Below are 144,179 nucleotides of genomic sequence, written 5' to 3' on the forward strand. Positions count from 1 at the left end.
CCCCAAACATCTTTACAAGCCACACACACAACCACACAACAGCACCCTCACCAATACACCCACAACACACCACCCACAACACACACTATGGTGCCCCCTAAACACTCCTTCTTCACAGATAGGGAGCTAAGGACCATGGTGGACGAAATATTCAGGGTCGAGCCACAGCTATTCGGGGCACAGGTGCAGCAGACACCCGTGACCAGGAAGATGGAGCTATGGCAGATGATTGTCAACAAGGTCAATGCAGTGGGAAGCCATCCACCCACAAGGGATGGCATCTGGAAGAGATATAAAGTCCTGTGTAGGAAGGTTCGGTCAATGGCATCCAGGTACAACATCACCGTAAAAAAGACTGGTGTCGGTTTCCCACCTTCACCCCCTGAATACACTGACTGGGAGGAGAAGGTCCTGGCTATCCTGTACCCGGAGGACCTCACTGGACTCACTGGAGGACTGGACTCAGGTAAATCAACTACAATACCTTAACAGTCACCCCACGTATAATGCATGTATCACCCCTCTCACTCACACCAGGACCCCATCCCCAGCCAGTCCACAACACCCACATGCAACTACCCTACATGCCCACTATCCCACAAACAGACCTCCGTCCTGCCCCCTGTGCACAGTCACCTACCTCTGCATGGATTCCCAGTGGCACTACAGCACCCACAATACACCTCCATGAAATGCAAAGATATGTACACAAAGGGACCTTACATGACACAACAGGGGAATATAAGCACAAAATAGGGCAGAGCAGTGCATCAATTGCCGAAAAAGTACCTGACACCCACATGTCCATTCCCGCCACCCAGACGGAAACGCCAAGGAGTGCCAGCGCCTGCATGAAGACAGAGGCCCCACTCAGGAGAGTGCAGAGGGATGTCTGGAAATTGGGGAATACCCTGGCCCATCACACAGTCCCGGACTGTCACCCTCCAGCAGCCTCACCCAGGATACCGCTGACAGCTCTACCACCCAGCCACCATCATCCGCTCTGGCCAAACAACCCCACGCCAGTGACTCCCGGCCACAGACTGGCGGCCCACATGTACAGAGGCTACAGTCTCCACCCACCAACAGGCAGGATGATGAAGGGCCAAGTGAAAGTGGGACTGCCAAACCTGTGCAGGGGACGCAGGCACAGGGGGCTAGGGCCAGTCGGAGGACATCAGTGGCTCAGGAGGGTGGCCAAAGGATGGATGCAGCAGCCCAGGAGGTGACATCTGAGGTCCTGGGAGCATACCACCATACCCAGGACAGGATGGGCCAGATCCTGGCCACCTTGGAGCAGAATCAGAGGCTACAGATAGCACACCACCAGGAGGCCATGGAGCAATGGAAACAGCTCAGTGTCACCATGGCCACCATTGCAGGGGTGCTGCAGCACCAGTACCACAGCCAGTCCGAGACCTACACCCACCTGCAAGCCCCTACCACTAGCCAGGAGACTGCCCTGCCATCTACATCTGCAGCAGCTACTGGACTGGTGGCACTGCCAGAGGACACCCAGGAAACCAGCACCCCTACCTCTACAACCCAGCTCCAGCCATGCAAACGTGCCCTCAGACCCAGACATGTCACTGAAAGACCAGCTAAGACCCAGCCCACCGCTAGGAAGTGACTGGGACCTGAACTGTCTCCATTGTGTGCCACTGTGCTCCCTTGTTGACTTGCCACTGCCATCACACCATCTATCAATGGCCACATGGAACAAAACCCAGTGCTACCAACAGCTGAGCAAATGTACCTGAGTATGGATATGCACCATGTGCCCCCTCCCTATCACTGTCCCACGAAATATATATATTTTGTCACATATTAAATACACCTATGCTCTCAAACCATATGTCCCTCACCAATATGAGATATCAATTGTGAGTTTGTATGCATTAGCTAGTCAATTTCATAATCATACCTTTTGTGCAGGAGGGAATCCAATGCACTGTAGAGTCTGAAGTATGTCACACTGTACCTAATATTGGGTTACAGGGCACTTCAGTCATCAGTTAACAGTGTCAATGACTATAGGCATCACATTACCAATTACATGAGTCAAACTGAAACTATGCAGTGAAGACATCAGCATCATAGAACAGTACCTTAGAGTCACTGGAAATATAGGCAGATCAGCTGGTTCCTGGAGTTGATATCTTCCCCCTCTTCTTCCTCCCCATCACTCTCATCCCCTCTCTGAGGTTGCTTGGCTGGATGGACAGCACCTTCCTCTTTCAGAAGGGGGATAGCTTTCCTCACAGCCACATTGTGCAGCATACAGCAGGCCACCACTATCTTACACACCTTGTTAGGGACATAGCACAGGGAACCCCCCAGAGAGATTGCAGCAATTAAATCTAGCCTACAGGAGACCCATAGTACGCTCAATCACCCTAGTAGTACGTCCATGGGTCTCATTATATTTCCTCTCTGCATCTGTTCTGGGATTCCTCACAGGTGTCAAGAGCCATTGCAAGTTGGGGTAACCTGCAAAAGTGGGAGAAACAGTACCTTCAGAAACTGACTTTACAAGCACATTGGCTGCCTCTCAGCTATGCAGCTATGTACAGATCTAGGGGGTCATTCTGACCCTGGCGGTAACTACCGCCATGGCGGAGGTCGGCGGTAGAGCGGTCGGCGGGAGAATCCTCCATGGCGGCGGAGCGCGCTCCGCCGCCATGGGGATTATGACACCCCCTACCGCCGTCCGGTTCCTGGCGGGTCTCCCGCCAGGAACAGGATGGCGGTAGGGGGTGCCGCGGGGCCCTTGGGGGCCCCTGCAGTGCCCATGCCAATGGCATGGGCACTGCAGGGGCCCCCGTAAGAGGGCCCCACGAAGAATTTCAGTGTCTGCTTTGCGGACACTGAAATTCGCGACGGGTGCAACTGCACCCATCGCACCTTCCCACTCTGCCGGCTCCATTCTGAGCCGGCGTCCTCGTGGGAAGGGTGTTTCCCGCTGGGCTGGCGGGCGGACTTTCGGCGGTGGCCCGCCAGCCCAGTGGGAAAGCCAGAATGACCGCCGCGGTCTTTTGACCACGGAGCGGTCTTTCGGCGGGAACCGCGTGGCGGGCGGCGACCGCCGTCCGCCGCGGTAAGAATCACCCCCCTAGTGTCATACACACTCACCTATGAGCCATCCTCTGCACCCTTGCAGTTGTTCCCTCAAGTGTGGTACACTGCTGTTTCTCAGGACAAAGGAATCTTGGACTGAACTTGAGAACCTGGCATTGACATGTGAAATATACTGGTCAGCAGTACACACCAATTGCATATTCATGGAGTGATAGTTCTTCCGATTCCTGTACTCCAGTTCCTTCACTCTTTTGGGGTATGAGAGCTATGTGGGTTCCATCAATGGCACCAATCACATGTGGGATGTTAGCAAAGGCATAACATCCAGATTAGATGGCAGGAAGTTCAACCCTTTGAGAAAACTCAACATATGTTTGGAGGTGTTGGACAAATGCATCCAGGAATTTTGACAGGATGAGGCTGAACATAGGCTGTGAGACCCCTGTGCCCATGCCCACTGTCACCTGAAATGAGCCTGTAGCCCCCAAAAAATGGAGTACAGATAGCACTTGCACAGTTGTAGGGATGGCATGCTGATTCCGATTAGCCGGTTTCAGTACAGGATCTATTAATATACAGAGGTCATGGACAGTAGCTCTGTTGACTCTGTAGTTGACAATAATGTGACGTTCCTCCATAGTTTCCAAATCAACCAGAGGTCTGTAAAGAGATAGGGCCCTCCCTCGCCACATGGGTCTGTACCTATGGGGGAGGAACGAACACATATTGAGTGTAAACATACACCTGCGTCACATGATGTCACTGTATCATTGTAAGTGTGACACATAGGTAACACACACAGACGGAAAGTATGAAGTACACCGTCAGGCATATGTGTCCTGTGTTAACTCTGTAATAATGGCATCCCAGTGTGGACACAATTCGAAAGATGGGTGCATGTGAGGATCCTAAACTCATGTCAGCAAGCGACTATGGTCAGAGATTTTGAGGCCCTGGATGAGGCCCCTGGCTAGGCTATGGTGACGTGGTGGTAGCAAAATGGCAGCCTCCTGCCATCCAGGTATGAGGGAGTGGAAGTGACTTCATTCCGCTGGCGTTAGTCGTCATGGCAGAAGGCGGTGTTCACGGCTGTGCACCCGATCATTGGATTACATTGTTTCAAAGTGAGACCTAGGCCAATCATGATCGCCGCCGGCGGTGACGGAGCACACCGCAGCTGTACGTATGCCATTTTGTCGGACCCTTGACACTTGACTCCTGATTCCCGTGCAGCGTAGTACTCCACTGCGTGTGCTGCTGTGTCCTTACTCTGGTGCGGGTCACAGGGGAACAGGCCCTGGCCTTCACCGCAGAGGAGCTGGAGAAGCTGGTGGACGGGATCCTTCCCCTGTATGCCAAGTTGTATGGGCGACCAGAAGAGCAGACGAGTTGGAATCTGTCATCCTTAGATGTGTGTGATTGTGGCGGATGCCTGTATGCATGTAGGTTCGATTTGTGACAGCCCGGCCGTAGACTGTCGGGCATGTGCTGTATGTGAGTTGCTAACATGGCTTTCAACAATGGCCTTTTCATAGGAAACAACATGTCATCTGTATTCGGTGCACACATACTGATGTCTGTTTCTTTGCTCTGTGTGTCCCATGCAGGTCAGTGCCCATCAAAAGAAAGGCCTGTGGCAAGCCATCTAATGCAAAAAGAACAAGTGATGGACGGAATGCTGAACAATGTCAAACATTCACCCCCAGTACAGAGATCTGTGCCTAAATCCTTTGTTTTTTTGCCACCCATGCCATTCCAGTTTGGACCCAGCCATATGCAAATCAGTCTTGACCCTGTTCCCCATGGGAACAGTCCAGCCTGAACTGCCAAGCCAAGTCCTCTCTGGACTGGAAACAAGGACCCTAGGACCGGTTTCAGGGTTTCACCCTTCATCAGCCAGGCTAGCTTGACTCCAGTGGCATGGGGAGCAAGGGACCTACGTCTGGGCATACCTTCCTGGCCCAGCGCCTCAGGGTCCACACCTCCTTGGCGATTCCAGCCACAGAACCACAACTGTATGCTGATTGCCGAATGCTTCGCTATAGCTGTTTTGCAGACTTCAGGCCTTTGCTCAGGTATGGGGGATGATGTCTTCCCAGGGGAACCTGAAGGGCAGAATTAGAGCTTAACATGTTGTGCTCTATCATAGCTTATATAGGAATTAGTCTGTTGACTCTAGTGACAATATTGTAGCATTATTTGTATGTTTTATTCTCCTTGTCACAATCTTAATCTTGTCATGCTGTATCATCCTGGTTATTGCAGTCCACGCTTTGCAATCTAAGATGCAGTAGCTTTATTAAAGCATTATTGAAAAATATACTGCCTCTGTCATTGTGTATGTGAGACTAATGTAACTGAGAGAAACGGATAACTCCTGAGTGGCCACAGCTTCCCGGAGAAAACAGTTATGTCATGCACTCGGCTGCCGAATCATCCCTGCCCTGGGGTAGAGATGAGGCACTGCTAGTTAGCTGGAGTAAAACCCAGATTGGAGCGACAGGTGTCACCTGTAGTGGGTCAGACTCAGTCTCCCACACTGCAGGTGATTCTGCCACTCAAAATCCAGTAGTCTCATTAGAATAATGAGAGCCTACGTGACATGGCGCTGCCAATGTTTGGTCAGGCTCTAATTTTCTGGTCCTCCTGAGTATCTCTGTCTCACTATACAGAACATCACCTCAGTAGTATATACGGAGACGTCCGTGGTATTGAGTATTTCCTCCTTGGCTAAGTAGGACATCCTATCTGATGCTGGAGGTGGTTCAAGCTTGAACTCTAAAAGGAAAATCCCTATTTGGCGTGCCTTCTCTGAACAAATTTACCATCTATCATGGCGAATCTGCAACAGATAGTAATTGCAGTCAATATAAGACAACCCCTGACTGCACATTTATTAGCAAATGGCCTAACGGCCCAGAGGGATCCAGTCACATTTGTGGTGGACATCCATGCAGCTTATAGAACAAAACTTTTCTATCCTTGGGTCACATTTCCAGAATTTGATGGGAACACAAACACATGTCATCACTGTACACTTGCAAACGTACCTGGACAATACAGGGCATATGCATACTTAGAAATACCTCTATCTTATCAAGAATATAATAATTGGCTTGTGTGTGCTACCCCACACGATCTTACCAGTTAGGATAGGTCCTCTAAGTAATGATGGTCCTACCTGGCCTTTATTGGCCACTTATACACCTCACCCTGCAGTAGCAAATTTAGCAGTAGCTGAGGTTCGTCGCTTACATACTGAACTGACAGCGATATACAGACGATTAGTACAGTTTGTAATGCAAACATTAAATACAAACTCAGCACGTGCTGCTCCAGCTCAACCACATGTAGTGACGCCAGGTATTAACCATGCGACTGTACATTCAATTATGGGTAAAGTACCCGGCAAATGAGAGATAACTCCATTTTGGTTAGCTCAAAAAATAAATGCACTGGAAGCGGTATTTCCCCATACGGGACCTCAGGATAAACATAGAATTCTAACGATGTGCTTGCCATTTGGGATGGTCCCCACAGTAGATAACTGTAATACATGGGGCACGGTATTTGCTGCGCTCTGTACTACCGCACACGGTACACCGACACTTGCCAATTTACCGGAAGTGTTGAAGGAAATTCAAGATGAATAGGCGGCCCTGGACTTGAGGATGCAATTAATAGGCAATTTTGACACAGTATCCTCAATTATTTTAAGTAATCTTAAAGAGAAAGCAGTCACACTAGCAGTGCGCATGCAGCTCTGTGATGTTCCTCACGTGGATCAGGAACGTGAGCTGCCAAAGATTATAGCAGAGACATATTTTAGCATTGGTCGAGATATGCTAGGGGCCAGACCAACTAAACCACAATTTGAGGGCAAATCTTAGAAAGATTTTTCCAAGCAAGCTCGTGAGGGCAACAAGCAATGCTGGGATAAAAAACAACAAACTTCTAAGAAAGAAAGGGGAGAATCTCCGCGTAGGGAGACCCCACACAATAGATATCATCTCCGAACTAGAATAAATATAAAAACGCCTTATAGATATCAATATACTGTCACACACTAATCTCGTTTCTTTCAGGACTCATCGGAAAAATTTAGGTACTGTGTGTAGGTGTGTGACCTGGATGGGAGTGTTTGTGAGCCAGAGATGTACATATATACAGGTTTTGACAAAGTTCTCCCATGTTTTGTTTCTCCACCCCTATTGTAAAGAAATGGCTCCCTGTTGCAGTTACCCCCACTTTTTGCCTGATACTGATGCTGACTTGACTGAGAAGTGTGCTGGGACCCTGCTAACCAGGCCCCAGCACCAGTGTTCTTTCACCTAAAATGTACCATTGTCTCCACAATTGGCACAACCCTGGCACCCATGAAAGTCCCTTGTAACTGGTACCCCTGGTACCAAGGGCCCTGATGCCAGGGAAGGTCTCTAAGGGCTGCAGCATGACTTATGGCACCCTAGGCACCCCTCACTCAGCACAGACAAACTGCTTTCCAGCTTGTGTGTGCTGGTGGGGAGAAAATGACTAAGTCGACATGGCACTCCCCTCAGGGTGCCATGCCAACCTCACACTGCCTGTGGCATAGGTAAGTCACCCCTCTAGCAGGCCTTACAACCCTAAGGCAGGGTGCACTATACCACAGGTGAGGGCATATGTGCATAAGCACTATGCCCCTACAGTGTCTAAGCAAAACCTTAGACATTGTAAGTGCAGGGTAGCCATAAGAGTATATGGTCTGGGAGTCTGTCAAAAACGAACTCCACAGCTCCATAATGGCTACACTGAATACTGGGAAGTTTAGTATCAAACTTCTCAGAATAATAAACCCACACTGATGCCAGTGTTGGATTTATTAAAAAAAATGCACACAGAGGGCATCTTAGAGATGCCCCCTGTATTTTACCCAATTGTTCAGTGCAGGACTGACTGGCCTCTGCCAGCCTGCTGCTGAGAGACGAGTTCTGACCCCATGCAGTGAGAGCCTTTGTGCTCTCTGAGGACAGAAACAAAGCCTGCTCTGGGTGGAGGTGCTTCACACCTCCCCCCTGCAGGAACTGTAACACCTAGCAGTGAGCTTCAAAGGCTCAAGCTTCGTGTTACAATGCCCCAGGGCACTCCAGCTAGTGGAGATGCCCGCCCCCTGGACCCAGCCCCCACTTTTGGCGTCAAGTCCAGGAGAGATAATGAGAAAAACAAGGAGGAGTCACTGGCCAGTCAGGACAGCCCAGAAGGTGTCCTGAGCTGAGGTGACTCTGACTTTTAGAAATCCTCCATCTTGTAGAAGGAGGATTCCCCCAATAGGATTAGGGATGTGCCCCCCTCTCCTTGGGAGGAGGCACAAAGAGGGTGTACCCACCCTCAGGGCTAGTAGCCATTGGCTACTAACCCCCCAGACCTAAACACGCCCTTAAATTTAGTATTTAAGGGCTCCCCTGAACCTAAGAATTTAGATTCCTGCAACTTACAGAAGAAGAGGACTGCTGAGCTGAAAAACCCTGCAGAGAAGAAGAAGACACCAACTGCTTTGGCCCCAGCCCTACCGGCCTGTCTCCCTCCTTCAGAAGAAACCTGCTCCAGCGAGGCTTTCCCTGGGACCAGCGACCTCTGAATCCTCAGAGGACTGCCCTGCTTCCAAGAGACCAAGAAACTCCCGAGAACAGCGGCTCTATTCAACAAAGACTGTAACTTTGTATCCAGAGGAGCAGATTTAAAGACCCCTGCAATCCCCGCAAGAAGCGTGAGACTTGCAACACTGCACCCGTCGACCCCGACTCGACTGGTGAAGAAACAACACCTCAGGGAGGACCCTCCGGCGACTCCGAGACTGTGAGTAACCAAAGTTGTCCCCCCTGAGCCCCCACAGCGACGCCTGCAGAGGGAAACCCGAGGCTCCCCCTGACCGCGACTGCCTGACTCTGAAATCCCGACGCCTGGAAAAGACCCTGCACCGCAGCACCCAGGACCTAAAGGATCGGAACTCCAGTGCAGGAGTGACCCCCAGGAGGCCCTCTCCCTTGCCCAGGTGGTGGCTACCCCGAGGAGCCCCCCCCTTGCCTGCCTGCACCGCTGAAGAGACCCCTTGGTCTCCCATTGAAAACCATTGGAAACCCGACGCTTGTTTGCACACTGCACCCGGCCGCCCCTGTGCTGCTGAGGGTGTACTTTCTGTGTGGACTTGTGTCCCCCCCGGTGCCCTACAAAACCCCCCTGGTCTGCCCTCCGAAGACGCGGGTACTTACTTGCTGGCAGACTGGAACCGGGGCACCCCCTTCTCCATTGAAGCCTATGTGTTTTGGGCACCACTTTGAACTCTGCACCTGACCGACCCTGAGCTGCTGGTGTGGTAACTTTGGGGTTGCTCTGAACCCCCAATGGTGGGCTACTTTGGACCCCAAACTGAACCCCGTAGGTGGTTTACTTACCTGCAAAAACTAACATTACTTTACCTCCCTCAGGAACTGTTGAAAATTACACTGTGTCCACTTTTGAAATAGCTATATGTGTTTTATGTAAAAAGTATATATGCTATCGTGATTATTCAAAGTTCCTAAAGTACTTACCTGCAATACCTTTCAAATGAGATACTTCATGTAGAATTTGAACCTGTGGTTCTTAAAATAAACTAAGAAAAGCTAAGAAAAGCTATTTTTCTATACAAAAACCTATTTGCCTGGAATTGTCTCTGAGTGTGTGTTCCTTATTTATTGCCTGTGTGTATGTACAACAAATGCTTAACACTACTCCTTTGATAAGCCTACTGCTCGACCACACTACCACAAAATAGAGCATTAGTATTATCTCTTTTTGCCACTATCTTACCTCTAAGGGGAACCCTTGGACTCTGTGCATACTATTCCTTACTGAAATAGTGCATACAGAACCAACTTCCTACACCTGTGCTCTTGTGTCCTTTGTGTACATCAGCATCATCTGGCGAGGGAGCAGTGGCACTGTCAATTGGGGATGCAGCAGCCCACAGTTCCAAGGAGGCAGAGTCAACGGACGCCAAGGGGACCAGTGGGTTGGAGGGCGAGGGGAATACCACAGGGGAGGCAACTACCACTGGAGGTAGTGACTCTGATACCTCCTCCGATGGGAGCTCCCTGGTGGTGGCGGACCCTACTGGGCACACCCATTCTATACCATCTTCCACCACCCCCCATGCCATCACTGCCCTCCCAGTTGCTCCCCACCCAGTTGCCCATGCCCGCTCACCCAGGAGGGTGGGCGTCTCCTTGGCCCCAGGCACCTCATCCCCTGCCTCAATCAGCCCTGCTGCCCTCACGGAGTAGGCTATTGACCTCCTGAGAACCATCTCTGTAGGGCACACAACCATCGTGAAGGCCATCCAGGGGCTAGCATCCTAGATGCAGCAATGCAATGCATACCTGGAAGGCATTCACAGTGCCATGTCTGGCCTATAGAGATCTTTTCAGGCTCTGGCCTCCTCATTGATGGCAGCCAGTGTCCCTGGTCTTTCTGTCCCCCCTCCAACCACCTCTGCCCCTTGCAGCACCCCACTCCCTTCATCCATCACAAGCACACGTACAGACAGCCATGCACACACGTCAACACACAAGAAGCACATGGACAAACACAAGCACCACACTTTCCACCCCAGGCAGGCACATACCCAACACACCAAAGCACACACAACAACATCCACTTCCCCCAGTGTGTCATCCTCCCCCGCCACCCTGTCTATCACCTCACCATGCACACCCACATGCACTGCACCCTCAGTCACTGCTGTTGCCCCCATTCATGCTGTCATCACAACATCTGACATCCAGACATGCACCCCAGACACCACACCTGCACCCACCACAACTACATTGACAAACACTTGCAGCACACTCACCAGACCTGCAGACAGCCAGACAACATCCATGTACACTGGCAGCCTGTCTTGTCCCACTGTGTCCACCCCCTCCCAAAACACTCAAACATTTGCAGACATCCACACCACAACAACCACCACACATCAGCATACTCTACAGGCACCTGCATACATGTCCAGCACATCTACACCTGGTACAAGCACTCCGTCAACCTACACTCCCAGACCTGGGTCCAAATCCCCTCCAACTACCCCTAAGAAGCTTTTCCTCTCCTGTATTGACCTGTTCAAACCTACTGGCCCACCCCATCTCATCCCTAAACGTTCCCATCTCCTTGCCCAGTCCACTCCCTCAACATTCAAGACTGCCTCGGTCTGCCCTTCCCATTCCCGTGCCCCTTCTCCAGGAAGGAAGAAGCCCCATGTTGGCCCAGGTCCCTCTGCCACCCCCCGGCTCAAGCCCACTCCTCCTCCTTCCAAGGGCAAGCCCAAACCCCCTCCACCTCCCAAACCTAACCCCAAGCCTGCCCTTCCAGATGTAAGTCCCCAACCCCCAACCCCCTGCCCCTGTTCCCTGAGGTGCCTGGCTGCCCCACTGATGCCCCTCTCCAGTGGAGTACCCTTTGCATATGTAGGAGTCAAGTTCGGACTATTTTGGCCCTTGAGGGTATTTACATTGCACTGGCCAATGGCCTTATTTGGATAGTACATTTTTTCAGGTTAATGAATGTGAGTGCCCAGTATTGCTGTTGGCACAATATAATGACGTTGTTCAGTGTTTCACTGTGGAAATGTGATGGGCACATGTGTGTACTTTGGTGCAGGTCTTTGTTGCCTCGTGTCTGGTAAGTACATCCTGGTATGGTATGTATGGCTTGGGATGGTGGGAGGGGTTGGGAGTGTGTTGCGGTGTGTGTGGAGTGGGTGTGTAACTGTGTCCTTTCTTCCCATGTGTACCACGTTGTGGTACTTACCATTGTCGTCTTCGTCAGCGGTCACGGTCCTGGAGGTATATGGCAAGGAGCAGCATTATTTCCAACTCTCTTTCCATGTCTGCATCGGCGTGTTGTGTCTGCCTCCGGTGAGTGTTTCCTTTTATATTGTTTGTTTCTGCCACGCTTTGCCTGGCAGTGGCTCCCACCCCAAAACTGATGCTGATGGCGGTCTCGTGTTTCATTATTTGGTGGGCGGGTAGGACCTTTCTGCCAGCCTGTGGGTGGCCTCCTACATCCTCGTCGGGACTGCAAAGACGGCAGTGTGTTGATGGACCCCTACTTGTTTCTCATGGGCTTCATTATTTGGCATTCCGGACCACCAGCATTTTGGCAGTAGTTACTGCCACTAACCGCGGGGTGGTGTCTACCACCATGTTCACAGTGACCACCCAAGTATTTAGTTTCAGTACTTTTTATTTGTCAACCGTGGTCTCTACAGAACCAGAACAAAATCCTCCAGGGGCTTAGACAGGCCACACGCTGTTTGTGATAATAATAAGGTTTTAGGAGCAAATATTAAACAAGGAGTCTTGGACCCTCCTATTTCATAGTCATACAAGTAAGGAATACAGGCATTGATGTATAAAAGGAAAAGTGTGGGAGCCAACACACATCCTTGCCTGACTTTCCGGAGAGGTATCTCATCTGATAATTCCCCATCCATGCCCCATCTTATTCTGACAAAGTTCCCAGAATGCAATTCCTGGATCAGTCCTAACAAAGCTCTAGAAACACCAATACTAGAAAGAGTATCCGTCAAGTCAAAGGCGGGCTTGAGATCTACAAAAGCTAGAAACAATCTCCTGGCATCCAGGTCGACCTATTTCCACTCTATCGTAAGGAACCAGAAAATCTGGTCCACTGTGCTTATCTTTTGTCTAAAACCTGCTTGTAGGTGGCTTAGAGCATCCCTTTCAATAATGCAGTCCCAAAGTCTGCCCAATATTTGGTAAGAAAATATTTTCTGTAGATTATCTATCAGACTAATGGGTCTGTAATTACCCCAGACTGACTTGTCTCCCTTTTTGTGAATGGGCACTATAATAGCACCTTCCAGGAATGGGAAGATAACTTCCTGCCAAACCGACATTTGACACATGGTTTATATAAGGGCCCCATAACTTCAGATCAGATCTAAACAAACAAATCCTATCTAACCCAGGTGCTTTGCCTGGTTTCTAAGCCTTAATGTCTGCCTCAGTTTCACTTAAAGTGAGGGGGATGATCGATCCAGCCATATCCCCATTATCACAAGACCCATTTAAGATATCAAACCTATTGAGCTGAAGAACTACAGACCCAGCTCTCTGTCCCTTTTCCCAGCCAAGGTAATGGAGAAGGCCGTCAACCAGCAACTCACTGAATTCCTTGAGACACACCGTATCCTAGAACCATCCCAATCCACATTCAGAAGCAACCATAGCACTGAAACCATACTCTTAACAGCCACCGACAACAAATGCATTATACTGGACCATAGAGGCATGGTCGCACTCATTCTCCTCGACCTCTCCGCTGCATTTGACATTATCTCCCACTCAACCCTCTGTGACAGACTACACAATGCTGGCATCTGAGATAAAGCTCTGGATTGGATCAGGTCCTTCCTCACCAGAAGTGTCAGACTACTGCTGTTCACGTCAGAACCCGAGGATCTTCACTCAGCCCGACGTTTTTCAACATCTACATGGCCTCGCTTGCCAAGATCATCAGATAACTTGGGCTAAACATAGATTCCTACGCTGACAAAATCCAACTGATCCTCTCTTTGTCCGAGGACTCTGCTAAGGTCAAGAGAAATTTCCACAACAGGATGTGAGCAGTCACCGTCTGGTTGGAGGCCCGTTGCCTCCAACTCAACTCAGGCAAGACAGAGATCCTTGTAATCGGCTCCTCCCCTTTGCCTGGACCAATTCCTGTGTCCCATTGCTCTGGGAAATGCCCCCACTCCAACAGACCATGCATGAAACCTGGGCATCATCCTGGACTCCTCTCTATCCATGACCCGACAAGTCAACGCAGTCTCTTCGTCATGCTTTCACACCCTCCGACTCCTGCGGAAGATTTTCAAGTGGATTCCCTCGGACAGGAGGAAGACGGTCACGTACGCACTCTTCACTTGCAAACTGGATTACGGCAACATACTTTATGCCTGCATCACCAAGAAACTTCAATCAAGATTACAAAGACTCCAGAATGCAGAAACCAGACTCATCCTAGACATCCCCCGACACAGCTGCATCTCCTCCTACCTCAGAGACTTACACAGGCTCCCCGTCAACAAGCGCATCACATACAAACTCCTGATCCACACCTACAAGGCACTGCACAACATAGGACTGGCATACCTCATCCTCTGCCTCACCTTCTACGTACCCAACAGACATCTCCGTTCCTCCCAGCTCACCCTTGCAGCCTTTCCCAAGATCCAGAAAAGCACAGCAAGATGAGAACCCTTCTCCTACCTAGCAGCCCGGTCATGGAACATGCTACCTCTCAAGCTCAGGCATACCACATCACTGAAGCAGTTCAGGAAGGACCTCAAGACCTGGTTCTTCAACTGAGCAGCACGTCCACAAATGGTGCCTTGAGACCCTGTGGGTGATTAGCCGCACTCTACAAAATGATGATTGATTGATTAATATTGATGGAACAGGCTCTTGTTGCGGCAAGATGAAGGGTCCAATTTTTACCGGAGATGTGACAATCAGGTTTGGAGTTGTCATTTCGGCCATTTTGAGAGACGAGGGACCAAAAGCGTTTGGCGGTGTTTTATTTTGTAGCTACTAATAATTCATTCCATGTGTCCTCTTTCCACTGTGCCTTGCTAATTTTAATGGCATTTGCATGGGCACGCCTAGTCAAGGCTATCGTAGGTCTATCCTTTGGTCTTATCGCTTCCAAGAGTCTGATCTTAGGTTTCCTACATCTATTGTCAAACCATTTATTGGCTTCACCTAAGTTCAACTGCTTTCTTCCTTTGTCTTCCCTAACACATGATGGCTTCAGGGAAGAAAACAGCTTATGATGCTTAGCTACAATCTGATCAGGGGCATAATCTTTCTTTAGATGTACATATCCACAGTTGGGTGGAGACCAAGTGGTGTGTCTTTGCTACTTAAGCACCTGAACTCCTAAAACTATCTCATTTTATGGTACACTGGTTGTTCAACATGACTACCGAGAACATGGCCTCTTGCTTATATAAATTTCTCCCCTGACTGGAGGACATCCTATCCCAGATTACTAGTTTACCATAGTGGGAAGATGATCACTATTTTATTGGTTGCTCACCCAAAGATCAGTGATCTCATGCCATGTCTTCGGATCTATAAGAACATAGTCAATAAAGCTACTGTAGCTTCCCCGAGGAAAGATTGGTTTAATATACATCTATATATATATATATATATATATATATATATACACAAACACACTAAAAAAAACAAAGGTTACAGGGACGTTTTAGTTAGGCCCACATTTTAAACATACAAAACCATAGAAATTCACCAGTTATAGTTAGAGTTACCTCCAGAAGCTATAAGTCGTGCCTTAAGGTAATTATAACTGGCGCCCTCGCATGCACAGTTTTTTCATCAAAAAAATTACTGCAAATATTATATTGATATTATCAAAGATGTCATGAGTGCCGTAATTTGTGCGGTACTTAGCAGTGCATTGGGAGGGCACAAGTTATAGTTACCTTAGGGCATGAGTTACAGTTACTTGAGGTAACTCTAACACTAACTGGTAAATTTCTATGGATTCACATGTTAGAAATGTCAGCCTAACTATAATGTTCCCTAGTTAGCCCCAGGGCCCCCCCTTCAGCAAAAGAACCCCACAGAGGTAGTGGGCCTTGGGGCTAAGGGGGGTCCGAAATGGACCCCCTTTCCATTTTTTTCAGTTTGCCCCCGGGAGGTTGTGGTCCCTGGGGTGTGGGGGGATGGGTTGCCCCTCGCATTAAGGTATATCATCACCCAGGAGAGGTGGCAGTCCTCAGGGCAGTGGGAGAGGCCGACGGCCTCCCCCACTTAATTTAAATATAGTCCCGAGGAGGTGGTGGTCCCCAGGGCTGCGGGAGGTGCAATAAACAGATTAGCAGGATTGCAATAACCCAGAGGACACCCCAGTCTTAGATTTTCAGGAGAAAATATAAGAGTTGTTAGAAATGGGGTCTTTGGTTGGCAGTCAGGTTACCCCCTGTCCAAGCAAGGACCCTCACTCTAGTCAGGGTAAGTCACACACAATCCAAATTATACTGTGCCCACCCTCGGGTAGCTAGGCACTGAGCAGTGAGGCTTAACTTAGAAGGCAATGTGTAAAGTATTTGTTTAATAAATCATACAATAATACCATATAGCACCACAAAAATACACCAAATAGTGTTTAGAAAAATATATTATATTTACCTGTATAAATGCAGGTCAAAACGATCAAAGATGCAATAAGTAAATGTAGAGATATCACTGAAAAGTGATATAAAGTGGCTTAAGTTTTTTAAAAGCAAACAAAGGCCCTCATTACAACCTTGGCTGGCGGCAACGGCCGCCCGCCAAGGTTGAACCGCCAGGAGGCCGCCAATGCGGCAGCACTCCTGCGGGGTCTATTATGAGATCCCTGCTGGGCCGGCAGGTTTCCGCCCGACGGCCCAGTGGGGATCTCGGCCGTAACATGGGAGCTGGCTCCAATTGGAGCCGGCGGTGTTGCGGCTGTGCTACGGGTGCAGTTGCACCTGCCGCGCTTTTCACTGTCTGCAGAGCAGACAGTGAAAAGCTCCATGAGGCCATGGCAGGGGGCCCCTGCACTGCCCATGCCAGTGGCATGGGCAGTGCAGGGGCCCCGCGACTCCCCTTTCTGCCAGCCTTTTCATGGCTGGTGGGAGCGGGACAAGCAGCACTGCCCTGGGGGATTTAAACCGTCAGGACAACAGTGGCAGGAAACCGTCGGCCCCTGGAAGCACTGCCAGCGTGTTGGCGGTGCTGCCTCCAAAAGGGTTGTAATGACCCTCAAAGTCTCTTTCAAGCACAAAGTACCTGGTTCGTGTGAAAAATCTCCGCAAAGAACCACAGAGGAGGAGAAGCGTGGAAATAAAGGGGTGTGCCTTGATTTCTCGGGCTGCACACGGTGATGTGTTGTTTCATTTTCACACAGGGACGGCTGTGCATTGATTTCCAGCACTCGGTCATGGATCCTCTTCGGGTTGCAAGGTTTTTAGACCCCCGGGGACAGTGCTTGGATTTCCTGCGCTGGCAGGACGAAGCCACAGGAGCTGCGTCGATCCGCTGGGTGCTACTTCACATTTTCTCCTGCACGGCAGGCGCTGCATCGATTCCTCTCTGGAAGTCGGGCTGTGTCGTTCCGGGTCGGCTGTGCGTCGAGCTAGTGTGCTGTGCGTTGAATTTCCATTCGCTACATTGGTGGTGCGTCGATCTTCTCATTGCGAAGTTGGGCTGCGTCGTTCTGGTTAGGCGTGCGGTAAAATTTTCACTGCGGTGCAGGCTGTGCGTCGTTCCTGGCAGACTGTGTGTCTAATTTTGCCGCACAAGGTGTCCTTTTTGAAGAGATGAAGGGGGTTATTCCAACTTTGGAGGAGTGTTAATCCGTCCCAAAAGTGACGGTAAAGTGACGGATATACCACCAGACGTATTACGAGTTCCATAGGATATAATGGAGTCGTAATACGGCTGGTGGTAAATCCGTCACTTTTCCGTCACTTTTGGGACGGAATAACACCTCCTCCAAAGTTGGAATAACCCCCGAAGTCTTTTTGGTCCTGAGACTTCAGGGAACTGGAGGCAAGCTCTATCCAAGCCCTTGGAGAGCACTTGTTCACCACAGAGCAAAAATGTGGTCAGAAAAAGAGAAGGAAGAAGGCAAAATATTTGGAGGTGACGCTGCAGAAAGGCCATTTCCAACAGGAGTGATACAAAGATGAGTCAATGAACCATTGCAAAGAAATTAGTAAGTAGATATTTAATGTATAGAGCAGTGAGGAAGGGCTGAAAAGGTGTTTAACCATCTTTAAACAGGTTTTTTTACCAGGTTTATTATAAGAACTCCTTATTATACGTCATGTATCACATTCTATAGACTCTGATATGACTCCCATAAAGGTAAACAAAAACAACATTGGAAAACGAGGACAGGATGGTTAATGCCCTATTGGTTGTGAAAAATATGTGTGAAGAGGGAGTGGTTTCATTGGATGTAAAAAGGCACTCTAGCACAATGAACTCTATGGCCAGTTGATGACTTTGGCCGAAATGCATCGCCATTTTTCTTTACAAGCACCAAGCACTTTGTCAATAAATCAAGAACGTTTCTGGATTCCAGATCTGGTGGTGCCGCTTTATTTCTCTCTTTCTTGTTTGGGACCTACAACAATGTTTGGAAGGGATTGAGGCCCCTGGAGGGAGAAAATATTATATATTTGCCATGCAGTTACTGGAGTGCATTGGCAGAGCACTGGGAGGAGAGCGAGATCGTTAACATTTCGGGATTCCTCGATAAAAGAAAAGTTATGATTCAGCTCTGTTCATTTGAAATAGGACCTTTCATGATTTCTGGGAGTGTGAACAAACGGATACACTGTAATGTCAAATGATTGTAAAAACAACAGGAGATCAAATCGGTAACCGTGAAATGAAGCAACACAGTACTTGAACTGATTCCGACATGAGGCAGTTTGTTCTTAAAAATGTGACAAGTTGAGAATTATAAGAAAAAGAAAAACAAGACGACTCACGGTGAGGAATGTAACAACATATGTAACTGGCTCTGAGTCGACTAAAAAAGTGAAGATATTTTAAAATGGAAAGCCTGTGGAGCAGCAGGAAGGCAAAAGAAATTGCGGCATGGAGTAGATGGGAGATGGAACTGGTTTTGGCATACAAACATTAACAAGCCGTAGGTCAATGCGGTAAGTTAGACAAATTAAAATGAAGAGCACTCATTATTTTTACTAAATTCATAATAAAGAAGGCACTGTGAATGAAGGTAAGAGAAAGTTCGAAAACAATATTTCCCCCAAGTCTTCATGTTTGCAATTTGTTTCTCTGTTGGTTGCTCACCAGAATTGTAAAACAAAGAAACAACGTAACAGTATATCCTGTGTCCCCTACATTTTTGACTTAATGGATCAAGCCTTATGTTTTCAGTGAGCATACTCCGATAAATCACACACAACTGACAAACTAGAAATGGAAAGTTATAAGCAAGAAAAGTTTAATGTGTGCTGTGTGATTACTATATCTGGTTAAATGAAATCATGATATAGTAAATATTAACAAGGAAGGTGTTTGAAGAGTTTTGATTTGTTTTTTTTTAATTTGTCACACAATAACCGCTAATCTTGACATTATGGCTGAGAGAAGCCTAAAACGAGAAGAAATGTGCATAACTCTTTTTGCAGAAAACAACAATACAAATGGATCAGAATGTCTTAATGCCAAGAATTGTAAAGTCTCGTATAACATGTTGATAAAGGAATTGACCAGGAGAAAAGAATGGAAGTCAATAAATGGTGGGAGAACAACCTTAAACAACCTTAAATAATACATAGATTGTGGAGGATTGAGGATATTTGTTTTGCCCACACTTAATGAAATGGATGCCGATCTACTCAAACAGTGGCAGACTGATGCGGTGGAAAGTTCCATGAAATTGATGCAAACACTAATTTTTTCAAGAAGAATGAAATTTGGATCAAACACTACAAAGGGTAAAAGAAATTGAGGATCAACTGGAATCTGGAATTGCATCAGAGGATATAAAAAACATGTTAAGTCAAATAGAAAAACGAGTGGAAAAACATTAAAAAGAGATTCAAGAGAAATAATTGAAGAAATTTAACAGAGACAAGGCAGATTACTCAATGGGGAGGATATACACATTTGCAAGACACTTTGACTCCTTCTATGCAATATAAGGATAAGACAATTGAAAAAGATAAGACAGTGTCAAGTGCTGAAAGCTCAGATTTGATTTCGGGGGATGAGCTCCCCTCAACAAAAGGTCTGGCATTGGGTCAGAAGAGAAGCACCTCTGCAATATGGACATGAGACAGAGGGGAAGAAGCACACAACAATGAGCACAAGAGCACAAGGAGATCAAAGAGGGAAGCAGGAAAAAAGAAAGCAAACATTAAATGTCAGTGAGTTGGAACAGCAAGAGGACCTAGGGCCATATGTACGAGCACATTTTCCCATCGACACATAATGGATAAAACCCCTTGCTACATCTGGCCCCTAGTTATCAATTTGTCCTCAAGATCATTAGAAGACAAACACATTAAATTGTTAAATAAAGGGTTGATCTTTTGCCCCATGGTTGAAATGGACCTTGCCACTGCTATGATTGACTTATACAAATTGTCCAGAAAGTTAAAATTAAAACAGTATGTTGTATCAAAAAATCAACAAAATAAATTAGAATCAAAGAGTAAATCACAAGAGGTGTCCCCTATAAATTTGGGAGAGATGGAACAACGTAGAAGCCTCATGGAATTGGAAAGAGAATCCAAAGAAAACGTTAATGCGTTAAATGAGCAAACATTATCTGATCAAGAACTATGCCACAAAATTGGCATTTTAACAGATTGTGCACTCTTTAGTGGATGCAAACCCAAGCACGATTCTGTTCTCAACTCCCCACGGGCAATAAAATAGAACTGTTTCAAGAAGTGATGTTAGAAGAACTGATGAAAGCTACCCTGGAGACAAACAAATAAAAACAGGCCAACATGATGCAAGAAGATTGGGAAGCACTACAAGACTTGAGAAATGATGACACAATCATTATTAACGCATCAGATAAGTGAGGCAATATTGTGATCATCGATCTTATTGAATACATTAAGGAGGCAATGAGCCAACTTAATTACAAAGCGAGCCACATCAAGCAGAGTAAGAACCCTATGGCTGATGATGTCATGGAATATCATGATAAACTAAAAAAGTTGCAAGATGAAGGTCTCTTAGAAGAAAAGGAAGTGAAGTATTCGAAGATAGATTATCCCACTATTCCAACAATACAGTATATTTCTTGCCAAAAATACATAAGAACAAAACAAATCCACCAAGATGGCCAATTGTAAGCTCTATATGATCCTTAGTAGAAAACACTTCAAGATTTGTTGATATATTTTTGTTCCCCTATGTTCCCAGTCTTCTTTCCTATTTGAGAGACTCTATAGACTTTCTCAATCAGATTAACAACATCCCATGGAAAAAAGAGTGCATCATGGCAACAATTGATGTGGTCTTCCTCTATACCTCCATAAGACATGAAGATGGCCCTGAGGCATGTAAATATTGTTTGAGAGCTAGGTCTATTGGCTTACTGAAGCATACAGAGATGATTTTGGAGATGTTACTATATTGTTTAACTCATAACATCTTTCTCTTTGATGGTCAATATTATTTACAAAAGAGAGGAACAGCGATAGGTACCTCTTTTGCACCAATGTATGCTAATTTAGTAATGGGATGATAGGAAGCAGAAACTATATGGTGTGATAATAATGAAAAAAACTTAGACCATGTGATATTATGGGTCGGTTATATTGATGACCTGCGCCTGATCTGGGAAGGAGAGCAAGAAGCATTAGAGAAATTCATCATTTTGTTTAATGATAACCCATAACAGCTGAAAGTTACATATGAAATTAGTACAAGTATCACCTATCTCGACACAGATGTCTATGTTGAAGACAACATGATATGTACGCAGATTCACAGAAAGTCCACAAGTGTGAACACTTTATTGCATGCTAGTAGTGGTCATCCTCGAGGAGAGTATACCATATGGTGAATTTTTTAGAGTTAGGCACAACTGGTCAGATGAATCTGCCTTTGAAAGACCATTGGAAGACATGTATGTGCGCTTTGCACAAAGAAGATACCTGAATGTTGTTCTGAATGATACAACAATAAGAGCGAAAAAACATAAACGGAATGAACTCCTGATACCAAAGATAAAGAACTTCTCAGTGACGGCTGAGAAGGATGAGAATAGATACGCTATGAGATTTGACATTGCTAGTCTTGAGGTCAAGAAATTGCTGAAAAAGAATTGGAACCTATTACGATTAAATGATACATTGAAAAGGATATTACCAGCTCACCCATGAATTACATATAAAAAACATTTTCCTGAGGGGAACATCAGTCCAAGAGTTACATGGCACCCCAAAAGAGACATATATTGAATTGGTTAGAATAGAAGAAGATTGAATTTTGGAAATGTAGGAAATACAAGGCATGTTCTATTGGAAAAAACACATCTACATTTCTAACCTATAATGGAAAAATGTGTAATTTATGTATGGGAATGTGGATGTGGTAAGAAATATGTGAGAAGTACTGTGAACAAACTAAAACTTTCCATACTCCAAAATCTATGAGCAATTAACAATAAAGATATGATGTACTCCATGGCGAAGCACATTTGGGAGCAACACAATGGAGAACATACAGGAGTACAGTATTATGGAACACAATGCATCAACCCCAATTCCAGAGGTGGAAATCAAGAACAATATCTGCGAAGAACTGAGTCAAGATGGATAATCCTAATGGGACCTGAGAGTACCTGGGGGCTAAATACAGACACTGAATTACATGTTCATCTGTGACATGGGACTAAAAAATGTTGTCTTGTCTCATTAAAAGTAGAAAGTAAATCTTGGTAACAATAAATTTGACAGAAATTTGACAGAAAGAGAAAAGCTGAGATGGGTAGGTACTTTATTAGGGAATTTACTTTTAAAATATGATCTGAAAAAGGATAAGTACTTTGTTAAAAAAAGAGCCACATCAGGGTATTTAAAAGTGGTGTAATCAATAAAATTACAAAATTACAAAATAAAAAACTAGTGAAAATGACAAGATTTTTAGAGTAAGGAACATGCACTTTTATATGGTACTTCACCTAAAAAACTTTCTCAGTCTCCTTAAAAAAATCTAAGGGACTAAATTATTTAGGCCCTCATTATAACATTGGTGATAAATTGCAAATACCGCCGCAGTGACTGCTGCCAACATGCTACCGCGGAGGCGAACATCTGTCCGCCAGATTATGACACATAAACACAAAACCAACAGAAAACAGCCACGGCCACAAATCCGCTAGACCCATTGAACGTGATAAACTGTCTGTACTACCACCCATACCGTTATGTCACCAAAACAACACCCTCTAAATAATGACCCGCAAATCACCACAGCGGACATTCAACAGCAGTTAACCATTGGTGGTGCACACCGCCAAGGAGGATATGGCCACCCAAAAACTGAACAAGACAATTTTGTCCAGAACCAAAATCCCACACCTGACACAAATACACAGACCCCACACACCCACCAACAGCATTATAAAACACACCTCCACATCACCCACAATCCTTTGCAAACACAAGAAGACCGCTACACATGCCAATACCAGAGAGAACTGCACACACATATCACAACTACTCATCCATCCATCATGCACTACACACCCCACCACTTCACACATCACCCTCTGCACATCACACTCCACACAACACCCATGTCCCCACAAAGGCACCTCCAGTTCATTGATGAGGAGTTGCTCGTCATGGTGGAGGAAATAGTCAGGGTAGAGCCACAGCTATTTGGAGCACAGGTACAGCAGATCTCCATTGCCAGGAAGATGGAGCTATGGAGGAGAATCGTGGACATTGTGAACACTGTGGGACAACATCCACGCACATGGAATGACATAAGGAAGAGGTGGAACGACCTACGTAGGAAGGTGCATTCTATTGCAGCAAGGCACCAGCTCACGATCAGGAGGACTGACGATGGATCACCACTTCCTCCCCCATAGCTGACAACATGGGAAGAGCAAGTCTTGGCAATACTGCATCCTGAGGGACTCACTGGAGTAGCATGTGAGTCAACATTTACTATCTATCAACGCCCACATACCTGCATGCCACCATGACCACTCTCCCTGACTCCCATCACCCCACTCCATCCCACACAGTGCACCACCCCAATTACCAAACCTAAATGGCAACCCCTGGATGCCATACCCACTGCATGCACATCCCTTCCAGCTCTACATGCACACCCCCCACCAATGCATGCACAGCATGGAGAACTAAAGATCCCACAGTCCATCACCACACACTACCATAGGTGGGAGGACAACATCTTTGTCACTGGGACAGCTAGGAATGCAGCATATGTCACCGACATGTACCATAGTACATCACTTACATCCCCACAGTTGCCCCAGCCAATGTCAGCAGCGAGGAGGTGCCACAGCTACCCACTCGCCCACCAGAAGATGCCCCCAGTGATGACAGCAACTAAGGAGCTCTGGAGCCGGATGAACTCCCTGGCCCATCAGGGACATCTGGTCAATTGGCTACCCAATCCCACAGCCAGTTCACCACAGAGCCCCCCCTCAGAATCTAACACCACAGCAGCCAGCCAATGCCCCCAGATCTCTGTCCTCAGGATCCATCAATCAGTAGTGTGCCACCTGAACAGGGACCTGAGTCCACACCACACAGGCAAGGCAATGAGGGTCCTTGTGTCAGTGGGAGTGCGCACATCGTTCAGGGGATGCAGTCACAAGGGGCAAGGGAGTCAGAGGACAGCTGTGAGCCAGGGGAGGGCAGGCCCAGGGAACACACTGCCCAGGAGGCACTCACCAGTGTCCTGGGGGCTTATCAACAATCCTAGGACAAGATGGGTCAGGTGATCAACATCATGTAGAAAAACCAGCGCCTGTAGGGGGTACACCACCAGGAGGTAATGCAGACTTTGCAAGACCGAAATGCCAACATGGCCTCCATTGTAGGGATGCTGGGTGACATGGCAAACACCACGTGGGAGAACAGAGCACACCAGCGGGACATTTCTACTAGCCACTCCACCCCGCAGACATCAACATCTGCTGCAGCTACTGGACAGGAGGCCCTGCCACAGGACCCATAGGCCACCAGCACCCCTCCCCTTGCAACCCAGACAGACACCAGAGACAGTTGCCAAGACCACCGTCAGGAAATGAGCCCCTCCAGATTGTCCCCCTTGTGTTCCACTGTGTCATCATGTCTACTTTGAACTGCCATTGCTCCCCTTCCTATGGCCTCTTGGACACTGGACCTGTGCAACAAACAGACTGGCCCACTACACTGGTCTTTTCCAAAACATCACTCTACTCTATTGCACTTTCCATTCTGTTTTTGTTATTCAAAGTAACACCCTTGAACACAACTTGAGTAATAGTGCTTTATCAAAAGGAAATGTACAATGTATTGAACTGTATTGAACTGCATGATCCTGTGCAAATGTCCTGTTATATGTTGATCCATCCCACATATGTATCTCAGCAGTATGTACACATCACAGCATTACACTGTTGTAACCCCACCAACATCTGCAATAAGGGAAGGCATAGGTGACAGTAAGTTGGGATGCAAAGGTAGTGACTGGCATTATGCTACAGCCACACAACACAAAACGTAAATGGATAAATGTATAGTTTAACAGTCTTACCTGAGTGTCATTGGAAGTACTGCTGTGTAATATGTGTCCTGTTGTCCACATCCTCCTCACTGTCCACTGCTGCTACAGGTACATTGTCACCCTCTCCTCCTGCAGATAGGGCACATGGCGTCTGAGGGCCAAATTGTGCAACATGCAGCCCACAACAACAATTTTGCAGACCTTCTCAGGGGAATAGCATAGGAACCTGAACCTGGCCTTCAGGAGACTGAAGGTCCTTTCAACAATTCTCCTGGTATGTCCATGAGCATAATTGTACCTATTCTCAGCTCCTGTTCCTGGATTCCTAACGTGGGACAGGTTTTGGTATCTGGAGCCACCTGGAAGAAGTGAGGAACACACATTAGCCGTGCACAATGGCATGGGGTATAACTCCTGAGGGCATACACTGACATACCTTGGGTGGGGACTCAGGCTCACTTATAAGCCACTCTCTGTGTCTCTGTAGCTGTGCCATCAGCTGTGGGACTGTGCTATTCCTCAGGACAAAGGCATTGTGCACCAACCCAGAATACTTGGCTGTGGCATGGGAGATGTACTGATCAGCAAGGCACACCATCTGGACATTGAGTGAGTGGAAACTGTTCCTATTCCTGTACACCTGTTCATTGGCCCTGGGGGGGACTAAGGCAATATGGTTCCCATCAATGGCCCCAATCACATTTGGATTGTGTCCCATTGCATAGAATTCATCCTTCACAGTGGGCAAATCATCTACCTGGGGGGATGCAATGTAGCTGCACATGTGTTTGAGCAAGGCAGCCAAAACCCTTGCGAGCACAATAGAGAACATTGGCTGTGACATTCCTGCAGCCAAACCCATTGTCACCTGGAAAGAGCCTGTTGCCAGGAAATAGAGCCTGCACAAGAGGGGGTATAACTGTGGTGCAACGGATAGCAGGTAGCAGATCAGGCTCCACTTGTGCACACAGCTCTGTGATTGTGTCCCTGTCCAGACGATAGGTGAGTAAGATGTGTTGGTCCTCCAGTGTAGCCAATTCCACAAGGGGCCGGTACATGGGTGCTTGCCTCCTCCTCCTATTTCTCTGCAGCGGTTGGTACCTAAGTGACCCAAAAGTAAGAAGGGAGTGACAAAAGGAACTATGGACACACCACATCAGTGTACACAGAGCATGTATGTATGTTAGACACTGGAATTGTCTCGGTGTGTACAGTTGACACCAATGACGCACATTTAAATCAATACATGTGTACTAGCATTAGAAAATGGCAACCGCCTGTCCTATATGCAGTAACAGGTGGAAGTGACCTCACTCCTCTAGCGTAAGGCATCATGGCGGAAGGCGGTCTGCACACCCGTGCAATTCCTCAATGGCTAACATGGGCTCTATGGAGTACAGGAACCATCGATGATCAATGCCGGCGGTGATGGTGTCCACCGCCGTGGACGTGATCGCCATTTTCTTTCTACTACTTCAGTTGATTCCTGACTTTCCACAGGACTATGGGGGTCATTCTGACCCTGGCGGTCCATGACCGCAATGGCGGAGGGCGGCGGAAGCACCGCCAACAGGCTGGCGGTGCTTCCTGGGCGATTCTGACCGCAGCAGTAAAGCCGCGGTCAGAAAAGGGGAGCCGGCGGTCTCCCGCCGGTTTCCCGCCGGTTTCCCGCTGGCCCAGGGAATCCGTCATGGCGGTGCTGCTTGCAGCACCGCCATGGGGATTCCGACCGCCTTCCCGCCAGCCTGTTTCTGGCGGCGTCCACCGCCAGAACCAGGATGGCGGGAACGGGTGCCGTGGGGCTCCTGGGGGCCCCTGCACTGCCCATGCCACTGGCATGGGCAGTGCAGGGGCCCCCTAACAGGGCCCCACAAAGATTTTCACTGTCTGCTTTGCACACAGTGAAAATCGCGACGGGTGCCACTGCACCCGTCGCACCCCTGCAACTCCGCCGGCTCCATTCCAAGCCGGCTTCATTGTTGAAGGGGCTTTCCCGCTGGGCCGGCCGGCGGTCTTCTGGCGGTCGCCCGCCGGCCCAGCGGGAAAGCCGGAATGGCCGCCGGGGTCTTTTGACCGCGGAGCGGTCTTCCGGCGGGAACCGCTTGGCGGGCGGCGACCGCCGACCGCCGCGGTCAGAATGACCGCCTATATCTCCACTGCGTGTGCTGCTGTGACCTGTGTCTGGTAACTGACATGGCCTGTTCTACAGGGGAAAGAACCCCAGCCTTCACGTCAGAGGAGTTGGAGAGGCTCGTGGATGGGGTCCTACCCCTGTATGGACAGAGTATGGGCCTCCAGACCAGGTGAGTACATCATTGGTACGTTGCATGCAAGATAGCTGCATGTAGATGTTTGTGTCTGCTGGCAGTGTCATTTGGAAGGTATGGCTGGTGGCAGTGTTAATGCAGAGGTACGGGTCATGTGTGTGCCTGATGAGGGGCAAATGCAGTATGTAGGTTATATGCGTGACAGGCCGGATTGTCTGGTTCATGGTATCCCTCTGCCTGTGTTTCCTCTGCAGGTCAGCCCCCATCAGGAGTTGTGGCGTGCCATCGCCAAGGATGTGTGGACCCTGGGGGTCCATAGCCGGCAGAGCGCCTACTGCAAGAAACGGTGGGAGAACCTGAGACGCTGGTCCCGGAAGACCATGGAGGCCCAGCTGGGGACTGCCTCCCAATGAGGGAGGGGTACCCGTTGGAACCTGACCTCCCTAATGGCCTGCATACTGGTGGTGGCCTACCCAGAGCTGGATGGGTGCTTGAGGGCATCACAGCAGCCACAAGGGGGTGAGTAGAGTGTGTGTGGCAACCTTCATTTGTTGCCTGGCATGAGATTTGGGTGCAGGGTTCTAGTCAGTGGATGCCCCAATATGCCAGTTTAGACATTGCTGCGTTGTCCAGCTTAGGTATTCTGGGTGTAATGCATATTTGTGATAGCTAGGTAGCTGGCTTTCCATGTCAGATAGGGCATAGTTGGTCTCAGTTGGTGTGCGGATGGCAGTGTTTGGCTCTTACATGCTATAGTACCTAGCCAACGGTATGCCAGTGTGGTCCATACTGCCCATTCTTTGTCTCAGTGAGTGATAGTAATGAGTATGCCATCTGTGCTGTTGGTGCTGTGATTGACCCTCTGCTCCCTTTTTCTGCCCCCCCCTTTCTCCTTTTGTCGTCCTGTTCATGGGTGCATTAGCATAATCTGGCGAAGGAGCAGGGGTACCTGCAAGTGAGGGAGCTATAGCCCACAGGACCCAGGATGCAGAGTCCACCGACGATGAGGGGACTAGTGGGATGGGAGTACCACGGGGGCAGGAGCTGATAAAACGTACTCCTATTGCTTCTCTGATGGGAGCTCCCTGGTGGTGGCAGACCCCTCTGGGACCACCCCAGCTACTGGATCTACCCCCACTCCCATACCAGCACCGCCCTCCCAGTAGCCCCCCACCACTATTGAGCTCCTGAGATCCATCTCTGTAGGGCAATCAACCATAGTGAATGCTATCCAGGGGCTGGCATCCTGGATGCTGCAATGCCTTCCTGGAGGGCATTCCGGTGGCTTGGCAGCCCTACAGAGATTGTTTCAGGCTCTGGCCTCCTCTCTGATGGCAGCTAGTGTCCCTGTTTCTTCCGTCCCCCCTCCAGCTACCACTTCCCAGTCCCAGTCTCCTCTCCCCATACCCATCCCAAACACACAATGTGACATGTATGCACTCAAAACAACAGAAAAGACACGGACAGACAAACACAGGCAGCACACTTCAGTCCACAAGCACCCACACAGTCAACACACATATGCACACAAAGCATCATCCACTGCCTTCCCCTCCTCCTCCTCTCTCACAGTCACATCAGCACTCACACCTGCATGCAACATGCTGCCCCTGCACAGTGAAGTCTTGATGTTGTCAGGAATCAAGTTGGACCTTGGACTTTGCCCTATGGACCTGACTTCGAAATGGCCAATGGCCCTGCATGTATATATGCATTTCTGTATTTTTTAGATCTGGGCTCTACATCCTACTGGATTACAGTGGTTGGAACAGAGGTATATGTCCTGGCTTTCTTTGCTTGTGGGTCTTGTTACTGTCGATTTAGTCTGTAGATGGCTCCGGGTGTGTGTGGTGTGTGTGTGTCCCTCTCCTCTCCCTCCCTCCCTTGTGTGCTGTACTGCATGCACCATTGTCGTGTTCGTCGGCGTTGGTGCTCCAGGATGACCATGGCGTGGTACAGCATCAGGAGTACTTCCAGTTCTGGTTTATGGCAGCCGCAGGCTCCTCAGTGTCCCTGGAGATTAGTGTCTTCTTTTCTATGATGTGTTTCTGACAGGCATTTGGTGGCATTGCGTTGATCGCCAATGTCATAATGACTACCTTAATCTTTTTATTTGAAGTCAGTGGGCTTAAACAGCTTGCACATGTTGTGGGTTATTGAAGTGCTATCTTTTATATAATAAATCTTATACAATTTCTTTATATAATAATGCACTTGCACTTTCATGAGGTACTTTACCTTACAAATTCTATAGACAGGAAAAACTACAGTGTGCCTCACCCGACATATAATGTGCTTTAATTGTGGATACCTGTATCTATCTCATCATTTTTCAACAGAAGGATATCCAGAATTTTAACAACTTTTACAGTCTAATTATGGAATGAACAGACTGTTTTTTATGGACCAATTACTAATAATGCATTGATGAAATCAGCGTAAAAGAGATAATCAACAGATTTGGTAGTTTAACCCACAGGGAGCCGCGGGCAAGCTGATCTTGTCCAGGCACAGCTCATCCTGCACCCGGCCCACGGGGGGAGCTTTCCCCCCCTGGGCCCTACACCCACACCCCTCCGTCAGGGATGAAAGGGGAATCACTTCCCGTTTCACCACCAACCCCGCCACCCCCACATTGACGTCTGATGAAGTCAGAGCGTAAATCGCACGCTGACCTCACCAGATGTCCCCTTGGATAGTGCGATCCCGGAAGAAAAATGCTTTTGCATTTCTCTTCCGACCAGGAGGTGGCGCATTAGAGACAAGAAAGGAAAGGAAAGGCCTTTCCTTTCTTATCTCTCGCAGCAGAAATGCCCACTAGTCACTAGGGAATTAATTTTTTTGTCATATTTCAAATAAGGGGAGTGGCCACTTGGGCAAGGGCCGCTCCCCAGGGGGGCAAATTATTTCTAGGCCATTTCTGCCCCCCCCGGCGGCAGAAAACCACTAGACACCAGGGATTTTTCTTTTTTTTTTCATATTTCAAATAAGGGGAGCAGCCCCTTGGGCAAGGGCTGCTCAACAGGGGGCAGAAAACCACTAGACACCAGGATTTGTTTTTTTTTTGCATATCTCAAATAAAGAGAGCGGCCCCTTGAGCAAGGGCCGCTGCCCAGGAGGGCACATTATTTTTAGGCCAAACACCACTAGACACCAGGGCTAATTTTTTATTTTGATATTTTTATGTTTGGGGAGCGACCCCATAGGCAAGGGTCGCTCCCGGGGGGGGCAAATTATTATTAGGCCATTTCTGCTCCTGGGGGGCCGAAACCACTAGACACCAGGGATTATTTATTTTATTCATACTTGTGCATAAGTGGAGCGGCCCCTTGGGCAAGGGGCAGATTGGCCTAACAAAAATAGGCCGATCTGCCCCCAAGGGGGGCAGAAATGGGCTAAATACAATTTGCCCCCCTAGGGGAGCGACCTAAGGGGTCGCTCCCCACACAAAAAAATAAACGAAAAAAAGTTAGCCCTGGTGTCTAGTGGTTTTCTGCACACCCCGGGGGCAGATCGGTCTAATATTATTAGGCCGATCTGCCCCAAAACCACTAGACACCAGGGTTAATTTTTTTTTGTTTATTTTTTATTTATTTTTTATGTTTGGGGAGCGACCCCTTAGGCAAGAGTCGCTCCCGGGGGGACAAATTATTTTAAAAAAATTTCAAATCAGGTCACTCTGCACCCGGGTGGTGCACAAAACCACTAGACACCAGGGAGAACGCTTTTCTGTTTATTTTTATTTTTTTATGTGTGGGGAGCAAATTGTATTTAGCCCATTTCTGCCCCCATTGGGGGCAGATCATCCTATTTTTGTGAGGCCAATCTGCCCCCAAAAGGGGCAGAAACCTCTAGACACCATGGATTGGTGTGTGTGTATGTGTGTGTTTTGTTTGGGGGTCAGCCCCTTGGGCAAGGGTCGCACCCCATGGGGGCACATTACTGTTGGCCATAAGTGCCCCCCTTGAGGGCAGATTGGCCTATTTTTGAAAGGCCTATCTGCCCCCAAGGGGGGCAGAAAGCCCATCAGAGATCAGGGAAGATTTTGTTTTCTAAATAAGAGGATGGGGGTATGGCCATACCTCCACCCCAAATAAATGGGGCCAAAGTTGTTCTGCCCACCAGTGGGCAGATTGGGCAATTATCCCCGATCTACACCCCGGGGGGGCAGAAAGTCTACTAGTTGCCAGGGAAATAAATAAATAAAAGAAAATAGTGGGGTGGTGGCTACCAACCAGTATTGTCCTCGTTATGCCCCCACCCGAACTGAAGGGGCTAACAGTCTTTCAGCTCTCCCCCGCACACTAAAACATGGCAAGCAAGAAGACATTTGATTAATTTTGGTTTTTGTTTTACATTTGGGCCATGAGAGCTTGGTAACTCTCAAAATAGTACCACTTGGAATGGTGAGGGCTGCACTTTATTTTACTTTGGGACGCTGCCATGTAGAAAAATCCACAATACCTAGACACATCTGAAAACTAAACATCAGGTTGATTACAGGGTGGTGTGCTTCACATGCACTCCACATGCATTTCCTTACAAACAATGACCTGCAAACCTGCAACTTTGCTGGAAAGCACACATTTTTCCCACATTTGTGTGATGGAACCTTCAGGAATCCACAAATTTCCTACCACCCAGCAATATCTCATCTATATTCTTCTGTACTTGTCAGCTTAAAGATGTTTTTTTTCACACTGCCCTTTTGGACCCACTTTGGTTCCCCCTCAATTTCGACATGTTTTTGGCTCTTCCCTGTCACAAGCACTTGGCCCACCTACACAAGTGAGGTATAATTTTTACCAGGAGACTCAGAGGAATGTTGGGTGGTAGGAAATTCATCTCGGTGTGGTGATCCCACACAGAAATGTGGGAAAAATGTGATTTTGTAGCAAAATTTGAGGTTTGCTGAGGATTCTGGGTAAGAAAACATTGGGGGATCCACGCAAGTCACACCTCCCTGGACTCCCTCGGGTGTCTAGTTTTCAGAAATGTCTAGGTTTGGTAGGTTTCCCTAGATGGCTACTGAGCCCAGGACCAAAAACGCATTTTTATTGGGAGACTTCGGGGAATGCTGGGTGGAAGGAAATTCGTGGCTCCTCTCAGATTCCAGAACTTTCTGTCACCGAAATGTGAGGAAAAGGTGTTGTTTAGTCAAATTGTGAGGTTTGCAAAGGATTGTGGGAAACAGAACCTGGTGAGAGCCCCACAAGTCACCCCATCTTGAATTCCCCTAGGTCTCTAGCTTTAAAAAAGGCACAGTTTTGGTAGGTTTCCCTAGGTGCCGGCTGAGCTAGAGGCCAAAATCTACGGGTAGGCACTTTGCAAAAAACACCTCTGTTTTCGCTGGAAAAATATGATGTGTCCATGTTGTTTTTTTGATGCATTTCCTGTCGCGGGCACTAGGCCTACCCATACAAGTGAGGTATCATTTTTATCAGGAGTCATGGGGGAATGCTGGGAGGAAGGAAATTTGTGGCTCCTCTCAGATTCGAGAACTTTCTGTCACCTAAATGTGAGGAAAAGGTGTTTTTTAGCCAAATTGTGAGGTTTGCAAAGGATTCTGGGTAACATAACCTGGTGAGAGCCCCACAGATCACCCCATCTTGGATTCCCATACATTTCTAGTTTTCACACTGCATAGGTTTGGTAAGTTTCCCTAAGTGCCGGCTGAGCTAGAGGCCAAAATCCACAGGTAGGCACTTTGCAAAAAACACCCCTGTTTTCTTTGAGAAAATGCGATGTGTCCACTTTGTGTTTTGGTGCATTTCCTGTCGCAGGCACTAGGCCTACCCACACAAAGGAGGTATCATTTTTATCGGGAGACTTGGGGGAATGCTGGGTGGAAGAAAATTTGTGGCTCCTCTCAGATTCCAGAACTTTCTGTTACTGAAATGTGAGGAAAAAGTGTTTTGGAGACAAATCTTGAGGTTTGCAAAGGATTCTGGGTAACAGAACCTGGTGAGAGCCCCATAAGTCACGCCATCTTGGATTGCCCTAGGTCTCTAGTTCTCAAAAATGCACAGGTTTGGTAGGTTTCCTTAGGTGCCAGCTGATATAGAGGCCAAAATCCACAGGTAGGCACTTTTCAAAAAACACCTCTGTTTTCTTTGGGAAAATGTGATGTGTCCACGTTTTGTTTTGGGGCATTTCCTGTTGCAGGCGCTAGTCCTACCCACACAAGTGAGGTACCATTTTTATCGGGAGACTTGGGGGAACATAGAATAGCAAATTAAGTGTTATTGTCCCTTGTCTTTCTCTAAATTTGTTCCTTCCAAATATAAGATAGTGTGTAAAAAAGACATCTATTTGAGAAATGCCCTGTAATTCACATGCTAGTATGGGCAACCCAGAATTCAGAGATGTGCAAATAACCACTGCTACTCAACACCTTATCTTGTGCCCATTTGTGAAATACAAAGGTTTGCTTAATACCTATTTTTCACTCTTTATATTTCAGCAAATGAATTGCTGTACACCCGGTATAGAATGAAAACCCACTGCAAGGTGCAGCTTATTTATTGGCTCTGGGTGCCTAGGGTTCTTGATGAACCTACAAGCACTATATATCCCCACAACCAGAAGAGTCCAGCACACATGACGGTATATTGCTTTAAATAATCTGACATTGCAGGAAAAGTTACAAAGTAAAACGTAGAGGAAAAAAGGCTATTTTTTCACTTCAATTTCAATATCTTTTTATTTCAGTTGTTATTTTCTGTAGAAAACCCTTGTAGGATCTACACAAATTACCCATTGGTAAATTCAGAATTTTGTCCACTTTTCAGAAATGTTTAGGTTTCTTTGATCCAGCATTGGTTTCACACCCATTTCTGTCACTGACTGGAAGGAGGCTGAAAGCACAAAAAATCATACAAATGGGGTATGTCCCAGTACAATGCCAAGATGGTGTTGAAAAATTGGGCTTTCTGATTCAAGTCTGCCTGTTTCTGACACCCGGGATGCTGGTGATTTTAGCACCGCAAATCCTCTGTTGATGCCATTTTCAGGGAAAAAAACACAAGCCGCCTTCTGCAGACCCTTTTTCCCATTTTTTAAAAACAAACATTTTCACTGTATTTTGGCTAATTTCTTGGTCTCCTTCATGGGAACCCACAAAGTCTGGGTACCTCTAGAATCCTTAGGATGTTGGGAAAAAGGACGCTGATTTGGTGTGGGTAGCTTATGTGGAAAAAAAGTTATGAGGGCCTAAGCACGCGCTGCCCCAAAAAGCCCAAAAAAGGCCTGGCACCTGAGGGGGAAAAAGCCTGGCAGCGAAGGGGTTAATCATGCATTTGAACTTCAATCTTTGGATAAGAAACAATATAGAGACAAATGTACTTTACCCCTAATATGCCTCTAATGGAAAGTAAGTAATTAGATAAATAGATTAGTGGGGTTCTAATCACCCAGAGGGCACCCCAGTCTTAGATTTTCCAGAGAAAATATGGCAGTGATAAAAAGATGAGAGAATGAGCAATTACAAAGAAATTATTAAGTGGATACTATATATATATATATGAGGAAGGGGTGAAAAGGTATTTAACCATCTTTAAACAGATACTTTACCAGGTTTATTATAAAAACTCCTTATTATGCTTAATAGATCACTTTCTATAGATTCTGATATGACTCCTGTACAAGTAAACGAAATCAACAATGGAAAACGAGGACAGGATGGTTAATGCCCTATTGGTTCTGCAAAATATGTGTGAAGAGGGAGTGGTTTCTTTGGATGTCAAAAGGGACTCTAGCACAATGAACTCTATGGCCAGTTAAAGGCTTTGGCCAAAACGCGTTGCCATTTTTCTTTACAAGCACTGAGCACTTTGTCAATAAATCAAGAAATCTTTTGGATTCCAGATCTGGTAGTGCTGCTTTATTTCTCTCTTTCTTGTTTGGGACCTACAACAAAGTTTGGAAGGGATAGAGGCCACTGGAGAGAGAAAATACAATATAGCTAAATATATATCAAAACAAAACCCTTTCAGGGTTATAGTGACGCCTAGGTTATGCAAAAAAGAGGAGAAAACTCTGGGTAGTTCCTAATTTGAGGTGGAGCGCAGCTCCTGTAAAGAGCACCCTGCAACACCAGCAACACTAAGTTTGCTCACCTCAAATGTCTGCTTATCTAGCAAAGATTTAAGCATAGGATTAGCACAGTGCTATCCATGCCGAGCAAGATAGGGACAAAGTATTTTGCCACTTGCACAGCAAAATCTTGAAGTATAGGATTGGCACAGTGCCATCCTCGCCGAGCTGTAAAATGACAAAAGCCTTTCACCATGCCAGGCACAGTATTACAGCTTTGGACTGGTAAAGTACCATCCAAGCCACCCTGTAACAAGTAAAAGCAAACTCTGACATGTGTTTCAATGTCATCACATCTCTTCAGATAGGTTTAGCTTTGTCCAGACACAAGGGAGCATGCAGTATAAGTGGAAACAAAAGCCTTTCAGGGTTAGAGTGACGCATACATTATGCAACAAAGAGGAGAGAACCAGTTCCCAAATTTAGGTGGAGAGCAGCTCCAGTAAAGAGCACCCATCAGTTTATGTCCCACATTTAACATACACTGCACCCTGCCCATGGGGCTATCTAGGACCTACCTTAGGGGTGCCTTACGTGTATAAAAAGGGAAGGTTTAAGCCTGGCAAATAGGTACACTTGCCAAGTCAAATTGTCAGGTTAAAACTGGACACACAGACATTACAGGGTCAGGTCTGAGCACAGTTTACAGGGCTACCTATGTGGGTAACGCAACCAGTGCTGCAGGCCCACTAGTAGCATTTGATTTACAGGCCCTGGGGACCTCTGGTGCACTTTACTAGGGACTTACTGGTCAGCAGTGGTAAAGTGCCCAGAGTACAAAAAACAGCAAAACAGAGTCCAGCACAAAGTCAAAACATGGAAAGTAGAGGCAAAAAAGACAGGGGCGACCACCCCAAGGATAGCGGGTCTTACATTAAGAATTAGTGGTTCTATCCTTGTAGCAAACAGTACCTGGAATGGGTCAAAAATAATGACACACAGGGTTTCAGAGGAGGAGATGTGTCAAAAAATAGGGGTTGTGTTGGATTTTGCAGCGTGGCACAGATAATGCATTGTTTCTTTCCATGCTACAAGGGGATGCCTCAATTTACAGGAGCGCAGCTGTGGTTCCAAGGAGATGCACTGAAAAATAGGTGCGTGTCAGATTTTCCAGCGCGGCATAGACGATGCCTCGTTTCTTTCCATTCTGCAAGGGGTGCATCAATTACCAGGGGCGCAGCCTTGGTTCCTCCCTGTGATGCAGGGAGTTTTTGATATCCATGGATGGTGCTTGGAAAATACTTGACATGATAGTAAGAAGGAGCAGCTGATCTGTCGATCTGGTAGGTGATGCTGTGAGTTTTCAGCAGCAAGGCAGGTACTGCATCGATTTCGGCAGGTGTTGCACCGATTTTCTAATGCATGGGGATGCTCCTTTCTTTGATGAAGTCTTTGTGGCCCTGAGATTTCAGAACAGGAGGCAAGCTCAATCCAAGCCCTTGGAGAGCACTTGGGGGGAAGGCAGAGTCCTTCCAGCAGAGTCAGGGGCCAGCAGGCAGTAGGGCAACACATAGGGCAGCAGTCCTTCTCAGCAAAACAGCCCAGATGAGTCCTTTGGGCAGCTAGGCAGTCGCTCTGACAGAGTCCAGCTGTAGATCTAGAAGTGTCTGATTTGGTTGGGTCAGAGATCCAGTATATATGCCCCAAAATGTCTTTTAAGTAGGGGAAATTTCAAAGAGTAGTTTTAAAGTGCAAAGGTTCCCCTTTCAACCCAGCTTGTCTGCCAGGATCCCTGTGAGGGGTTATCAGTCCTTTGTGTGAGAGCAGGTCACTGGCTTTTTAAGTGTAAGAGAGAGGACCTCCACCCTTCCCGCCCAGGGAGACCCATTCAGAACGCAGATGTGACTGAGAGAAGGCCTCAGAGTAGTGGAAACAAATTTAGGAGTTTTCCCCTACCGAGACATGAAAAACATACATGTACATGTCCTGCCTTTTACTTACATAGCATTGAGGCAATCATACTCAACCTCTCCATCTTCATTTTCACTCTCTGGCAGAGGTATGAGGGGAGCAGGATTCAAAGTAGCACATCTTTTAAGAGTGACATTTCCAGTCGCAATTATGATCTGTTTATCCTTCGTCAAGCGGCTGTTCGTAAGGTGCTGAATGTGAGTATGTCAACAATATCGCAAATGAATGTGGCATAAGGACAGTTATGGGGTGTCCCATCACAATACTCTTGCATCATTTTATGCTACAATCCACTGCTGCCTCAGCTTAAAGACATCTGGTCAGTTCTGTGGCCATAGGGTCAAGAGTACCAGAAATTAATGCCACAGGGCGTCTCGCATTTCCATGCATCTGTGCAAGTGCTGAGAGAGAACAGCCCTCCCACAGCCCTCCCTCTCATTGCAGGTTAGTGTAAAAGCATTATTGTAATCAGATATTTTTAGTGCTAGGGCACAACAGAGACTTTCTCTCAGCTCTAGGAAGGCAACCCAACAGTTGTTTTCCCATGATACCTGATCCAACACATCCTTGTGTGCTAGCCAGCCTTGTAAAGGTTTGCCCACTAAGTTAGGTATCCACTGGTAACATTAACCTAGCATTCCCAAAAACATCCTGACTTGTGTGTGAGTGGTTGGCAGATTCATTTTAAGAATCACCGTCATTCTTTCTTGAGACAATTTCCTCACTCCTTTCAGAGTGTTATGTCCAAGATACAGAACTTCTTTCTGGCAACACTGTAGCTTACTATTGGACACTTCATATCCCTTTTCAGCTACGTAGTTCAGTAATGCAATGGTTTCTTATTAGCAAGCTTCTTGAGTATCAGATGCTACCAACCGGTCATCAATTTATTGAATGATGACAGAGTTACATGGCACGATTAGGGCCTCAATGTTATTTTTAAGAATCTGATTAAAAATTGAGAGTCTCTCTGTATACCCTTGTTGGATGCGGCACCATGCCAAACTAGGGATCTGGAACCTGGAATGGTTCTGAAGTCGAAAGGCAAAGAAGTACTGCCTGTCCTCGTGCAAGGGTACATAAAAAAATGCCTGACACAAATCAATGACAATGAACCACTCTGCCCCATCTAAAATCTGAAACTAAATAACAGATACATTTGGTACCATGGGTCAACAGGAAATAACAATATTGTTGATCCTATTCTGTATTTACCGCTAGGCTTCTGTGAGCCCATAAAGAGTGAAATACATGGACTACCCATTTTCTTCTTCAAAATGCCTTGCTGTATGATTGTCTCCATCATGGGAGTAATCCAGCAATTGCTTCAGGGGTCAAATTGTATTGAGGGGTTTTCGGATACTCAACATTTGGCTCCACATTTATGCAAACAGGCTCAACTCCTTTTATGAGACCAATGTCCTTTCCTAACAAAATCCCAGACTTGAGGTTTCACTGTATCTCTAACATTTGGTGATAAATACCCCAGTGTCATTGCAGGATAAAACTTAATTCTGGCCTTTGACTCATCAATTTAAAGCCTGTGTCCTCATCCTGGGTCTGGTAACTCGATACCCTTATGGTACAATAGATAGTGCAATTTAACTTGCACAACAGATCACACCCTAGTAGCTCACAGAACTTGACTCATGCACCGCACCACAAACTAATGATTCGCCTCAAAGGACCCTATTTTAACAGCTACTACTTCTGTAATGGGGTTTGTCATTTGCTTTTTTGCGACATTTTCCCAAGAGTGTTGGTTTTGGAACCTCAACTGTTCTAACAGTAGTGCAGGAAGCACCAGTATCAATAAAAAATGATACAAAGTGGTCATTCACCTCACCATCCATGAATGGACCACTCTGGTGTACCTCTAAGATTACACCAAGTATGCTCCCCCCTCAGGCACCGTCATTGTGACTTGTCAGAAGTGCAGCATTCAAAGGCATCAAACACAGGAAACTTCTGAAATGGATTCTGATTTTGGAAGGAATTTTCCTTTAAATTTAGGACTAGATTTTGATTAAATTGGAGGCCACTTATATTTTGCTGCGGCATTGGGACTTGTGGATGCTGCACAACTGGAGCTTGGGATAACTTAGAATTCTGAATTTTCAGCCTCAGTACACTCTGTGGCTGTACAAGGTTTTTACTCCGAATTGGTACAAATCCTCAGTTCTGAATCTGGTTTGCATTCATCATTCTATTGGGATTAAGATGACATTCCCCCTTAATGACAGGGATTTGGGGACAGATGTAGGTAGGTTTAATTTTGCGAGTTGCAAATTGCGAGTACTAGCGACTCGCAATTTGCAACTCGCAAAATGAAATGCAGAAAGGTGTCTCAGACACCTTCTGCGACTCGCTATGGGGTCACAAAGACCCACCTCATGAATATTAATGAGGTGGGTCACATTTTGCGACCCCATAGCGAGTCTAGGCACAGGGATGGTGGCCTGCTGGAGACAGCAGACCACCATGTCCGTGACTGCTTTTTGAATAAAGCTGTTTTTTTTTTCTTTTTGCAGCCCGTTTTCCTCAAAGGAAAAATGAGCTGCAAAAAGAAAAAATAACGAAACCATTTAGTCTATGGACCACTGCCTGCTCTGAAAAAATATTTTAATTGGCATTCACAGAGGGGTCCCTTTTACGAATGATTTACCATCCACTTCAAGTGGATGGTAACTGCAAGTTGGTTTGCGACCGCATTCGCGGTCCCAAAGCAACTCTGCATGGCGATGTGGTCGCAAATAGGAAGGGAACACCCCTTCCTATTTGCGAGTCGCAGCCTCAAATTGCGAGTCGGTACCGACTCGCAATTTGCGGTTGTGCATCGCGTTAGGCCTTTTGCGCCTCGCAAACTGTGTTTTTCGCCGTTTGCGAGGCGCAAAAGGCTACCTACATCTGGCCCTTGATCTCTTCAAAGTTGCCACATCAAACCCAGTACTCGGGTCAATTGGAATACCACAATCTCTACTGATATACTCCTTGCATAAAACCAACATTCGCTACAAATAGTTGACTCTGACTCCCTATCTGTGCTGCTTTCATCTGTGCCACCATCAACTTCTCCTTCAGTCACTTCTGCTTCATCTTCAATTCACCACTATAATATTTTGCATATCTTAGGATCTCATTAACTGACTTATTCTGCCAACAGATTAAGGCTCTCATTATGACATTGGCGGTAAATCCCACTTACCGCCATGCTAAATGCCGCCAACGTACCGTCACGGCGGCAGATATCCATTCACCATATTATGACACACACACACCAATCCATCACTATTCAGCCACAGACACAAGTCCACAACACCATAGGTCAGTGATAAACTGTCAGTATCCAAACCCACACCGTTACACCAACAGAACTACGCCCATCACATTATGACCCACGAATCACCACAGCAGATGTTCAATGTCGGTAAACCATTGGCGGTACATACCACCTCGTTCGAAATACACACACTCAAACAAAGCAACACTACATTGGTCAATTTAAATAACACACACCTGACACCCATACACGCGCCCCACCCACACACCCACAGCACTATAAAACACACACCCACACTACCCACAACTCTTTACGACTATAAACTATTGGCACGAGACAGACACCACGACTACAGAAAACCAGAGCCACACACCACCATTTATACACCACCCACGCACCCCACATCACACATCCCAACACATCACCCTACACACCCTCACCTACACAAATCACACAACACCCATGGTACCACAAAGAGAACACAAATTCTCGGAGGAGGAGCTAAGGGTAATGGTGGAGGAAATCATCAGGGCAGAGCGCCAGCTATTTGGAGCACTGGTGCAGGAGATATCGATAGCTAAGAAGATAGAGCTATGGGGAGGATCATGAACAGGGCCAAGGCCATGGGACAGCACCGCAGAACAAGGGACGACATCAGGAAGAGGTGGAACGACCTACGGGGGAAGGTACGTTCCACTGCAGCAAGACATCAACTCGCTGTACAGAGGACTGGCGGTGAACCCCCACCTCCTCCCCCACAGCTCACAGCATGGGAGGAGCAAGTCTTGGCAATCATACATCCTTAGGGCCTGGCCGGAGTAGCAGGAGGACTGGACTCTGGTAAGTCAACTCAATACTACTATCACCCCCTACCTGCATGCCATCACATACCCCCACCCTCACTACCATCTTTCCACCACCTCACACACACCCCACCATCACATCTCACTCATCCCAATGCCAAGCCCTGCATGCCATACCAATGCATGGACACCACTCACAGACCTGCATGGACACCTATCACTAAAGCATGCACACTAGAGAGAACTAATCATCCCAGCATACACCAGCGTACACAAGAGAAAGCTGCCGGGGCAAATACAAACAAAGAGGGCAACACACCGATGTACAATATGTCACATACAGAAAAAATAACAGTGCATTTACATCCCCACAGGTATCCCAACCAATGTCAGCGGAGAAGAGGTGCCAGCAATATCCAGTCCCCCAACTGAAGAGGCCCACAGTGATGACAGCAACTCTGGTCGCCTGGATCTGGATGACCAACCCGGCCCATCTGGGACCTTTGGACAGTCGGTTACCCAGGCACTGTCCCAGACAACCACAGAGCCTCCTGATCTGGAAACACCACCACAGCACCCACCCTGCGTACCCATACCTCTGTCCCCAGGACACGTCAATCAGCAGTGTGTCAACCACTACAGGGACCCCTGGGCACACTTCATAGCCAGGACAATCAGGGACCTGGGGACAGTGGCAGTGGGCACACTATTCAGGGGACAGAGGCACAGGACAACAGGGAAACTGGGAGGACTGCTGTGCGCCGGGGGGAGGACAGGCCCAGGGAACCGACTCTCCAGGAGGCACTTGCAGAGATTCTGGGAGCCTACCAAAATTCCCAGGATACGCTGGGCCAGATACTGGACAACATGCAGGAGAACAGGCGGCTGCAGGAGGGACAGTGGCAGGGTATCAGGGAGGACTAGCAGCCCATCAACACCACCATGGGCTCCATAGCAGGGGTGCTGGCTGACATGGCGCACATTATGAGGGAAGCAGTCTCACAACAGTGGGCCCCTGCCAGCAGCCCGACATCTGAACTGCCTTCCACCTCCGCTGCCGCTAGTGGACAGGAGACCATTCCACAGGACCAACAGGCCACCCCTCCCCTGCAGAAGAAGAACCACCCCCAAATGCTCCCTGTGATCCAGGCAGAAGCCAGAGATTATTGCCAAGACCCCGCCAGGAAATTAGACTCTCCTGATTGTCACCCTTGTGTCCCACTCTGTCATCCTGTCCACCTTGAACTGCCATTGCTCCCCTTTATATGTCCCCATGGACAATGCACCAGTGCTACAAATAGACTGGAACAATACCCTGGACTTTCTTCCATCATCACCTCTTCCCAATGCACTTGCACCCTCTACTTCTTACCACTTAAATGAACACCCTGTGAAAAAATACTAGTATGGAGTATGTCAAACCTGTTTTAGTATGTATTTGTTTAACCAGGTTCAAACATTATAATTCAAATGTACAGTAATGTTCAAATAGGAAAGACATGTAGTTGGCTGCAGTGATCACACCAGGAGCGATAGTGGGGCACCAACATCTACAAAATGAGTTGCCAAAGGGTACAGTGAGTGGTCATAGAAATGGGAAATAACAGCATGCCAGTGCCAAAGATAATCTAAATATTGACAATGAAATGTGAAGTAACACTGTCTTACCTGTGTATCAATGGAAGTATTGTCGAATCACTGCAGTTCTGTTGTCCTCATCCTCACTGTCCACAGAGTCCACTACTGCCACAAGGCCATCCCCAGCCTCCTCCTCCCGCAGAAAAGGCTCATGGCCTTTCAAGGCAAGATTGTGCAACATTCAGCATGCCACGATTATCTGGCAGACCTTATTGGGTGAGTAGCACAGGGATCCACCTGTTAGATCAAGGCACCTGAATCTGGTCTTCAGGAGGCCAAAGGTCTGTTCCATTATTCTTCTTGTTCACCCATGTGCCTCATTGTAACATTCTGCCCTTGTCCTGGCATTCCTCACAGGGTCAGAAGCCATGATAGGTTGGTGTAACCTGAGTTACCTGCAAATATTGAGGGACAAAAGTTAGCCACGCACTATCCTATATGGCCCACGCCATACCCATATACCAAAATCAACTGGGTAGGAGCCAGGGCTCACCTATTAGCCACACACGGTGCCTCTGTAGTTGGGCCATCACATTTGGGATGCTGCTATTCCTCAGGATAAAGGCATCATGCGCCGACCCTGGATACTTAGCATTGACATGGGAGATGTACTGGTCCGCCAAGCACACCATCTGCACATTCATGAGTGGAAACTCTTTTGATTTCTATACACCTGTTTATTTTGCCGGGGGCGGGGGACAAATGCAATATGTGTTCCATCAATTGCCCCAATTATGTTGGGTATATGTCCCATTGCATAAAAGTCAGCCTTCACTGTGGCCAAATCCTCCACCTGGGGGAATACAATGTAGCCACACATGTGTTTAATCAGGGCAGACAACACTCTGGTCAGCACTATGGATAACATTGGCTGTGACATTCCTGCTGCCAAGCCCACTGTCACTTGGAAAGAACCAGTTGCCAAGAAATGGAGCACAGATAGGACTTGCACAAGGGGGGGATCCCAGTGGGGTGATCGATAGCAGATTTCAGGTCAGGTTCCAGTTGGGCACACAGCTCTGTGATTGTGGCCCTGTCCAGTCTATAGGTGAGGATAATGTGCCTGTCCTCCATTGTTGCCAAGTCCAACAGGGGTCTGTACACGGGGGTATGTCTCTATCTCCTATTCATCCACAGCAGTTGCCGTCTAAGGGACAAAAGAGTGAGGAGCCGGTCACAAACTGAACATCGGAGCCACAACACTACAATGCATGATGTTAATTTGTAATGGGTAAGTGGTTTTTGTCCTGTATGTCCAATTTTTAACTGTGACACAGTTATTATCCAGGCCCTGCACCCCCCGACATGGCGTCCACCTGTCCCGTGTGGAGGGACAGGTGGAAATGAGGTAATTCCGCTGACATTGTGCGCCATTGTAGTAGGCAGTCGGGAACAACTGTGCAACTCCTCATTGGTTAATATTGGGCAATGGTGATGTATGCCGGTGGTGACGGTATGCACCGCTGCGAATGTGACCGTCATTTTCTATTATATTCCTCACTTGCTACCTGACCTTCCATAGGAGAGGACCTACACTGCATGTGCTGTTGTGACTTGTGTCTGGAACCTACCATGGCTTGTGTGACTGGGGAAAGGGCCCCTGCCTTCACCTCGGTGGAGTTGGAGCGACTGGTGGATGGGTTCCTACCCCAGTACGGAGTGCTGTATGGGCCTCCAGACCAACAGGTGAGTACACTGGGAGCATGATGCATGTGGCATGAATGCATGGAAGAGTGTGTGGAGGCCTCGTGTAGTGGGTGTGGGTGGATGTCCCCTGGGCGGCGTACAGCTTGTGTGCTGGGCCATGTGTGTGTAAATGGCAATGTGAAGGGGTATGGTGGGCCATAAGTGTAACAGGCAGGATGGTATTATTGATACCATTTACTGTGTGTATTTCTCTGCAGGTCAGTGCCCATTAAAAAGAGGGTTTTTGATGTGCCATCGCCAAGGATGTGCAGACCCTGGGGGGCTATGGCAGGCGGAGCACTCACTGTCGGAAACAGTGGGAGGACCGGGATGCTGGGCACAGAAGATGGTGGAGGCCCAGCTGGGGATGGTCTCCCAACTAGGAAGGGGTGCCTGTCGAACCCTGACCCCCCTGATGGCCCTCGTACTGGCGGTGGCCCATCCGGAGCTGGATGGGCACTTGAGGGCATCACAGCATCCACAAGGGTGTGAGTACAGTGCCCATCAATACAACTTACGAGCAGTAGGTAGGTAGCTGGGTGGGAGATGTGTGTCAGTGGGTGCCCCCAGGCCAGACCTGACATTACAGAGTATGTCCCATGTTGGCCTGGGTTCTGAAGTGATAATCCTGCTACCTAGCTCATAGGCATCCACAACTGGTCAGGGCCGTGTGGGTCCCAGGTGTGCAGCATTTGGTGGTATGTTCCCCTCCTCATGCCTTGGTGGCTAGCATTATAACTGGTAGTGCAATGCATAGTGCGTAGGGCTGTTCCCTGTGTGTGGCGGTGGTGTGTACACCAACAGTGGTGTTCGTGCAGCCATTGACCCAGTGTATCCTTTGTCTTTCCCCCCCCCCCCTTTTTGTTTTGTCACCCTGTCCTTATGTGCATTAGCATCATCTGGTGGAGGAGCAGAGGCACCAGTGATGGAGGGAGCTCATCCCACAGGACCCAGGAGGCAGAGTCCACCAATGCTGAGGGCACCAGTGGGACAGAGGGCAAGGGGAGCACCACAGCAGAGACAGGAGGGGACAGTTTGGACATATACCTCCTCCGATGGAAGCTCCCTGGTGGTGGCAGACACCTCTGTGACCATCCCAGCTACAGCCACAACCGCCAACCCCGCACCAGCACCACTCTCCCAGCAGCCCCTCAGTGAGTTGCCCATGCCCGCTCACCTGGGAGGGTGGGCATCTCCTTCACCCCAGGCACCTCAGGCCCTGCCCCAGTCAGCCCTGCTGCCCTGAGTAAGGAGACTATTGACCTCCTGAAATCCATCTCTGTAGGGCAGTCTACCATTGTGAATGCCATCCAGGGGCAGGAACCCCAGATGCAACAAACTAATACATTCCTGGAGGGCATTCATACTGGCTTGGTGGCCCAACAGAGATCAATCCAGGCTCTGGCCTCCTGTCTGATGGCAGCAATTACCCTGTTTCAACCCTCCCCCCTCCAACTCCCTCTTCCCAATCCCATTCCCCTCAACCCAAACCTATCCCAAGCAGACAGGCAGACAGGCAGACGAGCATGCACACAAGACAACACACGAGAGTGGCACAGGCAAACACAAGCACCATACTTCATCCCATAGGCACACACACAAACACCATCCATATGCAGACATACCAACATCCACAATTTCCACTGTGTCCCCCTCCTCCACCTCCCTCCCAGTTCCGTCCACACTCACACCTTCATGTACTACATCATCATCCACTACCAGGGTCACCACCACACCAAGCAGGACACATACCTCACTGGCAGACACCTCCACAACAGCCATGCACACGTCCCCTGTGTCCTCTCCCACTGTGTCTGTCACCCCCCCTCCCAAGGTACACAAACACAAGCACTCAGACACCCAACAGCCATCCACCTCACAACAGCATCCAGCCCATGCTCCTGCACTGTAACACAGCAGGCAGACACCGCCTACAACCACTACCTCTGCCTCCACTCCCAAAACTTCTCCCTCTTCCCACCCCAATGTCCCTAAGTAATTTTTCCTCTCCACCATTGACCTCTTCCCTACCACTCCCCCCGTCCTTCATGTCTGGCCAGGGTGGCAAAAACCCAGGCATGCACCTCGGCCACCCAGTACATGGGACCAGTAGTATCCATACCCACTTGTGGTAAGAAAGGATCCAGGGCACCAGGCAGCCTCAAGGAAAGGGTGCGTGCCCCAGCTGCTGCCCGGAAAAGCAAAGAGCAATCCACAGCCGCTGCCAGGAAGGGCAAGGAGCAATCCCCAGCTGCTGCTAGGAAGGGCAAGGACCCATCCCAGCTGCTGCCAGGAAGGGCTAGGAGCCATCCCCAGCTGCTGCCAGGAAGGGCAAGGAACCATCCCCAGCTGCTGCCAGGAAGGAAAAGGTACCTAGCCCAGCTGCTGCCAGGAAAGGCAAAAAAAAAGCACCAGCAGGCAGGAAGGACAAGGGGCCTGGTGCAGGGACTCAGACGGAGTACCCACCACCAACCATGGTTGTGCAGCCGTCCGAGGCTGCAGGGGATAGGCTGGAGCTTCCCCCCACAACCACCAGCAGCAGCAGCACCACCACCATTGGGCAGCCATCTGAGACTGCAGGGGATGGGCTGGAGCCTCCCCCCACCACCACCAACAGCAGCAGCACCACCACCACCAGTGGGCAGCCATCCGAGGCTGCAGGGGATGGGCTGGAGCCTCCCCCCACCAGCGGCTGCAGCAGCACCACCACCACCACTGAGCAGCCGTCTCCGCCGGCGGATGGTCTGTAGTCCTGCCTCCACAGGGTGCTGTGCAGCCTGCCCACTGCAATTCCAGTGGGTATGACACCCAGCTGTGAGACTGTGACCTTGCATTCCCCAGGATCAAAAGCACAGGGCATGATGCATTCTCCACAACCAGTGGGTAAGACACCCACCAACCCCAGCTTCCTCTGAATCAGAAGCACAGGGAACGATGTCCCCCCGAGAACCAGTGGGTAAGACACCCACCAACCCCAGCCTCCCCAGGATCAGAAGCACAGGGCACGATGTCCCCTCCAGAACCAGTGGGCAGGTCACCCACTTGAATGACTGTGGCCTTGCACTCCCTAGGACCAAGCACAGGTCATGTTGCCCCTTCCAGAGCCAATTGGCAAGTCACCCACTTGAGTGACTGTGGCCTTGCACTCTCCAGACCCAAGCACAGGGCATGTTGCCCCTTCCAGAGCCAGTGGGCAAGTCACCCTCTTGAGAGACTGTGGCCTTGCACTCCCCGGGATCAAGCACAGGGCATGTTTCCCCTTCCAGAGCCAGTAGGCAAGTAACCCAGTTGAGAGACTGAGGACTTCCACTCCCCAGGACCAATCACAGGGCATGTTGCCCCATCCAGAACCAGTGGTGTTGTTTCATCTGCCGGCTGAGGTGCCCCCCCATTCCTGATCCCCCTTAGATATCTCCCTATTTTCCAAATGATGCCCCTGCAGTGTTCTCTCCGTGTTGGTGCAGGTGAAAAGTGGGGCCTTGGACATTAGCCTGTGGCCCTATGGCCCACGCACAGAATGGACTGGGCAGTGTCCCTTGAACTGTACATATATATATATACCATTACATTGAATTTTCGTATTTCTACTGTGTTGTTATTATTACACTCACTTTTGCACAATCCTGTTGACCTTGCATTATTCCTCAGGGGTATGGGGTAAATATGTTTTATTACTGCAGCTGATTATGTGTATGGTGTTGGGGTGGGGGTGGGGTTATTTCCTCCCTCCCCTGTGTGCTGGGTGGCTGTACTCACCGTGGTCGTCTTTGCCGTCGTTGGTGTTTGTGGTGGAGGAGGATGGAGAAAATCATTGGGAATATTTGAAGTTTAGGCTCCATGGCGGCGTGGTTCTTCCCTGTGTCTCCAAAGGTGAGAGTCCTTTCCCTTCTGTACAGTGTTTCGCCAGGCTTTTTATGTCGTTGGTAACGCCCCGGAAAAAGTGGCGGTTTCCAGGGTCTTAATATGGTGGGCGGGACATTGCCTTCCGCCTGGCTGTAGGCGGTTACCGCCGTGGTGGCTGTTGTATTCGCCCTGGCAGTCGGTGTGGTAAAGTGGCTGTCTATCTGAGTTCTCACTGCCATGGTCATAATTTGGCAGAAGTTACCGGCAATTCCTGCCACTTTATCACCGACCGCCAGGGTTGTAATGAGGGCCTAAATGTTATTGAATCATCAAGCTAGTCTCAATCCTGTCACAAATTAGGACACAAAACTTCCCATGTCTTGAGCTTCGAGATTCTCCATTCTGCTATGCTGCTAAACAATCTCTCATAATAAGCATACACCGACTCTTTGGGCTCTTGGGTCATCCTGTCAAATTTAACCCAATCAATGTCTTTAACTCATATTTTTCCTTTCATGAAGGTCATCACTAATGGTGAATGGGCATTTGTGATCGGATTTCTGTGAGGCTCCATTTCTGGCCACTCCACAACCACTTTATATTGTGCCCACAAGTCACTCGAAACCACAATGCCAAATAAGGTATTCAAATCCACGATCAAGACTTGTGAAATCTTCACAAACTGCTCAACCTATTTGTACCATTCCACTGTTTTTCTCTTAATTTAGAAAAACAGTTAGTGGATTACACAAGACCACTCCTACTCCAAGGCACATGGACATAACCTCCACTAGGCACTTCCCTCAGTGGAAAATGTGAAGTGTCCTCTTCATCCTGTAAAGGGGAAGGTGGTCCTTTCTTCTGCTTTTCTTGTTTGTTCTAACTGCTCTCCCCTTTATCCAACTCACTCAGTTTCAGAATACTACCAATTAATTCCTTAATTTGTATTTTCATCGGTGATATTCTCATACTGCAGATATCACTCACAATAACTTTGTTCATTTTAAATCCATCTCATATGTTTGTGCTAATTCAGGCAATTTATGATGAGCTTGTCCTGCATGTTCTGCAAAGGCTTTACATATAAACACAAGCGTGTCCTCTTGATGAGTGTCTAACCAGAAAAGATATAGATTTCAATGTATCATCTCATCCAATTCTAAGTTCAATTGGACCACATCTACCGCATTTTGCCTCACTAGGGTCTGAATTATTTCTCTCCCTAATCCTGAGCCTTCAATTTCTCTTGAGGACCCATTAAAAAATCTAATCAGATCATTCAGTGCTTGAGAATGTGTGTTAGTCTGTATTCCTTTACTTGAACTACTGTTGAACATACCTTGAGGTGAAATTGAGATTTTAGGATTCTGGGATCTTGGAGTAGACTCTCCTACAGGAGAAAGTCCTGTCTGATAAATAAATGATGCTGAAGAAACAACACATGAAGCATTCACCCCAGGACTAGAGGAGTTCCTCCCATTTGTGGGACCACAAGAGTACTATTTGGCCTATCTCTTTCAGTAGGGACTGTCAAAGAATGCATCATGGTTCACGCTGAAATGGGTTTACACAAAAGAACTGCAGGACCAATAATGACTGGAACAGCAATCACATCTGGGTTATTGGGATTTGTGGAGCTAAGAGGGAAACTAATCCCAGAATTCTCTCCTCTCATGATCTGACTCTTATTTACTGGAGAACTAGCTATTCCTGAGTTTTCACTGGCTACTGCATAATTCATTCCTTCAGGTTGGGCCACATTATATGAAGGTGGACGTGATGATAACAACACATCTAGCATATCATTGCTAGAATATCTATCACTGTCTTTGCCTGAACTCTGTAGGTTTCCTCTTTTTTCCCCCTTTTTCTTCTGTTTCTTTTCTTTCATTTCCGCATGCTCATCTCTCGCCAATGCAAGGCACAATCTTATTCCCTCTATCATATCAGTCCTCCATCGCTTCTGTTCTGTGCCCCATCTAGCATCGGCACAACCATGCACTGTCTTTCTAACTCCCCCTTGATATTTTTCCCTTTCCCTAACATGAGCTGTGTTCTTCCAAGCATTAAGGGCCATATTTACAAGAAAGTGAATCATCACTAGTGATGCACCAATTTTCTTGCAGCGCCCTTGCGTCCACTAATGCCACCATGGTAGTTCAGTATTCACAATACGGCTCACCATGGTGCATGTTAGAGGCAATAGTGTTAATTTGTTGGTGCTATTGTAATGCTATACTGGATTAGGATTAAAACGCTTATCCAGTATGGTGTTAAGAGTATCAATGGGAGCATCATTTCAAAGCCTGCTTTAAGCAGGTGTTCAAAATGACGCTAGAAATGGCATTGTAAATCTGGCCCTAAGTGCTTCAAACTATGCTGGTCTAGGAGGTGGCTTCCTTTCGTACAATACCCTTCTCAAATATTCATTGATTTTCAAATTACATGTGTCATAGCATGGAAACATCAATGCACCTTCCTGCTCTGTGATCTCATGCCATTGACTTAGCCAAATGCATGAGTGAAGTCCTCCATTTATAGCCATACAATGACCTGGGGTATCTTCAGGTGGTACCTCTTTTCCCTCTCAAACAGGTATTCTCAAATCTCCCCTAATCAAATTTTAAATGGCCATGAAGAATTGTATTTTTCCAACAATGTCATCAATCACAGATGCATTTTACACTTCAACTGGGAAATAATTTATTTTCATCCACAATTCTTGTTCAATGATAACAGACAATAGCAGTGTGGCACTCTATGGCGTAATTCACCAATGACAGTGTGGGACAAACACCAACTGTCTAATCTCAGTGTGGAACACTGTGATGTCTTTCTCACCCTTCTCTAAATTTCTTTGCAAACATTGCAAAACACAATGGCAAGCAACATTTTAATGACCTTGTCTGCTCCACCAAAAAATCAATAGTATTCAATCACACAAGAAATTATCTAGACCAATAGTTTCCAGACTACTCTGCCTCACATTCGAGCAAATCCTCATCCAGCTGGGATGCACTCAGATTAGTACAGCCTCACTTCTATGCAAAAGGATCCACCACATCAACCACATCTTACTCTCACACAAAGGTATTTGTCCCTATCTCAATTGTGTAGCCAACGGTACCTCACAACTAACACCACCAAACATAGCAGACTATTACAAAACAGTGACTTGTACACTGATAACTTATTACTATCCCGGGATCTTAGGCTACGTCAAGCCCAATGACCACTTCCACTTCTTTGCATTAAGTTCTGTTCATCCACACCACAACTTAAAACATCACTGCACTACACCACACGATCTCAGAAAAACACCTCACGGTAGACATAAGCATTTACAACACGCAACCCTATTAATACTACTTCTCCGATACTACAACTTCATACCAGATTTCTGGAATTCTGCTGCTCCTCTGAATCAGTTCATAGGCATTGGGAATTGGCTTGAGCTAAACTGGGATCTCATATGATTACAATGACTCCCTCTGTCCCAGTAACAGAACCGTCCTCTGCTTACTTCTGAGACCACGCAGGAGGGTGATTTACTTTCTCTCATCTGACGAATCTTTTTAAGTTGACAGAGACATCATCAATATTAAACAATTTAGATTTCTGTGAAGCCCATTTGGCCACACAATGGGGACCAAGAATCAACATTTGAAGTTAGGTAATTTATTTTCAATCAATAATCAAGCCAAGATGTATGCAAGTCATTAAAATGTTGATAAAGTGCAGAATTACAGTTGGCGAGGAGAAATATAGCAAATGGTTCAGTCTCATTAAATTAAGATACAAAGCAATCACAACTAAGGCTATACAGTAAATGAGAATTAGAAATAGGTGTTCAATAACACTTTATAACAGTTTCTGATCTACATTGCACCAGTACACTATACTCCATGCCACTCTACGACACACTAGTACACTCTATTGTACTTTATTCCACACTACATTACACCACTTCACTCGACTCTACTTCACTGTACAAGACTTTGCACCATTATGTTACTATACAACAATTCACTCTACACAACTCCACTGTTTCTCATACTACTGTACTTGCAACTCCACTCAACAGCACTCTACCACACTGCATACTGCTCTCTGACACTTAACTCCTATCTATACCCTTTTACTCCACTGTACAACACTGTACTATCTTGTATGCCACAATACAACACTCTATTTCACTTTGCTCAATACTGTAGTCCACCCTACAACACTATGCACAACTTTTTGTATGCCACTGCACCCCACTTTGCCCCACTATACTCTGACACAGTTCACCACTCGACTCCCCTACTCCACTGTATGCCACTCCACTCTATGCCACTCACTGCTATTGCACTCTATAATACTGTATTCCAATCCTCTGTACCACGTTCAGTCAATCAGTGCTTGTAAAGCGCAGCTACTCAACTGTTAGGGTCTCAAGGCGCTGATGTTCTACATCACATGTGTTGTATTGTACACCACTTCACTCTACAAACATCGACTAGACTGTGTGCCACACTACTCTACTGTAGTCTACTGTAGGCTACATCACTTTCCAATACTGTACGACACCCAGCTTCACTCTACAGTAGAACACAGTACTCCAAATTATGATATTTTTCTTGACTGCATGCAACTCCACTCTACTGTACCGCACTCAACGCCACTGTGGTCTAAAACAAACCACTCCACTCTATGACACATTACTCCACTCTACACGGCCCCACTCCAGTATACTTGACTTCACTGTACTCCACTCTACTACTGTTTATCCCACTCTACGCCACTGTACTATACTCTGGTCTATTCTGCTCCACTGCCCGAAACTCGACTCCACTGTATGCAACTCTACTATTTGACACTGTACTATACCATATGTCACTCTTTGAAACTCTACTCCATGCCCATCAACTTTATGCCACTGTACTACACTGTATGACACTCAACTGTATGTCACCCAACTTCTCTCTACGATACGACAACCCACTATGTGACGCAGTACTCCACTCTGTGACACTCTCCTCTACTGTACTCCTTGACACTCCACTTGATGATACTCCACTCTATGAAACTCCACTTCACACTACAACATCCTTAACACTCTACCCCACCCTATGACAGTCTACAATATCCTACCCTACTGTTTGGCATGCCATTCCGTTGTACAACTCTCTGCTCCAGTCTACAACACTTGACTCCACTATATGAGACACCATGCCACTACACTATATAACATTTTACTACACTGTACAAAACACTACTGAACTCTACTCCGCTTAATTCCAATCTGCAATACTCTAGTCTATGCACTGTGTGAGACTCTACATAACAGCTCTCCTCTTGTAACAATGGACTCCACGACTTGAAACACATTTTAATTGAAAATTTTAAAAAACATTCAAATACAATGAAAAAAAAGCTTAGTTATAGTCAGGAGCACATATTTTCTCTATATAAGTCAAGTTTAAACTACACAACTTTCATTTACAATTTATCAACCACCTTCAAATTATTATAAGTAGCGGACCTCATTACAAACTCTACTCAGCTTTGTACCTAGACAACACTAACTATAACACGGCACTCTGCCACGCTCTGTCTTCTCAGAAATAATGATACTCCACTGTATAACACTAGACTGTGGGAGACTCTCCACCACTGTACTGCAGGACACTATACTCAACAACACTGAACTCCACTCTACGCCACTACACTCTACAACACTCAGCTACACTCTAATCCACTCCAGGACACTATTCAATGACACGCCACTATATGTATATCTCTAAATTACAGAGCAGTGGTAACCATTCTGTAGTCATAGAAAAAGAAAGTAATGGCACACATGTAGTAGTTAACTCTAAGTAAATCAGACATTAAAGTTCACTTAACACTTCTAAGCAGACAATCCATCTAATTGAGGCACCAGATATTTATCCTTAAATGGATTTATTAATCCTATTTTTTCAAACTTCAATCCACAAAATTATATGAAATATATACAAACATAAATCTCACTCTATTCCAAGACCTATACGTTATCGGCAGCACAATAGAAAAAATATATTTCTATATCAACTCCATTAATCAGATTCACAATACATAGTTGATCCAATTGACATAGCTGTCTAAACAGAAAATTCCCAACATGCTTGTCCGTCGTCAACACGTGTTTTATCCGGGGGAGTACCCCTGGGATTTCCTCAGGACTTTCTTGTCACATTAAATTTCATCAAAGACTTCCTAAAACAATAATTTTCATATAACATAAATCAATTTCAGCTTGTCAAGTTTATCTATCCCCTAACTATAAGTTTTAAATTTTAAATTTTAGATTGCTTTAATTTTAAATTAAGAGCCAACCATGTGATCTGGTGAGAACCATGCATATTTTTAACATCCATATTTCATAAGTGACGTTTCTTATTATATGTCCAAGTGCAGAAATCTATTTATAAATAAATATTTTACCCTCTTATAGTATGGATTACGTGGTGATGCGTAAAGAACAGATAAGTGCGACCCCGTTATAGAATGAGTTGAATTTTTAAAATAAAAATGAAAGTATACTATGGGTTAAGAATTGATAATAATAACAATAGGAATATGTGCTGTGCTCCTTATTCACTTCAAAAGGCCCCTTTGTGCGTCCTTATAACTCACAAGAAAGGAGGTGTTTCTTCAGTTCCCTTTAGTTATTTACCTTATTTTCTGCGTTGCACCTATTTTTTTTAATACTTCATTGCATCTCTTGATATTCCAAAGTATAAAGTCTATTGGTACATAGATACGATATAAAATATACATCATTATTTCATTGGTATATGCATTACAGATTGTTTTATGGTATCCATTGTACTCCTATAGTGTGCTTACCAATTTAATTTATGCTCTTGATTTAATTCAGAAACTTGTCTCCAGGTATATATTTTATTGGTTGTCTCTGTCTCGAAAAAAACACCAATTACTTAATAGTCCCGTAGAATTAGGTCTATCTGTGCTGTTAGGACGCTCAAAGGAACAAGAAAATTATTCACCTGTTGTAGTATCCTAGTGTCGGCGAGTACAGATCATGAGATTGAATATTTTCTCGGTGAGAAATAATCAATGTAGATGTAGAGAGTGAATTAATAAGCCATCTGATAAGATTTAGGATATGGCAAATATTAAATTTGGGGATAATCCTAGTGCATATTACATATGTATTAATAATTGAAGGATCAGGTCAAGTAAAGTATGAGGTAGTAAGTTTATATGGCTTTGTATTTTCTTACAAATAAATTAGTGTAGGATAATTTTATGAAAAAAGAACTAATGAATTATAATGGAAAGAATTACAAGCAATTATTCATTTGTAGAGATAGAATATATAGAGATTAGAATTAGTTTTAATAGGTTAGATTGACTGATTCTATGTGGCTGCTCCTATTTTGAAGATGTATTTGTGACTAATATAGTCCGTTTTTGATGTCTAGTCTCCTTTCGAATGCAACTAGTAAGAGAAGCCTATTAAAAGAAGTGCATCTTCTATGTTGATAGCACAGACGGCCTGGATTCCGGAAGTCCGTCTTCTATTTTGTTTAAGTCTCTGAGGCGTTTAAATAGGACGCACGATATCGCTTCGGTTTAGATATTCGGGAGCGTACTCGCCGACACTAGGATACTACAACAGGTGAATAATGTTCTTGTTCCTTTGAGCGTCCTAACACCACAGATAGACCTAATTCTACGGGACTATTAAGTAATTGGTGTTTTTTTCGAGACAGAGACAACCGATAAAATATACCTGGAGACAAGTTTCAGAATTAAATCAAGAGCATAAATTAAATTGGTAAGCACACTATAGGAGTACAATGGATACCATAAAACAATCTGTAATGCATATACCAATGAAATAATGATGTATATTTTATATCGTATCTATGTACCAATAGACTTTATACTTTGGAATATCAAGAGATGCAATGAAGTATTAAAGAAAATAGGTGCAACGCAGAAAATAAGGTAAATAACTAAAGGGAACTGAAGAAACACCTCCTTTCTTGTGAGTTATAAGGACGCACAAAGGGGCCTTTTGAAGTGAATAAGGAGCACAGCACATATTCCTATTGTTATTATTATCAATTCTTAACCCATAGTATACTTTCATTTTTATTTAAAAAATTCAACTCATTCTATAACAGGGTCGCACTTATCTGTTCTTCACGCATCACCACGTAATCCATACCATAAGAGGGTAAAATATTTATTTATAAATAGATTTCTGCACTGGGACATATAATAAGAAACGTCACTTATGAAATATGGATGTTAAAAATATGCATGGTTCTCACCAGATCACATGGTTGGCTCTTAATTTAAAATTAAAGCAATCTAAAATTTTAAATTTAAAACTTATAGTTAGGGGATAGATAAACTTGACAAGCTGAAATTGATTTATGTTATATGAAAATTATTGTTTTAGGAAGTCTTTGATGAAATTTAATGTGACAAGAAAGTCCTGAGGAAATCCCAGGGGTACTCCCCCGGATGAAACACGTGTTGACGACGGACAAGCATGTTGGGAATTTTCTGTTTAGACAGCTATGTCAATTGGATCAACTATGTATTGTGAATCTGATTAATGGAGTTGATATAGAAATATATTTTTTCTATTGTGCTGCCGATAACGTATAGGTCTTGGAATAGAGTGAGATTTATGTTTGTATATATTTCATATAATTTTGTGGATTGAAGTTTGAAAAAATAGGATTAATAAATCCATTTAAGGATAAATATCTGGTTCCTCAATTAGATGGATTGTCTGCTTAGAAGTGTTAAGTGAACTTTAATGTCTGATTTACTTAGAGTTAACTACTACATGTGTGCCATTACTTTCTTTTTCTACTGTTAGATATCCCATTGGGCATATCGTGGAGGTAACATTTTGGAGGGTGGTTACCTGGGTTCTGTGCACCGTGTTGATATAGTTACATTAAGCGATAGATTCTGGGAATAGGAGCGCCAATCACTCAATACCTCGCCCTCCTTTTGTTGGATTACATTCTGTAGTCATAGTTAGGCTGACCAGAGAAAGGGATTTTTTTTATTTTTGCCCCCTAATAACTTTGCACCAGTTTGACAAATGTCAGTGAAACTTTCCAGACTTGCTGCCCCTGTTTCATTGTTGGAGTACTGAAAGTCTCACAGCCTTTAGTCAAGCAGGTGGAAACAAAAATGAGGGCTCACAAAACAAGCTTGAAATCCAATGCATTTTAAATAGACTTGTATAGCGCAAATAAGTTTTCCTATCTATAGTTAAAGCTTTCAGTCTGGAGCTGTGCAGCTGTGCAGAGCTCTACTTTGTTCGGACCAGACCAGTGAAATCTTTGGTGCGAAGATGCATCACACAGCTCTGTATTCCTCTGCATTGACTCCGGTGAGGTCCCAGTTGAGAGCTGAACAACACAACTCGACGGGGCTCTGCAATGGATCCAGTGACAACTTCTGTGAGAAGCTGCATGGCTCTGCAGGGCTCCACATCGCTCTGTGTCAGATGTGGTTAAATCTTCAGTAAGGCAAGGAGATGTGCACTCCAGCTCCAGCCAAGGGTCAGGGACATTGAGGAAGACACTTGGGAACAGGAATCATTACCACATAGGCAATTGGAGAGGACCAGGTCAGGTCCACTTAGGTCTGGTCAGCTGGGTGGCAGGAAAGGACTCAGGATCTTGTTGTATCCCTGTAATTCATGCAGGAGACCGGCCAACTGACCCTTAGAGTCATCTCTGGGGTCCTGAGTTAAAGACAAGCAGGTCCAGTCTTTCTTCAGGCTTCTGACATCAGCTTAGTCCTTCTTCTGAGTGTTCACAGGACCAGGAAAGCTCTTATTTCAGGTTCGATTGATGCCACGTTTATACCTAGTGCCAGTCTGTGGGTAGAGGATACCCCATTGTGTAATGCTATAACTGGCTGAGATAATTTCCTCTCTTTCCTCTTGGTTTGACTATGACCTGGATCATGAAACAAAACCTTGGCAGGCCTGATGTCATGTTCTTCTGTGTGGGCCACAGCAGGAGCCTGTAAAGTGTAATCAGGGCAGAGACATAGCTCCTCCTCAGCCATCCTGTAAGAAGACCCTCAACTCCCCACACTTAGGCCCTTTGTCCACTGTCTCAGAGGAATAAACATCACATCACAGGAGAGCCATTAATAGACAGGTGACCTTGAACACCAGCCAAAATGCCCTAGGCTTAAAGAGGAAAAAGCCAACTTTCTAAAAGTGCCATTTCTCAAAATAGTAATTTGAAATCTGACTTAATATCCCATTTTAAATTCCTTTCACAATGAGTCCTCGAATAATTTTTTCTGGCTAGTCCCAAACTGTAGATATGTATTATAAAGAGTTATATTATAATCCAGTGCTTTTCTGTGGGAGAGCCAGCCTTGCCACAGTGAAAAATAACTATGGAGATTTTCCACTGAAAGGACATGTAAAACGATAAATATATTTGTCATATTTCAAGATACCTTGCTCCTCGCCCTATGGACATTAGGCTCATATCTACAAGTGGCCTGCACCGTTGGTATGTCACTTTCTGTGATGCACTGCTGGCGCAGGGTGCACTCCCATATCAACAAGGCCACGCAAAGTCACTTTTCATGGCTTTCAATGGCCTTCTAGATATGGAGTAAGGCAACACACCACAAGTTGTTGCATTGCATTACTTTGCATAAGGAGGCATTTCCATGGGTGTTGTGTGGGTGTTCCCGTGCAACACCCATGGATTTTGATGCATTCCCAGATTTACAAGGTTTCGTAAATCTGGAAATGCGTCAAAAACCTATATGTCACCAGGGGTGGCGTAAGAGTGAAGCAACAGGGAGAAACATTGTTATTTTTCCCCTTTTTTCCTCTTTCTATATGTGCTGCATATTGCAGCACACGTAGAAGGAGGAAATCGCCTCCATTGTGTGTTTTTGTGCAGGAAGGTGTTCCTTTCTGCACAAATGCAATCATCCCTACAACGCAATCACCCTTGCACCATGGTGCAAGACTGTTTGCATTGGCCAGAATTTGTGCGCCAGTGCAGGGGGAGCACATAAATGCACTGTATCTTGTAGATACTGCTCATTTCTGCCCTTTCCCTGGTGGCACAGGGTGATGCAGCAAAGCACTTGCTGCAATGCCCTGATCTGTATGCTGTGTAAATATGTCCCTTAGAGCCTGCATTATGTGGGTCCTTTAAGTATTAAAAAGTCAGTTTAGGCCTGGCCGAAAGTTTATTTTGCTACGCAGATATGGCAGCTTTACACTACACTACAACCTGCAATAGCATGTCTGAGACATGGTTTGGTGTGCTACTTTAGTGGGTCGCTCAACAAGTGTTGCTGGTGACTAGTAATATTTAATTTATTGGCTCTGTGTACATACAGTAACAAAAACTAGGGACTAATAGGTAAATTAAATGTGCCAATCAGGGGTATACCACCTTTGCCATGTTTCAAAGGGGCAAAACAAGAATTTCACCACTGGACAGCAGGGGTAAAGTGAACAGCATCCTAATGCCAAATTAACAGGGCCTCAGTTACAGGTGAAAACAATCTGGGGCAATACCATGTAAAGGATGGCCATTTCTAAAATCCAGTATTTCTGTTGTACAACACTTTACTCCACTCTATGACAGTTTCCAACACTGTACGGCACAGCACTCTACTCTAAAGTATGAGACTCCACTACAATTTATATGAGTTTCCTCAACTCTGCACTATGCCACTTCAATGTATGCCACCCACTGTAAGCTAATTTATTGTACCCACCTCCACTCTAAGACATTCAACTGTACACCACTCCTCTCTATGCTATTCCATTCTATGCCACTCCACTATTCTACCGTCCATTGTACAGTATTCCACTGTATGCTATTTCACTGTATGATACGCCACTTTATGGTAATCCACTCTATACCACTACAGTGTGTGCCACTTCACTCTACCCCTCTTAATGTTATCCCACTTCCCTCCAATCTGTATAACTCCACTCCATAAAAGTCTACCACAGTTCATGGCACTTTATGACATTTTAGTCTACTCTATCCCTCTACACTTGACTGTCCAACTCCATACACCACTCTATGCATGTACACTCCGATGTACAACACTCTATACAACTCTAGAACACTTTTCTATAGGACACAATCCACTCTACTGTATGAGACGCCACTCCACTTTCTAATAGTTTATGACCTACGCTATGACTGTACCCTACACTTAGGGAGTCATTCCAGGTTTGGAACCGGCAGAAGACCGTACCACGGTCAAAAGACCGCGGCGGTCATTCTGGGTTTCCCACTGGGCTGGCGGGCGACCGCCAAAAGGCCGCCCGCCAGCCCAGTGGGAAACACCCTTCCATGAGGAAGCCGGCTCCGAATGGAGCCGGCGGAGTGGAAGGTGTGCGACGGGTGCAGTAGCACCCGTCGCAAATTTCAGTGTCTGCTAAGCAGACACTGAAATTCTAAGTGGGGCCCTCTTACGGGGGCCCCTGCAGTGCCCATGCCATTGCCATGCACTGCAGGGGCCCCCAGGGGCCCAACGACACCCCTCACCGCCATCCTGTTCCTGGCGGTCGAAACCGCCAGGAACAGGATGGCGGTGAGGGGGTCGGAATCCCCCATGGCGGCGCAGCAAGCTGCGCCGCCATGGGGGATTCCCCTGGGCAGCGGAAAGTCGGCGGTACACCGCCGACTTTCCGTTTCTGGCCGCGGCTGTACCGCCGCGGTCAGAATGCCCAAAGGAGCACCGCCAGCCAGCCTGTTGGCGGGGCTCCCGCGGACCCCAGCCCTGGCGGTATTTACCGCCAGGGTCGGAATCACCCCCTTAGTGCCCCTCTATGATACACTAATACACTCTATTGTACTTTACTCCACACTACGTTGCGCGACTCCACTCAACTCTACTCTACTGTATGAGACTTTGCCTCCCTAAACGCTATTATACAACACTCCACTCTACACAACTCATCTGTTTCATATGATACTGTACTGTATGCAACTCCACTCTACAACTCTCTACTACACTTTATGCCACTCTGACACTTTTCTCTTGTCTTTACCCCCTCACTCCAGTGTACAACACTGTACTCCATGAAACTACACTTATTGATACTCCACTCTATGACACGCTACTTTAACCTACTACACTCTGAAATACTCTACTACACTCTATGACAGTCTACAATACCCTTCTCTACTGTTCAGCATGCCATTCCACTGTACAACTCGCTGCTCCAGTCTGAGATACTTGACCCCGGTATATGAGACACTGTGCCACTACAATATATACCACTTTAGTACACTGTACAAAAACACTACTACATTCTGATCAACTCAATTCCAAACTACAATACTCCAGTCTATGGCAACAAACTTTACAACACACAACTCCACTGCATGTATAACACTCCACATAACAACTTTTGGAACACATTTGCATTGACAAATTTAAATTCAATGGAAAGGAAGCTTAGTTACAGTAAGGAAAACGTATTTTCTTCATACAAGACACATTTAAACTACACAAACTTTAAAAATTCTAAAGTTGTAGTCGTAACTTTAATTTACAATGTATCCACCACCTTTAAATTATTATAAGTAGCTGACCTCATTGCACACTCTTGTCAGCTCAGAAACCAGACAAAAGTATCTATAACTTGCCATTCTGCCATGTGCTTTCTTCTCACAAATAATCATACACCACTGTACAACACTACACTGTACAAGACTCTCTGCCACTGTAGTGCAGGCCACTATACTCAACAGCACTGAACTATACAACACTCTACCTCACTGAACTCCACTCTATGCTACTATACTCTACAACACTCTGCTACACCCTGTGCCACTCTATGTCACTCTACTCGTCACTCAAAAAAAAAAAAATATATATATATATATATACATATATATATAGAACAACACTGCACAGTTGCGAGAATCCCGACGCTCAATACGGTGGCGGTCTGAGTGTGGACCCAGCAATCCACATGTATACAGCACCAACTCCTCCACAATGAAATGAAAGTGCTCGGACACATAGGCCCTCATTACAACCCTGGCGGTCAAAGACCGCCAGGCTGTTTTGTCGATTGCACTGCCAACAGGGTGGCGTGCAATCTTGGGAGTTACCGGTTTTCCGCCACGTTGGTCCTGGCGGATTTAATCCTCCAGGGCAACGCTGCTTACAGTGCTGCCGAGGGGATTACAAGTCCCCCTCCCGCCAGCCTTTTCATGGCGGTAGGAACCGCCATGAAAAGGCTGGCGGAAAGGGGAGTCGTGGGACCCCTGGGGACCCCTGCACTGCCCATGCCTTAGGCATAGGCAGTGCAGGGCCCCCTGGCACAGCCCCATGAAGCTTTTCACTGTCTGCATAGCAGACAGCGAAAAGCACGATGGGCGCAACTGCACTCGTCGCACCGCCGCAACACCGCCGGCTCTATTTGGAGCCGGCTCCCATGTTACGGCCGTCATCCCCGCTGGGCCGACGGGAAGAAACTCGGTTTCTGCCCGCCGGCCCAGCGGGGATGTCGAAATGGCCACCGCGGGAGTGCGGCCACATTGGCGGCTGCGTGACGGTTACAACTTGGCGGGCGGCAGTTGACGCCCGCCAAAGTTGTAATGAGGGCCATATTGTAATTACATATGTTTAATAAAACGATGCTTCTCCACAACGCGTTTCAGCCGTAGTTTTGATCAGGTGTAGGCCAGCTGTTTGATTTGCATAGTAAATACCCTCAAAATATAAACATAAATGATGGACTAACATACATATATTAGAACAGTACAAATAAAGGGTGCCCGCCATCTTGGAATGTCGTAAATACTATGGCCCTCATTACGACCCTGGCGGTTGGTAACCGCCAGGGCCGCGGCACGAGGGAGCACCGCCGACAGGCCGGCGGTGCCCCGCGGGGCATTCTGACCGCGGCGGCTTAGCCGTGGTTAGAGAAGGGAAAGCGGCGGTCTCCCGCCGGTTTCCCGCTGCCCCCAAGGAATCCTCCAAGCCGGCGCAGCTTGCTGCGCCGGCTTGGGGATTCCGACTCCCCCTCCCGCCATCCAGTTCCTGGCGGTTCTCCCGCCGGGAACCGGATGGCGGGAGGGGGAGTCGCGGGGCCCCTGGGGGCCCCTGCAGTGCCCATGCCAACGGCATGGGCACTGCAGGGGCCCCCGTAAGAGGGCCCCAAAATGTATTTCACTGTCTGCCTTGCAGACAGTGAAATACGCGACGGGTGCAGTAGCACCCGTCGCACCTTCCCACTCCGCCGGCTCGATTACGAGCCGGCATCCTCGTGGGAAGGGAGTTTTTCCCTGGGCTGGCGGGCGGTCTTTTGGAGACCGCCCGCCAGCCCAGGGAAAAACTCATAATACCCTCCGCGGTCTTCTGACCGCGGAGCGGTATTATGGAGGGCTGAATTCTGGCGGGCGGCCTCCGCCGCCCGCCAGAATCAGAATGAGGGCCTATATCCTTCATTATAACTAGTTCTATAACATCTGAATCCTAAGTTGTGAAAACTATATATATATATATATATATATATATATATATATATATATATATATATATATATATATATACATACATATATTGGAAAATCACATGACAACCACTGCTTTTACTCAATAAACAGATTCATAAGCTGTCAGTCAAAACGTATTCTAATGAGTGATCTCTAATTCTCTTATGTTTCCACAGCCAAGTTCACCCACCATATTAATATCAATATTACCTAATGTACACAATCCATATTATCCTACTCCACCCTACAAATTAAAACAACTCGTCATACTGTCCTAATATATGTATGTTAGTCTGTCATTTATGTTTATATTTTTAGGGTATTTAATATGCGAATCAAACAGCCATCCCACACGTGATCAAGCTAACGGCTGAAACGTGTTGTGAGGAGGCATTGTTTTATTAAACATATGCAATTACGGTAAGTGTATATATATATATTTATATATATATTAATTACAGAGTGCTGGTAGCAACTCTGTAGTTATAGTTAGGGTCAACAAGGATAGGGATCTTTATTTTTTCTAATTAATAACTTTGCACCTGTTTGGTGAATGTCTGTGAAACTTTGCAGACCTGTTGTGCCCATTTCATTGTCAGAGTACTGAAAGTTTCACATCATTTCAAGAAGGCGGTGAAAACATAAAAGGGAGTCACAAACCAGACTTGAAACTAATATATTCCACATAGACTTGTAGAGAGCATGGACTGGCATGGTGAGCAAAAAAACTGATGGATTAAACCCAGATCTGTGACTGGGGGTGAATGTTTGATTTGTTCTACATTCTATCCATCAACTGTTCTTTTTGCGTTTGTCGCCCAAAGTGGGAAGGGTATGCCCAGACGTGGGTCCCGTGCTCACTATGCCACCAGATTCAAGCTAGCCTGGCTGAAGAGGGGTGATACCCCGAAACCGGTCCCAGGATGCTTGTTTCTGGTCCAGGGAGGACCTGGTCTGACAGTTCGGGCTGGACTGTTCCCATGGGGAACAGGGTCAAGACTGATTTGCATATGACTGGGTCCAAACTGGAATGGCATGGTGAGCAAAACAACCGATGGATTAAACCCAGATCTGTGACTGGGGGTGAATGTTTGATTTGTTCTACATTCTGTCCATCAACTTTTCTTTTTGCGAGAGCATATACCTTACCATAACTATGCTAAGGTTTTCAGTCTGGAGCTGCACAGCTGAGCAGGGCTCTGCTTTGCTCAGACCAGTGAAGTCTTTGGTGAGAAGATACATGACACAGCTCTGTGTCACTCTGTGTTGAATCCAGTAATTCCCCAGATGACAGCTGCACAGCTCAACTCTGTGGGGATCTGCAGCCCACTGCATTAGCTCCAGGGACACCTTCTGTGAGGAGTTGCATGAATGTGCAGGCTCTGCATGGCTCTGTGTCATGTCCGGTCAAACTTTCAATAAGGCAGGGAGATGTGCACTCCAGCCAAAGGTCAAGGAAATTGAGGAAGACACTTGGGGACAGGAGTCACTACTACACAGGCAAGTGTAGGGGACCAGGTCTGGTCCAGTTGAGTCTGGTCAGCTGGGAAGCAGGAAAGGACTCTAGATGTTGTTGAATCCCTGTAGTTCACACTGGGGTACAGGGTTTAAGGCAAGCAGGTCCAGTCTTTCTTCAGGCTTCAGAAAGCAAGGTAGTCCTTATTCCGAGTCATCACAGGCCCAGGAATCCTCTGATATCATGTTGAGGTGTAGCCTCTTTTATGCCCAGTGTCAATCTGTGGGTGGGGCACATACCATTGTCTAACACTAGAACTGGTTGTGGTATTTTCCTCCCTTTCCTCTTGGTTTGGCTCTGACCTAGCTCATGAAAGAAAGGCTTGGAGGGCCTGCTTTCAGGTTCTTTCATGTGGGCCAGGACAGGCCCCTTTGAAGTGTAATCAGGGCAGGGGCACAGCTTCCCCTCAGCCATCCTATAAGAAGACACTCACCTCCCCACACTGTCTGCTAGGGATACACATCACACCACAGGAGAGCCATTAACAGTCAGATGACCCTGGACACTGTCAGAAATACACTGGGGCTCAGGGAGGAAAAAGCCAACTTTCTAAAAGTGTCATTTCTTAAAATAGTAATTTGAAACCAGACTTAAAAACATTTTCGAATGAGTCCTTTAATTATTTTTCTGGCTAGTCCCAAACTGGAGATAAGTGTTATAAGGTGCTATATTGTAACTTAGTGCTTTTCTCTGGAAGGGCCAGCCTTGCAACAGTGAAACCCAACTATAACGATTTTTCACTGCCAGGACATGTAAAATGATAAATATATAAATCCTATTTTAAAATACCTTGCCCCTTGCACTATGGACATTTACAGCCTGCCTTATGGAGTCTTATAGGTATTAAAAAGGATGTTTTAGGCATGGGATTTACACCGCACTACAGGCTGCCCTAGCATGCATGAGACATGGTTTGCTGTGCTACTTTAGTGGGTGATCCAACAAGTGTTGCAGGCTACTAGTAGTATTTAATTTATTGGCTTTGGGTCCATGTAGTACCCCATAATAGGGACTTATAAGTAAATTCAATGTGCGAACCAGGGGTATGCCAACTTTGCCAAGTTTGAAAGGGGCAAATCATAAATTTCACAACTGATCAGCAGGGATAAAAGCGAACTGCGTCCTAATGCCCACTAAAACGGGCTTACTTACTGAAGGCAAACATCTGGGGGAATGTCGTGTAAACGATGGTCATTTTAAACACCCGCTATTTCTGTTGAAGGGCTCATGTAAATGAAGAAATACATTCCACATCAATAGATATACTGATAGGGAACAAATGCTTGGAAGCACAGATTGTGGACCACTGTCAGGTTGGTCTACAATTTGCGTGCACAACTGCACATGCTGCCTGTTTTGTACGCCTTATATTGACAATTGCACTGGCACCGAAAGACTCTGCAACGTAGAGACTGCTCCTGGTATCTACACAACAGACGGTCGGGCAGAAGGCTCTTTAATCCACCACCTGCATTTATTATGTAATATAGCCCTGTGCGTTTATTCGAACTAAATTAAATTATTTGTGGGATTTTCTACATTAGAGCCTTTATATTTAAATGATGTACTTGATGATGATGATGATGAGCATAGTTTACGTTTTCGAAATATAAAAAATAATACTGATGGATCAGTTTCCAACTATATTCAAATTTAATTTGCCGGATCGCGTCTACATACTCATATCAATGTCAATGGTATGTTGCAGTTATGTGCATTTTGTCATGTTAGCAACATTTTGACTTTACCAGCATAGCAACCTCCACTCAGCCTAGTAAGCTGAATTCCATTGATGTGAAAACTTTTTTTTCATATTATCTCTTTGTTCACGAGGCCTGCTACTGGCCCGGCTTTCCAAGAAAGAAACTAAGCTCTTTACAATAAAATGAAAAATTGATGAAAAGAGGGTTTGAAACGGCTTTGCCTTTCACCTGGACACCTGCACAGATTGCATGTAAAGAGGACGACAAATATAAAGAAGCCCGTGTAGCAAGGGAGAAAAGGTATTATAAACCGGAGATGAGGCTAGAACGAGATGTGAGAAAGTTATAGGATAAGATGCCATACAAAGCCTCCACGTTTTCTTTTTCTGTGTGCAATACACGGATGAATAGCTCAATCAGAGAAACGTTTGCCTTAGAATAAAAATATCACAAGCTCGAATCCAATCTTTCATCTTCTCAAAGATTGAGTACTGCAATTTGGGTACGTACTAACAAGAACTGACAGTTGCAGTGCTTAAAACAATAGAAGTGGGTAGTATAAGAACAAGCTAATGGGCCCACAGCTTTACATTTTTTGCAATTATATAACACAAAAATAAAAAGAGAAAATTGGCTTTGAATCACTATTACTCGAAGACACACAATTGTTAGAAATGGGGTCTTCGGTTGGCAGTCAGGTTACCCCCTGTCCAAGCAAGGACCCTCACTCTAGTCAGGGTAAAATAGAATCACTCTCAGCTAACCCCTGCTTACCCCCTTAGTAGCTTGGCACAAGCAGAAGGCTTAACTTCAGAGTGCTAGGTGTAAAGTATTTGTACCAACACACACAGAAACTTAATGAAAACACTACAAAATGGCACAACATTGGGTTTAGAAAAATAGAGAACACTTATCTAAACAAAACAAGACCAAAACGACAAAAATCCACAATACACAAGTCAAGTCATCACTAAAAATGCAAAAAGAGTCTTCATGTAATTTTAAACACACACTAACACTGTTAGCATGAAAATGTACCTTGGGCCCATCAAAAATAACCCGGCACGGGCAAGTGAGCATCAAAAAGGGCTTGCGATGCATTGATATCACTCACAAGTGAGAACTTGCATCATTTCTCCTTTAGTCGGGTTGGCGTGTGTCGTTTCTTCTCTCCGCAGGAGAGCGATGCGTTGATCCAGTCACCACTCTCAGGTCCGGGCAGGCCTTGTGTCGTTTTTACACGTCCAACGGTGTTTGCATCAGAAATCCAGCCGCACGATGACCCGAAAGCCACGCAGCGTGGGTTGCAATCTCACCAGCCTCTGTCAGCGATGCTGTGCGTCGTTTCTCCAGCACCGGGCTTTGATTTCCAGGTCGCGTTGGAGACGAGCATCTATTTTCAGCCACAAAGCCAGAGGCGCGTTGATTTTTCAGCTGCACATCAGAATTACGTCGATCTTTTCCCCTCACGGCATTCTGTGCGTGGATTTCTCACTCTTGGGCTGCCAGCTTCTCCTTTCAGGCCCTAGGAACTGGATGGGCACCACTTGGCAGGGTAGGAGTCTCTCCAGAGACTCCAGGTGCTGGCAGAGAGAAGTCTTTGCTGTCCCTGAGACTTCAAACAACAGGAGGCAAGCTCCAAATCAAGCCCTTGGAGATCTTCACAAGAAGGAAGGCAACACAAAGTCCAGTCTTTGTCGCTTTTAGCACAGACAGACAGAGCAACTGCAGGATAGCTCCACAAAGCAGAGTCATGGGCAGGACAGCTCTTCTTCCTCAGCTCTTCGGCTCTTCTTTCAGGCAGAAGTTCCTCTTGGTTTCCAGAAGTGTTCTAAAGTCTGTGGTTTTGGGTGCCCTTCTTATACCCATTTTCTCATTTGAAGTAGGCCAACTTCAAAGCAAAGTCTCTCTTGATTGTGAAATCCTGCCTTGCCCAGGCCAGGCCCCAGACACTCACCAGGGGGTTGGAGACTGCATTGTGAGAGGGCAGGCACATCCCTTTCAGGTGTGAGTGACCACTCCTCTCCTCCCTCCTCGCATAGATGGCTCATCAGGAAATGTAGACTACACCCTAGCTCCCTTTGTGTCACTGTCTAGTGTGAGGTGCAACCAGCCCAACTGTCAAACTGACCCAGACAGGGAATCCACAAACAGGCAGAGTCACAGAAATGGTATAAGCAAGAAAATGCTCACTTTCTAAAAGTGGCATTTTCAAACACACAGTCTTAAAATCAACTTTACTAAAAGATGTATTTTTAAATTGTGTTCTCGGAGACCCCAAACTCCACATGTCCATCCGCTCCCAAAGGGAATCTACACTTTAATCATATTTAAAGGCAGCCCCCGTGTTAACCTATGAGAGGGACAGGCCTTGCAACAGTGAAAAATGAATTTAGCAGTATTTCAATGTCAGGACATATAAAACACATTACTATGGCCCTCATTACAACCCTGGCGATAAATGCTGCCTACCGCCGTGCTGATGGCCGCCAACATACCGTGACCGTGGTGGTATTCCGCTACGGGTATTATGACCCACACTGAGAAATCCGCCACAATACAGACACCCACATAAGTCCACCAAACCAAAGGTCAGTGATAAGCTGGCGGTACCAAAACCCACACCTTCACGCCAACAAGAATACATCCACAGTATCAGGACTCATGAATCACTGCGGCGGTCTTTCAACCATGGTAAACCATTAGCGGTACACACTGCTGCGCTCAAAATACCCACACACTTACAAAACTACACCACATTGGACAATTCAAACTACACACACCTGACACACAGACACACACCACACCCCCAATCCAATATAAAACACACACCCACATTACCCACAACCCTTTCAACGAAAAAAAAGATTGGCAACAGAGAGAAACACCAGCCAGGAGCACCCACTCAATCTGAGCCACAGAACACCATCACCACTTTACCATCCACGCACCTCAAAGCACACACCACAACACATCACCCAACACATTACCCGATGTATCCTCACACATATCACTCACACCACATCCATGGCACCCCAAAGACACCCCAGGTTTTCAGAGGAGGAGCTAAGGGTCATGGTGGAGGAAATCATCCGGGTAGAGCCACAGCTATTCGGATCACAGGTGCAGCAGACGTCCATTGCAAGGAAGATGGAGCTATGGCAGAGGATCGTGGACAGGGTCAATGTCGTGGGACAGCATCCAAGAACAAGGGATGACATCAGGAAGAGATGGAATGACCTACGGGGGAAGGTGTGTTCGTGGTTGCAAGACACCAGATAGCTGTACGGAGGACTGGCGGTGAACCCCCACCTCCTCCCCCACAACTAACAACATGGGAGGAGCAAGTCTTGGCAATAATGCATCCTTAGGGCCTTGCACGAGTAGCAGGCGGACTGGACTCTGGTAAGTCAAATCTTTACTACTATATCCCCCACCCTACCTGCATGCCATCACAAACTCCTATCCCTACCCCCACCCCATCACTCCACCACCTCACATATACCCCACTATCACAACCCACCCATCCCAGAACCATGCCCTGCATGTAACACCAATCCATGGACCCCTATCACAGATCTGCATGGACACCCGTCACCACAGCATGCCCATTAGAGAGAATCGCCACGCACACAAGCCTAAGCTGCCAGGGCTATCCCAACCAAACAGGGAAACAAACCCATGCATAAGATGGCACACGCAGATACTATAACACTGCATTTTCATCCCCACAGGATCCCTACTCAATGTCACCGGAGAGGAGTTGCCAGCAACATCCAGTCCCTCCCAGAGGAGGCCCACAGTGATGACAGCAGCTCTGCACGTTTGGATCACGATCACCAACCTGGCCCATCAGGGACCTCTGGACAGTCGGTTACCCTGCCACAGTCCCAACCCACCACATAGCCTCCCCCTCAGGAAACACCAGCACAGCACCCACCCAGCGGGCCCATGCCACTGTCCCCAGGACACGTCAATCAGCAGTGTGTCCACCACTACAGGGACCCCAGGCAACCCCACAAACACAGGATGATCAGGGACCTGGGGTCAGCAGCAGTGGGCACACAGTTCAGGGGACAGAGGCACAGGACAACAGGGAATCTGGGAGGAATGCTGTGCGACAGGGGGAGGACAGGCCCAAGGAACCGACTCTCCAGGAGGCACTCTCCAACATCCTGGGAGCATACCACCATTCCCAGGAGACCATGGGCCAGATACTGTACAAGTTGCAGGAGACCCAGTGGCTGCAGGACCAACAGGCCACCAGCACCCCACCCCCTGCAGAAGGAGAACCACCCCGCAAATGGACCCTGCGATCCAGGCAAATGCCAGAGAACATTGCCAAGACCCCCGCCAGGAAATAGGACTCTCGTGATTGTCACCCTTCTGTCCCACTCTGTCACCCTGTCCACCTTGAACTGCCATTACTCCTCTTCCTTTGCCCCATTGGACAATGCACCTGTGATACCAAGATACTGGACTCTAACTGGACATTCCTCCACCATCACCCCAGCCCATTGCACATCCCCGTCTATGTGTGAGCACTTAAATAAACACCCTTGCAACAAATACAAATCTTTAGTCTGTCAAATGATTGAATTATGTATCAGTACAACATTCTGAAAACATTGCAAGTCATATGTGCAGTTATTTATACATTGGTATGACCTTTAGTGGGCAGCAGTAAACATACCAGGAGCCAGAGTGGGCCACAGAGATCTGAAAATAGAGATGCCAAAGGGTACAGTAAGTGGCCATAGACATAGGGAAATCAGGCTGCCATGTACAATGTCCAACAGAGAACTAAAATGTAAAGTGAAGTTACAGTGTCTTACCTGTGTGTCACTGGAAGTACTGCTGTATTATATTACTTATGTTGTCCACATCTTGTTCCTCTGCCTCCTCTTCCTCACTGTCCACAAGCTCCACCGCTGCCACAAGACCATCTCCAGGCTCATCCTCTTGCAGAAAAGGCACCTGGCGTCTCAAGGCCAGGTTGTGCAACATGCACCATGCAATGATGATCTGGCACAACTTCTTGGGTGAGTAGTACAGGGATCCACCTGTAAGATGGAGGCTCCGGAACCTGGCCTTCATGAGGCTGAAGGTTCTTTCAATTATCCTCCTTGTTCACCCATGTGCATAATTGTAACGTTCCTCTGCCCTTGTACTGGGATTCCTCACTGGGGTCAGTAGCCATGAGAGGTTGGGGTAAGCAGAGTCACCTGCAAATATCGAGGGATACCTGTTAGACACACACTAACCCTTAGGGACAACCCCATACCCAGACACCAACTTTTACTGGGTGGGGACCTTGGGCTCACCTATTAGCCACACCCAGTGCCTCTGGAGTTGGCCCATCACATATGGGATGCTGCTATTCCTCAAGATAAAGGTGTCATGCACAGAGCCAGGAAACTTGGCATTCACATGGGAGATGTACTGGTCCGCCAAACACACCATCTGCACATTCATAGAGTGATAGCTTTTTCTATTCCTGAACAGTTGTTCATTTCTCTGGGGGGGGGGGGCAAATGCTACATGTGTACCATTAATGGCACCAATGATGTTGGGGATATGTCCCAGGGCATAAAAGCCAGCTTTCACTGTGGCCAAATCCTCCACCTGGGTGAATACGACGTAGCTGCGCATGTGTCTCAGCAGGGCTGAGAACACTCTGGTCAACACGTTGGAGAACATTGGCTGAGACATCCCTGATGCCATGGCCACTGTTGTTTGGAAGGAACCACTTGCCAGGAAATGGAGCACTGACAGGACCTGCACCAGAGGGGGGATACTTGTGGGCTGACGGATAGCTGACAACAGGTCTGGCTCCAATTGGGCACACAGTTCTTGGATTGTGGCCCGATCAAGTCTGTAGGTTAGGATAATGTGTCTGTCCTCCAGAGTCGCAAGATCTACCAGGTGTCTGTACACTAGAGGATGTCACCATCTCATATTCATCCTCAGCGGTTGAAGCCTATGGAGGAAAACGGTGAGCAGAGGGTCATAACCACACATCAATTACAATAATGATGCATCTTTTCCTTTACAGAACCTGTATGTGAATCTGAGAGTCAGTTGCTGTGCCAATGTCTGCTGTGACGCAGTTAGGTGCCATGGCAAGTGCCCCCCTGAAATAGCAGATGCCTGACCTGTGAGGAGGGACAAGTGGAAATGAGGTAATTCTGCTGGCGTTGTGCGCTGTTGCGGTAGGCGGTCGATGACTGCCGCACATCTTCGCATTGGTTATCACTGGGCCCTATGGGTTCCAGGAGCCAATGGCAATGTACGGCGGCAGTGACGGTACGCACAGCCGCGGATGTGACTGCCATTTTCTATCTGTGCACTCACTTGCTACCTGACCTTCAACAGGAGAGGACCTACACTGCAAGTGCTGCTGTGACCTGTGTCTGGAAGCAACAATGGCTCATGTGTCTGGGGAAAGGGCCCCTGCCTTCACTGCGGAGGAGTTGGAGAAACTGGTGGATGGGGTCCTACCCCAGTACACGTTACTCTACAGTCCTCCAGACAAACAGGTGAGTAAACTGTGAGCATGATGCGTGGCCCATGAATGTATGGATTGCTGTGTGTGTAAGCCACATGTGGAGGGGGGCTGAGGCGTACTGGCCAGGGTGCTGCATGTATGGTGATCAATGTATGTGCGTCAGAGGGATGGGAGGGATCTGTTGGGCCATGAGTGTGATGGTCTCGATGGTTAACTAATTCCCTTTTCTGCTGTGTTTTCCATGCAGGTCAGCGCCCATCATAAAAAGGGTATTTGGCGTGCCATCGCCAAGGAGGTGCAGACCCTGGGGTCCTTTGACAGGCGGAGCACCCATTGCCGCAAACGGTGGGAGGATCTGCGCTGCTGGGCAAGGAAGATGGCGGAGGCCCAGCTGGGGCTGGCCTCCCAACGAGGAAGGGGTGCTCGTCGGACCCTGACCCCGCTGATGTTCCGCATCCTGGCGATGGCCCATCCAGAGTTGGATGGGCGCTTAAAGGCATCACAGCAGCCACAAGGGGGTGAGTACAGTTTCAGATTCATGATGGTGCGTGTGTTAAGGTTTACCTGGGTGGGGGAAGTGGGCTGTGGGTGCCCCTAGGCCAGGGTGAGCATGTCATGATAGGTTCCTTGTTGGGCAGGCTCTGAAGCACTCCACCCCCAGTAGTGTTAGTGGGCATCTACTACTGGGCAAGGTCCTGTGGGTTTCAGGTGTGCAGCTAATGGCGTAAGGCATTGTACCCCATGGGCTGATGACTATCTTAGTAATGGGTAGTGCATGGCCTATGGCATAGGGCTGATCCCTGTGTGTTGTGTACGCCAACGGTAGCGTTGTTGCTGGCATTGACCAAGTGTATCCTCTGTCTCTCCCCCCCCTTTTTGTTTTGTCACCCTGTCCTTGTGTGCATTATTATCATCTGGCTGAGGAGCAGAGGCACCGGCGACGGAGGGAGCTGCATCCCACATGGGCCTTGAGGCCAAATCCACAGATGGTGAGGGCACCAGTGGGACGGAGGGTGAGGGGAGCACCATGAAGGGGACAGGAGAGGACACCACAGACAGCGACTCCTCCTCCGATGGAAGCTCCCTGGTGGTGGCGGACACCTCTGTGCCCTCCCCAACAACAGGTACAGCCGCCACCCCCTGCCAGTACCTCCCTCCCAGCAGCCCCTCAGCGTGATTCCCATGCCCGTTCACCCAGGAGGGTGGGCATCTCCTTCGCCCCAGACCCCTCAGGCCATGCCCCAGTCAGCCCTGCTGTCCTCAGTAAGGAGGCTATTGACCTCCTGGGATCCCTCACTGTTGGGCAGTCAACCATACTGAATGCCATCCAGGGTGTCAAGAGGCATTTGCAGCAAACAAATGCATACCTGGAGAGCATTCACTCTGGCGTCGTGGCCTAACAGAGAGCATTTCAGGCTCTGGCCTCAGCACTGATGGCAGCCATTGTCCCTGTCTCTAGCCTCCCTCCTCCATCTTCCTCTACCGAGTCCAAATCCCCTGAACCTCAACCTATTCCAAGCACACCTTCAGACCAGCATTCACCCAAATCACCAAACAAAAGTGGCTCAGGCAAACACAAGCACCACACTTCATCTCACAGGCACTCACACAAGCACCATCCCCATACAGACACACCAACATCCAGTGCCTCCACTGTGTCCCCCTCCTCCTCGTCGTCCACCTCCCTCTCAGTAGCGTCTCCACTCACACCTGAATGCACTACATCCTCATCCACTACCTCATCACCGGCACGCCCATTACAACACACCCCTCACTGGCAGTCACCAACCCCACATCCATGCACACGTCCCCTGTGTCCTCTTCCAGGGTGTCCGTGACCCCTCCTTCCAAAGTACACAAATGCAACCACCCATCCACCCACCCACCCAACAGCCATCCACCTCACAACAGAATCCAGCTCATGCACCTGCACCCAAACTCAGCAGACAGACACCTCCCACAACCACTCCCTCTTCCTCCACTCCCAAACCCTCTCCTTCTTCCCACCCCAGTGTCCCTAAGAAGCTTTTCCTGGCCAAATTTGATCTCTTCCCTACCCCTCCAACCTCCCCCGTCCTTCCCCTCGGGCCAGGGTGGCCAGAACCCAGCCCAGCACCTCAGCCACCAAATTGTCGTCTGCTGTGGTTCCTGCAGCTATCAAAGGCTCAAAGGGGGCACCCGTCAGCCCAGCCAGTGTGCCACCAACCCCTGCCAAGCCCAAAACCATTCTGCCACCTGGCAAGGTGAAGAGGGGGACAGTATCCAGCAAGGGGAAGGAGCCACAACCACCCAGCAAGGCCACCTCAAAGACTCCAGCTGGCAGACCCAAGATCACACCACCATCTGCCAAGGTGAGGAAGGGGCAGAAAACACCAGCCAAGGCACTTCAGCCATTCGAGGCTGCAGGTGAAGGCCTGGTGGCTACCAGCACAACCGCCAGCACTGCCACCAGCACTGCGGTCAGCACAGTCAGCAGCCCCGCCGCTAGTACCACAGCAAGCCCCGCCACCTGCACCACCGCAAGCACCACTACTGTCAGCAGGAGCAGTCCCATTGGACAGCCGTCTGAGGCTGCAGGAGAAGGGCTGGAGCCTCCGTCCACCACTGGCAGCACCGGCACCTGCACCATGGCCAGCACCGCCACTAGCACTGCCGCTAGTACTGCCACAGGCACCGCCGCAAGCCCAGCCACCTGCACTGCTGACAGTAGCACCACCAACAGCCCCAGTGGGCAGCCATCTGAGGCTGCAGGAGATGGGCTGGAGTCTCCCTCCACCACTGGCAGAACCCTCACCAGCCCTGGCACTACCACCAGTTTGCAGTCCTAGCCGTCGCCGGATGGAGTCTAGCCCTGCCTCCATGGACTATCATACAACCTGGTCCCTGCAAAACTCGTGGGGGACACCCAGGTGAGGGACTGTGGACTGCCACACCCCAAGTGTTGCATCACTGGGCACAAAGCCCCTTCCAGAACCAGTAGAGATATGCATCCAAACACCCTATCCTTGGCAGGATGAAGCACACTAGGCACAAAGCCCCCTCCAGATCCAGTGGAAGAAGGCATCCACTCAACCTATCCTTGGCAGGATGAAGCACACTGGGCACAAAGCCCCCTCCAGAACCAGTCGAGATATGCATCCACTCACTCTATCCTTGGCAGAATGAAGCACACTGGGCACAAAGCCCCCTCCAGAACCAGTGGAGATATGCATCCACTCACACTATCATTGGCAGGATGAAGCACACTGGGCACCAAAGCCCCCTTCAGAACCAGTAGAAGAAGGCATCCACTCACCCTATCCTTGGCAGGATGAAGCACACTGGGCACAAAGCCCCCTCCAAAACCAGTGGAAGAAGGCATCCACTCATCCTATCCTTGGCAGTATGAAGCACACTGGGCACAAAGCCCCCTCCAGAACCAGTGGAAAAAGGCATCCACTCACCCCCTACTTGGCAGGATGAAGCACACTGGGCACAAAGCCCCCTCCAGTACCAGTGGAATACCGGCACCCACTAGAGAGACTGTGGCCTTGCACTCCCCAGGACCAAGCAGTGCGCAAACCACCCACTTGAGAGACTATGGCTTTGCACTCCCAAGGACCAAGCAGTGGGCAAATCACCCACTTGAGAGACTGTGGCTTTGCACTCCCCAGGACCAAGCAGTGGGCAAACCACCCACTTGAGAGACTTGAGAGACTGTGGCTTTGCACTCCCTAGGACCAAGCAGTGGGCAAACCACCCACTTGAGAGACTTGAGAGACTGTGGCCTTGCACTCCACAGGACCAAGCAGTGGGGAACCCACCCACTTGAGAGACTGTGGCCTTGCACGCCCCAGGACATCGCTGAGGGCATGGAGCCTCCTCCAGGAGCAGTGGTGTTTTACCATCTTCTGACTGAGGTGCACCCTCCTTCACTCTCCCCCTGATGTGCCTGTGTGTTTTCGACCTGATGTCCCTGCAGTGTTCTCTCCGTATTGAGGCAGGAGTCAAGTGTGGGCTTGGCCTATGAGTTTTGGCCCAGTGGCCCACGGACATTTTGTGTGGACAATGTATCGCCTTATGTACATATTGTATATTTTTGTAAATAGGTTTTTAAAATTATTACATATTTCTGATTATTTCTACAATATCACTGATTTGACTCTATTACTTTTGTCCTTGCGTTCTTCCAGGGGGTTACGGGGTGTAAATGTAATGTTGATGCATGTGTTTGTGTGTATGGTGTTGTGGGTGAGGGTGGGGGCGGGGTGTTGCGTGTGTGTGTCACTCTCTTTTTCCTCCCCCCCTTCCCTGTGTACTAGGGGCAGTACTCACTGTGGTCGTTGCCGCCGCCATTGGTACTCCTGGTAGATGAGGCGGTAGACCAGCATGGGGAGGAACTGCAGCTCGGGCTTCATGGCGTCCTGGTTCTTCGTTGAGAGTCGAGAGGTGAGTGGTTTCCCTTCCAAGTACTGTTTCTGCTGTGCTTTTGATGGCGTTGGTTCCGCCCCCGAAAAGCTGGCGGATGGCCGGGTTGTGATGCGGTGGACGGTACATTGACTTCCGCCTGTCTGTTGGCTTTTACCGCCACGGTGTTTGTGGTGCGTGGCGGTCAGAGTGTTAAAGTGGCTGTATGTTTTGACGGTTTCCGCCGTGGTCGTGATCCCATTTTTTTTACCGCCGGCCTGTTGGCGGTATTACCGCTGCTTTACCACCGACCGCCAGGGTTGTAATGAGGACCTATGTGTCCTACCCTAACCATACACTGCACTCTGCCCTTGGGGCTGCCTAGGGCCTACCTTAGGGGTGTCTTATATGTATGAAAATGAAAGGTTTAGGTCTGGCAAGTGGGTACACTTGCCAAGTCGAATTTACAGTTAAAACTGCACATACAGACACTACTGTGGCAGGTCTGAGACATGATTACCACCTCAACAGTTTTGGATTCTCACCCCTCATCTACATTAACCATCTGAGGGGCCTGTGGTTGGTCTGAACCCAGAAAGGAGTCCCAAACAGGTAGGGTCTTAGCTTCTTCAGCGCCCAGACCACAGCAAACGCTTCATGTTCTATGGCACTCCACCTACGTTCCCTGGGAAGTAACCTCCTGCTCATGAAGGCTACGGGTTGATCTAGGCCCCCTTCATTAAGCTGTGAGAGTACTGCTCCAATACCATGCTCTGAGGCGTCTGTTTGCACAACAAACTCCTTGGAATAGTCAGGTGCCTCCAGCACAGATGCTGTGCACATGGCAAGCCTCTGTCCAGATCACCTTTCTGGGTTGCTTCTTAGAAGTCAAATCAGTCAAGGGGGTAACAATGGTACCATATCCCTTGACAAACCTCCTGTAGTATCCTGTGAGACCTTAGAAGGCTCTCACTTCAACCTGGGTCTTGGGAGGCTCCCAAGCCATAATGGTGTCAGTTATTGGCTGTAGGGGGTGCCACCTGGCCACTCCCTACCTGGTATCCCAAGTACACCACGGAACCCTGCCCTTTTTGGCACTTGCTTGCCTTAATAGTGAGGCCTGCCTTCTGCAGGGCCTCTAAAACTCTCCAGAGGTGTTGCAGATGTTCCTCCCATGTAGAACTAAACACAGCAATGTCATCCAGGTAGGCGGCACTGAACTCATCCAGCCCAACCCACACATGGTTGACCAACCTCTGAAAGGTGGCAGGGGCATTCTTCAACCCAAATGGCATGACTTTAAATTGAAAATGTCCCTCTGGGAAAGAGAATGCTGACCTCTCCTTGGCCCCCTCAGTTAAGGCAATCTGCCAGTATCCAGATATTAAGTCAAACATACTGAGGCACTTGGCAGCTTCCAACCGGTCAGTGAGCTCATCAGCTTGGGGGATGGGCTGTGCATCAGTCTTGCTGACCACATTGAGTCCCCGGTAGTCCACACAGAACCTGAGTTCTGAAGTGGCACCAGGTGCAGCAGCCTTTGGGACCAAAACCACTGGGCTGGCCCAAGGACTGCTAGAGTGCTCAATAACCCCTAGGGTTTACATTTTGGATACTCTATCCTTAATGCAAACCCGACCCTGTCAGTCACCTGGTAAACTTTCTGTTTAATGGGTGGACTGTCCCCAGTGTCCACATCATGTGTGCACCAGTGTGTCACCCCTGGGATCAGGGAAAACAGTGAGGCGAACTGCCCCAACACGTGACGACAGTCACCCTGCTGCTCTTCAGTCAGGGAGGGGGAGAGGATCACTCCCTCCACAGACCCATCTTTCTCTCCTGCAGACAAGAGGTCAGGAAGAGGCTCACTCTCCTCCTCCACCCCATCATCTGTCGCAAGGATCATGTACATTTCAGTGCGCTCAGTGTGGCTTGAGGCGGTTGACATGCAGGACCCTTAAAGGGTTCCTTGGAGACTGCAAGTCCACCAGGTAGATGACTTCACTCTTGCGCTCCACCACCTCAAATGGCCCAGTCCACTTATCCTGGGTCACCCTAGGCTTCACTGGTGCCATCACCCACACTTTCTGACCAGGTTGAAACTCGACCAGAGTGACATTCTGATCAACCGACGTTTCATGTCCTGGCTTGCTTCCAGGTTTTCCTGTGTGAGACTCCCGAAGTGGGCAGTCTGGTTTCTCAAAGCAAGCATGTAACTATATATATCCTGGGGGGGGTTTACTAGGAGCTTTTTCCAAAGCCTCCTTGAACAGACTTAAAGGTCCCCTCACAGAGTGGCCATAGATGAGCTCACAGGGACTAAACCCAAGCGCCTTTTGAGGCACCTCCCTATAGGCGAACAGTAGGCATGGCAAGAGGAGGTCCCACTTCCGCCTCACGGGCTCTGACAGGCCTATGATCATGTCTTTCAAGGTGCGGTTGAATCTCTCAACCAGACCATTACTTTGGGGGTGGTAAGGGGAGGGGAACTTGTAGGTTACCCCACACTCCTTCAACAGAGACTTCATAAACGTGGATATGAAGTTGGTACCCCTATCAGATACCACTTCCTTGGGGAACCCCATGCAGGTAAAAACCCCCATCAAAGCACGACCCACCACAGGGGAAGTGATTGATCTCAAAGGAATGGCTTCTGGGCACCGGGTGGCATGGTCCACCAAGACCAGGATGAAGCTGTTGCCCATGGCTGTCTTGGGATTGAGAGGCCCCACAATGTCAATCCCTACCCTTTCAAAGGGAGTACTGACAACAGGTAAAGGTTGGAGGGGAGCCTTACATTTCCGCCACGCTTGCCACTTGACTGAGTGCATCTGAGTACCTGCGCATTAGGGGCCAGTAAAAGTGGATGACAAACCTCTCAAAGGTCTTGTCCTGCCCCAAATGTCCTGCTAAAGGCACTTCATGAGCCAACCGCAGTAGGAAGGCCCTGAAGCACTGGGGTACCACCAGCACACGTGCTGACCCAGGATCAAGAACCTTAGGCTCGCAATACAGGAGGTCATCCTCCCAATAAATCAGGTGTGATCTTGGCTCCTTTCCAGCTACCTTTTCTGAAGCCCACTGCCGCAAACCCTCCAGAGTAGGGCATGCCCTCTGTGCTGCACAGAATGCTTCTCTTGTCAGCCCCCCATCCTGCTGCCACTGCGACAGCTCAGGGACCTCACCCAGTTCAGCCAGCTGTTCCCCTGTAGGTCCTGGGGCGTTACCCTGAGGCTCCGCCTCCTCCTGGACAGAGGGAACTTTTGGGGGCGGTTTCCCGCGCCTCCTGCCCTTCCTCTTCTTGGCAGTCCCATGGGTCACTGTTTCAGGCTCCAGGGGCTCTTGACCACCCTGACGGGCTGCCATTGACAGGGTGGATATGCATACCCACCCAGGCAGACCCAACATCTCCAAGTGAGACCTGTGTTCCACCTCCTTCCAAGGAGAATCCTCCAGGTCATTGCCTAGCAAACAATCAACAGGCATGGTTGGACTCACAGCTACCTTTAAGGAACCTGAGCCCCCCTCCCCCATTCAAAGTGAATGTGCACCACTCTGCACAGGCGCTCTGAGTTGTCCACTGCAACTATTTGGTGAAGTACCCAGGGATCAATCTGCTCTTCAGATACCAGCTGACTCCTCACTGAAGTCACACTAGCTCCTTATCTCTCAGAGCCTCCACCCTCTGTCCATTGATGGTCACCCACTGCCTGTACTTCTTAGTGTTTTCAGGCACAAGGGTTCTCTGGACCATCTCACTGTCCCCTAGTGAGACAAGGGTCATCTCAGCTGGCTCCCACCCACCTGGAACCAACTCCTCCCCAAGCGCTACACTGGCCAAACCCTTGGACGGCACACTAGTGGGTGCCGGTGTACTTTTGGGGCATTTGGGGTCCCCCCTAACATGACCCACCTGGTCACATGCATAGCACTTACGTGGGGGAGCACCTGGCACTGGCTTCCCTTTGGAGAACCATGGCTTCTTCTCACTGGGGGGTTGGGAATCTTTACCCTGGGAATCAGTTTGAGGCCCTTTAGAGAACTCCCCCTGTTTATCCTTACCCTCCTTTATTCTGAGAGGGACCCTGCCCACTCTTGGCGTGGTCTCCCATACCTCCTTTGGACTCTGGTGCTCTCCCAGCGGTCTGCTTCCTGCGCAAGCTTCCTAGGGTCAGTCAGCTTGCTGTCAGTCAGGTGCTGGCGCAGCTCTGGAAAACATAAACTGTACAAGTGCTCCCAAGCAATCAGATTGTAAAGCCCCTCATACACAGTTACCTTACTGCCCTTCACCCAACCATCCAGTAAACTGCAAGAAGAATCAACACATTCCAACCATGTTTGGGATTCCGTTTTCTTATAGGACCTAAACTTATCCTTATACTGCTCAGTGGTGAGACCATACCTCGTGAATAGGGCAACCTTCATGATAGTGTAGGTGAGATTATGAGCATCCCCTAAGGCTGTCAGTGTATCCCTCCCCTCTACCTCATAGTGCTTCCACAGACCTGCTCCCCAATGAGCTTTAGGGACCAGGGGGCATATTTATACTCCGTTTGCGCCGAATTTGCGTCGTTTTTTTTACGCAAATTCGACGCAAAACTAACTCCATATTTATACTTTGGCGTTAGACGCGTCTAGCGCCAAAGTCCATGGAGTTAGCGTCATTTTTTTGCGTGAACACCTTCCTTGCGTTAATGATATGCAAGGTAGGCGTTCCGGTCTTAAAAAAAGACTCCGATGCATATGCGTCGTATTTATACTCCCGGGCAAAAAAGACGCCCGGGAGTGGGCGGGTCTAAAAAACCCGCATTAGCGCCGGATTTTAGCGCCTGGGTCAGGGCAGGCGTTAAGGGACCTGTGGGCTCAGAATGAGCCCAGAGGTGCCCTCCCCTGCCCCCAGGGACACCCCCTGCCACCCTTGCCCACCCCAGGAGGACACCCAAGGATGGAGGGACCCACCCCAGGGACATTAAGGTAAGTTCAGGTAAGTATTTTTTTTTAATTTTTTTTGTGGCATAGGGGGGCCTGATTTGTGCCCCTCTACATGCCACTATGCCCAATGACCATGCCCAGGGGACATAAGTCCCCTGGGCATGGCCATTGGGCAAGGGGGCATGACTCCTGTCTTTGCTAAGACAGGAGTCATTTCAATGGGGGTTGGGCGTCGTAAAAAAATGGCGCAAATCGGGTTAAGGCGATTTTTTTGCCTCAGCCTGACTTGCACCATTTGTGGACGCCCATACGCCATTTTCCCCCTACGCCGGCGGTGCCTGGTGTACGTCGTTTTTTTTAACGCACACCAGACAGCGCCGGCGGCTAACGCCGGCTAACGTCATTCAATAAATACGGCGCCCGCATGGCGCTTCAGAATGGCGTTAGCTGGCACTAATTTTTTTGGCGCAAAACTGCGTTAGCGCAGTTTTGCGTCAAAAAGTATAAATATGGCCCCAGATTCATATGGAGAGCAGACTCATACCCCTTAAACCACAAGTATATGTTGTCTTCCCTTTTATAATCCTTCACAAGATCTTTAGAAATATGCACCCTCCTTTCAGGCTGCATTGTGATGTGGCTCACACCATCCCTAATAGACTGGCTCCTCTGATCCAGCTCCCTCAAGCTGAGCTCATGAACAAACAACAACTTTTTCTCCTCTGTGGCCATCCTCATTTTCTCCAACTCCCTCTGGTGCTCCCTCTCTGCCTGTCTGTCCTGCAATTCTTCAGGGGTCAGACTGTTAGATGAGACACTGCTACCTGCCCTGGACACCCTCTCCCTGGGTATAACAGGCCCACCCACAATACCATTGTGAATGGACTGCTCTTCCTCCTCATCATCCTCCTCCTCCTCTGCGTGCCCTTATGTGCTCTTGGCTGTCACCCAGGCCCTCAGCACCTTTTGCAGCTCCTCCTTCTTGGATGAGCTCTCAATGGGACAGTTAAAACTTTTACAGAACTGCTTTAACTGAGCCTTGGTATAGCTTTCCAATTTCTTTAGGTCAAAAGCAGCTCCAACTGATGCATCTCCAGATTGGGGCATGATGAAAAGTCAACAAAAGTGCAAAGTTCCACAAGGCAGAAAACAAGTTCACAAATGAAGTTCAGAAGTTAATCAAAGATTACCACAAGACTGGATACAGGGAAAAATCCAAGCAAAAGAGAAAAATCAAAAATCACAAGACAATTAGTATGTGGTCACGTACTGGTCTGAACTCAAAACAGTAGTGTACACTTAATCACTGTATGTCAAGTACAAATACAAGTCCAAACCCAACTGCTGATCAACAAGTTTGAAATGGGGTCTTTGGTTGGCAGTCAGGTTACCCCTGTCCAAGCAAGGACACTCACTCTAGTCATGGTAAAAGAGAATCACCCTCAGCTAACCCCTGTTTACCCCCTTGGTAGCTTGGCACTAGCAGTAGGCTTAACTTCAGAGTGCTAGGTGTAAAGTATTTGTTCCAACACATGCAGGCACTTAATGAAAACTCTACAAAATGACACAAAACGGGTTTAGAAAAATAGAGAATATTTATCTGAACAAAACAAGATCAAAATGACAAAAATCCACAATACACAAGTCAAGTTATCACTAAAAATGCAACAAGAGTCTTCGAGTAATATTAAACACACACTAACACTGTTAGCAAGAAAATGTACCTTGGTCGTGTCGAAAACTAAGGTTTCTCTTGGTTTCAAGAAGTGTTGTAAAGTCTGGCCTACTTCAAAGCAAAGTCTCTCTTGATTGTGAAATCCTGCCTTGCCCAGGCCAAGCCCCGGACACTCACCAGGGGGTTAGAGACTGCATTGTGTGAGGACAGGCACAGCCCTTTCAGGTGTGAGTGACCACTCCTCCCCTCCCTCCTCGCACAGATGGCTCATCAGGAAATGCAGACTACACCCCAGCTCCCTTTGTGTCACTGTCTAGTGTGAGGTGCAACCAGCCCAACTTTCAAACTGACCCAGACAGGGAATCCACAAACAGGCAGAGTCACAGAAATGGTATAAGCAAGAAAATGCCCACTTTCTAAAAGTGGCATTTTCAAACACAAAATCTTAAAATCAACTTTACTAAAAGATGTAGGGCCAGATGTATCAAGGTTTTTTGCATTCGCAAACAGTGCGAATGCCCGTTTGCGAATGCAAAAAGCCAGTTCAGAATTATGAAAGACATTCTGAACGCAATTTTAAGGAATCGCTAAAATAGCGATTCCTTAAAATTGCAACCCTGTAAATAAGAAATCGCAAATAAGGATTCCTTATTTGCGATTTCTTACCACATGTATGAAGCCATTCCTAAATGCGATTTGGGCATTTAGAAATCGCTATTTACCACCAGGTTGAACCTGGTGGTAACCATGTGCAAAATTAAAAAATGCATTTTAAATGCATTTTTTAAATGTACATGTAAAGCACACATGCCCTTTTGGCATGTGTGCACCTTTCGTGTCCCAAAAAATAATTTTGGGGTGCAGCAGAGGGGGCATTAGGCCCCCAGCAACCTGGGGTTTTGCATTTTCAAAATTGCGATTTCTGGTTAAGAAATCGCAATTTTGGAAATGCAAAAAATTCGCAGATATGGGCCAACAGGCCCATAGGTGCGAATAGGGCCTGTCTCGCAATTTGCGATTCGGTAATAGCATTTGCAATTTTTAAGAAATCGCTATTACCGATTCGCAAATGAGATCCATGGCATTTTGCGAGTCGGAAATAGCGATTTCTTAAAAATCGCTATTTCCGAATCGCAAAAGGCCTCCATGATACATCTGGCCCGTATTTTTTAATTGTGAGCTCAGAGACCCCAAACTCCACATGTCCATCTGTTCCCAAAGGAAATCTACACTTTAATCATATTTAAAGGTAGCCCCCATGTTAACCTATGAGGGGGAAAGGCCTTGCAACAGTGAAAAATGGATTTAGCAGTATTTCACTGTCAGGACATATAAAGCACATTACTATATGTCCTACCTTAACCATAGACTGCACCCGGCCCTTGGGGCTGGCTAGGGCCTACCTTAGGGGTGTCTTATGTGTGAGAAAAGGGAAGGTTTAGGCCTGGCAAGTGGGTACACTTGCCAAGTCGAATTTACAGTTAAAACTGCACACACAGACACTGTAGTGTCACGTCTGAGACATGATTACACAGCTACTTATGTGGGTGGCACAACCAGTGCTGCAGGCCCACTAGTAGCATTTGATTTACAGGCCCTGGGTACCTTTAGTGCACTTTACTAGGGACTTAATAGTAAATCAAATATGCCACTTATGGATAAGCCAATTACATACACATTTGGTAGAGGAGCACTTGCATTTTAGCACTGGTTAGCAGTGGTAAAGTGCCCAGAGTATCAAAACAGCAAGAACAGAGTCCAGCATACATCAACAACCTGGGAAACAGAGGCAAAAAGTTAAGGGGGGCAGACAGCCCACCAGACACCAGGGGAGATTTTCTTTTTTTTTTTAAAAAAGATGGTCGGGTATGGCCATACCCTCGCCCCAAATAAATGGGGACAAAGTTGTTCTGCCCACAGGTGGGCAGATGGGGCAATTACCCCCCGATCCACTCCCGGGGGGGCAGAAAGCCTACTAGATGCCAGGGAATTACAAAACAATTGTGAGGTGGCTCCCAACCCCAACTGAAAGGGGCAATGGTCTTTCAGCTCTCCTCCTGCACACTAAAAGATCTTATCCCAATGGAAAGGAAGAGGACATTGAGTATTTTGGGTTTTGGTTTTAAGTTTGGGCCATGAGAGCTTGGCTAACTCTCAAAATTGTCCCACTTGGAATGGTAAGGGCTGCACTTTTTGGACTTTGGGATGCTGTCATGTAGAAAAATCTACAAGACCTAGACACATCTGAAAAACTAAACATCTGGGTGAGTCCAGGGTGGTGTGCTTCACATGCACCCCACACCGTTTTCTTACCCATAATGCCCTGCAAACCTCCAACTTTGCTGGAAATCACACATTTCTTCCACATTTTTGTGATGGAACCTTCCGGAATCTGCAAAATTCCACAAAATTCCTACCACCCAAGATTGTCGCATCTATACTGATAAAAATTCTTCCCCACTTGTCAGCCTAAAAACTTATTTTTCAAACTGCCCTTTTGGAACCACTTTAGTTCCCCCTCAATTTTGACATGTTTTTGGCTCTTCCCTGTCACAGGCACTTACACAAGTGAGGTATCATTTTTATCAGAGGCCTGAGGGGAATATTGGGTGGTAGGACATTTGTGAAGGTGTGGAGATCCCACAAATAAATGTGGGAAAAATGTGTTTTCTTAGCTAAATTGGAGGTTTGCTGAAGATTCTGGATAAGAAAACACTGGGGGATCCACACAAATGAACCCTTTGATGTCTAGTTTTCAGAAATGTCTGGGTTTGGTAGGTTTCCCTTGATGGCTGCTGAGCCCAAAACCAAAAACGCAGGTGCCCCCCGCAAAAACAGGCAGTTTTGTATTTGATAATTTTGTTGTGTCCACGTAGTGATTTGTGGCATTTCCTGTCGGGGGCACTAGGTGTACCGACACAAGTGAGGCACCATTTTTATCGGGAGACCAGGGGGAATGCTAGGTGTAAGGAAGTTTGTGGCTCCCCTCAGATTTCAGAACTTTGCAGCACCAAAATGCGAGGGAAAAGTGTTTTTTTTTGTCAAAATTTGAGGTTTGCTAAGGATTCTGGGTAAAAAGAATCTGGTGAGAGTGACTCAAGTTACCCCATCCTGGGTTCCCCTAGGTGTCTTGTTTTCAGAAATGTCCAGGTTTGCTAGGTGTTCCTAGGTGCTGGATGAGCTAGAGGCCAAAATCCACAGCTAGGCACTTTGCAAAAAACAAGTCAGTTTTCTTTGGGAAAATGTGATGTGTCCATGTTCTCTTTTGTGGTATTTCCTGTCGCGAGCACTAAGTCTACCCGCACAAGTGAGGTACCATTTTTATCAGGAGACTTGGGGAAATGCTGGGTGGAAGGAATTTTGTGCCTCCTCTCAGATTCCAGAACTTTCTATCACTGAAATATGAGGAAAAAGTGTTTTTTTTTACCAAATGTTGAGGTTTGCAGAGGATTCTGGGTAACAGAACCTAGTGAGAGCGCCACAAGTTACCCCATCCTGGGTTCATCTAAGTGTCTAGTTTTCAAAAATGCATAGGTTTGGTAGGCTTTCCTTGGTGCCCGCTGAGCTAGACATCAAAATCCACAGCTAGGCACTTTCCAAAAAACACGTCAGTTGTCAATGTAAAAATTTGATGGATCCATGTTGCATTTTGGGGCGTTTCCTGTTGCAGGCATTAGGCCTACCAACACAAGTGAGGTACCATTTTTATTGGGAGACTTGGGGTAATGCTGGGTGGAAGGAATTTTGTGGCTCCTCTCAGATTCCAGAACTATCTATCACCAAAATGTGAGGAAAACTTGTTTTTTTGGCCACATTTTGAGGTTTGCAAAGGAGTCTGGGTAACAGAACCTGGTGGGAGTGCAACAGGTTACCCCATCCTGGGTTCCCCTAGGTGCCTAGTTTTAAAAAATGCACAGATTTGGTAGGTTTTTCTAGGTGCCGACTGATCTAGAGACCAAAATCCACAGCTAGGCATTGTCCAAAAAACATGTCAGTTGTCAATGTAAAAATTGGATGCGTCCATGTTGCGTTTTGGGACATTTCCTGTCGCAGGCACTAGGCCTACCAACACAAGTGAGGCACCATTTTTATCGGGAGACTTGGGGAAATGCTGCGTGGAAGGAAATTTGTGACTCCCCTCAGATTCCAGAACTTTTTATCACCAAAATGTGAGGAAAAAGTGTTTTTTTGTTTGCCAGTTTTGAGGTTTGCAAAGGTTTCTGGGTAACAGACCTGGTTAGAACCCCGCAAGTCACCCCATCCTGGATTCCCCTAGCTGCCTAGTTTTTAAAAATGCACTGGTCTGGTAGGTTTCATTAGGTGCCGGCTGAGCTAGAGGCCAAAATCCACAGCTAGACATTTTCCAGAAAACACACGTCAGATTTCAATGTAAAAATGTGATGTGTCCATGTTGCTTTTCCTGTCACGGGCATTAGGCCTACCCACACAACTGAGGTACCATTTTTATTGAGAGACTTGGGGGAATTTAGAGTAGAAAAACAAGTGTTATTGCCCCTTGTCTTTCTCCACATTTTGTCCTTCCAAATGTAAGACAGTGTGTAAAAAGACGTCTATTTGAGAAATGCCCTGTAATTCACATGCTATTATGGGGCCCCCATAATTCAGAGAAGTGCAACTAATCACTGCTTCTCAATACCTTATCTTGTGCCCATTTTGGAAATATAATGGTTTCCTTGATACTTATTTTCACTCTGTGTATTTCACCAAATGAATTGCTGTAGATCTGGTAGACAATGAAAACCCATTGCAAGGTGCAGCTCATTCATTGGCTCTGGGTACCTAGGGTTCTTGACGAACCTACAAGACCTATATATCCCTGCAACCAGAAGAGTCCAGCAGATGTAACAATATATTCCTTTAAGAAATCTGCCACAGATGGAAAAAGTTACAGAAGAAAACGTGAACAGAAATGGCTCTTTTTTCACAGCAATTTCAATATTTGTTTATTTTAGCTGTTACTTTCTGTAGGAAAACCTTGAAGGGGCTACACAAATGACTGCTTGCTGAATTCAGAATTGTACCTACTTTTCAGAAATGTTTAGCTGTCTGGGATCTAGCATTGGTTTAACATCCGTTCCTCGCACTAACTGGAAGGAGGCTGAAAGCACAAATATAGTACAAATGGAGTATGTCCCAGTAAAATGCCAAAATTGTGTTAAATATTCTGGTTTTCTGATTCAAGTCTGCCTGTTCCCGAAAGCTGAGAAAACTGTGATTTTATCACCATAAACCATTTGTTGATGCCATTTTCAGGGGAAAAAACACAAGCTTTCTTCTGCAGGCTTTTTCCCATAAAAAAATGCTGTATTTTGGCTCATTTCTTGGTCTCCTGCAGGGGAACCCACAAACTCTGGGTACCTCTAGAACCCTTATGATGTTGGAAAAAAGGAAGCAAATTTGGCATGTGTAGCTTATGTGGGTAAAAACTTATGAGGGCCAAAGCGCGAACTGCCCCAAATAGCCAAAAAAAGGCCTGGCACTGGAGGGGGAAAAGGCCTGGCAGTAAAGGGGTTAAAAGAGTGGCCTTTCTCCCTGTGCTATTTTAAGCCCCAGGGACTCCATGCCCTGGGGCCAAAGATGATTATTAAAGGGAAAGGGGGCACATGGCCCCTGCCCATGCTTTAAAAAGGCCCTGGGGACTCCATTCTACAGGGCTGCTATTTTTTAGAGGGGGAGTGTGCAGTTCCCGTCCCTGAGCCTATTTTGTCCTGTATCCCCTAGGTCTTCTATCTTAACTTGGTGAGTGCTCTGGTGTGCACCTGTGGGTTCATGATAAATGAGCTGGGGGCCACGGGGAGCCCCAGCACCCCTGTGACCCCCGCCAGATCTCCACATGCTGCGGGAGCCAGCATCGCTCCCACCCACAGGGAGCAGCTGTTCTTCTGCCCCGCATCAGTGCAGGCAGGAAAACAGATCAGAAGTCTGCTGCCAGCTGTCAGGAGTGTTTTGAAAGCTCAGACAAGCTTTGAGCAGACTTTGTTTTTGCTCCTGTTTGGTGGGAGTTTCAGAAATGCTCCATCCAGCAAACACAACACAGCAAGTGAGTTCGTGAATGGCTTGGATGGGGGTGTGTGGCCCCGTTTTCACATAAAAAATACAATTGGCCCTAAAGGATAGGGTTTTCGGGGCCAAATATGGCTTAGGAGGGCAGCCATGTGGTCTGCATCCCCATATTAATGAAACGGACCCTCAGGGGATGGATCCCTGGGGCAAAAACAGCTGGAGGAGAGGGGCGGCATGCACCCTCCCCTTAATTAAACAATATGGCTGTGGGAGTCCAGCAGGATAGGGGCAAAAATAGCCAATTTGTTTGTATTTTGGCTCCAGGGGAGTGGTCCCTTCTGGGTCCCCCACATGGGGCCTAGTGGAGGAGGATATCCCCCCCTTTATATCACTTTTTTTACCTTCAGGACAGGGGACTAGGGGGCATATTTAAGAGCCCCTAGTGCCACTGTAGTGTCTCTTTACGTGACGCTCCAGTCACCATAACCTCTGCTCCATAGTTACAAGGAGGTGTAACACCACTTTTTGTGGTGTTACGCCTCCTTGTAAATATGGGCCTATCCAACGCAGTTTTCTGCATCATAGGGGCATGCAATGGGTGTTGCTGTGGGCATGCCACAGCAACACCCATTGCATTTTGATGCTGCCTCAGAATTACAAGTTTTTGTAAACCTGAGGCAGCGCCAAAATCTAACGCCACCCCAGAGGTGGTGTTAGCAAGGCGCAACAAGGAGGAATACGCGTATTCCTCCTCATTTTTAGCTTTTTCTATGTGTGCTGCATTCTACAGCACAAATAGAAAGAGAAAAATGCCAGACATGATCGTATATGTGCAGGAAGGTGTCCGTCTGCAGCACACACAGAAGTGCCAAATCCCCATTAGTTATTGTTTATGTGCAGGAAGGGACACCTTCCCACACACAAACAATCACACTCCCTCAACGCAGATAGCCTTGAACGATGGTACAAGGATGCCTACATTGGCGCTGGCTGCTAAATTTAGCTCCAGCTCAGGGGACTACACAGGAGTGTGTCGTATTCAATTGAATATGGTTCATCCCTGTGTTGTGAAAATGACGGAGCGCGGTGCTGCCAATTTTGGCACAGCGTCGCGCTCCATCATTTTGCTATAGATATGGGCCTAAGTTCCAAGTCCTGTAATAGCTGCGAGCAACATTTTTCTCATGTTGCTGGCAGCAAATTAGAGCATTCGCTCCCACAGGAGTCAGTGAGGTGGCCCAATGGAAAGAAAGCTCCCTGGGCCAATCAAATCACTCTAATTTTAAATTGGCACTTCCGCACGACTCTCTCAAGCCTCTCAGAGGATCCAGCCATCTAGATATATAATTCATTTTTAATCTTAATTTCTCAAAAACTACTGAACCAATTTGCACCAAATCACAAAAAGCCCAATCTATGGACCAAGATTCTAGCTTCTTCTTGTAATCCCATTTAGAAGTTTTTGCTGTAGACCTGCCTAAAAAAGTCTATGAAAAATGCATGGGGATTTTTCCTTTTGAGACCTCCCCGTTTTCTTGGTCCCCACTTGACGGATCACCCTGAAACTTTCAATGTACAAAGTAGTTAAAAAGTAGCACCGTTTTGGAAAGTTTCATAGAGATTTGTCAAACGGGCCAAATTTATTAGCATCACAAAAAATGCCTTTGCTGTGGAACAGATAACCTAACTATAACTACCCAGTGATATGCACTGAACTACGTACACTATAATTCTGACACTCACAATATTATGTTCTGTGGAGACAACCTTTTTTCTGTGCTTTGGCAAAGTGCTTTTCTGAGCTTGACTGTGGTCAAATTCTGCAACTCACCTGCTGCAGGTGGCCAACTCCTGTTGTACCTGGTGTCATGCTTAGGTGTCAATTGATGGGAGGTGTTCCAAAAGAGTAAAATACTCTGTGCCCCCTGCTATGTTTTTGGTCACATAACGTACAGGCGAACCAGCTGCACTAACTTTCTCCCCCCAGTGAATGCCTGAAGCACTCTAGCACATCTACAAATCAGAGTGCTTTGCCACTCTCCGCAAGGCATTGGACTTTTACTTCCACTTTTGAAGTTGCAGGGTTTCGTCCAGGAGCCTTGCCTCCATGTCTAACCCATTGTAGCTGTGAATAACAGTATCTACTGTTCAGGTCTCTTGTTCTTCACAAAATAGTGAATGTGCCTTCTAATGAGAAAAAGGCCTGTTTTCATGTGGTGGAAACTTACCTGAACACTCAACCAGGTTCCAGGCCCAGCTTTCCCTGTGCTGCTGCATCACTCTTGTTCCTTGCCTTTTCCCTCATTTTTTGAGTGCCTTCTCCTTGCTTTTCCCTCGTTCTCACCATTTTCTCCTTGCTTTCCCCCCATTATGTGTGGTCACTCCTTGCTTTTCCCTCATTTTCACTGCTTTCTCCTTGCTTTTTCTGCCATTTTTTGTGTTCCTTCTCTGTGCTTTACCCTCATTTTTCACCGCTTTCCCCCCCGTTTTTTTGTGTGCCTCCTCCTTGCTTTTCCCTTTATTCCACTGGTTTCACCTTGCTTTTTCTTCATTATTTGTGTGCCTTCTCCTTGCTTTTCCCTTATTCTCACTGCTTTCTCCTTGCTTTTCCCCCATTTTTTGTGTGCTTTCTCCTTGCTTCTCCCTAATTTTCACTGCTTTCCCCTTGATGTTTCCTATATTTTTTTGTGTACCTTCTCCTTGCTGGCCTCTCTTTCTCACTGCTTTCACCTTGTTTTTTGCCCTTTTTACTGTGTGCCTTCTCCTTGCTTTTCCATCATTTTTACTGCTTTCTCTGGGACCTGCAAGCACCCGGCTACCCTGTCCGGTGAGTAGCTGTGCTTTACAAATCCTGATTGACTGATTGATTGAGCTAGTTAAAAGCCGTACATGTCCTTTAAAAGGTAAACTAGGGCTCAACAGAAGGTTTCTGGTGTACAGACATCCAGCCCTCATTGTTAGGGGCTATCTGTCCACCCAGTGCTTTTTCTTTGATAAAAATCAACCCATGATTTCTTGCGCTGGAGACACCTTTAGCAGTATGCACATGTCAGCATCAGCAAGCTCTTACCGCTACGCATTGAAACAGGCTCTCTGGCGCTGTCATGGTGTCACCACAACGGTTGAAAGCAAAATATAACCCTCAAACAACGCATATGCCTTTATCATGCATACCTTTACTACACAAAATGTTACCATGCATATGCCTTTACCATGGCTGCCTTTACAATGAAAATATAAGTATTTTGCAGGTAAGTGTAGAATCTATCTATCTATCTATCTATCTATCTATCTATCTATCTATCTATCTATCTATCTATCTATCTATCTCTCTATCTATCTATCTAACTATCTATCTATCAGGGCAAGGACATTTTTAAGGTTGGCTGTTCGAGCAGTAGCAGCCCCTCCCACCTCAGCACTTTGAGACCCTCATGGGTGAGTAGTGCGCTTTACAAATTTCCTGATTGATTGATTGATTGAAGATTTAGGGATGGGTGAGGATACTGAGTAGAAGGCATTTATTAGGGTTTAGGGTGGGTTATGGTGTAAGGGTGGCAAGGGTATTTTTTTCAGATGAGGGTGGGCAGGGGTATTTGGGTGGCAAGAGTATTTTTATATTTTATGGTGGGTAGGGTTTGATAAGATGAGTGCATGTATATATATATATATATATATATATATATATATATACAGGTAAGTATATACATATATACACTCACTAGCGATACCATTCCCCAAACCACTGAAGGGAACAACCCTATCACCAGACTTATCACTACATATAACACTGCCACTAAGAAAATGTCCAACATTATTAAGACACATTGGAATATTTTGACCACTGATTCCATGCTGGGCCTCCTGAAGAAGGAGAAACCAAACTTTGCCTTTAATAGAGGGTGAAACCTGAGGGACTTCATGGTTAAAAGTGACATTGCCATCACAACCACTAGGGAACATGAACTTAGTGGTTTTTATCCCAGTAAAAACTGTAAGGCCTGCAAGTATAGCTTCAGCATAAGGTTGCATATTGCATATTGCTCCAGCATTAGGTTGCACAGAGTATGTCATCTACATCTTGGAGTGCCCCTGTAAGAAGTGGTATATGGCATCGCCATCCATGCTGTCAAAAAGCAAGTCTTGGAGCATATGCATGCTGTCAACAAAGTGGAGCAACACTATCTCATGGTGAGGCACTTTGCTTCTGACCTTTCTTGACAGAAATTTCCTTTCATATTTTGCCATTGAACATGTTTCCCCATCTGTTGGGGGTAACAGGGAACACACATTATGACAGAAAGATTCCAGGTGGTTTATTGATCCCCAATGGGTGGAACACTGAGTAGAAGCATAGCATCCACTTACATGAGACATAGGGCCAGATTTACAAGGCCCTAGTGCCTCCTTGCACCACACTAGTGTCATTTTATTACGCTAATGTGGCTCAAAGAGGCATTTTTTTGCCACACCATGTTTACAAAGTGGCAAAATGCATGCATTGCACCACTTTGCGACCCCTTGCGCCACATTATGCCTGTGTCAGGCATAATGTATGCAAGGGGACATATGGCATTAGGAGACCCGCAAAAATTGTGCAGTGAAATCCTACAGATTTCACTGCACCATTTTTAGTGTCATGTTAATGACCGCTCAAAACAGATGTTAAAGTGACGCACCCATTGTAATCAATGGTCCTCCATGCACTTTGCACTTTGCTGGACTAGCGTCAAAATGTTTGACGCTAGTGCAGCAAAGCACCACAATAGCATCAAACATTTTAAGCTATTGGCCTAACATGCCCCATGGCATGCCATATTGTAAATAAGGCGCACACATAGTATCATTAGGTGGGGAAGGGGTGAAGCAAGAAAACGGGCGCATCAGCACCATGTTTCTTGTAAATATGCCCCATAGTTCTTTCTCTTTCACTTTCTTTTTACTTTTCTGGTGTTAGTCCAGTCACAGATTGTCTGCTCAGTGTGCCCACTTTTTGTGAGTATGGTGTTATTATTGCATGTGCTTCCATTGTTATTTTATTTCTGTTTATGTTTTAGGAAAAAGAAAGGGAATCTTTGGTTGAGGTACAGCAGTGTCCATCTGGACTTGATCTCCCTACCCTTTTCTCTAACCTGCGGGGACCCTAGATGAGACTCAACATTTAAGACTTTACTCTTCCTTCTTTTTTCTTTTCCCTTGAATGTTCAGACTGTTAGGCTGTTTTTATGGGTCTTTCTGCACTGATTGACATTTGTTTAGTCTGTGTATCATTTGTGTATACCGAAATAGACTGAATGGGGGTCTAATTGTTTCTCCCATAAACAGGAGGTTTTCAAACATTGTCTCTGTACAGCCAGGGTATAATCATGGAAACAGCATGGCCTAGGCATTGTCAACTATGATGTTTGGGAGTGGCCTTGCTTCACTCAATATGGAGTCTCTATCTGCGTAATGAAGTAAGTATAACAAAAGAGGCCACGAGCCCATCCCTGGTGGCAGAGATCGCGCCAGCACACACACAATGAGCCCGCTCCACAGTGAAGAATGGTGTGAGTGCCCCAGCAGGGATCATTTCCCTCATCCGCCTTTCTACATATGACACAGGGCCACTTCCCTCAACCCCTTCCAGTTGTCCCACCACTCGGATGTTATTTCTCCTGGAGTTCCCTTCAGAGTCTTTCATTCTGTGCTCCAGGGTGGTTACATGATTAAGTTATGACTGCACAGAGGTTTCCACTCGTTGGGTTGTAGGGTCAAGTTTGTGTAAGGTGTGTTCCATGGTGTGAGTCTTATCAGCCAGCTTGTGGTGGTCCGCATGAAGCAAAGTGAGATCAGCTGCCACAGTGTTGATCTTGTGCTCCAAAGATGTTCTGGTTTGGTCCAAAGATGCACTAAGACACTCCACCGCCACTACTACTGCATCAAGTTACAGTCTGGCTCTGTCGAAGACTCAGAACTCAAGCCCGAGGAGCCACTGCCCATCCTGGAGCGCAATCACCCCATGGTACAGGAATCCAGGGACAGGCCACCCTGAGCACAGCGTCCAAACAGGGTGCTATTTATTGTTTGGCAGCTGCACCTGGTCGCTCAGCTCTCCAGTACTGCACAGTCGCATTCACTTAAATGCCACGGTCTGCTGGATGGTGCGACCCAGGCCCCACCTATTAATATTCCATTGTGGGCAAGCAGCATCCTCTTTACCGAGCCATTGCAGTAGGGCTAATGGTAGTGGCAGGAGTAGCAACCTGATAGTTACAACTTCAGCTACTTCATATATGCCACAACTGCAAATAATTAACATAGTCTCCGTCACTTCCTGGGACATTATCATGCCAAAGAGTGAGCGGCAAGGGGCCAGCCATCCACCTCCACATCCCATCACCCCCTGAAACCATGATGCACCAAAGTTCCTCATCAGGGGAAACCAGCCCACATCAGGCTGAGCCAGCGCTCACCTCCTCCAACAGCTCTCGAAGGGGTGTGGACATCCTCCAGCTGCTCGTCGCCTCCCCCCTCTCAACAGGAGCAGGACCCTCCAGTATCTCACGCCAAACGGGGGCAGCTCAACATAAGCAGGTCCCTCTCCTGCTATCCTCAGCGTCCAAGTCACATTTGGGGGAACCCATTCACTGACAGCGCTCTCTGCAGCCTCCAATCTGTTGCTCAGCTCCAGGTGCAGGGCCCTCCACCCCTCAGTTAAACTCAGAGATCCTCCCTCATTCCCCCTCACCGCAGGCTGATCACTCTGTCCCTCTCCCCCCAAGCCTCAAGAGGCAGATACTGCGCCCACCGACAGGAGCAGGGCGGCGTGGGAATTCCCAAGGCTGCTATTCTTCCATTGTGCATCCACGTTGAGTGCTTACACCACCTCCTTCATGCCAGTGGCCCCGCGTGTGGACCGGATTCAGCAGCTGCACCTTGGAGCGTCGCCTCCGACCCCCTTCTTCGCCACTTCACTGCTCACCTGCCCTGGCGGCCTCCTCCTCGCACGTGCTCCATTAGACCTCACGTCTCAGCGACACCTGCATTCCCGGCACAGCATGTCATGGTCGTCTCCTTTGGCTGCCAGGCAGCACAACAGTTCCCGGGTGTGCCGCTGGCAAGTCACCATTCTGCAGCGCTCGATGCAGTGCCTGCAGGCGTATTAAGGAGAGATAAACTGGGCCTCATGATGGAGCTCCTTCAAAGCCTGCCCGCCATCTTGGCTCCTCAGGCCTCACCCCCACTGTCTTTTACTTCATAACAACAACCAGTTGTGTCAACTGCATGCACTAATGTACTATCTTGTGAATAATTCTCTTCATTAAAAAACGGATCTGTACTAGATGTGCGCATCCATTCACCTTTAAAAATTTTACAAAACATTGTTTTCTTAATAAGTCTTTATCTCAGTGTTCTTTTTCACATGTACATGACCGTGTTTTCTAGTGCCTTCATTCTGTTTAACATTAAGATAAAAAGTTTCCTGTTCACAGCAAATGCTTTCTCAATATGATGCTTTTGTTTTAGAACAGCAGTTCTCCTCTTATACTTCTTCACCTTCTTCCATATATTTTGAACTATTCTTTTTCGAAACATTTGTACTTTTAATTCCTTAAACTGTTTTTGTCTGAAAGTTTCTGTTTTTTCTCTTAGCTTTCCTAATTTTCACAACATCAATGTGTCCCTCTTTCTCATTATGTTTCAAGCTTCTCCTCTTAGTTGATGTCTTTGTCTCATTTTGCATTTAACAGCATATTATTTTAAAAAAATCCTTAGTAATCTTACCAGTGAGTGTTTTCTTTCTCTTGCCATTTTCCACCTTATATCTTTTTTTACTGTCAGTTTTAACCATGCAGTGTTGTTGTTTTTCTTTTCTTCTTTCTGTTTTGTTAGGCATTTCAAATCTTCTTATTTATGTGGAAAAATGTATCTGAAAAAGAAACAATACATTTAGCTTTACAGAAAAAAAAACTGAAACAGAATATTTTGTAATACATAATTCAATCCATAGTAAATATACACCTATGCACTGAATCAATATCTACCTGGGTGTGTCATCCTATCCATCAATGCGTGCCTCAGTGCATCAGACTATCCATCACTTTGTCCTCGCTGTATGAGTGCATATATGACTGTCTCTCTGCATTTGTCAGTGTATGGATGAGTGTGTACGTCTATGTGTCACTGTATGCATTAGTGTGTTCCTCAGTGGGATAATGTATGCATCACTGTCTCTTAAGAATGCCACTGTATGCAGCTGTATATGCCTGTGTATCCCACTCATTACTATGCATATGGGTATATAACACTATGTATTTGTCTATAATTGGGTGTGTCAGTGTGTGCATCAGTGTGTGTCTGGATGTGTCAGTATGTGCATCAGTGTGTCCATGGGTTATTCATTGTATGCATCAGTGAGTGCCTACCTGTCTTAGTGTACACAACAATGTGTCCCTAAAGGTAACAGTGTATATGCTAGTATGTGACTGGGTGTGTCAATGAATGTATCATTATGTACCTAGGTATATAACTGTATCCATCAGTGTGGGCTGGATGTGTTAGTGTATCCATCAGAATCTCCCTTGATATGTCACTTAATACATCATCATGTCCCTAGGTGTGTCAGTCCGTCGGTATATGCATGAGTGTGTGAATAGGTGTGTCAGTGTGTGCATCAGTGTCTGTCTAGCTGTCTCAGTCTATGCATCTGTGTCTGCCTGGGTGTGTCAGCATATGCCTAAGTGTCTGCCTATTTATGCATTAATGCGTGCTTGAGTATATCAGTGAATGTGTAAGTGCATGCCTAGCTGTGGTAGTGTATGCATCAGTGTGTCCCTACATGTGTTACTATAGGTATCTATCTAAGCCAGGATGTCTTATTTGTTATAAAATGAAAGACAAGAGAACAACCAGGGCACTCCAAAAAATAAGTCCACTGTGAGAAAAGTTGCAGGAAATACTTTAATCATTTATGTTGGGAAAGATCCAATCAATGCTCAAAGATAGTCATGTCCACATGTTAGAGAGAAAGCATATCAGTGTTCAGCAACAGCCAACACATGTTTCGTCTACACAGACTTTTTCAAGGCAAAAAGATGAGTAATCCAGCAGTGTCCTGAGCCGTCCCTTACAGTGTAGGGAAGAAGTAGTCTTCGATGACAAAAAGGACTGTAAAAGTTGATTGCATCCGTAATAAGGGATGGCACTTGCAAAGGGCCCAAATAAGCCCACACCTGATCTCTCCAAAATCCCGAGAGTCAGGGAATTTGTAAGCAGGCAAATGCAGCACATGATAACGCTGCCGTGTTGTAAAAAAAAATAATATATATATATATATATTTTATATTAGTCTGCACCTTATTGTGTTAGACTATGCATTAGTATGTGGCTGGATGTGTCAGTGTGTGCATCAGTGTGTGCCTAGGTGTCATAGTGTATTCATTACTTTCTACCTAGAACTGTTACTGCACTCATTCATAGTTGCCTGGGTCTGTTAGTGTATATATATCAGTGTTGCAATAGATGTAGCAGTGTATCCATCAACAGGCTGTTAGTGTTACTAGTTTAATTCTCTATTTAGCTACAAAAGTACTGTGTCTTCACTATGGTGTTTGTATACCTTGGTATAGGAGTGTGCAAGCTAATATCTTACTTAAACTCAGAAAATTGTTTCTGATCTAAAAAGTAAGCATTCACTTTTGTCAGGTAGTTTTATCTCACTTAAAGGTTCAGATATCTATACTAAATGGGCTGTACAAAGCTTCTTAAACACAATGTGCAGTAACAAGTCTACCTAAACATGGAACTATGTACCTATGCTCATCAGTACACACAAACATTTTAAGACTTTGTAAGCAGCTTTTTTAATGGTAACTCAAAATAACAGTAAACATTCACAGTTACACTTATAAGTAGGATGATTCACTTATGTCTCTAACTGCTAGTGAAACAATCTCTGTCATTTCTCAGTATATATGTAACTCTATGAGTTCTCCATTGCTTTTATAAATATCTATATTAGTATAGGCGCAGACATTTCACTTTTTAATACAAAGTATTACATTTTTAATGTTTTAACAAGCATTATGTATGCTAGCTTCAACATAGCTCAGGGGTCAGTTAAGTATACAAAAACAACATAGAAATGCCCATTAAGCACCTCTTTTCATTTCTACTAAATCTGTTTAGTCATTTATGTGCTGGCTTGTATAATTTCTTTACATTAATTACAAACCTACTATCTATATTTCTGATGACATTTTGGTACCAAACTACAGAGATACATTCACCTACTATTAATTAATTCCTTTACTAATACTTACTAACATAAAGTCAATTTTACTACACATACCTGATAAGTGTGCTTGTTGCAGTGTGTATTTTCCTTCTAGTGTCAGTTAGAATTTATTCTCACAGACAAATGTACAGAAAATCAACCAAAAGAATGGAAATCCACTCTCACAGCATGCAATCATGAAATGGCAACCTTTTCACCTTTGCCTTTAAAGTTAGTCAATCAGAAAACCAATTCCAATCTCCCTTTCATCTGAAACTCATGTTCTACCACTTATGACTGACTTCTATAATTTCCAAATCTCCTCAAAAGATAGCCCAATCCAATAGGAGTTTTTGATGAACCTGCGGATGCACCGCAGAGCTCAGCCCGGCCCTCCATGTAAAACCGGGGATGGATCAGCGGATCCATGGGGAAATCCGGAAATTATTTTTTTAATACATTAAAAAACACACATCAATATCAAAGTGTTTTTTACACAAAAGCAGATCCGAACACCAAATAATAACTGCAAATCATTATTTCTTCTACATTTGCATCGATGAAGTTGAAACCATTGATTGGCAACATCCACACCTTATGATTGTGCACTGTGGTGGCAATGGCCTAATCTTTTTTTGTATAGCCTTCCCCTTCATGCTCCTGCAGCTGTGTTACCATGGTTACACAGTCTGCAACATTCTGCTGCAGCAGGTCACAAGTTCATAACAGTTTCTGACTGGAGCATACTTACTTTTAAACCATCTTTAGCAGGTGGGGTTGAAGCTTTCACAATAAACATATCACAGGCAGTAATACTGTTTTCCAATTTTTGTAAACCCAATCCAATATTTACTTGCAATCTACATAACCTCACTACCAAATCCACCAACAAATATATCTTCAAGAGCCAATTAAATCTGTTCTTTCAGATCCTACTTTCTACCCTCCATTTTAACAGAATTTCATTTCATAACATCCTCATTCACCTGCAGAGCTCTCCTGTGTGCTTCTCCAGATTACCTCCAAGATGCTCAGAGTGTAGATTGTGGAACACAGCTTTGTGTTTTGGACCAGAGAGAGTGCAAAAAGAAGTGGTATTGACAGGGACCCGGATTTATCTAATGTGGATATCACTAGGGTTGGCCAGATAGGGTTAAAGTGGCATCAATTACTCCCTTTGATTGAAAACATTAAGGATTACCAACATCCAGACCTTATGATTGTGCACTGTGGTGGCAATGACCTAATCACAGTTCCAGGGGTTGGTTTTGAAATCCTAATGAAAGATACCTTTGGAAAATGGATACCAATTTTCAAACATTTTCCAAAGATAGAGGTGGAATTGGTCCACTCAATTTTGCCCACAAATGGACAAGTCCAGGAAACATGTTAATAAAACCGTACCTACATTCCTCAGGGGCCATAAATGGGCTCTATATATAACAACAACTTACAATTTGACATGGAGGGCATATACAGAAATGATGGAGTTCAGCTAACAGACAAAGGCAACAAGGTGTTGCTGAATAACATGAGAAACTGCATCTTCTGTCATTAGTAGCAGTCACCTACACATCATAAACACAAAGGCTTTTCTCAGGGCCAATACATTAACCATACAGAAATAAATATTTTTTTTAAATATTTTTTTTTATGTCATACATATCCACGGATCCACCCGCCAATACCAAAAACAAAAAATAGACTATTTCTAACATCCTGTACACGCTTTTTTCAATGTACCATATTTATTTACATTTATTTAGTGATAGAACTCATACCCTAACTGATTTAAATGCATCAGTGCCCACATATTGGCCCCAGTACCCTTTTGTACTGACTGTCTGCCTGAACGCTGGATTTTACAGCAACTCTCTAGTTGTGAAACAGCTATGACAGAGGCTCGCCTGAAGTGAGAGTGGATGTGATAGTGTATGTCTCCATGTGAGGATGAGTGCCAGAGTGTATTACTGGGTGTGAGACTCTGTGTCACAATCTCTATATTACTGTGAGACTGAATATGAGACTCTCTGGGTGTGAGAGGGAGGGTGACAGTGTCTCCCTGGGTGTGAGAATAGGTACAAGAGTGTTTCTCTAAGTGTGAGAGTGAGCATGAGAGTGTCTGAGTGGGTGTGACAGTGAGTGTTAGAGTGTGTCTCTGGGTGTGAGACTACGAGTGAGAGTGTCAGTAGTTGTAATAGTAAGTGAGAAAGTCATGGTCTTGGTGTGAGAGGGAGTGTGACAGCCTCTGCCTCAATCTGAGAATGGGCGTGAGTATCTCTCTCTGAGTGTGAGAGTGTCTGCATGGGTGTGAGAGTGGGTATGAGGGTGTCTAGGTGTGAGATTAAGTGTGAGAGTCTTGGTGTGAGAGTGAGTGTGACAGTCTCTACCTCAATGTGAGAGTGGGTGTAAGAGTATCTATCTGAGTGTGACAGTGAGCATGACAGAGTCTGCATGGGTGTGAGAGTGGATGTGAGGGTGTCTGTCCGGGTGTGAGAGTGAACCTGACAGCACCTATCTTGCTGTGAGAGTGCATCTGAGAGCCTCTCTATGTGTGTCAGACTGAATGTCAGAGTGTGTCCGTGGATGTGAGACAAAAGGTAAGAACATTTCTATGGGTGTGAGAGAACCTGGGTGTGAGAATAAGTGTAACAGTCTGAGTTTGGATTTGAGAATGGGTGTGACAGTGTCTCTCTGAGTGTAAGAGTGAGTGTGGGAGTGTCTGCATGGGTGCGCAAGTGGGTGTGAGAATCTTGGTCTTGGCATGAGAGGGAGTGTAACAGTGTCTACCTCAATGAGAGAGTGGGTGTAAGAGTATCTCTCTCTGAGTGTGAGAGTGAGTGTGAGAGTATCTGCATGGGTGTGAGAGTGGGTGTGAGAGTGTCTGTCTGGTTGTGTGGTGTAAGACTGTCTCTGTAAGTGTGAGAGTGAATGTGACAGTGGCCATCTTGTTGTGAGAGTGTGTCTGAGAGTCTCTGTATGGGTGTCAGACTGAGGCCATCATTACGAGTCTGGCAGTCCTAGGACCGCCGGACTCACGGTGCTGGTCGGACCGCTACGAAAGTGGCGGTCTGGCCTCCACATTACGACTGTGGTGAAGGCACCATGGTCGGACCACCAGCACTGCCACTTTTTTGACGGCCGATGGCCTGGTGGTGTCAGCGGTCTTAATCCATTAGGGAAGTGCTCCAAGCAGTGCTGCCCTGGGGATTAGAGTCCCCTCTCTACTGACTTTTACATGACGGTTGCACCTTCAGGTAAAAGCTGGTGAAGACAGGGTGCCGGTGGCCCCATGTTGGCCCCTGTACTGCCCATCCACTTGGCATGGGCAGTGCAGGGGCTCCCATGGACAGCCCTGTTGCACTTTTCACAGTATGCTTAGCAGACAGTGAAAAGCGTGACGGGTGCTGCTGGACCCGACGCACTGCAACATTGCTGCTGGCTCGATTAAGAACTGGCGTCAATGTTGTGGACTGTTTACTGCTGGGCCAGCGGGTGGAAACTCTTTTTCAGCCCGGTGGCCCAGCTGGAAACTGGTAATAGGGGCTGCAGCAAGGAGACCACACTGGTGGTCTCCTGAATGCGGGAGTCTGGCGGGTGCATTTTCTGCCCGCCAAACTCATAATGAACGCCTGAGTGTCACAATGTGTTCACGGGTGTGAGAAAACGTGTAAGAACATCTCTCTGGGTGTAAGAGTGTCTGTGGGGGTGTGAGAGTGAGTGTCAGAGTGTGTTGCTGAGTGTGAGACTACATGTCACAATGTCTCACTTGGTGTGACACTGAGTGTTCTATCTGGGTGTGAGAGAGAGTGATACAGTGTGTGCCTGGATGGGAAAATAGGTGTAAGAGTGTCTCTTTGAGAGTGAGAGTGACCATGAGACTGTGTGTGTGGATGAGAGAGTGAGTGTCATAGTGTGTCTTTGGGTGTGAGACTACGTGTGACAATGTCTGACCTGGTGTGAGTAAGTGTGAGAGTCTCTGTTTTGGTGTGAGAGGGAGTGTGACAGTGTGTGTCTCAATCTGAGAGTAGGTGTAACATACACAGCGGGAAGCATTGATAGTGGTCCTGCTTAAACAGGGTTGTGTCCTCACAGATGTTAAATCATACAGACCACTCTCGCTACTAAATTTAGATTGCAAACTATTGGGCAAAATCCTGGCAAATAGGTTAGCTCCCATAATACACACCTTAGTACACGAAGACCAGAACAGCTTCATCCCAAAACGCAACACATTTTTGAATATTCACAGGCTGCTGAGTATAATAGGGGACACTCCGCCGGAGTCATACGAAAATGTGGCAATATCATTGGACATCGAGAAAGCATTCGATACACTGGGGTGGGACTACCTATTTGTAACGATGCAGAATATGGGGTTTGGACCTAGTTACATACGCTGGGTGCAGACGCTATATGAAGAACCCAGGGCCAGAGTGAAGACAGGAGGCATTGTATCAAACAGCTTCCTTGTTGAAAGGGGTACCAGACAGGGGTGCCCACTATCTCCCTTATTGTTCGCCATCGCGATGGAACCACTGGCGTCTAGGTTACGCATGGAGGGGGAGCGTTGGGGAGTGCTCAGTGAGGGAACCCGCCATATAATCTCGTTATATGCGGACGATGCCCTGATATACGTGAGAAGGGGAAGTTAAACCATGCCTTTGGTGATATCCCTACTAGAGGAGTATGGAAGGATATCGGGATTGATGGTGAACTGGGATAAGTCGTGTGTGTTCCCACTGACTGAATGGCCCACTGAGAATAGGGAGTCTGCACCAGTAGGGCGCTTGAAATGGTGCTTTGACACCTTCAAGTACCTGGGAGTTCATATATACCACAAGCCTGGCGACCTGAGGGATGGCAACTTGGGGCGTGCGTTGAACTCTATGAAGGGGTCCTTGCGTTTCTGGTGTGCACTGCCACTGTCGCCACTAGGCAGAGTGGCGATAGCGAACATGTTACTACTTCCCCGACTTCTTTACTTCTTTGTGGCATTGCCGGTGACAGTGCCTAAAAGTTTATTCCGTGAATTAAACACAGTATTACTGGTACTTATATGGGGAGGGGGCAGAACCTGAGTGGCTCTTGCCACCCTACAGCGTCCATTAAGTGAAGGCGGACTGGGAGCCCCAAACTTTGAATTGTACTTTGCTGCTGCGCAACTGCAGTGGATACTAAACTGGATACACAGACCGGAGTCAGCTGAATCCACATGGATCATGAAACAGCTACATGGCATGCCACTGATCACATGGCTGTCAAATACTTTAGCAAGAGGGCCTTCTGGTAACCCATTAATGATAGCTGCACACGATTGCTGGACATGGTATATACAAAAGGGCCGAACAGGGATTCCGTACTCCCCCTTACCCCCCTTGGACAAATCCCAGGAAGGGGGAATATAGCTGGCACATATTCTACTGCAGTTTGGGCAGAGGCGGGTATACTAACGGTAGGAGACTGCTTCGAGGAAGGAACGCTAATGTCGTTTGAATCTATAAAAGACCTCACTTCAGTGGGAACGGGACAATTTATAGCATATTATTCTATATGCCACTTAATTAGGAAGGCGTGGTCATTGGGTGACCAGGAACCAATTATTTCTCCAGCGCCGCACCATATGTTGTCATACGACAATCAAACTAAAGTCATAACAAATACATATAAAGTTTTAAACACATTCCCCATAAACGGATTAGAAAACGTTAGAACTCGACGGAATACTGCTCTACCGAACCAGCTAACATCTGAAGAGTGGTCACAGGCCCTCAATCACACCTGCAGAATGTCAAGAAACCCCAGGTTTCGGTACACTCAATTTAATTACACACATCAAACATACCTCGCACCTGCGCGGTTGAAATGTATGCTCCCTGGGGCGGACTTTCATTGCCCTCGCTGTGGCTCCCCGTCAGCCCATTTCTACCATATGGTTTGGGAGTGCGGTCCCCTGGAGATGGAATGGCAGGGGGGTAGTGGCTGATATTTCAGATATAACAGACCTTGTATTCACGGCAGAGCCAGGCTCCTGTCTACTGGGAGTTAGGATAAGGGAAAAAAAGCACAGATACATACACAAGTTTGCAGACCTAGCTTTCATAATGTACAAAAGGTTGATTGCTATGAACTGGAAAGCCTCTAAAACGTGGCATACCTTAACATTGCGCTGGGCACGCACAGAGTATCAGGTACTATGCAAGTTATTAGATGAAAGTCAGAAGCACACTGGGTGTGATGCCTGAGAAACATTTGTTGCCAAATTTGAGGTTAAAAACGATGAGCGCCCACCATGAAACCTGGTAGCACCACGTAAACGTAGACAGTGGACATTCCACATACAGCCCAGCACGAGCCACATGCGCCCTACAAGGAAGTAAAAAACATACAATTGGAGCATACACTCAAACAGATGATATTGTATTTCGAACCCGGACACACTCACACGAAAGATGTAAAATAAATGATGGTTTCCGTCAACTGCTAATCATAGCTCTAGTTATAACTTGTGACTTATTCGCGCGATGTAGAAAACGAATACTGTGGATTGTGATTAGACCTAAGTTGTTATTGTTATTTACGTTATATGTTATTTTAGACCAGCTAAATTCTACTATGACAAAACTACAACTGTTGTCAATAAATGTGCAGAAACAATAAAAAGGTGTTTAAAAAAAAAAAGTTCCAATGATGGGCACAGTACTCACCCCCTGGTGGCTGCTTTGATGCCCTCAAGAGCCCATCCAGCTCAGGATAGGCCACAGCCAGTATGCAGGCCATTAGTGGTGTGAGGGTTCGACGGGTACCCCTTCCTTATTGGGAGGCCATCCCCAGCTGGGCCCCCGCCTTCTTCTGTGCCCAGCATCTCAGGTCCTCCCACCGTTTGTGACAGTGGGTGCTCTGCCTGCCATAGACCCCTAGGGTATGCATGTTCTTGGCGATGGCACGCCATGTACCTTTCTTTTGATGGGCGCTGACCTGCAGAGGCAATAGACACAGGAAAATGGAATTAGTCAAACAGTCCTGATTGTTACACGTATGGCTCACCATACCCCTTCATATCACCATTTACACACACATGGCCCAGCGCACAACCTATACGCCACCCAGAGGACATTCACCCACCCCCCTTACACGAGGCCTTCATATACACCACTCCATGCATTCATGCCACATGCATCGTGCCCACAGTGTACTCACCTGTTGGTCTGGAGGCCCATACAGCAGTCTGTACTGGGGTAGGATCCTATTCACCAGTCTCTCCAACTCTGCCGAAGTGAAGGCTGGGACCTTTCCCCAGTCACACGGGCCATGGTAGGTTCCAGACACAGGTCACAGCAACATATGCAGTGTAGGTCCTCTCCTGTTGAAGATCAGGTAGCAAGTGAGGGATAAGATACAAAATAGCGGTGCATACCATCACCGCTGGCGTAGATCCCCATTGGCCACTGTAACCCATAGGGCCCAATCTTAACCAATGAGGAGTTGCACTGCAGTTCCCGACTGCCTCCCTCAATGGCGCACAACGTCAGCGGAATTGCCTCACTTCCATCTGTCCCTCCACACATGACAGGCAGACGCCATTTCGGGGGGGGGGGGGGCAGGCCCTGGAAAAATGCTGCGTCACTGGTGAAATTAGGAAATACTGGACAAATCACACTTACCCATTACAAGTTAACTGCATGCAAAGATCTGTTGTAGCTCCATTGTTCAGTTTGTGATGGGCTCCTCACTCTTTTGCCCCATAGATTCCTACCACTGCGGATGAATAGGAGATGGAGACACACCCCCGTGCACAGACCCCTGGTTGACTTGGCAACAATGGAGGACAGGCACATTATCCTCACCTATAGACTTGACAGGGCCACAATCATGGAGCTGTGTGCCCAATTGGAGCCTGACCTGATATCTGCTATCCGTCACCACGCTGGGATCCCCTCCCTTGGGCTAGTTCTATCAGTGCTCCATTTCCTGGTGACTGGTTCTTTCCAAGTGACAGTGGGCTTGGCAGCAGGAATGTCACAGCCAATGTTCTCAATAGTGCTAACAAGAGTGTTGTCTGCCCTGATTAAACACATGTACAGCTACATTGTATTTCCCCAGGTTGAAGATTTGGCCACAATGAAGGCCGAGTTCTATGCTACGGGACATATCTCCAACATAATTGGGGTGCTTGATGTAACACATATTGCATTTGTCCCCCTGTCAATATGAACAGATGTTCAGAAATTGTAAGAGTTTCCACTCTATGAATGTACAGATGGTGTGCTTGGCGGACCAGTACATCTCCCACGTCAATACTAAGTATACTGGGTTGGTGCGTGATGCCATTGTCCTGAGGAATAGCAGCATCCTAAATGTGATGGGCCAACTACAGAGGCACAGGATGTAGCTAATAGGTGAGCTCTGGTTCCCACCCAGTATATGTTGGTGTATGGGTATGTGTGGGCCATATGGGATAGTGTGTGGCTAAATGTTGTCCCTCAAAATTTGCAGGTGACTCTGGTTACCCCAACCTATCATGGCTGCTGACCCCTGTGAGGAATGCCAGGGCAGAAGAATGTTATAATGGGGCCCAGGGGTGAACCAGCAGGATAATAGAGAGGACCTTTGGCCTCCTGAAGGCCAGGTTCCAGTGCCTCCATCTAACAGGTGGATCCCTGTGCTACTCACCGAAGAAGGTCTGCCAGATAGTAGTGGCATGCTGCACAATCTTGCCCTGAGATGCAATGTGCCTCTTCTGCAGGAGGAGGAGGCTGGAGATGCCCGTGTGGCAGCAGTGTACCCTGTGGACAGTGAGGATGAGGAGGCAGAGGATGAGGATGAGGACAACAGGACATCAGTGTTCGGACAATACTTCCAATGACACACAGGTGAGACAGTGTTACTTCACATTTCAATGACATTTGTTTGAATTTCTGTGGCACTGGCATGCTGTTATTTCCCACACCTGGCAATTCATTTTTCAGGTGTTGGTGACCTCACATATGCTCCTGGTGTGATCACTGCAGCCAGCTACAGGTCATTAATCTCTACTCATTTTCTGTACAGTTGAATTGTAATGTTTGTACCTGTTAACATGAATACATACTTGAAAAATGTGTCATACTCCAAACTTTTTTTTTTTCCCCCAAGGGTGTTTATTGAAGTGCTAAATGAAGTGCTAAAATATTGAGGGGCAAGTGCAATGGGATGGGGTGATGTTGGAGAAAAGTCCAGGGCATTGTTCCAGTCTATTTGTAGCACAGGTGCATTGTCCACAGGGACATAGGAAGGGGAGCAATGACAGTTCAAGGTGGATAGGGAGACAGAGTGGGACACAAGGGTGACAATCAGGAGAGTCTCATTTCCTGGTGGGGGTCTTGACAAGAATCTCTGGCTTCTGTCTGGATCGGAGGGAACGTTTGCGTGGTGGTTCTCCTTCTGCAGGGGGAGGGGTGCTGGTGGCCTGTGAGTCATGTGGCAGGGCCTCCTGGCCACTAGCATCAGCGGAGGTGGAAGGCTCTTCAGATGTCTGGCTAGTGGCAGGGGCCTGCTGTTGTGAGACTGCCTCCCTCATAATATTGGTGATTTCTGCCAGCACCCCTGCTATTGAGATCAGGGTGTTGTTGATGACCTGCAAGTCCTCCCTGATCCCCTGGTACTGTTCCTCCTGCAGCTGCCTGTTCTCCTGCACATGGTCCAGGATCTTGCCCATCGTGTCCTGGGAATGTTGATATGCTTCCAGGATCCATGCAAGTGCCTCCTGGAGAGTCGGTTACTTGGGCCTGTCCTCCCTCTGGTGCACAGCAGTCCTCCCAGTGTCCCTGGTGGCCAGTGCCTCTGTCCCCTGAACCGTGTGCCCATTGACACTAGCCCCAGGTCCCTAATTGTCTTGGGGCCGAGTTGTGCCCTGAGGTCCCTGTAGAGGTGGACACACTGCTGAATTACGTGTCCTGTGGACAGAGGTATGGGTACGCTGAGTGGGTGCTGTTGTGGTGTTTCCTGATGGGGGAGGCTCTGTTGCTGTGTGACTGGACCTGGGTAACCGGCTGTCCAGAGGTCTCTGATGGGCCAGGTTGGTCATCCAGATCCAGAGTTGCTGTCATCACTGTGCACCTCTTCAGTTAGGGGACTGGATATTGCTGGCACCTCCTCTCCGCTGACATTGGCTTCTGTGTCTGACATATTGTGCATCCGTGACTTGCTCTCTTTGGTTGGATTTGCCCTGGCAGCTTTCACTTGTGTACGTTGGTGTATGGTGGGATAGTTATTTCTCTATAGTGTGCATGCTTTAGTGATGAGTGTCCATGCAGGGCTGTGAGTGGTGTCCATGCATTGGTAGAGCATGCAGGTCTTGCCATTGGGATGAGTGAGATGTGATGGTGGGGTATGTGGGAAGTGGTTAATTGATGGGTGTGAGGGTGGGGGTATGTGATGGCATGCAGGTAGGGGGTTAGTATTAGCAGAGAGTTGACTTATCAGAGTCCAGTCCTCCTCCTACTCCGGCCAGGCCCTCAGGATGCAGGATTACCAAAAGTTGCTCCTCCCATGCTGTTAGTTGTGGGGGAGGAGGTGGGGGTCCACCGCCAGTCCTCTGTACAGCGAGCTGAGGTCTTGCTGCAATGGAACGTACCTTCCCCCGTAGATCGTTCCACCTCTTCCTGATGTCATCCCTAGTTCTTGGACGCTGTCCCACGGCGTTGACCCCGTCCACGATTCTCTGTCATAGCTCCATCTTCCTAGCTATCAATATCTGCTGCACCTGTGCTCCAACTAGCTGTGGCTCTACCTGGATGATTTCCTCCACCATGACCCATAGCTCCTCCCCTGTGAAGCAGTGGTGTCTTTGTGGTGCAATGGGTGTTTTGTGAGGTGTGTAGGTGAGGGTGTGTTGGGTAATGTTTTGGGGTGTGTGATGTGGGGTGCGTGAGTGGTGTATAGGTGTGTATAGTGTGGCTCTGGTTGTGTTTGTGTTCTTGATGTCTCTCTGCTGGCAATGGTTTGAAATGGTAAAGGGTTGTGGGTAATGTGGGTGTGTATTTTATAGTGGTGTGGATGTGTGGGTGTGGTGTGTGTATGGGTGTCAGGTGTGTGTTGTTTGAATTGTCCAATGTGGTGTTGTTCTGTTTGTGTGTATCCATTTTGAGTGCAGCGGTATGTACCGCCAATAGTTTATCGCCTTTGAATGTCCGCCGTGGTGATTCGGGGGTCATAATGTGGTGGGTGTTGTTCTGTTGGTGTAACTGTGTGGGTTTTGATACCACCAGTTTATCATTGACCTTTGGGCTGGCGGATTTGTGTATGTGGCTGAATACTGATGGATTGGGGTATGTGTCATAAAATGGTGAACGGATATCCGCTGCGGTGGTGGTCAGTTGGCAGCAGTCAGCGTGGCAGTGAGTGGGATTTACTGCCAATGTCATAATTCGGGCCATAATGGCCAAACACTTCGAATGTGCTTACACCTTCCCCCATATGCACTGACTATTTCCCAACCCTCACAGCAACCCCTACACTGTTGCCACTGATCCACCTGCTCATATGTAACACTCAGTGGGCAACATGTACTATGCTTGTTGAAGAGGGTGGCGCACCAACAACTGCCACACACCTCCATGCACCATTGGGGATGGGCACGAAAGTGAACATGTACAACATATGTGGCATGTCTGTGATCATCATCTGTGCTTCTGTACAACTAGCTTCCATGTTACCCTGTAGCAAGGTTGCCTGTGTAGTGGGAATGGTTGATGTTGTGCACAAAGGGACACCTTCATGCATAACAACAGCTACAAGTGGTCTCATTGTCACACTAGAGGCCAAAGTTGTACAACCCCGTAATTCGACATTAGCATTATAACAATTAATGCCAATGTGGAGTCAAGCTGCCTATTCCCCTTGTGCTGCATTAACAAGGCCACCCAATACATGCATAGATCCACTTCTTACATCCTTCCATCACAACATGCCCGTGCCAGATATGATGCATGCATGGAAAATCCCTCACGCATGGAGGGAAGAACTAATGGAGCTGACAATCCATAAAGGTTGCACTGTGCAAAATGACAACCCCATGTGTGAGGCCCACCAAAGGCATATGTCAATGTGATGTAAGCATTTTTAAGCAATGGACCTCCATGTGCTTTGCAGTACTAGTGCCATAATTTATGGTGACAATGCAGTAAAGCACCACTATAATGCCAATACTCATTTGAGTATGGGAATGTCCACCATGGTGACCACGGATGTAAATAATGTGCTGTAATGGTATTGGTGGCTAGGGCAACGGGGATGCAATGAAAATTGTGGTTTGGGATAAATGCACCACATACATAGAAAGTTCACCTTATGTGTCATGCATAATGCAACACAAATAATTCAACAACAATCTGTAGAACTACAAACTTGTCACACACCCACTTGCCACTACCACACCACCCTTGAGTCATTGGACAACACCTAATCAAAGTCAGAACTGCATATCTTTTCTAAGGCATCAGAAGCTGGGTGGGTTACACATGTGTAGCATGGGAAGATCACACATATGCACATGGAATGCCTCCTACATGCAGTGTCAGGTGTGAGAGGGGTACATGGTACATAAGCCTGGATAGGTTATGTAAGGTGCCTCACTTTGGCATGTTAATTATGACCTATCACTATCCACCACTGGAGCAAAAGTAAAAAAAACACTATGCTTGGGTAGAGCACGATGATGGCTGTGTATGAATATACTACCACATAGTCGCCCATTTATGTACAAACACACAGTACAACAGCTCAGCTTGCTCAGCTCTGCAGCATCAACTCAAACATGCAGGGATGTGTATTTGTCACAGATAGTCAATGCATACTTCTGCATACTTTGGTAATGCCAAAAGATATGACGGACAATACCAACTTTGCAACACAATCTTCAAGGTGTAGGGGTGTTCCTCTTGGTGTTACTAAAGCACATCTGCAGGAATGAACACATTCTGATAAATCCACTGACAGGAATGCTATCTGCCACATACAAAGTGTGAGTATAAATGCAACACTCAATGAAAGTAGTCCACAATAGGATTACAACAAGGTCAGTCCTCAATACCACAACTATAAGGCCACCCCTGATGTGCTGTACCAATATGATGCATCCACACATGAGCTGACCTCAAAATGTATCCCACCATACGTGTGATGGCAGAGTGATGGAAGTGGGTATGCTTTACACATGCATCCCCCTAGCCACATGGAGTCATGTGTTCAGCATCCACCACCACACATTGTAACTATGAACCACTTTATATGCATGTGTCCGAACAGGAAGGGCCAGCTCTATGCACAAACAACATTCAGTCCAGCAATGCAGCCATGCTTCAAGGAAACTTGTTATACAGGAAGGAGTGTTGCCCTGCTGGAAGTGAGAAAGTCATGTTAGCACACATACACATGAGGTGGTTGATTCTCACAATGGGCGGTGCAGAATGCTGGACACACCACTCAAAGTGGCTAGGAGGATGCATGTAGACAGCACACACCCTTCTATCACTCCAAAAACACACATAGGGTGGCAGAAGATTGAGTTACTCAAATGTCTGTACAACCTATTGCCAAGTTTCTCTGTACATCTCCACTTGTGTGAGTACAAATCCTGAACAACAACCATGGCATGCATATGTAACACAGCCAAGTCAATGTAAGGGGCACTTATGGAGAATATGATGATGAAAGAATCAAGGTGGGTATAACACACTGTAACCTTGGGCCTGTCGGATTATGCCAATGGTCACTCCACAGAAATGAGGTGTCCAAGTATGACATCTGGGTCCATAAATCTGTGCCCTGTTGTAGGGGTCAGTATCATGTCACTGACCCACCAGTAGCAAATAAATGATGACACATGTTTACAGCCACTATAGTCAAAAACTGACCTTTGACTATTCCATTGCAGAGGATGATGGCCTACCTCCTGTGAACCTGCCTGTCCTGGATTTCACAGATGATCTGGATGACCAGCTGACAACCATCAATGCTGACACTCTCAAGGATGTCCTGGTTCCTTCCAGACACCATGTCCAGACAAATGGGAGGACACACATTGTTGCGGGGTCTCTCACATGAACCACCCAACAACCAACAGGAACCACTGACCAATACAGCCACAGCCCTGGAATGTGAGGACCCAGACATTGCCTTTCAGAGGACTGCAGTAGGAGTCCAGACGGATCTGGCACAACTTTGCTGCCATCAGAGGCACCCATTCTCCGCTATGTGGACACCAGCAGTCCCTGGCTTACATTGCTGCTGTCCTGAGGCAGAGGCTGGAACAATTGCCCTCCCAAAGTGCCAGCAGCATGATTGATAATTGGCTAGGGGCTATACAAAATGTCCTGGAGTCCATGCAGTGGAATCAGGCCACCCTCAGTGACAACATGATTGCCTACCACCGTGAAATAGCTGCTGTGTTGCGAAATCAGCAGTTATCCTTGCTGCAGTGATGCCTTTTGCATTCCCACAAATGGCAGCTGCTGGTACATTTGATTCCACATGTCTATCCCCTGATGTGTCTGTGCCCCCCTAAACTTCAACAACAGCCCCACCCATGGCACAGGAGGCACCAGACCCATCAGAAAATGAAGATGTGGAAGGAACATCTTTCACACCACCCAGTAGCCACAGTATCTGACTCAAGGACAGTATCTCTTCAGTTCTGTGTTCAAGATCATGCCAGTATTGTGACAGCTACAAAGTGCCCTCTACACTCTATCACTGTTGACTTATCATGCATCGACTGCCATTGTCTCAATTCCTGTCTATTGTCAATTTGGATATCTCCTCACTGATGCTTACCTCTCTTATACATGTCTCATGAAATGTCCCTTTCCCTTGGACTCTGATAGGACATTTAGTGGCTTGGTATCTCTCATGGGGTCAGTGAACCCGATATTGCACATCATTGGAAACAATACTAGCACATGTAAATAAATCACCCTGATCACATGTTGTACTATTTATTCAGTGATCCATCCACTGATACAAATGTATATATTGTGTGAAGCTATGACAGTGAGTACAGAATGAAAGAACGTGTGGCTTTCTGTCATACACAAAGGCACACACTAGGATCCAAACATGATTAAGGTGATTGATAGCATTGTGGACTACAACCAACTTTTAGAGTCCTCAAAACATGTATTGAACAGGTATCCTTGTAAGTTGACACATGGCATGTGCGGTTCAGAACACAAGTGTCTGGAAAGTTCCCTGATGATTGTACCAGTACAACGTTGATGTGACCAACAAAATAGGCATAGGTAGACTGTGAGGCGCTGTCGTTAGTGTGCGATTATCCATTCCCCAAATGAGCTGGAGTGCAATGTGCTAGCTAATCGTTTCAAAAAGATTGGTGCAATAACGTTGCATTGAGAATTGATGTTGCATGATAACCTGTCGAACATTTTGTATCTATAAACAATCTGAGAGTCAGGAATTGCGCAGAAAAGTGTATTGAGTAGCTGATGTCATACCGCTGTCAATCGGACAGGTATTTGGTCATAGGGGATACACATAGTCCCACATGTAGATCATTACTGAAAGCATTATTAAAGGCATTTGTCTCAAGTGGACTGGGCAGTCCCCACAACACCCAGATAGTCAATCATCATGGACACCATAATTTGGAAAACTAACAAGAATTATCAACAATACAATGCACTGACTAATAAAACCGAAACTACTCACTAACCTACACTAAGCTAACCTATACTAACTTATCTTAACTTATCTTAACTTAACCCTACAGCTATCTATCCTAATCTTAAATTTTCTTATACACATAACACCACTCAATAAACATTCTCCAGCCACTCCTTATGAGACAATAGACATGTAGGACAACATATACCCCTATACATAATCCCTAGCCAGGCCCCCAAAAAAAAAAACTAACTCCTACCCCCCAAACTGCACTATTTCCTACAACTAACCTACTCTGTACTACCTAACATATGTCTACATCCCTAAAAACCACTAAAACTATATACAATGCAGACTGGGAAAGGGAAGGCCTGGGAAGGGGTTAGTGGCCAAACCAACAGCTTCTTCAGCTTCCTCTTTATGAACTTAAGACGTTTGTAGTTCCTGACATTGTCTGCCTCAAGTCTGGGCAACTTAGTCTTGACCTAAGGAATGTCTTGTTGCATTTCTGCTTCAAAGGTGGAGCCAGTGGCAGATGGTGGTGGCTGATGCGGTGCTGCTGGTATCAGATGTGCAGTAGATGTTGAGGGTGCGGGACCGTATAGAGCACCACGGACTCTGGGTGCAGACGACACTCCTTTTTTTGAGGTGGTTGCAGGCTGTTGATCTAGTCCACCATGTGGGCAAACCTTCCATGACCCCAATGACTTCTTGGTGTATTTGACACGTTTTTCAAGTCAGTGTTTCTAGGCTGGAGTCATTGTTGCAGCTAAAACATGATGAGAACATGTCATCAGTATCTGCGTTGGGTAGAGGAAGAACAGGCATGCATTGTAAACAGCATTTTCCAATGATACATGTTGTCAACCAGTAAGCTAACAACAAGGGCAAGTCCCAACCCTACACAAATCTGCCTAGCAGGCATCTATGGTATTTTGTACATGTCACAGGGATAATGGCTCTCCAAAGTTGCACACTGGGGCCAAGATTTGAGAGGGACTAGGGCCGCCTTGCACCACATTAGCATCATAATCAATATGACGCTTATAAGGCACAACAAGGCCAAATGGTCAGCAGAATATCAACAAAGTGGTGCAATCCCTGCATTGTGCCACTTTGTCACCCCCTGCACCACATTAGGCCTGTGCCAGGCATGATGTATGCAAGGATGGGGTCCCCCGCTAGGGTGACAGCCAAAATGTAGCACTGCAATCTAAGAGATTCAGCTGCATCATTTTGTTTTGGCTATTTTGAATGCCAGCTCAGAGCAGGCATTTAAAGGGGGCACACCATTGGTCACAATGGGCCCCTATGTACAGTCCAGGGTTAGCGTAAGGTTATCTTGCACTTACCATGAACAGTACATCATTTTTGTTAAAACGTTGACCACAATTGGCACATACCCTGTGCCATGATGTGCTGTATATCATATACGGCACACACATGGTGACGGATAGGGGGAAGTTCCGGACTGCAAGAATAGTAGTGCAGCACAGAGTGCAGAGCCTGTTTTATAGTATCTGTGCACACACTTGGTATACCTCCTAACTACTAGGAAAACACTCACCATGCACATTTTATACACATGTGATATGATCATGCTTGCTCACAACTATCATGATGGCTAAAACCTGTTGTTTCATCTGCACACATCTTATTTGCTACAATCCATGGAATTGTCCCACATCTGTCTGGAGAAGAGCGCAAATCTCTACGTGTACTCAATTGACTGTTGCCCTTCTCAAAAAGCTCCTTGCACGTCTTGTGCCTCACTTTATTATTGAAGAGCAGTGAAGCATCAGTTGTGCAAGTGTTTCCTCGCTTGGAGAACTCTAGCAGGTGCATATATTGTACCATGTCCTGACTAAATTTGTGTAACGTGTGGCACACAGTGCAGGAACAGGTGCTGTGACAAATATGCTGGAAACATCCATACATTGCAGAATCCCAGCACCTCTGACACATATCTTGATTGAAATCACTGTGTTTGTGGGCATACATAACATTTCCTGAGACCCACTAATCCATAGTAGCACATGTTGGCACCTGTGCATCATTCAAATTATTCCACATCCTCAGCATACCATCAGACATGATGTTGATACCCAAGGATAGATGATGGTGTAATTTGTACATGGCTTTACACACATCAAATCCTCTCACACACAGCACTGTATACACAGATGTGACATGCAAGGTGACACTTACTGGCTGCATTGTGGTCTTCAAAAACCGAAACCTCAACAATGGTGTAACATGGAGGTCTGTCTGCAAGACATGACAGCAAAACATAGCTTTGTGATTTGTGAACAAAGATTAGCATGGACAACTGTTACACATTACACTTGTTTAGCTGAGTGACCTAGTCAATTTAGTCAGACTGACATATTTAACACCTAAAAACATATATAGCAATGTGACTCACCGATACATACATGTCTTAGATTCATGTGTCACATTTACTGGGGGACAGGACACTGTTAATTGTCAGAAGCTTAGGGGCAGATAATAGGGAAGTGGTGCTGCACCTAGTGTAGCGCCAATTTCCTTGCACCCCACAGCACCCCCCTACTGCCTCCATGTGTGCGCTGTATCTATGATGTGGTGCATCATTGCGCAGGGTAGGGGGCAATGGCATTATAATTTTTTACTCTACTGATGTACTGTTCAGGGTTAGTGCCAAGATTTTGGGTCAAACCTGAACAGTACATAGGGGCCAATCATAAATAATGGTGTGCCCACCTTTGATGCCTGCTCTGAGCAGACATAGAAAATGCCAGAATGATTTACACAAAGAAATTTCTTAGTTTTCTTTGTGCCGTTTATATTTTTGCCCCCCCCCCCCACGGTGGAATGCCCTCTTTGCATACATCATGCATGGTGTAGGCATAATCTTGCCATTAGGCTCACAAAGTGGTGCAAGGCATGCATTGCACCACTTTGTCACCCTTTCCGCAACATTATGCCTGCACCAACCACAATGTATGCAAAGGGATGTTTGCTCGTTAGGGGGGCCGAAGAAATGGCACGTAGAAATCAAAAGGATTATTTTGCATCCATTTGTTCAGCACATTTTAACTCCTGCTCAGAGCAGGTGTTAAAGGGGGGCACACCATTATTTTTTGATGGTCCACTATGTACTGGTCACGATTAGTGCATATTTGTGGCAATAACCCTGATCAGTAAGTCAATAGCACCAAACATTATGACGCAATTGCCCCTTAACCTGCGCTATGGTGCGCCGTATCTTAGAAACAGTGCACACATGGTGGCGGTTGGGGGGTGCTAAAAAGCACAAGGAAGGTGGTGCTACACTGAGTTCAGCGCCACTTTCCATGAATCTGCCCCTTACCATCCTCACCTTTCTCATAACATGCTGCAGTTATCATTGTGCCCTACTGTCAAGCACGTGCAAAGGAAGATGTTGCTATGTTACAGGTTTACTCACCAACAGGTCTGCCAACCCGACCCACCAGGTGATCCAGGAGATCGCCTTCCAGGACAATGAGGTCTGACCACCGGTTCTTGATCTGGTGGTCTGTGCTCTCAACATTGAACATTCTGCGCAGCTGGAACAGCACCTTGCCCAAGCATAGCTTCCTGTTCTCCATAGGGTATCCCATGATGACATGTCCACCCATTTTCACCATGTTAGGAAGTTAGTGGCACACTAACCATATGAACTCCCCCAGCTCATTTGGCCTCATATGATGTGCCCTTCCCTTCCCAGATATCCTGCTGTTTTCCTCCACAGCTACAATTAGACCCCAAACAATATATATAATAACCTTACCTAACCCCAAATAACCCCAACAAACATATCTACCCCAAGACAGACACCTGACAATACAAACACAATGACAGTACAACAATGGACTAAAAACCTGTAAAATTGACAATATGTGACAGAACACAGATAGGACACAATACAAAACACTCCAATTCCAACACTCCTCGAACCAGCAAAAGCAGCACACAACCTCTCACAAGCACAGACTTAAAGACTGTAAAGTAAAAGTGAAAGTAACATCACCTTTCCATGTTCAGCAGCAAGGAAGACATATTACATCACTTCCTGGGCACATGCGTCATGTTTCCCTATATGTGTTGGTTTTTTTTACACATGACCGGCATCCACGGTTTTTCCAATGAAGGCTGACTTGGCCTGTCAAGTTAGTATCAACGCGCAGGTGCGATGTGACAAAGTTTGTATATGAGATGTATGGAGAACTACTGTATGTGTCATTTTTTTACGCTTGACAGAGATGCATCGGTTTTCCTATGAAGACTAACAAGGCATGACGATTTAGAGTTGATGACCATGGTGCAATGCGTCATTTTAGTGATATGCATAGAATTGAATACTACTGTATGCGTCATATTTTTTATACATGCCGGGTATGCACGCCTTTTTGAGGGGAGGTTGACAGCGTACCCAGATGCACATTCCTACTTACAGGGGCTATGTATCTTAGTTATTTGTCTGGTATGGCAACATGTGTTTGCATGTGTACCTAACTGTCTACCAGTAACATTGGAATATTTAATCCACATGCTACAATGTGTGTGTGATGCATGGGCCTCCAGGTACTGTTTGCAAATATGCATGTATTTGTAGAATTCTTTCCACATACATGTTACCACATGTGTACTGTGAGTGTACATATGTCATGGTGCTCATTTTTGTGGGCCCACCACATTGTCATGTCTGATTTCTAAATTTCGTTTCACAACACTGCATAAGATATGATGGGCTATGTCCAATACATGTTGATGCATGTGATACCCTTGACAAATCTTATGCAAAGGATGCTGTTGACTATGGGGGTGATTTACAGTAATCCATGGCAATGTGAATGCATGTCTGTCCACACTGTGGTATATTGTATGGCCCAGGCTTGATGATTCAAAGCTACACGTGTAACATATAGTTCCCCATGCGTACATGATGCAGGAAATGGTGTGCTGACATGTGTCAATAAAATTAGGTATGTGATGTGTGTGTGACAAGATATGTTTCATGTATGATATACAATGCATACCACAGCGGTGTGTTTAGGAATATGACAACTATCAAATCTAAATTCTAGTTTGGGCATATGTAGGCCATTGTTTCGTGGCTGTGTACTTATATCTGTGCCAACTATGGTTCCCTACCAACTATGTTTTCCTATGTGGGAACCTTTTTACAGGTCATATAGGTCTGTATGTGAATATGTGACACATACACGTTTTCGTTAGTGAAAGGTTCCCTTTTGTGCATACTCCAATACATGGTATCAAGCCAATGTGGTGCATGTGTGCTAAGGTTTTTGAAATATGTGTGAAAGGCACACACCTGGAATGTACAATGACCTAAACCATGTTTTATTTCCAGATTTACACAATGGCATACAATGTGTATAGCAGGGCTGCTGTCATGCAGTGATGGCACCCTAGTCATAATTTCTCCTGTGGCACTTTGTGTGCCCACACAGGCCCATTGTTGCATGTATCGACACAGGATGAATGTGTTCCCATCAGTGCACTGTGCACAAGCAACAGGCCCTTGACTCCGTCAAGAGTCAATGTAGCTTCTGCTGGGGAGTTTGGGGGTGTTGGGTAGGGATCTATGTTCCTCATGATCGCTCTTCAGCAGCGCATTGCACAGTCACCTGCAGACATACACCTGCACAAATGTGATCCCATGGGTGAATATATTTTGTTTCCTTTGGGGTTCTTGATGTCAGGCTTGCCCCATCATATACAGGGGACTGGCAGCTTGTTTGTGTAGGACATGTTTCTTCATTTGGCATGGTTTCACACAAATTGGCATACATAGGGCGGATTTTTCAATATGATGCATGGTTAGGGCATTTATATATTGTGTAATTTGGTTATGTTTTCAGACCCAGGTGACAGATTCTGTCATTTGTCACTAGCTTCTGTCACACTAGTATGTGCTGACCAAGCACATAGTTGTTGTTGTTGTCAATATGAATGGGTTATGCACTGACCTAGAAATTCTCTGTGAATATGTGTCTGGTGTCACATGGTAACACTGTTGTGTTGTACAGTGAGTATTGGTCTAAGTGTGTTCCTTCACCCACAATAATGGCATATCTTGTCTGGTATGGGTCTAGTTCTATGTTGTTGGCATTCTTTCTGCTATTTACCCTTAGTACTCATCTTTGACAGCAACATTGTCCCTTCATACTTGCACAGGGTGCCAAGTCAGACGTGTGTACTTTGAAGATGGACACATTTTCTTCTACAGGCTAAGTGATAGTATTTCCAGGCTTTGCTTGATCACATGACTGACACCCACACATCACAGTACACCAGCCACACCACCTGTTTATTGTCAGAGTGACCTCCACATGTTGGATCTCCAAGTGTCTAAGTGTCTAAGGGAGTCTCTCAGCTGTTCTTCCGCATCATTTCATGTACATGGGCATGCCATCAGATCTGAATTCCACCACCTATTTAACTTTCACGTTGACTCATCTCATCTATGAGTAGAGGAAATGCCAAATGCCACATGCAACATTTCTGTCTCCTTCTTCAGACTTACAAATGTGAGAGGATCTGTGACATGTTTGGGTATTGCTAGGCTTCCATGCACATTCAAAACAGGATTGGCTGTGGAAGACCAAGACATGTATGTGTTTTGGCCCTGTATGTCAATCTCTCTTGCTCATACATGTGAGTGTCATTGAGAGGTATTTTTTCAGATATCATGGGTGATAGTGTCATACAGACTTTGCTTGGTTACCTCGCAGACACAATCCAGCCTTTGTAGGTAATTGCTACCCCTTTCCTAGCTAGGCCATACATCGGTACAGCAGTCTTGTAAATTATAAGTGCTACTGACTATGCCTACATTCCACGCACACATTCATGTGGTAGTTCATTCTTTCAATTTGTTAGGAGCTGCACTCATTGCTGCCCGACTTTTCTTGAGGCCCTTAGAGCACTCCACCGCTACCATGTTTGTCCCATATTTGAGTAACAGCACACCATGATGCAGGGTTGGGGCCAAAAGCGCTCCAGATATTTCACGCTATTTATATACTGTGCAGGTTTAGGCCCAAAGTATTGGCTCTAACCCTGGCCAGTGCATAGTGGCCCATTGATACCAATGGTGTGCCCCCTTTTCACACCTGCTTAGTGCAGGCATTACAAGTACTCACAAGAGATGTGACACAGTTTAGTCCCTTAGTTTAAACTATCTAATTTTGGCACCCTGCCACCGTTTGTATGCCCCCTTGCATATATTTTGCTTGGCACAGGCATGATGTGGTGCAAGGGGTAGAAAGAGATGCAATGCATGTGTTGTGTCACTTTGTATTTCTGGTGCATGGATCTTGGCACTGGAGGGCGGTACAAGCATTAGAAATGTGACGCTAATGTTGTGCATGGAGACACTAGACAACTTAAATCTGTACCTATGTTCCAACATTCTTCACAGCTGTTGTGGTGTTGTCATGCTCTCTGAGATATGGGCAACTTACAAAGGGTATGTGATGGTGATAAAGAGTAGCCATGGACATTCTGGTTTAAAGTGATATGGTGATCTTTACATTGTGAATCTTGATGTACAGTGTCTACGTGAAGTTCAGTACAATTTGTTGTCTCATGCGTACTTCAGCAGCAGTGATTTGTTGTTCCCCCTTCTCCTGTAGTGTACCATTGTCGTCATCCTCCTCAGTGGGGACAGCTACCAGTTCAACCCAGGGGACATTAGCGCATATACAAATGTTATGTGTTAGAAATGGGGTCTCTGGTTGGCAAAGGTATAAACCTTTGTCCATGTAGGGACCACAATCCTAGTCAGGGTAAGTCACACACAATCCAAGTTATCCTGCTCCCGCCCTCTGGTAGCTTGGCAGTGAAAAATCAGGCTTAACTTAGAAGGCAATGTGTAAAGTATTTGTGCAATACATCATACAGTAACACAGTGAAAACACACAAAAAATACACCACGCAGGTTTAGAAAAAATAGGTAATATTTATCAGAATTAAATAAGGTCAAAATGACAAAGATCCAATCATCAAAAGTTGAAATATTACTTTAAAAAGGGTTAAAAGAGTCTTAGGACCTCATTATGACCTTGGCGGTAAATCCCACTTTCCGCCATGCTGACTACCGCCGCCGCAGCGTATTACCTCCACCCATATTATGACCCATACATAGCAATCCGTCACTATACAGCCACACACACAAGTTCACCAGACCAAAGGTCAGTGATAAACTGGTGGTACCAAAACCCACACCGTTACACCAACAGAACTACGCCCACAGCATTATGACTCACGAATCACCGCAGCGGACATTCAATGGTGCTAAACCATTGGTGCTACATACTGCCGCGCTCAAAATACACACACACATACAAAACAACACCACATTGGACAATTCAAACTACACACCCCTGACACCCATACACACACCACACCCACAGTACACACAACCCTTTACCATTACAAACAAGTGCCACAAGAGAGATAGCAAGACCACAGACAAGACCACAGACAAACACACCTACATCACCTATTCACAATCCGCGCACCCCACATCACACTCCCCAAAAGAGCACCCCACACGCCCTCACCCACACCACTCACACTACACCCATGGCACCACAACAACACCCTAGGTTCTCTGAGGAGGAGCTAAGGGTCATGGTGGAGGAAATTGTCCAGGTAGAGCCATAGCCATAGCTATTCAGATCACAGGTGCACCAGACGTCCCCTTCCCACGCCCCCTTGGACAATGCACCTGTGATACAAATAGACTGGACACCATCCTGGACTTTCCTCCATCATCACCCCAGCCCATTGCACATCCCCCTATAATCATTAGCACTTAAATAAACACCATTTGAAAAAGTACAGTATTGTATACAATGGAATGACCTGTAGTTGGCTGCAGTCAACACACTGGGAGCGATAGTGGGACAAAAATATCTGAAAATAGAGATGAAAAAGGGTACAGTAAGTGGGAATAGAATTTTGAAAATTAGCCTGCCAGTGACAATGTCAAATACAAAACTGTCAATGTAAAGTGTAATTACAGTGTCTTACCTGTGTGTCATTCGAAGTACTGTATTATAATAGCACTTCTGTTGTCCTCACCCTCATCCTCTGCCTCCTCATCATCACTGTCCACAGGGTTCACTGCTGCCAAACACCCATCTCCGGCCTCATCCTCCTGCAGAAACGGCACCTGGTGATGTAAGGCAAGATTGTTCAACATACAGCATGCCACAATGATCTGGCACACCTTCTTGGGTGAGTAGTACAGGGATCCACCTGTTAGATGGAGGCAACAAAACCTGGCCTTCAGGAGGCCGAATGTCCTTTCTATTATTCTTCTTGTTCACCCATGTGCCTCATTGTAACGTTCCTCTGCCCCTTTCCTGGCATTCCTCACAGGGGTCAGTAGCCATGCAAGGTTGGCGTAACCAGAATCACCTGCAAATAGCGAGGGACAACTGTTAGACCTTAGGGCCCACACCATACCCATACACCAACATCCACTGGGTGGGAACCAGGGCTCACTCCTCATTGAATCCCATTGGGCCCTATGGGTTACAGTGGGAAATGGTGATGTACGCCGGCGGTGACGATGGGCACCGCCGCAGACGTGACCGCCATTTTCTATCTGTTCACCCACTTGCTGCCTGACCTTCAACAGGAGAGGACCTACACTGAAAGCGCTACTGTGACCCGTGTCTTGAACCGACCATGGCTCGTGTCACTGGGGAAAGGGCCCCTGCCTTCACTGCTGCTGGGTTGGAGAGACTGGTGGATGGGGTCCCACCCCAGTACCGAATGATGTATGGGCCTCCAGACCAACAGGTGAGTACACTGTGAGCACGATGCATGGGGCATGAATGCATGGAGTGCTGTGTGTGAGGGCCTCGTGTAATGGGGGGTGGTGTAAGCGTCCTGGGCAGCGTGCTGCATGTATGGTGGACAATGTCTGTGCGTAAGGGGATGGGAGGGCTATTGTGGGACATGAGTGTAACAGGCCGGACGGTCTAACTGATACCTTTTTTCTATGTGTATTTTTCTGCAGGTCAGCCCCCATCAGAAAAAGGGTATACGGCGTGCCATCGCCAAGGACGTGTGGACCCTGGGGGTCTATGGCAGGCGGAGTACCCACAATCGGAAACAGTGGGAGGACCTGAAATGCTGGGCAAGGAAGACAGCGGAGGCCCAGCTGGGGATGGCCTCACAATGAGGAAGGGGTGCCCGTCGAACCCTGACCCCCTTGATGGCCCGCATACTGGTGGTGGCCTATCCGGAGATGGATGGGCGCTTGAGGGCATCACAGCAGCCACAAGGCAGTAAGTACAGTTTCCAAATATACTACTTGTGCGTGGTGAGGTGGTCTCCGGGTGGGGGATGTGGGCCTGTGTGTGCCCCTAGGCCAGGCTGGACATTGCATGATAGGTCCCATGTTGGACAGGGTATGATGTGAACCACCTCCAACCAAGCTAGTAGGCATCCACTACTGGGCAGGGTCTGTGGGTCTCTGGTATGCTGTTGGGGGCGTTAGGTATTACTGTCCATGGGCTGGTGACTAGCATTGTGACTGGTAGTGCATTGCCTAATGCATAGGGCTGTTCCCTGTGTGTGTGTGTCATGTACGCCAACTGTGGTGTTGAAGAAGCCATTGACCCAGAGTATCCTTTGTCTCTTCCCACCATTCTTGTTTTGTCATCCTGTCCTTCTGAGCATTAGCATCATCTGGTGGAGGAACAGAGGCACCGGTGATGGAGTGAGCAGCATCCCACAGGGCCCATGAAGCTGAATCCACTGACGGTGAGGGCACCAGTGGGACTGAGGGCGAGGGGAGCACCATGGCAGAGACAGGAGGAAACAGTTCGGACAGTAATACCTCCTTTGATGGAAGCTCCCTGGTGGTGGCGGACACCTCTGTGTCCACCCCAACTACAGGTACAACCGCCAGCCCCGTAACAGTGCTGTCCTCCCAGCAGCCCCTCAGCGAGTTTCCTGTGCCCGCTCATCCAGGAGGGTGGGAATCTCCTTCACCCCATGCACCTCAGGCGCTGCCTCAGTTAGCCTTGCTGCCCTGAGTGAGGAGGCTATTGACCTCCTGAGATCCATCTCTGTTGGGCAGTCAACGATTCTGAATGCCATCCAGGGGCTGGCAGGCCATTTGCAACAAACAAATGCATTCCTGGAGGGCATTCACTCTGGCATAGCGGCCCAACAAAGATCAATCCAGGCTCTGGCCTCCTCTCTGATGGCAGCCATTGTGCTCTGTTTCTAGCTTCCCCCCTCCAACTTCCTCTACCCACTCCCATTCCCCTCAACCCCAACCTATCCCAAGCACACAGACAGACCAGCATGCACCAGGACAACACTCTGGAGTGGTTCAGGCAAACACAAGCACCACACATCATCCCACAGGCACTTATACAAACACCATCCAGATGCAGACATACCAACATCCACTGCCTCCAATGTGTCCCCCTCCTCCTCGTCCTCCACCTCCCTCCCAATAGCATCTACACTCACACCTGCATGCACTACATCCTCATCCACTACCTCCATCACCATCACGTCTATCACTACACACCCCTCACCGCAGTCACCACCCCCACATCGATTCACACATCCCGTGTCCTGTCCTACTATGTCTGTGCCCCCTCCTCCCAAAGTACACAAACGCAAGCACTCAGACGCCCAATAGCCATCCACCTCACAACAGCATCCAGCCCATGCACCTGCACCCAAACACAGCAGATAGACACCTCGTACAACCACTCTCTCTTTCTCCACTCCCAAACCTTCACCCTCTTCCCGCCCCAATGTCCCTAAGAAGCTTTTCCTCTCCACCTTTGACCTCTTCCCTACCCCTCCCCCATCCTTCATGTTGGGCCAGGGTGGTCAGAACACAGGCGAGCACCTCAGCCACCCAGTCCACGGCCACAATAGTGTCGACAGCTACTGCAGGTGGGAGAGGATCCCAGGAACCAGCCAGCAGTACTGGAAGTGTGCATGCACCAGGAGCATCAAGGAAGGGCAAGGAGGCACGACCAGCTGCCAAAGGGAAGGGCAAGGAGGCACCATCAGCTGCAAAAGGGGAGGGCAAGGGGCCTGCACCAACAGGGAGGAAGGACAGGAGGCCTGGTGCTGGGAGTCATTCGGAGCACCCACCACCAACCATGGCGGTTTAGCTGTCCGAGGTTGCAGGGGAAGGGCTGGAGCCTCTTCCCCCACTGCCAGCACCGCCACCTGTACCGCCACCAGCAGCAGCAGCCCGAGTGGGCAGCCGTCCGAGGCTGCAGGGGAAGGGCCGGAGCCTCCCACCCACCACTGCCTGCCCTGCCACCAGCACCACTGTCAGCACCACCAGAAGCACCTCCAGCAGCACCGCAACCTGCACCGCCACCAGCAGCAGCAGCCCCAGTGGGCAGCAGTCTGAGGCTGCAGGTGAAGGGCTGGAGCCTCGCCCCACAACTGCCAGCACCACCACCAGCACCACTGCCAGCACCGACACCAGACCGGCCACTGCCAGAAGCAGCAGCCCCAGTGGACAGCTGTCCGAGGCTGCAGGGGAAGGGCTGGAGCCTCCCCCTACCACTGCCAGCTTCACCATTAGCAGCACCACTGCCAACACAAACACCAGACCGGCCACTGCCAGCAGCAGCAGCCCCAGTGGCAGCCGTCCGAGGCTGCAGGGGATGGACTGGAGCCCCCTCACCACTGCCAGCCCCGACACCAGACCCGCCACTGCCACCATTGAGCAGCCAACACCGCCGGCGGGCAGTGCGTAGTCCTGCCTGCATGGGCTGTAGGGCGTCCTGGACAGTGCAAATCCTGTAGGTGTGACACCCAGGTGAGAGACTGTGACCTTGCACTCCCCAAGATCTGCATCACTGGGCACAAGGCCCCCTCCAGAACCAGTGGAGGAAGCTATCCATTCACCCCATCCTTCCCAGGATGAAGCACACTGGGCACAAGGCGCCTTCCAGAACCAGTGGAAGAAGCCATCCACTCACTCCATCCTTCCCAGGATGAAGCACACTGGGCACAAGGCCCCCTCCAGAACCAGTGGAAGAAGACATCCAGTCACCCCATCCTTCCCAGGATGAAGCACACTGGGCACAAGGCCCCCTCCAGAACCAGCAGAGAAGCCTTCCACTAGAGAGACTGTGGCCTTGCACTCCCCAGGACCAAGCAGTGGGCACCCCACCCACTTGAGAGACTGTGGCTTTGCACTCTCCAGGACCAAGCAATGGCCAAACCACCAACTTGAGAGACTGTGGCTTTGTACTCCCCAGGAACAAGCGGTGGGAAAGCCACCCACTTGAGAGACTGTGGCCTTGCACTTCCCAGGACCAAGCAGTGAACAAACCACCCACTTGAGAGACTGTGGCCTTGCACTCACCAGGACCAAGCAGTGGGCAAACCACGCACCTGAGAAACTGTGGCCTTGTCCCCAGGACATCGCACAGGGCATGTAGCCCCCTCCAGGACCATCTTCTGGCTGAGGTGCCCCCCATTCTCCATCCACCTGAGGTGTGTTTTCGACCTGATGTCCCCGCAGTGTTCTCTCCGTGTTGTTGCAGGAGTGAGGGGGGCCTTGCCTATGTGTTGTAGTCCTGTGGCCCACGGACATTGAGGACTGGGCAGTGTCCCTCCATTTGCAAAAATATACATACTTTTGTATTTTGATGCACTTCTTCATGTTATTTTATCGTATTACACTCACTTTCTTCCAATCTTTTTGTCTTTGCATTATTTCTGAGGGGTAGAGGGTGAATATGTAATGTTACTGCATCTGGTTGTGTGTATAGTGTTGGGGGTGGTGTTGGGGGTGTTGCGTGTTGTGTGTGTGTGTCACTCTTTTTTTCCTTCCCCCTCCCTTGTGTGCTAGGCGACAATACTCACCATGGTCGTCTTCGCCAGCGTAGCTGCTCGAAAAGCAGGAAGAGGTAGACGACCATGGGGAAAATGTGCAACTCGGGCTCCATGGTGTCGTGGTTGTTCCCTGAGTGTCCAGAGGTGAGTCCTTTGACTTCTGTGTTCTGTTTCTGCTGTGCTTTTGATGTTGTTGGTACCACCCTGGAAAAGGTGGCGGATAGGCCTGTCTTAATTCAGTGGGCAGTACATTACCTTCCACCTGTCTGTTGGCAGTTACCGCCGTGGTGCTTGTTGCTACCACCATGGCCGTCGGAGTGTTAAAGTGGCTGTCTGTCTGAGCGGTTTCCACTGTGATCATAATTCCTTTTTTGTTACCGCCGGTCTGTTGGCGGTATTACCGACGCTTTATCACAGACCACCAGGGTTGTAATGAGGGCCTTAATCCTTAGAAATGAACAGTTGTCTCTTTGTTGCACACGGTACCTGGTATGCATCAAAAAATATCATGCACAGAGACCGCAGAGGAGGAGATGCATGGAAAAATAGGGAGTTGCGTCAGATTTTTCGATGCGGAACAGACGATGTGTCATTTCTTTCCACTCTGCAAGAGGTTTGTGACATTTTTCGGTGCACAATCTTGGTTCCTTACTGCGATGCAGGGATTTTTTGACTCCCAGGTACGATGCAGGGAAAATCCTTGACGCGCTGGAAGTAGACATGGATGATACATTGATCCGGTATGCGATGCGTCAAATTCTCAGTTGCAAGGCAGGCGATGCGTTGAATTTCCAGTCATGAAATCAGGGCCGCGTTATTCCAGTCGGCTGTGCGCTGATTTTTCTGTCACAATGCAGGCTTTGCATCGATTCTGTCAGGCAGTGCATCGATTCTTGATGCAGAAGGAGTTTTCTGAAGCGATGAAGTCTTTTTGGCCTTGAGACTTCAGAAAACAGGAGGCAAGCTCAACCCAAGCCATTGGAGAGCACTTTTGGGGAAGGCAGAGTCCTTCTCAGCAAAGTCAGAGGCCAGCAGGGCAGCAGGACAACAGCAGGGCAGCGGTCCTTCTCAGCAAAACATTCCAGGTGAGTCCTTTGGGCAGCCAGGCAGCTCCTCTTGACAGGATGCAGGTGTGGGTCCAGAAGTGTCTAAGTTGGTGGGGTTAAAGACCCAGTTTATATACCCAAAAATGCCTTTGAAGTGGGAAGACTTCAAAGAGTGGTTTTGAAGTGCATGAGTTCCCTTTTCAGTACAGTCCTGTCTGCCAGGGTCCCAGTAGGGGGTTTGGCAGTCCACTGTGTGAGGGCAGGCCACTAGCTTTTGAAGTGTAAGTGTCAGGCCCTCCACCCTTCCAGCACAGGAAGACCCATTCAATATGCAGATGAGTGTAGGTGTGACTGAGTGTCCTGTGTTTGTGGGGTGTCTGGGTGAAGTGCACAAGAGAGCTGTTAGCCAGCCCAGCCCAGACGTAGATTGGACACAGGCTGTAAGGCACATATGTTTTTTAAGTACAGGGAAATGCTCATTTTCTAAAAATCCAACCTCACCAATAGGCAGGATTTTCTATTACCATTCTGGCCATACTAAATATGACCTGGTTACCCCTTTCAGATCAGAATCTACCACTCAAATAGAGTACGAGGGCAGTCCAAATGCTAGCCTATGAAAGGAACAGGCCTCACAGCAGTGCAAAACAAATTTTGGAGTTTTTCACTACCAGGACATATAAAACACATATGTACATGTCCTGCCTTTTACCTACATGGCACCGTGACCTATGGGTTACCTAGGGCCTATCTTAGGAGGGACATGTATGCAGAAAAAGCGGAGTTTAAGGCTTGGCAAGTACTTTTAAATGCCAAGTCGAAGTGGCAGTGAAACTGCACACACAGGCCTTGCAATGACAGGTATGAGACATGGTTAAGGGACTACTTATGTGGGTGGCACAATCAGTGCTGGGTTCTAGGTAGTTGCCAGGCCATGATTGTCTCAATCTTGGCCTGGAGGGGCTGCACCTTTCCACCACCTACTAAATGTCCCAAGTACACCATGGAACCCTGCCCAGTCTGGCACTTACTGGCCTTGATTGTCAGGCCTGTCTGTTGGAGGGCCTGGAGCACCTCTTTAGAGGTTGAGCAGGTGTTCCTCCCAGTTGGAACTGTAGATGGCAATTTTGTATAGGTTGGCTGCACAGAATGCATCCTTACCAGCCAGGACCCCGTTAATAATAATAGAAGGTAGCGGGGGATTTTTCGAACCAAAGCGGATCTCTCCTTGTCCCCCTCAATCAAGGCGATATGCCAGTACCCTGATGTAAGATCAAAAGCACTGAGGAATTTGACAGCACCAAGCCTGTCTATGAGCTCATCAGCTCAGGGAATTGGATGAACGTCAGTTTTAGTGACAGAATTGAGACCCCGGTAGTCCATGCAGAACCAAAGTTCTGGCTTGGCACCGGATGGGGCAGCCTTGGGTAAAAGCACCACAGGGCTGGACCAGGGATTGCTGGATTTCTCAATGACCCTCAGAGCCAGCATCTTGGCAACTTCATCCTTGATTCTGGCTTTCACCCTGTCTGATAACCTGTAAACTGTATTCTTTACAGGGGGACTGTCTCCCTTGTCAATGTAATGAACACACAAGTGTGCGAGTCCAGGGGTGAGGGAAAACAGGGAGGAGTATTGCTCCAGTAGCTGGTAGCAGTCCCCTTGCTAATCCAGGGTCAGGAAGGTACAGAGATTGACACCCTCCCCTGACCCATCACCTTCTTGGGCAGAGAGGAGGTCAGGAATAGGTTCACTCTCCTCCTCAACACCCTCATCTGTCACCAGAAGCATGTTGACCTCAGTCCTCTCAAAATGAGGCTTCAGTCTATTCACGTAGAGCACCCTTATGAGGATCCTAGGGGACTAGAGGTCCACTAAGTAAGTGGCCTCCACTCTAAGCTCCTTAATCTCAAGTGGTCCTGGAGAGCTCTAGGCTCTACTGGGTCTATTACCCAAACTTTGCCTCCATGCTGAAACTCCACCAAGGTGGTCTTCTGGTCATATCAGCATTTCATAACCTCTTGACTGGCCTCGAGGTTGCTTGTGCCCTTCTTCCACAAGTGGTGCAACTGGTTGCAGAGGGCCATCGTGTAGCTGACCACATCCTGGGGGGATTTTGTGGGAGCTTTCTCCCACCCCTCATCTACAATGCATGAGGGTCCCCTGACAGTGTACCCATAGAGAAGCTCAAAGGGACTGAACGTTCCCCCTTCTGGGTCACCTCTCTATAAGCAAAGAGAAGGCATGGCAAGAGGACGTCCCACTTATGCCTCATGGCCTCAGGGAGACCTGTGATCATGACTTTCAAGGTGACCACCGGTGCAGTCACTGTCCTCAGAGGGATTGCCTCTGGGTAGCGGGTGACATGGTCCACCAAAATCAGGAAAACCTGCTGCCTAGGGCAGTTTTGAGATCCAATGGACCAATAACGTTGATGCCCACCCTTTCAACAGTGGTGCTAAAAATAGGGGGTTGATTCAGGTGGGCCTTGAGCCTTTTTCTCTGTCTTCCCACTGGCCTGGCAGGTAGGACAGGACCTTCAGAATGCATCTGAGGCCATCCGCATTCAGGGCCAATAAAAGTGGGTGGCAAGCCTGGCAAAGGTCTTATTTTGCCCTAAATATCTTGCCAGGGTAATATCATTAGCCAGGCCCATTAGGATGGCCCAGTAACACTGGGGGACCACCAGCACATGGGCTACCCCAGCCTCCAGTACCTTGGGCTTACTGTAAAGGAGATCATTTTCCCAATAGATGAGGTGATCACCTGAGGCATCACCTGCTGCTTGGGCTGAGGCCTGTCGCCTCAAGCCCTCAAAAGTGGGACACTCTTTCTGTGCCTTGCAGAATTGTTTCCTGGTTGGCTAACCATCAATTTGCCAGCCAGCAAGCTCAGATAGGTCAACGTCCTCCCCGGTTGGCTAAGGGGCCTCCTCCTCAGGGACCCCATCAACCACGGCGGAACTTCTGGGACTGGTTTCCTGTGCTCCTTGCCCCTCTCCCTGGCAGCTGTCTGGGCCATTCTTCCAGGCTTCAGACACCCTTGATTCCCCTCCCGGGCAGCCATGGACCTTGTGGACATGCAGACCCACTCAGGCAATCCCAACATCTCCAAGTTAGACCTCAGCTTTACCTCCCTCCCTCCAGGTAGTGTGCTCAAGGTCATTGCCTAACAGACAATCTACAGGCAGGGTAGGACTCACAGCTACATTCAGAGTACCAAAGATCCCCCCCACACTCAAAGGGAACCAGAGCTACCAGTTGGTGGATCTCACGATTGTCAGCGATTATTACTTGGTGGAATGTGTTTGGGAGGACCTGCTCTGCTGACACCAGCTGACCCCTGACAGTAGTCATGCTGGCTCCTGTGTCACGCAGAGCCTACACCCTTTGCCCATTAACAGTGACCCATTGCCTATACTTGGAAGTATTAGCAGGCATCTGGGCTTTTGGAACCATTTCTGCATCCTCCAGGGACACTATGGTTACCTCTGTCTGCTCCCCAAAACTAACTAGGACTACCTCCTCCCCGAGTGCTACACTAGCCAACCCAGGTGTCTGCCCTCCAATGGGGAGTTGTGCCCACTTTGAACATTTGGAGTCACCCTTAGAGTGACCATACTCAGTGTACTCTATGCATTGGGGTACAAACCTCCCTGTCTTACTGTCAAATAACCCTTTCCTTTGAGACTCAGACTGGGACTGGTTACCACTATTCCCTTGAGAATTATTTTAGGGGCCTTTTGAGAACTCCTTATTTTTAGGTTTTTCTCCCCACTCTTTCTTTTGTTGAGAACCCTGACCACCTTTGTGGGTGTCCCCCAGATACATTTATGGACACTCTGGTGCTAGCCCAGAGGTCCGCCTCCTCAGCAAGCTTCCTGGAATCAGTCAGCTTACTGTCAATTAGGTGCTGGCACAAGTCTGTAAAGCAAATACTGAGCATATGCTCTCTCAGGATTAAATTGTACAAACCCATGTAATCATTTAATTTACTGCTCCACACCCAACCATTCAGAGCCTTACTAGAAAAGTAAAAAATAATCTACTTAGGTTTGGTTGCAGAGCTTGGTACTGTCCCTGAACCTTTGGTGATACTTTTCAGGGGCCAGTCCAAATTTGGCAGTCAAAATGGCTTTCATAGGGACATACTTGATCAGATCCCCAACCTCTAGTGTAAAAAATGTGTCCCTCCCAAGTATTGGCACGTGTTTCCACAAGCCCACCCCCCATTGCTCTTCAGGAACCCATGACCCCTTAGTGTAACTTCATTTGCAGTAAACCATTTATCAATGTCGTCTCCCACCACATAACTTAGCACCACATCTTTGGGAGTACAAACCTTTTTGCCTCCAGCAGTTCCTGCATGTATGCTGCCACCATCACTGTTGGACTCAGACTGCCTAGACTTGAGATCCAGATCTTTCAGACTCAGTTTGTGAGCCAAGATCAGTTTCTTCTCTGCCAAGACTCTCTCAGCCTCAGCTCTCCTCTCCTCTGCCTCTATTTTTAATCTTGCCAACTGTAGTTGAAATTCTCTTTCCTCCCTCCTTTCCTCTGTGGTTGGCCATGATGGAAGACACTGCTTCCATGTCTCACAGGAGGAACAAAATCAGGGGTGTCACCCCACACTACTGCTGGTGAATCCTCTGGAGAGCTATCCTCTTGCTCTCCCAACTCAACGTGCTCTTGTGAGTGGGCTTTTGCCCAGGCCCTCAGCACCTTTTGGTACTCCTCATTCCCGGAGGCTCCACGGGTAGATACCCCTATCCCTTTGCAGAAACCCTTCAGCTGATTGACAGTATACTGTATATCTCCAGCTTGGCTAGGTCAAACACTCCAGCTCCACTTGCAGACCCAGCCAGAGACATGCATAGGATTAGATTAGAAAATGTCAATCAGGGAAATTTGTAGGAAAAAGAAACAAATCAAAGCAATGCTCGTTGACTGTGGGTGGCTAGTGTAGATGTAGCTATTGTATGGCACTGCACAAAAACAAGTCCTATCCCAACACTTCCACCAATGTTAGAAATGGGGTCTCTAGTTGGTAGAGGTATACACCTTTGTCCAAGTAGGGATCACAATTCTAGTAAGGGTAAGTCACAGACAATCCAAATTATCCTGTGCCCACCCTCTGGTAGCTTGGCACTGAGCAGTCAGGCTTAACTTAGAAGGCAATGTGTAAAGTATGTAGGCAATAAATCATACAGCACAGTGAAAACATCATAAAAATACACAAGGTTTAGAAAAAACGGATAATATTTATCTGAATAAAATAAGGTCAAAACGACAAAGATTCAATAATCAAAAGTTGAAATATTACTTTCGGAAGGGTAAAAGAGCCTTAGGCCCTCATTACAACCCTGGTGGTCGGTGATACAGTGGCAGTAATACCGCCAACAAGCCAGCAGTAACAATAATGGAATTATGACCACGCCGGAAACCACTCAGACAGACAACCACTTTCACACACCAACCGCACAGCGGAATCAACAAGCACCACGGCGGTAACCACCAACAGCTAGGCGGAAGACAATGTACTGCCCACATTATTATGATTGCCCTATCCACCACCCTTTCTGGGGCGGTACCAATGACATCAAAAGCCTGGCAAAAACAGGTCTCAGAAGTCAAAGGACTCACCTGTGGAGTCCCAGGGAACAAACACGACGCTATGGAGCCCGAGCTGCACATTTCCCCATGCTCGTCTACTTTCTGCTGCATTATGAACATCAACGACGGCGAAGATGACCACGGTGAGTCTGCCACCTAGAACACCAGGGAGGGGGGAGGAAAAAGAGAGTGACACACACACGCAACACCCCCACCCCAAACACCATACACACAACCAGATGCAGTAACATTATCTATTCACCCCGTACCCCTCGGGAATAATGCAAGGGCAAAATGATTTGAAGAAAGTGAGTGCAATACGACAAAATACTATGAATAAGTGCATCGAAATCCAAACGTATATTCATATTTACAAATGTAGGGACACTGCCCAGTCCTCAATGTCCGTGGGCCACAAGGCCACATCACGTAGGCCAAAGCCCCACCTCACTCCTGCAACAACAACGAGAGAACACTGCAGGGGCATCAGGCTAAAAATAGACAGGAACCTAAGGGGTACAGGTAATTGAGGGGGCACCTCAGCCGGAAGATAGTACAACACCACTGGTCCTGGATGGGGCTACATGCCCACTGCTTGGTCCTGGGGAGTGCAAGGCCACAGTCTCTTAAGTGAGTGGTTTTCCCACTGCTTGGTCCTGGGGAGTGCAAGGACACTGGGGGTCATTCTAACTTCGGCGGGCGGCGGAGGCCGCCCGCCAAAGTTCCCCCGCCAGAATACCGCAGCGCGGTCAAATGACCGCCAAGTTAATTCTGACTTTCCCGCTGGGCGGGCGGGCGACCGCCAAAAGGCCGCCCGCCCGCCCAGCGGGAAAGAACCAGCAACGAGGAAGCCGGCTCCGAATGGAGCCGGCGGAGTTGCTGGTGTGCGACGGGTGCAGTTGCACCCGTCGCGATTTTCAGTGTCTGCTAGGCAGACACTGAAAATCAATGTGGGGCCCTGTTAGGGGGCCCCTGCAGTGCCCATGCCATTGGCATGGGCACTGCAGGGGCCCCCAGGGGCCCCACGACACCCGTTCCCGCCAGCCTGGTTCTGGCGGTGAAAACCGCCAGAACTAGGCTGGCGGGAAGGGGGTCGGAATCCCCATGGCGGCGCTGCTTGCAGCGCCGCCGTGGAGGATTCACAGGGGCAGGGGAAAACCGGCGGGAAACCGCCGGTTTCCCTTTTCTGACCGCGGCTTTACCGCCGCGGTCAGAATTGCCCTTGATGCACCGCCAGCCTGTTGGCGGTGCATCCTCCAACCCCGGCCCTGGCGGTCCATGACCGCCAGGGTCGGAATGACCCCCACAGTCTCTCAAGTGGGTGGTTTGCCCACTGTTTGGTCCTGGGGAGTGCAAGGCCACAGTCTCTCGTGGGTGGCTACTTCCACTTGTTCTGGCGGAGGCATTGTGCCCAGTGTGCTTTATCCTGGGAAGGATAGGGTGAGTGGATGGCTTCTCCACAGGCTCTGGAGGGGGCATTGTGTCCAGTGTGCTTTATCCTGGGAAGGATAGGGTGAGTGGATGACTTCTTCCACTGGTTCTGGAGGGGGCATTGTGCCCTGTGATGCAGATCTTGAGTGCAAGGTCACAGTCTCTCACCTGGGTGTCAGACCCACAGGATTAGCGGGGCTCAGGCCGCTCAACAGTCCATGGATGCAGGACTACACATTGCCTGCTGGCGGTGATGGCTGCTCAGTGGTGGCAGTGGCGGTGCAGGTGTCGGTGCTGGCAGTGGTGGGGGGAGGCTCCAGCCCTTCCCCTGCAGCCTTGGACGGCTGCCCACTGGGGCTGCAGCTGCTGGTGGCCGCGCTGGTGTTGGTGCTGGCAGCGGTGAGGAGAGGCTCCAACCCTTCCCCTGCAGCCTCAGATGGCTGCCCACTGGGGCTGCTGCTGCTGGTGGCGGTGCTGGCAGTGGTGGGGGGAGGCTCCAGCCCTTCCCTTGTAGCCACGGATGGCTGAACCACCATGGTTGGTGGTAGGGGCTCTGAATGAGTCTCAACACCATGCCTCCTGTCCTTCCTGCCTGCTGTTGCAGGCCCCTTGCCCTTCCTGTCAGCAGACGGGGATTGCCCCTTGCCCTTCCCTGTGCCCAGTGTGCTTCTTCCTGGGAAGGATAGGGTGAGTGGATGGCTTCTCCACAGGTTCTGGAGGGGAATTGTGCCCAGTGTGCTTCAGCCTGGAACGGATGGGGTGAGTGGATGGCTTCTTCCACTGGTTCTGGAGGGGGCATTGTGCCCTGTGATGCAGATCTTAATTGCAAAGTCACAGTCTCTTACCTGGGTGTCAGAGCTACATGATTAGCAGGGCCCCGGCCGCACAACAGCCAATGGATGTAGGACTACACACTGCCCGCCGGCAGTGACGGCTGCTCAGTGGTGGCAGTGGCGGTGCAGGTGTCGGTGCTGGCAGTGGTAGGGGGAGGATCCAGCCCTTCCCCTGCAGCCTCGGACGGCTGTCCACTGGGGCTGCTGCTGCTGGTGGTGGTGCTGGTGTTGGTGCTGGCAGTGGTGAAGGGAGGCTCCAGCCCTTCCCCTGCAGCCTCGGACGGCTCCCCACTGGGGCTGCTGCTGGTGTCAGTGCTGGCAGTGGTGGGGGGAGGCTCCAGCCCTTCCCCTGCAGCTTCGGACGGCTGCCCACTGGGGCTGCTGGTGGCGGTGCCGGCAGTGGTGGGGGGAGGCTCCAGCCCTTTCCCTGCAGCCTCGGACGGCTGCCCACTGGGGCTGCTGCTGCTGGTGGCAGTGCTGGCAGAGGTGGGGGGAGGCTCCAGCCCTTCCCCTGCAGCCTTGTATGGATGCCAACTGGGACTGCTGGTGGCAGTGGTGGCAGTGGTTGGGGGAGGCTCCAACCCTTCCCCTGCCGCCTCGGATGGCTGCCCACTGGGGCAGTGCTGGCGGCGGTTCTGGGGGGGTGCTGGTGGCAGTGATGCCAGTGGTGGGGGGAGGCTCCAGCCCTTCCCTTGTAGCCATGGATGGCTGAACCACCATGGTTGGTGGTAGGGGCTCCGAATGAGTCTAAACACCATGCGTCCTGTCCTTCCTGCCTGCTAGTGCAGGCCCCTTGCCCTTCCTGTCAGCAGCCAAGATTGCCCCTTGCCCTTCCCTGTGCCCAGTGTGCTTCTTCCTGGGAAGGATAGGGTGAGTGGATGGCTTCTCCACAGGTTCTGGAGGGGGCATTGTGCCCAGTGTGCTTCAGCCTGGGAAGGATGGGGTGAGTGGATGGCTTCTTCCACTGGTTCTGGAGGGGGCATTGTGCCCTGTGATGCAGATCTTAAGTGCAAAGTCACAGTCTCTTACCTGGGTGTCAGAGCCACATGATTAGCAGGGCCCAGGTCGCACGACAGCCCATGGATGAAGGACTACACAATGCCCGCCAGCAGTGACGGCTGCTCAGTGGTGGAAGTGGCGGTGCAGGTGTCGGTGCTGGCAGTGTTGGGGGGAGGATCCAGCCCTTCCCTTGCAGCCTCGGATGGCTGCCCACTGGGGCTGCTGGTGGCGGGTCTGGTGTTGGTGCTGGCAGTGGTGAGGGGAGGCTCCAGCCCTTCCCCTGCAGCCTCGGATGGCTGCCCACTGGGGCTGCTGCTGGTGGCAGTGCTGGCAGTGGTGGGGGGAGGCTCCAGCCCTTCCCCTGCAGCCCCAGATGGCTGCCCACTGGGGCTGCTGGTGGCGGTGCTGGCAGTGGTGGGGGGAGGCTCCAGCCCTTTCCCTGCAGCCTCGGCATGCTGCCCACTGGGGCTGCTGCTGCTGGTGGCAGTGCTGGCAGTGGTGGGGGGAGGCTCCAGCCCTTCCCCTGCATCCTTGTATAGCTGCCAACTGGGACTGCTGGTGGCAGTGGTGGCAGTGGTGGGGGGAGGCACCAGCCCTTCCCCTGCAGCGTCGGACGGCTGCCCAGTGGGGCTGCTGCTGCTGGTGGCGGTGCTGGTGGTGGTGCTGGCAGTGGTGGGGGGAGCCTCCAGTCCTTCCCCTTCCACCTCTGAGGGCTGCCCACTGGGGCTGCTGCTGCTGGTGGCAGTGCTGGTGGCGGTGCTGGCAGTGGTGAGGGGAGGCTCCAGCCCTTCCCTTGCAGCCTTCAGCAGCTTACCACTGGGGCTGCTGCTGCTGGTGGCAGTGCTGGCAGTGGTGGGGGGAAGCTCCAGCCTTTCCCCTGCAGCTTCGGACGGCTGCCCACTGAGGCTGCTGGTGGCGGTGCTGGCAGTGGCGCGGGGAGGCTCCAGCCCTTCCCTTGCATCCTCGGATGGCTGAACAACCATGGTTGGTTGTGGGGGCTCCGAATGAGTCCCAGCACCATGCCTCCTGTCCTTCCTGCCTGGTGCCCGGAATCCTCTCCCACCTGCAGTACCTGTTGAAACGATTGTGGGCGTGGACTGGGTGGCTGAGGTGCTTGCCTGGGTTGTGACCACCCTAGCCCAATGTGAAGGACGGGGGTGGGAGAGGTAGGGAAGAGGTCAACGGTGGAGAGGGAAAGCTTCTTAGGGACCTTCGTGCAGGAAGAGGGTGAAGGTTTGGGAGTGGAGGAAGAGGAAGTGGTTGTAGGAGGTGACTGTCTGCTGATTTTGGGTGCAGGTGCGTGGCCGGATGTTGTTGTGAGGTGGATGGCTGGTGAGTGTCTGAGTGCTTGCGTTTGTGTACTTTGGGAGGAAGGGGCACAGACACAATGGGAGAGGACACAGGGGACGTGTGCATGGATGTGGAGATGGTGACTGCCAGTGAGGGGTGTGTAATGATAGGCGTGATGGTAGTAGTGGATGAGGATGTAGTGCATGCAGGTGTTAGTGTAGACCTTACTGGAAGGGAGGTGGACAAGGAGGAGGAGGGGGACACAGTGGAGGCAGTGGATGTTGGTATGTCTGTATCTGGATGGTGTTTATGTGAGTGCCTGTGGGATGATGTGTGGTGCTTGTGTTTGCCTGAACCACTCCTGTGTGTTGTCCTGTGTGCATGCTGGTCTGCCTGTGTGCTTGGGATAGGTTGGGGTTGAGGGAAATGGGACTGGGTAGAGGAAGTTGGATGGGGAGGCTAGAAACAGAGACAATGGCTGCCATCAGGGAGGAGGCCAGAGCATGGATTGATCTCTGTTGGGCCGCCATGCCAGAGTGATTGCCCTCCAGGAATGCATTTGTCTGTTGCAAATGTGCTGCCAGCCCTTGGATGGCATTCACAATGGTTGACTGCCCAACAGAGATGGATCGCAGGATGTCAATAGCCTCCTCACTCAGGGCAGCAGGGCTAACTGAGGCAGGGCCTGAGGTGCCTGGGGCGAAGGAGATACCCACCCTCCTGGGTGAGCGGGCACAGGAAACACACTGAGGGGCTGCTGGGAGAGTGGTGCTGGTATGGGGGTGGCAGCCGTACCAGTAGTTGGGGTGGGTACAGAGGTGTCCGCCACCACCAGGGAGCTTCCATCGGAGGAGGGATCACTGTCAGAACTGTCCCCTCCAGTCTCCGCCGTGGTGATCCCCTCGCCCTCCGTCCCACTTGTGCCCTCACCATCTGTGGATTCGGCCTCCTGGGTCCTGTGGGATGCAGCTTTCCCTGTCGCTGGTGCCTCTGCTCCTCCGCCAGATGATGCTAATACACACAAGGACAGGGTGACAAAACAAAAAGTGAGGGGAGAGACAAAGGATACACTTGGTAAATGGCGGCAACAACACCACCGTTGTACACAACACACACACACAGGGAACAGCCCTACGCACTAGGCAATGTACTAACAGTCACAATGCTAGTCACCAGCCCATGGACAGGGACACCTAACGCCAATTGCAGCATACTTGAAACCCACAGACTCCTGCCCAGTAGTGAATACCTACTAGCTTAGTTGGAGGAAGTTTACATCAGACCCTACCCAACTTGGGACCACCCCTGCAAAGTCCGGCCTGGTCTAGGGGCACCCACAGGCCCACATCCCCCACCCAGATGCCAACCCACCACGCACAAGTAGTATAGTGGGGCACTGTACTCACCCCCTTGTGGCTGCTGTGATGCCCTCAAGCGCTCTTGCAGCTCCGGATAGGCCACCACCAGTATGTGGGCCATCACGGGGTTCAGGGTTCAACAGGCACCCCTTCCTCATTGGGAGGCCATCCCCAGCTGGGCCTCCACGGTCTTCCGTGCCCAGCGTCTCAGATCCTCTCACTGTTTCCGACAGTGGGTGCCTTGCCTGCCGTACACCCCCAGGGTCCACATGTCCTTGGCGATGGAACACCATATACCCTTTTTCTGATGGGTGCTGGCCTGCAGGGAAATACACATAGGAAAAGGTATCAGTCAGACCGTCCTGTCTGTTACACTCATGGCCCACCATAGCCCTCCCATCCTCTAATGCATAGACATGACCCAACATACATGCAGCACGCTGCCCAGGGCCCTTCCACAAACCACCCCACATATGAGGCCTTCACACACAGCACTCCATGCATTCATGCCCCATGCATCGTGCTCACAGTGTACTCACCTGTTGGTCTGGAGGCCCATACAGCATTCGGT

The sequence above is a fragment of the Pleurodeles waltl genome, chromosome 5, assembly GCF_031143425.1.
Source record: "Pleurodeles waltl isolate 20211129_DDA chromosome 5, aPleWal1.hap1.20221129, whole genome shotgun sequence".
NCBI lineage: Eukaryota > Metazoa > Chordata > Amphibia > Caudata > Salamandridae > Pleurodeles > Pleurodeles waltl.